Genomic DNA, 117,283 nt, shown 5'->3' with positions numbered 1-117,283 from the left:
TATTTATACATTACACAATTATTCTCCATTATTTAATAATAATAATATCTCATATACATAATTTAATTTATTTTTATTGTCTAATTTAATCACTAATTGAACACATGTGTCAAAACCTACAAATTAAGAACACGTGTATGAATGTGAGATTATATATTAAAAATTTAATTATACGGAGAAACTCTAACATAAATGCAAGTTAATTTCATCGTATGCAAAAAAAAATAAAAATTATGGTGATATTTTTTTAAAAATAAAAATAATAGTTTTATGTAATTAAAAATATATTAATAATATGTGTTAAAGTTGACATGCACAATCGTGTAATCAAACTCACCGCATTACTGAACAATAAAAAAAAGTTAATAAACATATTTCGTAAATAAAAAATTGTTTTATATAATATGTTTCTTTCAAAGTGTTAAGTTTTATAACTTATAATTTATTATATTTTTTGTGAATTTATTCATATACTTTAACAGTACATCTCATGTATTGTTTTTTTAATTAATTATTGAAGGCTAAATTTAAATAATAAATACAAAATTGTAAGCATATTTTTTGGGTCATTATATATGTATGAATTTATTTTATATATATATATATATATATTAATTATGACTTAATACTAACATTTTAACCTTTTAAAACTGAATCCAAATAACTTAAACAATGTTTTAAAACCAAATATAGTAAATAAATAAATATATGACTAGAAAAAATATAATAAAAAGTTTTGCATGGGGTCACACACCTACTCTACATTCACTGGTGTCAAGGCATTCAGGCTCAAGGTGTGAAGGTATTATTGGTGATGAATACGATTTCTAATGATTTTACCAAAAAAAAATATTTTTTTATTATTTACACAATATAAAATAAAACTTTTAAATACAACTTTTACTTTTGGTACAAAATTGATAAAAATACAGATGATTTTCTTAAAATTGATGTTTATCTATTTAAAGTAATGAAATCCCATATAAGATAATATTTTTGCATTCTAAATGTTATTACAATATTGGAAAAATTATTTTCTAGTATTTATGATTTTTTCGTACATATGAATTTATAAATACTAAATTTTCAGAGACCGATCTTGTCTAAGGTTTATTTAACCCTTAATTTAATATCTACAACTTTAATTATTAATTCACACCCCAACACAAATGTGACAACTAAGTATATTTATTTGCAAGGATTCTCAACCAAAACAAACAAAACATTACAAATCTTACATATATTATATATTATAAACGTATACAAGAACATCAAAAAAAAAATGAAGAATACACTTATTTGTTTTTTAATAATTTATTTTGAAAAATTAATATGGTTTATCTTAAGAATTTTGTAAATCCCATTTTAGTGTCTTACAATATTTAATTTTTATTTCAAAATTAAGGTATTGTCTGCTTTGAAAGTCGATGTTTCATTTTATTTTTAAAAAAAACTAATCTCAAACCCTAAATCTTGATATCAAATTTGAGATATTGTCTACATTAGAAGTTGGTGTTCCGTCATTGTTTTATTTTTAAAAGTTAATTTTTCAATTTCAATTTTGAGAGATAGCATCGTTAGGATCAATCATCACATCTAAAGTATTATTCACTAAAAAAAAATAGGTGTTCTGTTCCATTCGAATATGTGAGACTATATTAACGGTAATAAAATATATATATTTTTTTTTAATTAAAATTTTTTCTATCCTGTATATTTCTAGGTTTTACTTTTTATTAAAGAGAAACTTTTGAGATGAAAAAATTTGTAACAGCAAGTAAAATATTGGAGTAAGAACATAAACCCTGGTTCCATTAATGGAGTTTGGAGAGAAAGGAGGTGGTCCCAAAACCTCAAAAACAGAAAAATAAAAAATAAAAATTAATGTCTTCACATATTGCTAGTTGCTCTGCATGCTGACATTTGGCAAGAATGGTTCAGAGATTGACACCTACCTATTCATGTATTAAGTTTTTGCTTGCAATTATAGTTGAGATTGAAGAAGGTTTACCAAAAGAGCTTAAAATTCACATGCACACCACCACCTATTTGACACGTGTACCAAAACACTTCACACTCTGTTCCAACAAAGGGAACCATATAGAGATGAAAAAACAAAAACAAAAACAAAAACAAAAGGTAAACATGTGACACTCTCTTTAGTGTCAGATATTTTAAAGCCCCGTTCTGTGTTCTTTGAAAAAACAAACACTTTTTTTCCTGGTTTGGGAATTGCAATTCATTATAAAAAAGATTGAATTAGCCTGTAATTATAAATTAATGTTCTTAATGTGAGAGTTATATACCTTCATAAAATTACAAAGCAAACACTGAATAAGAAACAAAATAGAAACATAATATCATGTAGTATGCGATTTATTTATTTTTAACCACACTTTTATCTACTAGGTAGAACAAATTTAAATAACTAATCTTATTACAATTTTAAATCCAAATAAAGAAAAAAAATATTACTTTTTTTTTATAGTGCGTGTTTTCAACTGATTAAAAAAAATTATGTATGTTTTTTAATTAAAAGTTTATGACTGTTTTAGGTTGATTAAGGTTGTCAGTTTAATAATAAATGTAACATTTCATTGGACTGAGTCTCAGAGTTGATACACTATATTTATTTATTTATTCTTTTTTAGTAATAAAAAATAACTCTTTAACTAAATTTTAGCAATCACTCAAAAGTGAATTTGATCAAACAAATTGTAATTTGCATCTCTCACTTTCATTAGGAATAATAGTATCAATGTTAATAATAGTTTAATTATATACTAGTTATCTGCATGATTTAATCATTGTATACAGCTGGATTTTAAAAAAAAAAATCTGAAGGTAACTCTTCTTAAATGTTAAGAACAATTAACTTTTAAAATAAAAGAAAAGAAAATGAAGATAATGATTGAACACACTAATTAGCTCCTATAGTTCTTTTAACAAAATTATACATATTTTTTATTGCCGTGTAACAGTAAGAAAAACATTCTTATTAAAAAATTTATTTAAAAAATATATTGTCATGGATCTTATTTTAATAAATAAATTGGAGTATTGTTTACTATTTAAGAGTATTGGATTAAAAATTATTCCACTAAATAAATGTTTGCATCTTTGTCTTTTGCCATTTAAGAGATTATAAATTTTTCAACATTTTGAACCATCACATTCCTTCATCTATCAATTTTCTTAAATGAGTCTCTAATCTAATAACCCTAACCCTAATAATTCATTGCACTCTAATTAAATGTCACATGTTAAAGCTTAGTAATTGTTTTGAATTCTTATATATATAAAGGAATTTAGAACTTCTAAGTAAGTATATTCCCTAAACAAGTATTGCTTTTGTAGCATCATAGGTTTTGTATCACTCAATTACTAATCCTAAGAGCACTTAATTTTTAAACCCATAAAAGATTAAACATTTTAAAGACAAGGGAAACCCTAAGACATCATTGTCTGATGGCAAAAAGTAAATGATGTGTGATTAATAAAAATGAAACCAGTGAATAAAACTTTTTCTGACAAATTTCATTAAACAATTAAGAAAAAACAGAAAAAAAAAAATTTATCTAGAGATGATATATACAATAAAAATTGATACCAAATTATCTAGAGATAAATGTATTTTCTAGATAAATTTATCTAGAGATGATATATACAATAAAAAAAACAATTATAATGAATTTTCTCTATTTTTTAATATTTTTTTTTTCTTCATTTTTTTTCTCACATTATTATTATTATTGCATTGTAGGTATTCATTATAATTATTTCATCATTCATTACGTCCTTCATTGGTTACTTGCGCGTCATCTTCAAAAACTTCATTTTTGATCGTGTCACTATATAACGTGCATGTTGTGTTTTTCTATGTGACTATTATATAATTTGTTCGGTTCATATTTTTATTATTATTTTTCAAATTTAATTTGCATTATAGAAAAATATTGTAATTTGTACAATTTTAAAATGTATTTTTCATTATATTCATTATTTTACTTACATAATTTTTTAATCATAATTGAAACTTTTTTCAATGATATTTTTAATATATTTATTTTATACGAGAATGTTAATTTCTTATACTTAATCATTATATTATATTATTCATAATAATGATGAATCGATTTTATTGAATACAAATAAAAATATTTTATTTGATTTATATAAATTAAACTAAATATAAATTATAAAAACGGTTGCAACAAAATTCTGCTCATATATATCTACACGTTATACACGTGTACACGAATAACCTGAGCTGATGCAGGTTTCGGCGCGTGTTTCGGCGCGTGCAGGTCTTATGTGAGAGTACTTCCTTCCTCGGTTAAACACGGTCCAGTTCCACCCAAATATTTTTATGATAAATATAAATAAAAAAATTTAATATAATTATTATTATAATATAAAATAATGACTAAAGTATGTAAAGTAAAGACAAGTTATTTACTGTGATTTTAATAAAATAAAAAACAAAATCAAATTCATTATAAAAAACAAGTTATAAATATTACAGATGACCAAAAGCACATTCTCCCGTGGCATTTCTATCAGAAAAACTTTGTTATAACATGACACGTGTCAGTGAAAAAAAATTGCACATTATTATTTTTTTTGGCATAAAAATAACTTTTTTATTAATTTAAAAAATAATATAAAAACTATTTTCTTATATTAATTGTAGTTGGCCTTTATCAACAAATACTCTGGAAATATTAGCATAAAAATAAATACATTTATATTAATTTAAAAGTTTATATATTTTTTCCTTATACAAATTGTAATTATACTCTATCAATAAATTATTAGAACTAACAAGTTAATAAAATACTTGTATCAACTTTTATAAAAGTAAAAATTAATATATCACATATTTGATTAAGTATAAAGTATATATTTACATATATTTAACTATCTCATTTTTCATTGGAATAATAAAAACAAAAATTCTATTAATATTTTAAAACTTTTCTAAACCAACACAGTCAACATATAGTGATATTTAAGATGACAAAAGAATAATTATAAAACTATCAGCAACTTAAAATATATGCACTTCCAAATTTTGATTTTATAGAAACATTCATTTAAACATTAGATGTTAGTCAAATTGTGTAAGTGAATTTTTAATAGAATATGTATTTATTAGATTTCTCATTTCTTAATGATTCCTAACTATGAGGTATTGGTCCTATAATCAAATTTCAAATAAATTTCAACATAATTACTTATAAAGTAAATTTAACTTAAATATAACAAAAATATATATAAATACACAAAAAAAGTATAAAATAAATCTCTAATATTTGTTTCTATGCATTTATATTTATATCTCTTCCTTTATAAAATATCACTATAGTAAATTATGACACAAACACATACATATAAATTTCTAATATGAAAACAAATCTATAAGAATAATATATTTTGAATTAGTAATCCACAAACAATTCAATTCCATCAAATACAAATATAAAAAAAATCATATAATAAGACATATAAAGATGTTTAACAAATAAAATATTATCATTAAAGTAAGAGAATGATTGTTATAACACTGTTGTTTTTACTTAATACACAATTCAAACAAGGGTTCATATATCATTCAAAATTAATAACTCCAAATTCATATATTTTTTATTACTTTTTACAATTATTTTCATATAAATTAATATTCTATTTACATGTATACTAAATATTTATATTAAATCCACTAAAAAGACAAAAGAAAAGAAAAATAAGAGCAAAATTTTATTAGTTCAATTTTTTTTAACGAAAATTTATTTGTGTGAGCAAAAATATAGTCAAGAGGAAGGGTTAAGTTTCAACTCTATTACCTTGAGCAAAAACGAAAATAAAGTCGAAAGTTTCAACCCTATTTTTACTTTAGCAAAAAATCTTTCGCTTGAAAGAAAATCAACTTCATGTAACAGAACCAAATCTATTTTCAAATTTGTTACTTAAAAACACTTTAACAAATATAACTATTTGAAACAAATTCATAATTATCAATATATAGTTTGTTCAAATATTATTCTCTACTCATTTCAATTCGACCTTCCTCATTTAAACTCAATATATTTTCATTCACATTAAACTCATAAACTAGTGTATGTAAAATTATAGGAAGTTAACTTTACTCATTTAAATCATAGTCAAAACTCAATTTAAGAAATTTCATACTTTAACATGTATAATCTATGGACCATATCAACATCTCAATAAAAGTATTAGACTGAAAGCATTTTCAAACAATCATCTATTAACAAAAAATTCAAATAACATTCTTAGTGAATTTCAAACATTCAAATTATTTTTAAATATTCAGATTGTTTTTAAACAAAACATAATCCTAACATAGAAATCAAGATACCGAGAGAAAGTCATCTTCACATCTAAATTATCTATCAAAATTTTCTAAAAAAATATAATCAACTTTCATTAGTTGTAATAATTTTTTATATAGTAACTTCTAACTCAAGCAAGATAACTACTATAAATCTAAATACATAGAAAAAAAATTTCAAACATCAATTTTCACTATAGGATTAAAAAAAGTTGAGAGAATCACTTTTTTTCAATCAACCTCACCAAGATCTACATCAAATCTAAAAGGAATAAAAATAGTCCAAACAAATAAGAAATTACTCTAATTAAAGAATTTATTGGTTGAAAATAATCTTAGTTCTCCAACTTTTTACCATGTGTGATCAAATTCGGAAAGATTTAAGATTTGAAAGAAATTAGAGTAGAAAAATAGTATAAAGAAGCTAGAATTTTTTCCAAAAAATGAGAAATGAAAAAAAAAATTGAAGTGAAAAAAAATTGAAATGAAAATAGAGCTTTACACAAATTAACTTAAATATTTTTTTATTTTATGTATATTTTGTTTCATTTAAATAGAAGTGCGGTATTCAATCTTAACTTGTAAATATATGTTGTTTTACATTTTTTTTTCTGCAAGTAGTTTTTATGAGTCAATTTTGTTAGAACAATTTTTTTAATTATTTACTTATTAAAAACTAAAACCAAAACCTACTAACTATTTTGAAATAATTTAATTTTACTTTGTCCCCATGTTAATGATTTTCAATTCGCTCTTTATTCATTTTCATGAAAATATCCAATATATTTTTTTAAGTGTCATTCTTAACAAAAATTGTTCTGCTTATCTATTTTTCTCACCCTAGATAACATTAGGCATTTATTTCCAATAGTGCCTTTACTTTCCTCTTAACTTTTAATTAATTTACATATTTTGATAAAGTAAAAATAAAAATACTTAATATATAGAGGAAGAATAACTTATTTATTTTATTTTCTGTTAATTAATTTAGTTAATCATACCATTTATCTTCTAATTATAAGTTAAATATCAATTTGATTCCTAAGCAGTATTTAGATATTACCAAATTATTCTCTATAATAATAATATATCATGTATTATAATTTAATTTATTTTTATTGACTAATTTAATCACTAATTTTATTAAGAACACGGAGTAGAGGTGAGATTATATATTGAAAAATTGACTGTATAGAGAAACTCTAATATAAATGCATGTTAATTTCATTCTATGCAACAAAAAAACTTCTTATGGTGTTAATTTTTTTAAAATAAAAATAATAGTTTTCTATAAATAAAAAATATTAATAGTATGTGATATGCACATATGTAACCAATCAAACTCACCGCATTACTGAACAATAAAAAAAAAATTACTAAACTTGGTAAATAAAAATTGTGTCATTGGTTCATATAATATTTTTTTCACAAGTACTATTTCAAAATAGTGTTAAGTTTTATAATTTATTATATTTGTTGTGAATTTATTCATATACTTTGACAGTATATCTGTTTTTTCTTTTTAATTATTGGAGGCTAAATTTAAATAATAGATACAAAATTATAAGCATATTTTCACATTATTATATATGTAATCATATATGTATGTAGTACTTTACTATATATATTTTGTTTTTAGTTATGACTTAATACAAAAATTTTAACTTTCTAAAAGTGAATCCAAATAACTTAAAACAATGTTTTTGTTCTTGCCGGTTAACTTGCTCGTCGGTTGACTCTGATGACAAGTTCTAGTTCCGTCGGTCTCTTCATGAATTGTCTTATCTCTTGCTACTCTTGAACGTTGCTCTGTTGAAATAGAGAGTCTTACCTGCTAATTGCACTCTTGACGATCAAGTCAATACATGGCTTATAAGAATCAAGAAGTAACAAATTTCAGTCTTAAAAACAACGTACCCTTACTAGCAAATTGGTGGTTCAAATATCATTTTTCTATCCTTCCGTTAGTAAGGTCACCAATAAGACATAAACCCAACTTTCATGTCAAATTCAACATTGTTAAGAAAAATATATGGGTCAGAGGAAAAATACCGATAACAAAAGTAAGGGTGTTTATCCCTGAACCTCATATTTTTATTCTTACACACACCATTTTTTCTTTCAGCATCCCATCAGAAATGTGAATGGACGAAAATCACCATGGCTAACACCTCTCTCATTTTTATTTTTGTTGTTTACATTTTGTCGAGGAACTTACGATTTTGGTGATTTTGGTGCTCTCATTGTTGTGCATTCTAGTTGCATTACGCCGCTTAGTGGAAGGTTTTGTAGTGGTATTGCGTTGTTCATTGGAGAAGGCCTAGTTAGAGGTTTTGGAGTTGTCTTGCGGTGTTTGTCATTTGACATTCTGGAAGGTATAAATGCTTATGACTTCCCCCTTTATGTCATGTGGTAATTATTCCTATGACGTTACACCTTTATCGGAATTTTCACAGGTATCAATGTAGATCTGCAAAAACTCAGAGTACTGAATAGAACTTGCGGCCACATTTCTCAGTTTTGTCTTCACCTTCTCCATTAGTTTGGCTCTCATAATCTTCTTCATGTACTCAAAGGAGGTTTCGCTGATGATTGGCCCCTTCACATGAACAAAACTGGCGTTGTTGTTGTTGATGTCTTTGGGTGCCTCGGGAAAAGTGGGAAACTCGGGCAGCTTTGCCGGACCAGAATGATATGCAGTTTGTCGGAGGAGGAAAAACCGCCAAAGAACACCTCTGTGATCGAAACTCTCATGCGTCACAACCGGAGACCTTACAGCTTTAGAAACGATGACACGTTTGAACGACACTTTTGTTTTGAAACTATTAAGAAAACGTTTGGAGAATAGCCTCTGAAATGCCATGTATGAGTTTCTTCTTTTTCACACTCTTATCAAATAGATCAAAGTTCAGTTTTTTTAAAACCAATGAGAATGTAGGGTTTCATGGAGATTTATATATATATATATATATATATATATATATATATATATATATATATATATAATCTCAAAGAATCGATCCCGTTTGGTCTGATAGCCCATTACCAATAAAAATATTATTTTGATACTCACTTTTTCATTGTTCCAAATTACACATTTCAAATGATAGAGGTTACGAAGTGTAAAAAAGATATTTTTGTCATTTGAAGAGGTGTAATTTGAAGTGAGAGGTGTCAAATTATCATTGCTAAAAAAGAAAAATATCTCCAAAGTTGAAAGAAGAAAACTTATTTATCTTTTTAATAAATTTAGTTCATATCATTTATCTTTTATTTATAACCTAAATATCAATTTGATTCCTATACAGTATCTAGATATAACCTAAATATATTTTAATTGCCTAATTTAATCACTAATTTACAATATGTACACCTTGTCAAAATTAACAAATTAAGAACAGGTGTTAGAGGTGAGATTATATATTGAAAATTTGATTATATAGAGAAACTCTAATAGAGATTATATAAAGAAACTCTAATAAAAATGCATGTTAATTTCGTTCTATACGTTCTTATGGTGTTAACTTTTTTGTTAAAGAGAAATAATAGTTTTCTATAATTAAAAAATATTAATAGTGTGTGTTAAAGCTGATATGCACACTCATGCCAAACTCACCGCAATATTTTGTAAATAAGAAATTGTGTTATTGTGTCATATAATATTTTTTTTTCAAGTAATATTTCAAAATAGTGTTAAGTTTTATAACTTATAATTTATTATATTAGTTGTGAATTTATTCATATATCAGTAAAAAATTATAGATAGAAAATATAATTGTTGTTATCTAGATCTCTCTTGTGATATTATTACGAGAAAAAACTCTATAAATAGGTGATGACTCAAAAAAACAAAGAGCATATTATTATATGTAATACATACTACACTGATATTTTATGTTTTTATTAACTTAATCGTCGAAGGTCGGATATCGTTGGAGTATTGTCAATAGGTGGAGTTTCCCTCATCTCATTATGATCTCCGAACATTCAAAAGTTGCGCGAGAATATTTGGCGGTCACCATGGGACAGGTAAAACTAATCCTGCTAACCACGAAAACACTCAAAACACAAACTCTAATAGTCAGAGCAACACGAGACAAGGAATACAAGTGCAAGACAGGATGACATGCCACCCTACAACAAATAATGGAAACAATGCAAACTCTTCAGCAGGACAATGAAGAGACGAATAAGCAAGCTGAGAAATTCAACCAAGAGTAGGATCTCTCACATTAGAAAGAAATTATTCTCTCTCTTTCTTAGGAACATAACTTATCCGGTGTACTAGTTCACGATCTACAGTCATGGTTCCTATGAACACCATTATTCATAGTGCATAATTCGATTTTAAATCGAGATACTTATAGCAAAGAATTTGTTATGAACAATTTATTTTATTTTACTACTTTGATGAAAACTTATACGACTATCTTCTTTTCTGAATCTTGGAGGTGGTCTCTAAGATGATCTCTTATTTTCATAAAATATTAGTATAATATGTATTGCATAGAATAATATTGTCTTGTTTTCATGGTCATCCTCTACTTATTGAGTTTTCAAATAAATATGAAATTTTTATTAATGATGGAAAATTTTTATATTTATGCCGGGTATCCGTTAGCATCCAAATCATTCTATCATTGATTGATTATATAGTTCTTCAATAAATAACAATATATAAACTAAAAGATAACCACGCAGCAATATAGAATAATAAGACCTATTCTTAATAAATATAGGTACTCAATCACCCAAGATTCTCACTCTCAGGAAAGGTCTTGCATAACTCCTTATACCTATCTATGTCAAAGTTAGATGTCTTCATCAAACGTTGTTGGTTGACCCTTAATCGGTATAAGTAAAAACTAGTGGGCCTAGAAAAGACAACAAAAAGACATATAATTCCCATCACATCCCACCGAAGTAGCTCCCAAAAATAGAACCCAAAGCCGAAGGTAAGGATGGTCAAAAAGCTCAATCCAAAATAAAGCTCAGTTTGGACCTGGGCCATGGCCTTGTCATTAATCTGCTTCACCATTTGCTTAAACTCCTCCCTTTTAGGGTCATTGTCTGCTAATAATATCTGCTCTAATGATTTTTTCACCTATAAATCAGAATCAAAACAACATTATATTATGCACTAAATCCAACCTATGAAAAAGACTGAGTCAATCAAATCCAAATCCCACACTTTATGTGATGAATTAAATTAATAAAAGTTACACATTTGATATAATTATCATGTTAAAATTTGGAACTTATAATCCCAAAGTTGAAGACAAGAAATAAACACAACATCATGTTGCCATACACAAACATAAAAAGGCCATAAACATGGCAAAACATAAATATTGCTAAAAATGAATTTTTTTTATCGAAAATAAAAAATAAATAAATAAGAATCACTTTAAGGGTGGTTCAACCCTTATATACGGTACCCAACTACCGATTTCTGCCTAAAACTTCTCAAACTAACTACAACTTACCTTGGCCAAGCTAAATCTAACACACTCAAGTAATTAACCTCATGCACAACAAAGGTTCTAGACACCAATCGAAAAAGAACAAACTTAACTGATCTGACATTTAAAGAGATCCAAGACCAAACTTTTACTTGCACCAAAAACAAAACTCTCGTTAGGAAAAATTAAAATTCATGCAAGAAAGTGGTCACTGATCACATCATCACCTCCTTCGATGGTAAACTATTAGACACCTCACATTCCCGCATACATACAATTCAAGGTCAATTTCTTATATGCAAGACTAAGAGTTTTAGAGATTGAATTTATAGTCACACAACTAATGCCAAAAAAAAAAACGAAAACAGTGATAAATAAGATGAAAGATCCTCAATTTTTTAAGGTAGATCAAATTATGTTCATAAACTGAATATCAGTAATGAATGATTACCCGTGCCGGGTTAAGGAAAACAAAGTTTCCCAAAACGACGACATTTCCGGAGTCATCCAATAGTTTTGCAATCTGTGCACCTTGATCGGGATTCTCACACGTCTCAACGCAGATCTGCAAGAACTCAGAGTATTGAATCGTATCTGCGGTGAGATTCTTCAACTTCCTCTTCACCAACTCCATTTTTACGATCCTCGTACTCTTCACGTCCTCAAAGGACATTCCACCTCCCCACACCGCATCGCTGGTGAGTGGCACCGCCGCATCAGCAAAACTGGCGTTGTTGTTAATATTTTTGGGTGCCTCTGGGAGATCCTGTCCGATGGAAAGAGTGGGAAACTCGGGCAGCTTCGCCGGAGAAGAACGATATGGCATTTGCCGGAAGAGGAAAAACGGCCGAAGAAAACCTCTGTGATCGAAACTCTCATGCGGCACAATCGGAGACCTTACAGCTTTAGAAAAGATGGCACGTTCGAACGACATGTTTGTCTTGAAACTATTAAGCAAACGTTTGGAGAATAGCTTCTGAAACGCCATGTATGAGTTTCTTCTTCACAGTGTTCTCCAATAGATCAAAGTTCAGTTTTTTTAAGAGGTTATAGGGTTTCTTGGAGATTTTCTTTTATATATATTAGGTCCATAAATTTATCCACCTATAATCTCTATTTTTATTTTCTTCATCTATTTCTATCTCCACTTTTTCTGGTTTTTTCACCAAAATGGTGTATTTTTGTTTTCATATTTACGTAAATGGACAAAACTAGAAAAAATTACGGGCAATTCTTGGTCAAACATGCCAATGGTGTAGGCAATATCAATTAAATTTGTTAATCTTCCCACTTTTTATTTTTTAATTAAAGTTTCTAACTGGGTTGGCAACTTCAGTGTAAATAAAATTGGATATTGGATTGACAATTTCACTCCATTGAAGTTGTCAATTCGATTGGCAAGTTCAGTTGATTTTTTTTAAATAATTAATTTTTAAAAAAAATTAATTTTTTTATATAATAATAATTTTTAAAATTAAAACTAAAAAATATAGAAAATGAGTGTGGGTGGTTCAGTGTGAATTGGATATGAGATAGGACTCTATTAAATAGAGTTCCTGAAACTTTAAATTCACCCGACCAATGAATATAAGTGTGAATTGCCAAGGGAATCTCGGTGACATTGTACCCAAAAGAATCTCTATGTAGCCATGTGAGTAAAGTGTAGCTTGGCATGTGTTTTGTGGAAGAAAAACATTGCTTGTGAGAAAATCAAGTTGTGATGCATGTCCTTGTAATTAAAGTTGCAATAGTGTGAGTAACTTTTTCGTTTTGTGCCTATGCAAAGTTGTCACTAAGGGAACATGAAAAATCAATAATTAGAGATATCGTGGACGACATAAGTGAAGATGGAGAGAACTATGACTTTGATTTGGATGATGAAGATCAGTTCAACAGATCTTCTTCACAGTATATTCCGTCTGGCCGTGAATCCGAACATAACCAGGGTCTTGTATTTGGTATTTAATTTGGCTTTTGTTTCATTAATTTATGTTGTCTTTTCTGGTTTCAACTTCACAAGTGAGGAGGATCTACCAAAAATTCTCGAAATTAAAATGGTTTTAAAAAAATCACATAAAATGGAAAACATAAAGTAGAATATTAAAATTACGAACACTGCGTAAACTTTCTTTTTCATTGAGAAATTTCTTTGTCACTATTTAACTATTTTAAAAGAAAAAAAAAACACATTTCATTTCTTGAATCTTCTTTTTTAGTATCTATCATGGGAGAAATAAATTTTGAGAGAATACACTATTCTCAGTAAGTGAATATAAATTATTTCCAATTGTTACTTCCATCAAAATAAAGAAGGTCCTTGGTGCTTGTTATTGTGGAAATGGTGGCAGTGCTCCTTCTCGAGGTGCATTGTGATGGTAATGGTGATGGTGGTGCTGACAGTGTTGTTGTGGTGATGTTCTTTGTGGTTTACTCATCATTCTCGGTAAGTCTTCAATCCATTGTCTTAAATACTTTATTTTCGGATTGGTTAATCTGCTGAATTAACGAATCACGCAATTCGTAACAATTAGTGCAAACCAATCATGTTCTGGATTACAAAATACGAAAATCAGTTTTGGGTTCAAAATAACATTATGGATTATTCAATCCATAATTGAACACTATGTTCTGCATTATTGTAATATGGAATGTTTTTCTGGTTCGGGACTAAGTTCCTTATTATATAATCTGGAAGAGAAAGATTATATTAAAGTGCTCCGGATTAGTTAATCCAAACGTATACCGGATCCAAAACGAACCAAACTCACACTTCTAGATTGTGTAATCCTGTATTAAGTGAACTGTGGATTACAAAATCCATAAACCATTTTAGAACTTCAATTATGTTTTACAGAATACATAATTCAAAATTTATTTTGCTATTAAAGTTTGACTCATAGATTACACAATCTAAAAGTTATTTAGAACTTCAAATATACTTTTTAAATTTCATAATCCAAAATTCATTTTAGTGTTAAAATTTGACTTATAAACTATACAATCCGGACCTATTTAAGAATCTAACCAAGGATGTTATAAGAACTAAAGAGAAATATTCATGCTTTAAAATAATTATAATTCAAGAATTCGGAACTAACCTTTTTGAATGTCTATGCTGGATGAAGAAGGTTAATGGTTGAAGAGTGATTCAACGAGAATTTTGGAGTTTGGGCGCTGCTTGTGCTTTGTTAATTTTATTTATTAAAGGGCATAATGGTAAAATCAAGTTTATTAGGGAGGTGGCTAAAGAAGGGATGGAGTGCAGGAAGAAGCAGTAAACTAGTCGAATTTTAAAAGCCCAACATCCAGTCAATTTTAAAAGCCCAACCCATTTGTTCACGCTCGCACTTACTCGCAGGGGGCGTGGAGTCTGTGACTCAAGGCATGGAAGGAGAACACAACTCGCACAAGCTTTCGTCGTTTTACGAATCTGGTGTATACTCCTTCGATGATTCAAACGCCGTTTTCGTGGATTCCGTCCGCGTTCTCAACCGTTTTTACCACCGATTCAGCGTTTCTCCTTCAACATACTATTCTCGCTTCTTCAAAACCCAAACAACTCCCAACTCCGTCAGCTCCACCGTTACTTCCTCTCTCAGGAAACGGAAACGGAGACGCAGAGAATCTCGACCATTGAACGAGAGAGAGCTAATCGCTCTACAGCGTCACCAGGTAATAACGGAGTATATTGTTGTTATTATTATTATTATTATTATTTGTGACTGTAATTAATTATTAATTAATTAATTGTGTTGGCACGTGTGGGTTGTGCAGGAAGCGAGGCCACTGCTGTTGGCGGCGCACGAGTGTTTGCTGAAATCGACTGAAGTGTTGAATGCTTTGAAAGCTCTGAAGAGTGAATCGAGTTGCTCAACGAGGGAGTGTGACGGTGGTCAACGCTCTTTCGTTGACCTGGGACACGTGGCGCCTCAACTTGAGGTAACGCTAAGCTTACGTGTCAGTGACACTGACGCTGACCCTCACCCGCTCCCAAAGGATCTAGATGGTGAGTGTTTTTTGTTCTATCAACATTCCTTGTGGTAATGCCTTGTTTGGGTTACTATTACTAATTACAAGTTAAATATGCAATGAAATAGGAACACCTTGCTATTGTTTTGAAAACTTTTTAATGAAATGGAGGAAAAACTGTTCGGAAAGTGAATGAAATAACGGTGTTGTTAGTTAAATTTTTTCATAAAAACTCACAAGAAAAGAAAATAAGAAAAAGTAAAATGGCATTCTTGAAATGCTACGTTCTTTGTTAGTAGGTTAATATTAGCTTTTAGAGTAACATACTTTATTTTTTTCTTCTCATTTTATTTTCCCATTATGGAAAAATGTATTTGAAGAGATTCATAGGCGAAGAAATTAATTGGGCTTCTCTCGTGTTAAAATCTACTTGCCGTTAAACTTTTGGAGAAGTTAGAGAAGTGCATAAGTTGGTTTTAACTTGTGAGAGTAACTCAATTCATTTTATGTTCTTATTTCTAAGTATTAGTAGAAAAATTTATCTGTGGTGGTTAAGTAGTAGATTGAGTTAGTTCTGTCATCATTGGCATAATGCTTGAGTCTTTGTTAGTTGGATTGTGTGAAGTTTGCTGGTGAACAAAAGCTTATTGCATAATAAATGTAATTCTTTGGTTTCTCAGATTTTCCCAGTGGGCAATGTGTACAGAAGGTACTCCGTGCTTTTAATAATGTGGTTGCTAATGACACCCAAGATGATGCAGTAGCTGAAATTTTGAGCAATCCTTATATAATGCCTCGGGAGAGCTGCTTTTACATGGTATGTTAAAACCTGCATGGTGTTGTAGTTGGGATATGTTCACTTTTCAAAGATTGTATCTATCGTAATCTCTTCTTTGGCTCACTTTATTTGTTGAGGATTCTTAGGATTTTAGTTTATTAAACTTTTAAATCTTGGTCCAATGCTGTGTATCTTACATTCATAATATTTATTTGTTTTCATATGTGGAAGTCTGATCTGGGACAGATTCGCAATCTAATTCCTGGTAATGGTTGCATATAAAACTCAATTTTATTTCTTGTTACATGTCTTGGTACCTCTTAGCTACTGTCTTGTTCATTGATACCAAAATGTATGCGTTTACTGTTATGCCACAATCACTTTCATGAAAAAAAAACAGGAACCTTACTTGTTGATGTTTCTAATTACGTGTCATTGTCATTCTTTTTTATGTCTTTGAATAAATGTTCAAAAGTTCCATGATATGGTAATGGTTACCTTGACTGTAATTGAATTATGTTAGATGGAAGCTAATTCTGGACTGCCTGTATGATCTTATCAGCAAAATCTCTTTTGCGGAAATTCTGTGTCATTTTTTACGGTACCTTTTGTGTTAAAGTGATCAAGTAGTGAGGGTATAATATTTAATTGCTTGATCTTATCAGTCAACCCTGTTGCGAAGATTCTTTGTGGCATTTTTTAGGGTAGCTTTTGTGTTAAGGTGGTTTAGCAATGAGGGTATAATTTTTTATTGCACTTTTGTTTGATTAATTTATGCAGCTCACGCTGATGCTGGTTTCAACCTCATAATGGTGGATCCACCTTGGGAAAATGCAAGTGCCCACCAGAAATCAAGGTATGTTAAAAGTCATGTGTTTTATTGATGTAATGTTTTCAAATTTCATGCATCATATAATGTCTTATTAAAGTGAAGTTTTCCGTGTGAGGTGTAATTCATCCCTGCATTGCCTTAAAGGATATGCATGCTTCACTTTGATCTTTATTGTTCGGATACATTTCTCTCTAATGAATCTATGAAGAGGGTTGAAACTTGTTTTTCATTCTTTCTTGGAATTTGGGGGAGGGGCCTAATTCATTATTGAATGTGATATATATATCTGTAACATATATAATATAAACAGTAATAGCTTTGTGACTCATTGATGAGTTCAATAACTGTTACTCATTTCAAAAATTGGTTCATAAAATGCAGCTTATTTTAAAGAACTTGATTGCAATGTCATCAATGTAGGTACCAAACCTTGCCCAACAGGTATTTTTTATCCCTTCCTATTAAGCAACTCACTCACACTGAAGGAGCACTTGTAGCCTTATGGGTGACCAACAGAGAGAAGCTACGTTCTTTCATTGAGAGTGAGCTTTTTCCTGCCTGGGGAGTCAGCTATGCTGCTACTTTTTATTGGTTAAAGGTGTTTCCTCTACTCAATTACTACCCCTTTCCTTGGCAATTGGCATATAATTTTATGACGTGTTTCCAATCGCTGTTATAATTTGTTGTCAATTGCAGGTGAAAGAAAACGGATCCTTGATTTGTGATTTAGATCTCTTCCATCATAGGCCATATGAATGCCTTATCTTGGGATATAGTCCTGGGAAGGTCAGATTTTGCGATGTTTATTTATTAAGCCTTCTAACTATTAGACATCCTCCTTCTGTTCATAGCACTCAGTTGTGCCCTTTTGTTCCTTTCTAGGTAAATAATACTGATAATCTATCAGAATTTAAACCTGTGAAGAACGATCGGGTGATTATGAGCATTCCCGGGGATTACTCAAGGAAACCCCCAATTGCAGGTACCCTTGTCTGTCTAATGTGGTGTTTTAAATTTATAAACAATCAGTTGCACTAAAAGTTAGACATGATTTGAATGAATATTTTTCTTCCTCTGAATGTTGGTCAGATTTATTAGTGGAGCACGTTCCTGGACTCAAACCTCCTCGATGTATAGAGCTATTTGCTAGAGAAATTTTGGCTGGATGGGTTGCTTGGGGAAATGAACCCCTCTACTTTCAAGATTCTAAATATTTTGTCAAAAAGACGGTTAAGTGATTCCTAAGGAAAAGAGGTTTTTGCACCAAACCGGTGCAATTCTCTAGAATGGGCAAAAAATATTCATTTACGACTATAGAGAAGTGCTGTCTCGTAGTCACAACTTCATTTTAAAGAAATCTTCATGCTTAATTTTGAGTGGTCTGAAATCGTGTTGAGTATTTTGACATGATTTCATAAAATGATTTCTTTGTTATTCTTTTTTTCATTCTAGTAATTTTAAAAGTGAATTGCAACAGTTTGGGTGCAAAAACCGAAAAAAGATTCTGTCCTTGGTTATGATCTATTGTCATTTTTCTTTTCTGTGAATGAGTAACGTGATCCCTTCTGAATGTAACTCTTTTTCACCTTCTTTTCTGTGGGTACGGGAAGAAAGAAAGACGCACTGAAGCTCTGCTTCGACAGTGAGAGTGTGGTCTTTAACATTGGCAGGGAAAAGTTTCTCATTTCTGGGATATGTAATGCTTATTCGATGGGATTTTGTTTAAAGAGTCCTAATGTAAACATTTTTGCGCTATCAGTAAGTTGTAGTTTAATGCAATTTTTTTTTATGTATTTATTTCATAAGCAGCGTTGAGTCTGTTAGAGTAGTTTTATCTATTCACTTGAGTGACAAATTTTGTGAAATTTACACATTATTTTCTTATCATGCAAGGGTTTTCAGTTGTGCCTCTATATCCAAGAGTACACTAATGCTACTTATGTTGTATGGTTTACTTAGATTCATCTAAATTGCTCAAAATGAGTTTCTCAATTTTTTATTTTTTATTTTTTATCAGTAATAAAAAATAAATAAATGTGGACCACTTTAGGGTTGGTCCACTCCTAATACATAAAGAGCAAACACTTTCCCATATTTTTAGCAAGAAACACCTACCAGATTAACTAAGGAACAACTAAACCAAACACAATAAAGTATTAAACAAACAACCTCATACAATCCATAGGATTCAAAATCCAATTAGAGTATGCAAAGGAAGCACAACGAAACTTTGTATAAATTTAAGACCAAACCTTTACCTGTACTAAGACAAATACTTATTTTAATTTCTACCTGCACCTCCATAAATCTTTTAATTTTAAAATTACCCTAATTTTAAAATTACCCTTTAGTGAAAGGTGTTTTTTTTTTCATTTCAAAATTGTATAATTAGTAAATCTTCTGAACCTTAGAATTAGGAATACAATTTTGTATTCAAAATTTTAGAGTACGAAAATACATTTCAAACTCTAGAAATGTACATAATACAATTTTTTATTTCAAATTTTAAAGTTTGAAAGATATTTTTTAGTCTGAAAAATACATTATGAACTTGATCATTTGAAAAATAAAGTTGTATTTTAAATTCTAGAATTTGAAAGGTATTTTTTAATTTAGAAAATATCTGAAATACAAAGTTATATTTGAATTCTATATTTGAAATTTTAGAATCGAGAAGAAGGGGAAAAAAGAATGTTAATGAAGAGAAATGAGGAAAAAACCAAAGTTGTCAATGGAGGTGCAGGAAGAAAGCATGGGGTGGAGGAAGAAATTGTCCATGAGTTTTTGGTAGCTTCATTATGGACCCACATAAGAGAATATGGAAAAAAGAAAAAGTTTCAAAGACTCCAAAAAGAAAGAAGGAAAAAGAAAAGCTTTTCGCCGTTCTTGGTCCAAATCGATGACGACAGTTTCAAGGGTCATCAATTTGACCAAACATAATATCTCTTTTCAATTAAAGAATACCAAATGTAATATTCTTTTCATCTTATTTTTAAGAGTTAAAGCAAAAAACAAAAAATATGATTAATTATAATCAACTAAGATTTGGGATACCATTATATTTAAACAAACAACGAAGTAATTAACAATGTACTTAGTATTAATTAAATGATTTGCTAATTTTAGCAAAAATGAGGTGAAGTAATGGCCACGATGTGAATTATTAAGTACGACCAGGACTAGGTTAAGGTGCTTTTTTAGTTGTAACTATTTAACAGAAAATAATTGGTAATAAATAGTAACCAATTTATTTTTTTACAAAAAAAAAATATTCTTTAGATTTATTATGCCTTTCTCTCTTTATTGAAAAGAAACATCGTATTTCGAATATAATAATTATAGTAATTTATTTTATTAATTTTAAAATGCCTCATTTTTTTTAGATTAAGTCTGCATTTTCTATTCATTTATTCCTTTTCAACCATTGATATTTGAAAACTCTTTTATACATTAATTATATATTATTCTATTAGAATGAAATTTTTCATAAACACTTAAAAATTTAATTTAATTCTTTCATAAAATAAAATTCAATTGTGCATTTTAGTTTCAGAGAAATCATTTTTTTATTAAAAAACAATGTATAAATCAATTTTAATTTACGTGATTTTATTTATTCATTTAAACAAGGCTACTTTACACATCTCTAATTCAAATCATGCTTATTTTATACCTATTTTTTATTAAAAAAATTGCTAGTTTTTTTTACATTTGTTGTTGGAGATCTCACATCGACTAGAAATTAGAATTTTTCAGTGTATATAAGTGGGTGCAATCCTTATCTCATTGAGCCGATTTTTTTTTTATGGGGTTGAGTTAGGCTTAAAGTTTACTTCGTAGAAATATACTGAAAAATGTATTACTTAAATACATAATAAAGAAAAAAAATAAAAAATTATTTTCTCTTTATTTGGAAGGGTGAAAGGAATGAGTAAATCAGATAAATAAATAAAAAAAGATAATTTATTTAATTGTATTTTGCTGAAGTAAGAAGCAAGTAAGGAGTGACTGCAATATGCAGCCTGCATAGTACAGATTTTTCCACTTTATCTGAAAAAAAATCTCAGCAACAGAAGATATATTAACTTTTTTATGGATTTTATTTTCAGAATTTAATATTTCCCACACTCAAAATTATTGACCTCAAAGAAATTTTAAAATATTTTTAATCTGAAATCAATATAATTAATGTTATTAACTAACTTTATTTATACATATGTAAGTTTTAATTATTGATATGCAGTTACAATGCTTTTAATTAATACAAGAATTGTTTTATCAGTTTTTTTAATTAATGTTATACAATAATAGTAGTTGGTGTTAGTAGTAAGTACATGCACTTATCCTTATAAGATAAATTATTAAATTCAATAAAACAAAAAAAAAAAGTAGTTTTGATTTTTTTTTCAAATTAAAAAATAAATAATTGTAATAATAATACATTTCTTATTTTTGTTACAGAGATGAATCATTGTGTTTTGAATCATTGATGATCTTCAGTTGTGGGTCCCACTTCCATTAATAATTAGCTTATCAGAGAAAGCACTCCACATGGAATGCAACGCCTCCACGCGTCACATCTCGCATTCCACTGGGCCCCACTTCACACCCCTTTCGCGTGCCGAACAATCGCAACCGTTCAATCTCTAATCGAAAATTAAATCCAACAGCGTTCACACATTGGCCCCACAATCTGCGGTGAGGCTTTCCGCACCGGAAAATATTCCTGGTCAGAAATTATCTTTATGAGATTCTTCGTTCTTTCACGCATCCAGCGAAGACAATTGGAGAAAAGCGCGATCCTCGTGACTCGTGAACTCGTTCCGTTGCATACTCGGGTATAAATCCCCTGCGACGCGCACACGCTAGTCTCCATCGCCGGAAAATGGCCTCCGACGGAGCTACTTCGGCTGCGGCTGCGGCGGCGGCGGCGAGTCGGAGAAAGCCGTCGTGGAGAGAGAGAGAGAATAACCGAAGGAGAGAACGAAGGCGAAGAGCGATCGCGGCGAAAATATACACTGGACTTCGAGCTCAGGGGAACTATAACTTGCCGAAGCACTGCGACAACAACGAAGTTCTCAAAGCGCTTTGCGCAGAAGCTGGTTGGTGTGTCGAAGAAGATGGAACCACATATCGCAAGGTAATAAAATCAAAATTGAAACGGATCACACTCATTTTAACTGTTACAGCGTTACTGGATCTTACTTTTGCATCTATATCAAACGGTACGTTTAACTTTCCGTTCATACTGCATTGCGAATTTGATGTTCGGAAGTGGAAGCGAGGAAGAAGGTTCAGTTACTCATCGTTCTTGTTAAACGAAGATTTCTAACTTAATTATCGGATTTTCTAATCCTTAACTGCGTATTTAGATGCGGAAAGTATACAAGTAATGATAAATCTCTGTTTGTTGATATACCAAAAACTGAATCGAATCGAACTTTGATGCTCTATAGTTGTGTGTCAATTATTGTTGGATTTACCAGTAAAACAATATTAATTGTTAATGGAAGAAATGAATTGTATATGAATTGTATGATTTTCTCATCTCTTGAGATTACTCGAGTTTTGTTCACTTTAGTTTCTTATTATTATGTCTATTTTATTTTATTTGAATAATTCTTTGCAATCTCTCTATTATGATGTTGGACAAATAGTTGAAATTTGTAAAATGATTTTTTTTCCTGAAAAATAACGTTATTATTTTCAGATAAAAATAATTTTTTTATAAATATTAAAATTTGTAACTTATATTAAAAAAAGCACCTTGATATACACTTTCCTCTCATGTAACAAGGGATAGTTCCTGAGAATTTAATTATCTGTAAGTTGAATCGTTTTTTGGCAATTTAAAAAACAAAACTGACTCTAGATATTATTGAAATAATTTGATTTTTGCTTAAATTTGAAACACACCCTAAATAGTGTCAGTGTGATTGATGATTTTGTCATGAACAGCTTAGACTTGTGGAGTTTCTCTCGTCTAAATTGTTAGTGTTAATGTGATTCATTTGTGACTGAATTATATGAACTTATGATTTTCTCTTCAACTGTAAACTCTCAATTGTTGGTGTTTATGTGATTAATTTGCAAATGGTAACTTAGTTTTGTGTGTTTTGGGTGAATAGGGTTGCAAGCCACCTCTGGCCAATGGTGCAGGGAGCTCGATGAGAAACATCCCCTTTTGTTCTTCACAAAACCAAAGTCCTTTTTCTTCGTCGTATCCCAGTCCAATTCCTTCATACCAAGTGAGTCCTTCTTCATCCTCTTTCCCAAGCCCGTTTCGGTTAGATGTGGATAAGGACAGTGTATCAAACCTCATTCCATACATTCGCAATGCCTCCCTGTCTCTTCCTCCTCTGAGGATATCAAACAGTGCCCCTGTGACGCCGCCTCTGTCATCACCCACGTCAAGAAATCCGAAACCAATTCCTACATGGGAGTCTATTGCAAAAGAATCCATGGCGTCCTTCAATTACCCTCTCTTTGCAGCTTCTGCTCCTGCCAGCCCCACGCACCGTCACCTTTACACCCCGGCAACTATTCCAGAATGTGACGAGTCTGATACTTCCACCTGTGAGTCTAGCCAGTGGATGAAATTCCAAGCATTTGCCCCTTCTGCATCTACGTTGCCAACTTCTCCTACCTTCAATCTTGTTAAACCTTTGGTTCCACATATTGTGCCTGATAACTCAATCCAAGAGATGAGGACGAGTTCAGAAGAGATTGGAGTGCAGGTAATGCCTTGGGTTGGGGAAAAAATTCATGAAGTGGCATTGGATGATTTGGAACTCACACTTGGAAGTGGGAAGGTGCGGAGTTAATCTGCTAGCAGAATTATCCCAAATGAGATCACAGGAGTTTTTTGCTGGTTGGTTGTTGACTCAACCTGGTGTTAGAGCTGGAGAAGTTATGTATGACTACCTCATCCAGTTTCGTTGGTGCAAGCATTTTATCGGGAAAACAAAAGACTAGAGTTATTATTGGGAACTGGAATTATCAGATGTTGTGGGCATTTTATGCAGAAAATAATCTCCTTCCATGGCTTGGGTAAAATGTAGAAATGAGAATTTCACCTCCTCCCTTCATGGCTAAATCAGCTATTATTCAAAAAGGCTCACCAGGCATATGTGCTAAGTGTTAGGTGCTGTGGTGGGTGATTTGAAATTGAAATTGAAATTTCGGGTTTTGTGAAGCTTATTATCTGTCAAAAGCTCACAAAACCTGCTTATTTGTAATGTTACATTTAAATTTTGTTATTCTTCTTTATGTTCTTGTTCATATTATCAGATAGTTTGTCTGTGATTTTATTTTTACCGACAGGTTTTGTAGTTAGTGCAAAGTCAACAGTTGTCTCTGTCGTCCTGCTACCTTATTGACCCCTTTGATAGTTATTGAGCTCAGAGCGGCATGAACTATCGTATTCAATATGGAATCATGTCTCTGGTCTATACTGATGAAGTCATGTGGTAGTTTGGGGTGTTGTTCCCTGGTTAGTGGATTGTATTATATGTGATGAGCTGTGCAGGGGATGTCTTTGGAAAGAAAAACAAAGTTCCATGAAGGTGCCTTGGGGATTGCTGTAATATTGTCCTTCTGATTTTGCAATTCAGAATGTTCTTAATGTAGTCTTGGGTTATTTATTTGTTATTCGGAGAGTTTCAGTAATGTCTTTTTGTCTTTTTAGCTTTGTTTTATTTTCATATAAGTCATGGTTAATTGGGGATGGGTTGCTAGTTTGCATTTTTTTGGTTGGATCTTATCTTTCTTCCTTTGAGGTGGTCTTTATATTTAATATAGCCAAATTGGAAGGGCCATAGTTTCCTGCAACAAAGCACATTTGATGAGGATACACAGGAAAATGTTCAAGGTACATATATGTTGAGATCATTAACTGCTTTCAGTTATATGCACTAAAGATTTTTCTGTATATAAGTTTCTGTGCTACTTGTGTCGTGAGCAGTAACAATATACATAATTTTCTCTCTTTTTCTTCTAACATAGGTTAAAGAAAACTTCTTTACTTAAACTTTTACTAAAGTTGATTTTATTTATCTTTTTTACCATGCATAACTCAGTATTAACTTATGAAAAAGTTTAATATATTTAAATTTTTTGTTTTTTTCCAATAAGTGGGAAATTTAATTTAAATGAGAGCTAAATAATTTATACTTTCAGTTGTACATTATTTTAATGGTTATTTTTCTTCCTATTAATTTGGCCAGATCTACTAAAGGAGCCTGTCCATGTGCGAACATCCCCAATGTATAAAGCTATTTGCTAGAGAAATTGTGGGTGGATGGGTTGCTTCGGGAAATGAGCCACTTAACTTTCCATCAAAGTTTTGGGTTTGTTAGGTGTGACTCAAGAGAAAAGAATTAAAAAAAAATTATAATTTTTTTTTTCAATAGCTAATTTTTATTACTTTTACTTCAAATATAAGCTAATACTAATTAGTAGAAAATTTAATTATTATTTTTTTAATTATGTGTTTAAAAATCTTCAATACATCGTTTTCATCTTCGGGTCTATTAACTTGTGTATATTTTATTAGAATTTAATTTAATATTATAAAATAAAATTTATATTTATTTAAATATTATGAAAAAAAATATTTTTAATTAATTTAAAATTATTTGTTATAAGTAATTTTTATATATTATTTATGCTTCCAATGAGATCTTGTTCAAGAGTTTTAATATAATTTTTTTCTCTATTACCTTAAATATAACTTTTAAATTATATAGAAGGCCATTTCTAGCAATGTACTAAATGATTGTACATCGTACTACCAAACTTCTTAAAATAAATAAAATTCTGTGTAGAATTTAAATTGATATTTATTATTTGATTTTTTTTGCTGATATCTTTTATGTTCCTTCACCTATCTCTCTGTCTTTAGTTGGTTCCAGCTTAACTTAAAAAAAAATTTATTTCCGTATTAATTTAATTTTTTAAGAATGCAAAAAGAAAATCCACCGAAAGCAATTTCCATAATGCATCATCTTTCTGACAAATTCTCATAAAAATAGTTTAGTTCTTAAACTTACCCGATTCGATATATTCATTAACATAATTATAATATTATATAAATTAACTATTACATAGTTAATAATTACTTTAAATAAAACATAATAACTTAATTTTTTTAATTATATAGTTAATATATTCTTTGATTATAACAATTTTATAAAATTTAATATAATCATATTGCTAAGTATCAAAAATAAGGGTAATAAAACATATATAAATATTTTTAATTATATGTTTACACAAAATTTTATTTAAATTGTGGATTTGAATCTAAATGTAATTTGTAAATATATCTTAATTTAATTATATGTTCATTCATTACTTGTATTGAGTTCGCACAACTTAAATACAAAAATTGGCGATTCCATAAATTACTTCAATAATATATGTAATAAAATTACAATTACTAAAAGCTAAGCTATAAAATAAGAATACTAACATGTCTCTAAATTGACCATTAATGTAATAATATCAGTAAAATAGTTTAAGGGTAATAAAATCAGAATTAATAATAATAAAATCTTAATTAATAACCAACACACCTCAGTAATGGTTTGACCAAATACTTTCAATTTTGCAAAATAACAATTAGTACTCATTATGGAACATTACAATACGAGTTAATGATAATAATATAAGGAGGTTTTGCAACTTTTTAGTAGACCATTACATTTTTAAAATAATGAATATCTTAAGAAAATGAAAAAAAAGACAACACCAAACTCTACTATTCTTCTTTCATTATATTATTTAAGTTATATTTAGCTGAAATTTATTTTTTATTGTGATTTTGTGTTTTAATTTGTTTTTTTATTTTTTATTTTTATTTTGTGAAAAAAGATGAATAATTCTCCTTCAAACGAAACTGGATCATTAAGAGGAAGACACAAGAACTTTTATTCAAGTGAATCATCTGTTCACTTAAGTGGGTCATATTCACACAAGAAGTTTGAAGGAATCTCTACGATAGAAGAAGAAAAAAAATGTAATGAAGGAAGAACATAGTGCATGGAAGAGATTGATACAAAATAGAGGTTTATGTTTTTTTTATTTTATTTTAAAACAATATTATTAACAATAAACACATAAGTTAAATCAATAACAAAATAATACAAAAATAGTTAAAAGCAATATTAAAATGTTTTGAATATAAATATTTTATTTTGTTTAATTACCGGTCGGATCCGTACGACCGAGTGAAGACCCAACATCCAGTCAAAATCGACCGATACAATCAAAATCATTACAATCAAACAAATGATTAACGAATCAATGATCAATCACTAGGTAATACATTCTTAATTATGATTCAAATCCCTAATCATGCTCAATAACAAAGAGTCTATGATAATCCTATAAATAAGCACAAATTCTAAGAATCAAATATGTCATCATCCCGTACTTATTACAATGAGTGTCGAACACCAAATTCTTATTCGAGCGTCAGAATACCTTTTGCGGAAGAGCCCGAAAATCACGAAAAAGAGAAGAAAAGAAGTGAGAGATAAAAAAAGAGTTAATTCGAAAGAAAAAAAGAAAAAACAGACCGATTGAAGAAAATGTTCTTTTATTTCTAATTCATTAAAAAATAGTTTACATAAAAAGTTATAGAAAAATTAAATACAGATTCAAATTAAATATAAAGATAAAGATGATAATGGTGATGGAAAAGTAAAACATGTACTTGCACACACTATTGTCATTCTGAAAAGTTACCACCCATAATTTGATACTTTTCAAAATAAGTTGTAATTTTTTAAACGAAACAAGTAGAATATATATATATATATATATATATATATATATATATATATACACACACACAATTTTATCTAATCACTTGAAACACAAATTTTGTTAAAATTAATAAGTGGAAATTGTCTATGCATAATAACCACGAGTATACTAATTATGCACTATGATTTATCTAATTTCCACAACATGAACTTACACATCAAAATAATATATCTTTTTAGCTTCAATCTTTGACCAACCAAAGAGAATATGGAAAAAGAAAAGGTTTCAAACACTCCCAAAAAGAAAGAAGATAAAGGAAAAACTTTTCGCCGTTTCTAGCACAAATCAATGACCACAGTTTGAAGGGTCTTCAAAGTTTCACCACACAATATCTATTTTCAATCAAATTTCACTCTTTTATTTTTTATTTAAATAGAATTGAATAAAATACCAGGTTACAGATTTACAAAAATATTCACTTTTTAACAAAAAACTTAAAATAACTTTACTCATTAATAATGAAGTAATTAATATTAAATAAGATATTAATTAAGGTGTTTATATTTTTCGTTTCTAATAGAGGCAAATATTTGTATAAGGAAATATTATTCACTTTTTATTGATAAAAAAAAAATCAAATATTTAAGAAAAAATAATTGAAATTAGTAATAAATGATTGTTAATTTTTTTTAAAAATTCAATATTATTTTTTAATACGATTCAATATATTTGATTTTTTTTTAAATTAAAAAAATAAATAATTGTAATAATACATAAGGGATTGAAATATAATTTTTTTTTTGTTACAGAGACGAATCATTGTGTTTTGAATCATTGATGATCTTCAGTTGTGGGTCCCACTTCCATTAATAATTAGCTTATCAGAGAAAGCATTCCACATGGAATGCAATGCCTCCACGCGTCACATCTCGCATTCCACTGGGCCCCATTTCACAACCCCCCGCGCCGCTGAACAATCTCAACCGTTCAATCTTCATCCAACCTCAAATCCTGCAACGCGCAGACATCGACTTCACAGTCATAGGTGCGACTCTCACCACTGGAATATTCCTCCCAGCCTCTCTCCAGCAGCATTGGGGAGCCTTGGATACATCTAACGGTTGAAAAATAACGTTTCTCTCTTTGAAACTCATATAAAAGGTAAACCTTATCAACACTATTAAGAATATTTTATAAATAGCATGTAATAATTTTTTTTTTATATGTTAAAAAATGTTTGACATGTAATTTATTGAAATAAATTTTTCTCAAGAATCATACAACGGAAACAAGAAAATTCAGAAAACTAAAAGGATCAATAATAATAAAATAATTAAATTAAAATTTATTTGAATATATTCAAAACTTTAATTGAAATCAATCTCTCAACTCAGACTTAATTTCATTCTTTAAATGTATAATCATAAAAAAACTATAATAATGACTAAAGCAAACATTTTTAATTTGAATAAATAAACAGTACCTAATTAAATATACAAAAATAATTTATTTTCACCCTTTTCAATTATCTAAATAAGATAAGGCAATATATATTGTATTTATAGAATAATAACATATATTGAAAAATATGTCTCAGTCCTTTGAAAGATTAAATATTATTTATTGGAGGGAGGGGTTTGGGTGTATTACAGAAATTAATTTACTAAAAAAACCAAGCAACTTAACTTATAAATTTAGAATATAATTTGGATGATATTAATTTTCAAGTCTTAATTAAAACATTTCAATATGTAAATTTATAAACCAAAGAAACATCCCATTTTTACCAAAAAATACTCCAATTACGAATATATTTCAATAACAATATTTCAATAACAATGTATAATATTGATGGAGATTCCACATCGACTATTAGAGATAAGGACAATTTATTGTATATAAGTGGGTGTAAATCTCAACTTCACGAGCCGGTTTTCCCACATCGACTAGAGATTACTCGAAAATGACTATGATACTATGTTACAAAGTGGACTTTAAGCCTAGCTCAACCCCATAAAATCGGCTATGAGGTTTGCACCCAATTATATACAATGAAAAGCTCTAATCTCCAATCGACGTGGGATCTCCATCAAATATATTAGATAAAAATCTTAAAAAACAGAGATAATAAACGAGAAAATTCAACTAATTTTATTAGGATAAATTTTAAATAATTATCATATCTTATTATATGAAGTTTGTATTTTTTTTATATATAATTATTTATAGTTAAGTTGATGTGAGATATCAGACAGTTTTAAATATAATTATAAATTAATTGTTAATTTTAACATTTTTTAAAAATAAAATAATGAAGTTGACTCTTTATTGAGGGAGTGGATATAATTTTATCCATTTCAGTCGCATTCGATTGAATTAGTTTCAAATTTTGTTCTAAAATTAAAATAAATTTAATTGAATATCTTTTTTGTTTTTCAACTTTTTTTTTTTATTGAATTTGACTAGTTTAGTTTTGAACATTTGTTCTTGGGCACAATTATTATATGCTACATATCTGCAACACAAAAGGTACTCTCCTATCATATCAACTTTATTTATATTTTTTCAATATATGAAAACAATAATTTATTTAATATATTTTGTAGTCATAAAATATAATTAATATTATTGGTATAAATGTATTATTAGTGCTACCTTTTTCAGATTCTTCATTTCTTCCACTCATCCAGCGAAGACAAATGGAGGAAAGCGCGATCCTCGTGACTCGTGAATCCGTTGCGTTGCACTCTCCTCGGGTTTGAATCGCCTGCGACGCTCACACGCTACTCTCCGTCGCCGGAAAATGACCTCCGACGGAGCTACTTCGGCTGCGGCGGCGGCGGCGAGTCGGAGGAAACCGTCGTGGAGAGAGAGAGAGAATAACCGAAGGAGAGAACGGAGGAGAAGAGCGATCGCGGCGAAAATATACTCTGGACTTCGAGCTCAGGGGAGCTATAACTTGCCGAAGCACTGTGACAACAACGAAGTTCTCAAAGCGCTCTGTGCCGAAGCTGGTTGGTGCGTCGAAGACGACGGCACTACCTATCGTAAGGTAATGAGTTAAATCAAATCACACATTCCAACCGTCACAGCGTCACTGGATCTTACTTTTGATTTTGCATTTCAGCCAAACCGTGCGTTTAGCTTTCCGTTTATGCTGCATTGCACTCAGGAATTGGAAGCGAGAGAGTATATATAGCCATTTTTTCGTTATTTCTAACTTAATTTTCGGATTTTTCTGATCCTTTCTACTAATGCTTAATTAGATACGGTAAATATAGGTAGTGATAAGTAGCAATAAATCTCAGCCTGTTTATGTAACAAAAACGGAATTCAACTTTGATATGCGAGGTGTGTGTTAACTTGATTGATTTATCTCGTAGGTAGAGTAAATAATAGCAATTGTAAATGGAAAAACTAGAAATTGTGTATCTACAGATAATGTTAATGGATGATTTTCTTGTCAATTACTGAGATTATTAGAGTTTTGCTTACTTTAGAGCCTAATTGTTAACGTGATTATCTGTGATGTATATAATATGAACTGATGGTTTTCTCATCAACTACTGAGACTATTGTAGTTGCTTACTTTAGACTCGGAATTGTTTGTGTTAATGTGATTAAATTTTTGTCGCACTCGAAATTGTTGGTGTTAATGTGATTCAATTTTGTCGCACTCTAAATTGTCGGTGTTAAGGTGATTAATTTGCCTCGGTAACGTAGTTTTGTGTGTTTTGGGTGAATAGGGTTGCAAGCCACCTCTGGCCAATGGTGCAGGGAGCTCGATGAGAAACATTCCCTTTTGTTCTTCACAAAGCCCAAGTCCTTTTTCTTCGTCGTATCCCAGTCCAATTCCTTCATACCAAGTGAGCCCTTCTTCATCCTCTTTCCCAAGCCCGTTTCGGTTAGATGTGGATAAGGACAGTGTATCAAACCTCATTCCATACATTCGCAATGCCTCCCTGTCTCTTCCTCCTCTGAGGATATCAAACAGTGCCCCTGTCACGCCGCCTCTGTCATCACCCACGTCAAGAAATCCGAAACCAATTCCTACGTGGGAGTCTATTGCCAAAGAATCCATGGCTTCCTTCAATTACCCTCTCTTTGCAGCTTCTGCTCCTGCCAGCCCCACGCACCGTCACCTTTACACCCCAGCCACTATTCCAGAATGTGATGAGTCTGATACTTCCACCTGTGAGTCTAGCCAGTGGATGAAATTCCAAGCATTTGCCCCTTCTGCATCTACGTTGCCAACTTCTCCAACCTTCAATCTTGTTAAACCTTTGGTTCCACATATTGTGCCTGATAACTCAATCCAGGAGATGAGGACGAGTTCAGAAGAGATTGGAGTGCAGGTAATGCCTTGGGTTGGGGAAAAAATTCATGAAGTGGCATTGGATGATTTGGAACTAACGCTTGGAAGCGGGAAGGTGCGGAGTTAGGCTGCTAGCAGAATTGCTTCACCTTTGTGATTTGAAGTTGAAGTTTCAAGTTCTGTCATGTTTCTTGTATGTCAAAAGCTCACAAGACCAGCTTATTTGTCAATGTCGTACATTTAAATTATATTGTTCTTCTTTTTGTTCTTTTTCTTTGTATTAAATAGTTTGTATGTGATTTTGATTTTTACCAACAGGTTTTGTAGTGAGCTTAAAGTGAACTAGTAGTCTCTATTGTCTTTCTACCATATTGACCCCGTTGATAACTTAATGAGCCCAGAGCTGCGTGAACTATAATATGGAATTTTATGTTACTAGTCTCTACTCATGAAGGCATGTGGCACTTTCGGGTGTTGTTCCCTGGTTGGTGCTGTGTATAATATGTGATGAGCTGTGCTGGAGATGGGGATTCTTTGGAAAGAAGTATAAGATTTGCTGTTATAGTGCCCTTCTGGTTTGACAAATTGGTATTTTTTAATGTATTCGTAAGTAATTTACTTGTTTCTAACAGCTTCAGTAATCGCTTGTTTTGAAATTTTATTTTATTTTCGACATAATTCATGGTTGGGTGAGGATGGTTTGGGTCTCATTTTTGTTCCTTTGACGGGGATGGACCAGAAAATGTTCGAGTGATATCTAATGAGATCATTGATCGTGAATTGAAAATTCTTATGAATCCTTTTTGGCTAGTATCATTTGGAGAACAGAGGTCATGGGATGTCTGTAATGAAGAGCAGAAGATCGCAGTACCCACGTAACTAAGGCAACTTGTTAGAATGTCTTTAAATACTCATTGATGATGACAAGCTTGTGCCAGTTCATTGATTGTCTATGGTTAAATCTGGCATGATAATAATTTGGTATGTGTTTACTTTCTGGAGTTTGTTAATGTTGTAGTGTCTTCTTTGGTTCATCTCTTTGGGAGAGGAATTGTTTCTTATGTTTTTAGTTGATTAAACTTTTATTTCTGATTGGAAGGGTAAGACTACAATGACTCTCCTCCGTACATTCATATGGTGAGGAGCTTTTGGCACCATGATGCATTAGTTTAAACTTTGACTTATAATACAACTATGCATCGTACATGTTATGATATTTATTTGTTTCCATGTGGAAGTGTGATCTTGGACAGATAAGCAATCTAACTGCATATGAAAATTTTATTTATTGTTATATGTCTTGATAGACGTTTATTTGTATGTCACACCTTATAATTAGGACTCCTTTTCACTTGAAATTTTTAACCATGTTTCATTCTCCTCCTTTCTCGTTCTTGTAAATAGTTATTATCAAAAATTGAGTCACATTTTAATGAAGTTATCTTCATTTCCATAAAATTGTCCTAGTTAGAAGGTGTATCGGTCCAGTATCGAACAAGCCATGTCACTCGATCTCGATGTTCGACTGATCGCATTAATATATATTAAAGACGCTCAATAAATGACAGCAGTGATAATTGTAGAAATTTCCTACGAATTATGATTATTTCCTACCAAATTCAGGTGACATCAATATACCAATATACCTCTTTATAAATCAGGAATCATGCTATAAAACAGCTGATATTTGATTGATTTGACCCATTCAATAAGGTTCATGACTAAACATTATAAATAAACCTTTTACACAACATACACTCTTTACACATAGTACTTACTTGAGTGTCAAAGTACATTTTTCAGGTCCATCCTGACCGAGCACCGATAACAAAAGGAGAAGACTTGAAGGAAAAAGTAAGGAGGATCTAGGTTCTTTTTTGTCCATACACAAGTGCAATTAACGCCCACCGTGGGGCTCAGATAGAGTAAAAGCAAGCAAAAGGTAACAAGACAAATGGCAAGCGAGAAAATGACAAAAGTTGAGCAAATGGCTATGTTTTATACCTTATAGAGAGATGGCGGAGATGCGCGAGAAGAACGATGAGGAGATACGAATCCTCCGAGAATATAATTATCAAACGAACCAATTGGAACACACTATTACTTTGGAGGAAGAACATGAAGTATAATCTTTACTGATCAAATCAAAAGCCTTTACTCTTGAATGAAGATATCAACACAAAACATTTACACAAACAAGTAATTATCAAAATATATATTATATATATATATATTTTGCAATTTATTCGTAATTGATATTTTTTTATGAAACAAAATTTAAAAAAAATAAAACACTTATAAAGATGAGTAGTAACTCACCTTGATTAAGCTAATTTATACCAAAATATAATGATTTTACGTAATAATGATGATAATAACATTTTTTTTATTCATAATATATTGTAAATTTTTATTATTAATATAAAAATATAAGTAATAACATTATTTAATATATAAATGAAAAAATAAGAAATTACTCACGCCTATGTTTCCCCGTTGTTATAAACGTTAATTCCTTGCCAATCCAAATATACTTTAATTACAATGTTTTCAATCCCTAAAGAATTAGATAATTTTTATAAAATAAGATAATTTTTTCTAAAAAATATATTTTTGTTTTTTTTTGTTCACTCTAACATTACTATTTGTTATTTGTTATGATCACAGCGGAAGTAATTGGAGTTCCACCAGCACCACCGCAACCACCACCACAACCACCACCCATTCCTCCCCAATCGGTGGCAACACCTTCCACCATCCCCAAATCGATAGCTATGGATTCCAATCCCAAACCTTCCTCATCACCAGCGCCAAACCCTAACCCTAGCAAAGCACAATCCTCGAAGGAACAACACCACAGAGACCTATTGAACTGCATCGAAGCCTACCTCGCGAAGCGCGACGGCGTGGACAAGCTCCTCAAGATTTCCCGTTACGCCGCCAAACTCATCCTCGCCTCTTCGCTCCTTCAATCCTCCAACAACCCAACCCTCTCCCACCGCCTCAAATCCTTCGAATCCAGCGTCGGCGTCAGCCGCAAGGCCTTCCGACTCGGCAAATTCGTCCAAGACCTAAACGCTCTCCGAGCCTCGCACCCCCACTCCAACCGCCACCTCCTCTTCACCCTCCTCACCTACGGCGGCGAGGGCTTCTACTACTTCGTCGAGCAGTTCGTGTGGCTCGCGAAATCCGGCCTCATCGATCCCAAGCACGCGCGCGCGTTCCAGAAAGTGAGCGCGTGGGCGGAGCTCGTCGGGTACTTCGGGAGCTTGGCGCTCAAACTCGCCGATTTAAACTCTATTGCTGAGGAGGAGACGTGTTTGGCGTCGAGCGTGGAGATCACGCGCTTGAGAGGGGTTGGGTGCGCGGAAGAAGAATCTAGGTTGCGGAAGTTGAGGGAAAAGAAAACGATGAAGAGGCTTTCGGTTGTTCAGGATTTGGCCGATGCAGCTATGGCTTTGGACGATGTTTTGGATGGGAATGCACCGTTTTCGAAACCGGTTTTCTTGGCTTCCGCGGGGCTTTTGTCTGCGCTTATTGGCACTCACAAGAATTGGGTCTCTTGCTGAATCTCTCACAACTTCTTTTCATGCATAAAAATTCATGTAGGTATGTACACTGTATAGATAGGAAAAAAAAATGGTGATTTGTTCTTTGTTACTTTCTTATGCTTATAGTTTTGGATTTATCAATTAATATCAATCAATGAATTAAAATGGGCATGATTCTATTTGTTTGTTTTTCTTGTTTGATTTTCTGTGGTTGTGGAAATTCTGACTTTGTTTCGTATGGTGTGGTTTTTGGATAGAAGAAAAGAGAATGATATTTGTTCTGTGTTACGTAGAATTGTATGTGTTAGAATCCATGGTTGTACTAGAAGAGAGAAAAATGGAGAAAATGTTATGAACTGGAAAAAGAAATTTGCATTAGAATGAGTATAGTGAGTTTTTAAATAGGATTAGGAGGTTTGTATGAATATGACAACTAATCTCTTAACTAAATTTCTATTTGATTTAACTTATCAACACTGCAAAATTGAATGACTCGTTGTTGTTCATTGAAGTTCATTCATAATTTTCTAGTTTTCAATCAATTTTACTCGACAGGGTACTCTGTATTATTGGTTGGGAAGAGTGTGTTGGAGAGTTTCTTGGTAACACTTTTTTACATGACTAGTGCGGCTTCATAGGAGAAGGAAAAAATAAATGGATTGCAGGTATGTTAGGCTTGATTTGTTTTAGGAATGCATTTTCATGGCCACTTTATCCCTGTCGAGATGCATTCTGATGAAGTCTCAGGTACATGCATCATTGCCACCACTGAATTCACACAAAAAACTAGATGAACTAGCAATATATGTCTCTTGTCACAAATATACTGAAAATGCTTCAGAGTATGGAAGGGTGTTTCTCCTGAAAGTTTTTGCCACAAAATAAGTGATTTTGAAATTTATCAGAGTTTCATTACCCAATGAATGTGTTGCTTGTTCTCTTGTGAAGTTCTCTTGCTTGTTCCTTAAGCAGTTCACTACAAACAAAGTTAAGCCACCGATTATGACAACTTTATTTCATGTGAGGCAACATGAAAATGAGCCACTAAAACACTATATGACCTACTTTTGTAATTTCAATATGCATTCCTCAATTGAATGTGAAGATGTTGTAAAATTTCACACATGCATTCCTTTAACAAATCTCTCATTCATGAAGGTTGAGTCCATGCAAAAGTAAGATACTGGCAGAGCCTCATACCATATTGAAGTTGAAGAGGTGATGCAACAAAAGAAAGTTAAGGAAAAGTGAGTAGTGTCATCTACTGCAAGATACATGACAAGAATTAAAGCCATTCAAGGATGAATTTTAACATGACTAACAAATAGATAGGTCAAATGCTTCCTATTTATCACACCAGGTTGGTTTACGACATCAACATCACCACCATTAAGATCTAAAAAGAAAATCATTATGATCCAAATATGAATTTCAAAAATTATAGCATAATTAATAATATAATAATCACAACATTATTTTGGAAGTGTGAAATGATATATTCATTGTATAATATTTTGTTTTGGAAAGATATGTTTGCTAAGAATTTTCATTATAACTTTTTCCTTTTCTGGTTAAACTTAATAATATAGATGATTAGTTTATTTGTTTTTTTCATTGTTTTAATGATTTTATTCGTGTTTCTTATGAAACAAAATTGTAAAGTATTCAGCTTGCTTGTTTTTTCACTTTTATATTTAAGTAAAAACTGTTGTAATAATAATGATAAGTAAAACACACTAGGGTTTCATTTGCATTTTCTATTGTCAAGAACAAATTTTTGTTATTCTGTTTTTTTCTTTTTGGATTACTGATGTAAAAAAATAATAATGATAAGTAAAAAAATATCTTTAAAACTAAATTAAAATTAGGATACTAACATTTTTTTGATGATACAGTTTTCTCGGTTATAAAAAGTTTTTGAGAAGATAAAATTGAGATAACTTGATATACAACACATTTTAATTTGAGGAAAAAAAACATATTTAATCCTTTTAACTATTAACTTAAGTTATTTTTAAATATAAATATTTCTTTAAAATTATTATTAAATATAATTTTAAATTGATTATATATTTATATTTAGTAATAAAATTATCTATTTAAATCGTAATCACGTATATCATTAAAATAAACGACCAAGTAATTTATTGTAATAAAATTGGATCCAGTTTCAAACAAAATCTCATATTTGAGTTTTGTAAATTAAAAAAATTATATAATTGAAATGAGAGATTATATAAAGGAGATGAAAAAGGAAATTTTTCTATTTCATGAATTTGGATAAGAAAGATATGTTTTCTATATTTGATTTACTTTCTAAAACCTAACGTTATTTTATTAGGAGACAATGTTTTTCAAAAGCCAAGATTTTCTCATAATGACCTTTAACTAACTTTCTGACAAAAAAATAAAATAAAATCTCACGAAATTGGTGAAAAACAAACTTTCCAAAGAAAAATACAAATTTACTAAAAAAGGAAAAAATTAGTTATATTATATATAGTAACAAATTAATTACTTTGATAAAATTTACTTTGATTTTTAAAGAAAATAAAGATTTCGATAAAAAAAAACATATTACTTTTCCATAATTATAAAATTATATAAATATTTTTAAGAATCGTAATTTCTGTGTATGAAAAATACTTCTTACACAAAATGCTGCGGCGATCAAGTTTCTCCGACCAAAATTAATAATTACATGGTTGTAAAAAAAATATTAAAAAACAATATCATAATAATATTTAACAAACAAGTTTATCTATATCTTGAATAAATAAGGATTAAAGGAAAATGCTAATAAACATAATATCTTAAAAATCAACATATTTAAATAACTATCAAGAAATTAATGAATCAATCTTGATTGAAAATTAAGTTGAAATTTCACAATAAAAATCGAATAATTGTACGATTTTCTCATTATTGTCCAATTACATGTTAATCCTTCTAACTACCTACTTTATTAATTTTTAATTACTAAAAAAAATCCATGATTAATTGATAATATACATTATTTTCCAGATTCACAAAATTAAAAAAATCTTAACAAATTGTTTTCCGTTTTTATTCGTATCTATGTTTGATGAAAAGACAAAATAGTAATAATATAAATAGAAGCCGTGGAAAATTCGAGATTCATGAAAATTGTGCCAATTTTCTATATTGTTCTTGTTCTTGTTATCGCAGGTTTTCATCATCTTGCGGCTATTGAAGTTCTTCTTTTCCCAAGTTTCAAATATTACCGAGTGAAACCCTAAGCCTCCCTCGTGACTCGTGCCTAAACTCATTCACAGTTTTTTTCTGGTTACGTTTCAACATTTAAAGGTTAGGGTTTTCTTCCCTCCAATTTTAAATTTCTTCAGTTCGCTCTTTTTTTTTTTCGATTTTTTTGGTTTGAATTACGAGCGTTATTGTTTTCTTGAATGAACGATTTGTTGAGTTTTGAGTTTAATTGTGGAATAATGTAATCCAGGTGTCGGAATTTCGAAGGGATTTGTTTGTGTGCTGCGTTGAACGTGGATTAGGTGTTGTTGTGTTTGGAGCTATGAGTGGTGGTGGTAACCCTCTTGTTTTGTTTGGTGAACCTTAATCATTGCGTTAAAATGCCATCCAATTACTTGTCGAGGCTTGGAGCTTCAATTCAGAGATCAGTTTTGGGGAAAGAAAGGGGAATATTGGACTCCGCTGAAATTTTGATTGGGCAAGGGAAGTTGTGGTTTGGTAGTTCCAAATTTTTTCATTCTGTGCATAGTTCGTATTGTGTGGAACTAAGCCTGCTCGTACGCCCTGGATTTGCCTTAGCTTCTAGCTCTGAATTACCTGGAAAAAGAAGAACATTGTCTGTAGTTGACACACTGTCTCGGACATTTTCGGTTCCGTCTGTGTCGGGGCCGTCATTTCAGGCCTGTGGATACCACATTGGCTCTGCCCTTGCTGGACCTGATCAGTTTTCTAGTGGAGGATCTGGATTTCGGATTAAGGGTATGGCTTCTCACTTGCCCGGAGTAGTGCTTGGTGAATCTTATTTAGACAACCAGAGTTTGAAGGGTGTTCACCGATCAGTGTCAACCAAGAGCTTCGGTAGTATATGTTTAAACACGAGTTTGAGGAGTGGTGGAAAAGTGAGCATGAGTTTGAAAAACCATCAGCAGCCAGATAACAGTGCGATTTATGGATATTTTATTTATAATGCTGCCAAGACCTGGTTTAATTCCCACCCTTACATGCAGTTAGGGTCTGGAGATTTCCATAGCTTGTCTACCTTGTGTTACTCAGTTGGGCCTGCTCATGACGTACCTTTTGACACTTCTGTCCGCGAGGATCAGTCAAGCAGTTCTGCAGATTCATCTGAACGGTATGTTGTTTTCCTTTGGTGTTCACCATTTTAAACGTGGATGTGAAAAGTATATTTTGAATGTGCAATCTTATGGCTTAAATTGCATGATTGGTGATGTTGACTGTAGGAAAACTCCTTCAGGCAAGACCCTTAAGTTAATATCAGGATCATGCTACTTGCCTCATCCTGATAAAGAAGAAACTGGTGGAGAAGATGCTCATTTTATATGTTCTGAGGAACAAGCAATAGGGGTGGCAGATGGTGTTGGTGGGTGGGCAGATCTTGGTGTTAATTCTGGATATTACTCTCGTGAGCTCATGTCCAAATCAGTGGATGCCATTCAAGAGGAGCCCAAAGGTTCAATTGATCCTGCTAGGGTGCTGGAAAAAGCACACTCAAGTACAAAAGCTAAAGGTTCCTCTACGGCATGCATCATTGCACTTACTGATCAGGTTAACTTTTTTTTTCATGGTTTTCTTCATTTTGCTATGTTATTATGTAATCCTGAAAGAGATCTCTGTTTTGTTTCATTCTTTCTGTCAACATATATTCATTCTTGTGTGTTTCTTGCACAGGGCCTTAATGCTATCAATTTAGGAGACAGTGGGTTTATGGTGGTCCGGGATGGGTGCACTGTATTCCGATCCCCAGTGCAGCAACATGATTTCAATTTCACCTATCAACTGGAATGTGGTAGTAATGGTGATTTACCTAGTTCTGGTCAGGTATTTTTCTATTTTTGGACTTTATCCTTGGGAGAATTGGATTAAATTGGTTAATGAAGCATCTTTTATACACACACTCTCAAATGGTAGTGCTTATCTGATTTATGAAAAAATGTTTGCTACTGTATCTGCTACTTATTTATTTTATATGGTTATTGTATATATAATTAATATAATAAATGTATTCAAAAGTTTATGGTAGTTTTTCTTTATATTCAATTTCTAATCTTGTAAAGTCTACCATTTCCTTCTGTATATCTGCTGTAAGATTTAAACCTTGTCTCAGAGGAGGGTTCTTTTATATATACAAATATATATTATTTATTTTAATGAAGTTTTTTAATGTTAGTAGTAATCTAATTTAGGCCAGAGAGAACTTAGATGAAGAAAAGGTATCAGTTAAAAAAGGAATCATACATAGTTGATTAAAGCATTACTCAGGAGTTGTACTGTACAACCAGAAAAAATTAATCAGAATTCAGCTAGATATAATGGTGGTGATAAATAAGCAGGCATGCAAAAAGAAAAAAAAATCCACATTCTAACATTTCCATTTAATTTATTGTTGACAAGTCAAACTTATGATGTTAGCCAATGTTGTTAAATAGCGCCATTATAGGGGTTCTATAAAGACTATAACCCCATTGCATAGTAGATTATTGGATAAACTCATTCAGTTTTATTGGAGGTTTGGTTTTATGCATCTATGTTTTTTCTACTAGTAGGATGCTTAGATGGTTTTCTTTGTTTATGTTAGGTTTTTACCATTCCCGTTGCACCTGGCGATGTTATAGTTGCTGGTACAGATGGACTGTTTGATAACTTGTACAATAATGAGATTACAGCAGTGGTGGTTCACGCCATGAGAGCGGGATTAAGTCCTCAAGTAACAGCCCAGAAGATAGCTGCATTGGCTCGTCAACGGGCACTTGATAAAGACAGGCAAACTCCTTTCTCAACCGCTGCTCAAGATGCTGGTTTCCGTTACTACGGTGGCAAGCTTGATGATACCACAGTTGTAGTTTCATACATTGCCGGCTCAGCAGATGCATAATTCCCTTTTGTTGTGCCTTCTGTATATAATCACTTTTGTCTCTGTTGTTGTGAAGTGTTTTTAAGTTGTAACATTTATAGGTCACATGATAGTACATTTTATTTTAATTTTTCTTCGTCCTTGTTATGCCTTGTTTGTTTGTCCAACTGAGTAGTCACTGCACTGAGAATAGTATGTTCAGTTAGAGTTAAGGGGAAGAAAGATATTTGTTGGAGGTGGAAGACCTAAATGCAGAGTCTATTGACTTTCTGTGGGGGTGGAGGTTAATTCTTGTTGTCAATGTTATGATCATAACAAATAATGGAGTGTTATCTCATTATTCCCTACCACGAATTAGGGTTACATTTTTGTTGATTTTGATGGTGTTGTCACTTGCTATTTGCCATTTTATTTTACACCTGCTTTTTCAAAACGTAATAACAAATGTGAGCTATGATTGGGATAAGTTCTCAATTTAATCGTCAGACTATAGTTTTTACCATGTTAGACGTCTTTAAAATATTAATGCATTAAGGGTAAAAGGTAAAGAAGTTATGAACATATAGCACGAACACTACTAATACAGCATGAATATGGATACAAAAGGATGTTTTTCATAATTGGTTCAAAAGGATTTGTTAACGTTAGAGGAGGGGTTGATCCGTATCGTCTTTGACTTGGTTCTAATTTCTCTATTTTTTAAGAAAATCGAGTCCGATTTTTCTCCTACTCTTATCGAATAGAACATGTTTAATCAAATCTTTTTCATGAAAACCTGTTTTATTTAGATCGGGAAAATCATATAGTTTCCTTACTTTTATAATCATAAAAATTTATATAATAAATTTAAATTTTTAAAAAATTAATATATATTTTTTTTTAAAAATAAAAAAAATTTAATAAATATTTTTGAATTGTACACCTGTTGTGTTGAATTTTATTATGAAACACTTTTATCTTTCTATTTTTTTTGGTAACTTTTACACTCAATGTTAGGGATTACTAAAACCAGCAAATATCCAACAAACTGAACAGAAAATTAATTTTTTATCTGCATAACTTGAACCCATGTTAAAGAGTTTGAATATGGTTGCTAAAAACAAGTGTCACTACATACAAATATTGAGGTGAATGAATTGCATGTGTTTTCCATATAATATAATGAGAGTGTAACGAACATGGATCCAATTACATATTAACAAAAACAGGAACTTGAAAGCGTCGTAAGTCAGAGAAACAAATACTTAACACTTCTTCTCCACTCTCTGCCAGCTGCCACTGCTCCTTCAACCTTGTCACTTCAAATCTTAATACCTTTTCGTTCCGTTTAGGGTTTCGAATTGGATCTGACAGAGAGACGCAGCATGGTGGGTCGTAGAGACGCATTGCTCACCAGAGATAAAGGCCAATCATCAGTCGGATCTCGAATCGTCGCCGCCGTCGTCGTCGGCGTTCTCATCGGCTGCGTCGTCGCTTTCTTGGCTCCCAATGGCCTCCTAACCGCCTCTCCCACTCCTCTCATTCGCCACCCCAAGGTTTTCATCTTCCTCTTTCTCTTTTTATTTATCTCTTCGTATTTTCACGAGTCAATGGCTGTTTTGTTCGCGGAATTTTGCATAGGCTGTTATGTTAGTTTTTTAATGGAAGGAAATTAACTACGATAATCAAATTAGTTCAAAATTCAAAATGATCTAGTATCACTAATTTTATAGTATCAACGTATATTTTGGATTAAAATCACAGTATGTTGTAGACAATTCTAGGAGAAAGAATTACTAATAGAGTCACCATGCAATTTGAACACATTTTCAAGGAAACTTTGGGCTGATTCAGCAGCAGAATAAGGGTGACTTATGGCCATAAAGTGGGTTGACTTGCTCAATCTATCCACTATCACCACATAAATCATATTCTTACCCTGAGAAGAAGGCAATCCTTCTATAAAATTCATTGTGATAGGCTGCCGAATCCTCTCTGGTATTGGTAAAGGTTGCAGAAGCCCTGGAGAAGCAGCTGTATCATATTTACACCTTTGGTAGATTTCACACCTCATATTTGACATCTCTTGTCATTGCTTCCCAATAAACGATAGCTTGCAACCTCTTCAAAGTAGCATCTCTTCCTGAATGACCCACCAGCGGCTGTAGAATGTATCCAGAGAAGATTATCCTTTTGCAGATTATCATTTTTGCCAACCACCAATCGACCCTTTCTTGGCAGAACATCTTGTTGCCAAGTATAATGCCTATGAGAACCTGCATTAGCCTGTAGTTCCTGTATGATTTGCTGTAAGTGAATGTTCTGCTGCCATGACAGCTTAATTCTGTCCATTAAATCACTCTCAGGAGTGATTGTGCTGATAGCATTTCTATCTGCCATATCCTGCCTAGACAAGGCATCAGCAGCCAAATCTGCATTACCTTGTTTGAACTCAATAGAGAAGTCAAACTCCATTAACTTGACCAGCCATTTTTGTTAGAAAGCTGTGGTCAACCTATGATCAGTCTTGATAATAAAGTGTGAATTAAGCAATAATGCCTAAATTTTTGCACAGCAAAGACTACTGCTAATAGCTCTTTTTCATAGGTGGATAGTGACTGCTGTTGTAAGTTTAACACCCTACTAATAAAAGTAATTGGGTGATGTTCTTGCATTAGGACAGCCCCAATACCTGTACTTGAAGCATCCACTTCCACTACAAACTCTTGAAAAAATTGGTAAAGCCAAAACTGGTGCGCTAACCAAGCTGTCCTTCAATTTTTGGAAGGCAGCGTTAGCCTCTAATGACCAGCAGAAACTGTTTTCCTTCAGCTTACTTACTTAAAGGCCTAGCAATACTTCCATAGCCTTTCACAAAACGTCTGTAATATCCAGCTAGCCTAATAATTCCTCTCAATTGTTTATGTGGTAAAGTAATACAGTGACAGTCATTTGAAATCCTGGGACTTATTCTAAATTTTCTAAATACTTGCCACTTTTCAAGGACTAAAAAATGGTATTTTATTGTAATTATTGTAATAGTTAACAAACTTATCATGCATGACGATTTATAATTGGATATCAATGTAAAAAATTCTCTATATGTTAGTACGTACACCACGAGATAATTCATTGAGATTAATAAGTCGTCTCAACTATTAGTAGTATAATTTAATTCTTAACTTTGATAACTGTATCGTTTTGGCTCTTCACTTTGGTGTGCATTAACCAATTTAGTCCCTTTTTTATGCTACATCTACCAATTTGATTCCTAGTACTTGATTTTGTTGTGCTTCAGTTTCAGTGTCCCTAACACCAGGGACCAAATGAACGTGCAATTATCAAATTCAAGAACTAATTGATAGATTTTGTATCGTTGGGGACCAAATTCACTGGTTGTATCAATTTTAGGGACTAGATTGAACAATAGTTTTAAAAGTCTGGTTAAATTTGCTTATTCATAATATCTGGAATTAAATTAACCAGTCCTTGTAATTTTGGTGTATTACTCATTCATTCTCGTAATACAACTAAGTAAAGAAAACATTAATAACAAACTAAATGCAATTAATGTCTTAAAATATATAAAATAGAACGTTTACTATGCAGAAGGATGTATATGAAGAATACAAACGGGTATAGAACTATTAGTTATATTGATTGTTACTGTTGATTTTAGATGGTTTCATCTGCGTGCGAATCACCGGAACAAGTTAATTTGCTTAAAGTTGATATTCTATCAGCAAAAGAGAAAAATTCCGAGCTGAAGAAGCAGGTGAAGGATCTTATGGAGAAGCTGCGTTTGGCTGAGCAAGGAAAGGGCCATGCACAGGAACAGTTTCTTGTTCTTGGTGACAGTCACAAGGCTGGGCCCTTTGGAACTGTCAAGGCTCTCAGAACCAATCCACCTGTCATTCCTGATGAATCTGTGAACCCCAGATTGGCCAAAATCTTGGGGGAAGTTGCTATTTATAAAGAGATAATTGTTGCCCTTGCTAACACTAATGTCAAGGAGATGTTGCAGCTATGGTTCACCAACATCAAGAAGGTTGGCATACCTAATTATTTGGTTGTTGCCTTAGACGATAACATTGAAGAGTTCTGCAAATCCAACGATGTTCCTGTGTATAGAAGAGATCCTGATCAAGGTGTTGATGCAGTTGGTAAGAGTGGTGGTAACCATGCTGTTTCGGGGTTGAAATTTCGTATTTTGAGAGAATTTCTGCAACTGGGCTATAGTGTTCTTCTGTCGGATGTTGACATTGTGTACTTGCAGAACCCGTTTGATTATCTCTATAGGGATTCAGATGTGGAGTCTATGTCCGATGGTCACAATAATATGACAGCTTACGGGTATAATGATGTCTTTGATGAACCCTCAATGGGTTGGGCTCGGTATGCTCATACTATGAGAATATGGGTTTATAACTCTGGTTTCTTTTACATAAGGCCCACAATTCCTTCAATTGAGCTCCTAGATCGTGTTGCAAACCGGCTCTCCAATGACGCAAAAGCTTGGGATCAGGCAGTTTTTAACGAGGAGCTCTTTTTCCCTTCTCATCCTGGTTATGATGGACTTTATGCTGCAAAAAGGACGATGGATATGTACCTTTTTATGAACAGTAAGGTTCTCTTTAAGACTGTCAGAAAAGATGCTAAACTCAAGAAGCTGAAGCCTGTGATTATACATGTTAATTACCATCCTAATAAATTTGAGAGGATGAAGGCAATAGTTGAATTCTATGCCAATGGGAAACAGGATGCGCTGGACCATTTCCCAGATGGTTCTGATTGATAGAAACATTACAATTAACTTGTTTCTAATACAGAGAAGGATTTGTATGTTCCAATTGATGTGATACAGAGGCAACCATTGCAGTTCACCTCCCAGGATCATCTCTATCCCAATGTACTTTCTGTTGAGTTTTACAATTTGTCGCTTTTGAGAATTAAACAGGTTTTCTGTGTACCTTATGCTCTTCATTCTGTATATATTTCTTATCTCTAATGAGTTCAAATTCAACTCGTCTGCTATGAACATGTCCGTTTCGTTCTTGTTCTTGTTTAATGCAAATAAATTAACTGTTTGTATTACAGTGCTGTGGATATAAAATTGCTTGAAATGGTTGTGGGGATCTTTAAACTCTGGTTTAGAATTGACCTGGAAAACACGTGCAACCAGTTGGAAAGGGAAATAAGTTGTTGTATAATATTTAGTGTATTTTGTCGATTCTTGAATTTTGTTAAGATTAAACATAATATTTAGGATTTAGTGTCTATGAGTTTGATGTGTTTTGTTAAGGTTAAATATATTTGTGTGTGTGTGTTTTCTTATTAAACAGACCTTTCATATGATGAAGTTATCAATTCAGTTTTTGTCATCATACAATGGTTAAGTCTTATGTATTTTTAATTTAATTATATATATATATATATATATATATATATATATATACACCACATTCTTAATTTGATTTTTTTATGGATAGCACACGTTTACTATAGTTATTATGTGAATAAAGAATAATTATATGTTTAATATAATTATGAATTGGTCTTTTCCTTTGCCACAGTTTTTGTGTCTCCGAATTTTGTCATTTTCAAAGTATATGTTCCTTCCAGTCAATGTTTTCCTCACTTCACATGGCGGGTTTCTTGTTTTTTTGGTGCCTGACGTTAATGGTGGATCACATGACTGCCCTGCAGAAGAAATGAGCTTTGAGAAAGGCTGAAAATGTGAATGAATGGTTCTTCAAGTTTAGATAAGTCAACTCAGCTAAGGGCACAGATAGTGCCCATCAACTTGTAAGAATAATACAACCTGTCATCTAAGCCCAAGTTTTTGGTTTCTTCTTTGGGTTACTGTCTTCTTTGGGATTGGGATCGTGCGATGACCAATTCCACAACCAATAAACTATTTGAGGGAGAACAGAGAGGATATTTCTTTATATTTCCTTCACTTTTACATTTTAGAAACTTTAGTTGCTTTTACCCCATAAAATTACTTTACAAAATTACTGAGCATTAGTCTTTTTCAAGCTTATATTTATTTACATCATGTTCAATTACTCCACACTATATGTCACGGGCTCAGACACATCCCTTAGAAACATGTACTGGACACTGACACTCATACAACACTTGTAGGATACATATTGATGAAGTATCAAATTTAAAAAATATTTATTAAATTTCTGACTATTCTAACACGGTTGGAACATAATTTTCATAGTTATATAACATGTAGATTTATCACTCCATATTCTATATTATACATATTTATATTCGTGTAGGATAAGTGTTTATGAAATATAACTTCACGCATTACCATACCAACAAGTTTTTCACTTCTCTAATATTAATATATCAACAATTACTAAGATATATTAACAGAATATTTGGGAAAAAATGTGTTAGGAAATCTATATCTAATGTTTCAAATTAAAATAGCTTATGATAAGAAACAGAGACAGTGAAAAAGAAAAAAAAAGTTGAACACGTGAATCCGTAGAGTACGAGTGATCAGTGTCACTTTCCTTCATTTACCTTTTAGAATTTTGCTCTTCTTTTGGCACATTCATTCATATGTTTTTGTTCTCTCATTATTGTCTGTAAAACAAATTCCATTGTCCTTTCCTGTCTATCATATCATTCCTCTGCATCGTCTTTTGGGAGCTGTAAAACTCAAACTTATCAAATATAGGTCTCAGTTAAAATTTAGTTAAATTAAGAATACTAAAATTATAAGGAAAAAACTTATCATAAGACCCAACATTTTTTTAATAATAAAATTTAAATGAACAGAAAATTAAATCTGTAAATAAGAGTTAGATATTAATTTTTATTTTATTTAAAAAAAATAGTTTTAGGAAACTTTTTTTAAACATCTTTTTCTATAATAGAAAAAGGTATTTGATCTAACATTTTTTGTCATGTTGAAGTTTTGGAGAACTAGAAGACTACAGAATCGCTTGAAGCTAGGTTTTGATACTAATACTAACTCCTATTTAGTTTTATAAAAGTTTATATGATATGGTTGATTATTAAAAATGATTATCAAGTGATTGTTGTGTGCTTTTAAGGCAAACTAATTGTGATGTAATAGGTGTTTGGATGCATACATTATGGAATTTTAAAACTAAGTAAATTACATATTGAAATGGCTGGGTTGCAGTGATATAATATGTGAATAAGAATATTAGTTTTGAAGAGATATTTTATTATAGATGTGAGTAAAATTAAATTTGATGAGAGTGAGAGTTCATGTGTGAGATAACATATGATGAGTGATCGATAAAATTAAAAATGACTCTGATACCATATTACAAAGTGAACTTTAAACTTAACTCAATCTTATAAAACCGGTTCATAGAATGAGGTTTGTATCCACTTATATACAATTAATTGTCTTTATCTATGATCGATGTGAGATCTCCAACAAATATTATATATATTAAAAGGAACAAATAAGAGGAAAAAAAAAAATTTATGATTAATACATGTACTTCCACATAAGTTTAGTCTTCCATTCAATAATAATAATAGGTGAATAAAATGTTGAATATTTTTATAAATATATTTATTTGTAAGGACATCATTGATTTGAAAAATATTATTTTTAAAATTTTTGCAAGAACCTATGCAAAAATGTCTTTTCATTGTGACGAGAGACACGTTAGAGTCTGCACCTTGCATTTAATTTGATTGTCATCTAATTCGGTTTTAATGGAGATGTTCAGTTTTTGTCCTTTGACTTTGTTTGAATCACTCATCAAAGAATATGAATATGGTGGCAAACTCTCTTTTGGATAAATGAATGGAATCTTATCTTTGAAATCCAAATAGCAAATTCACTGTGTCAAGTGTCAATCAATAATGGAAACTCATCAATTATTCACAATTTTTCTTCACTCCTTTTTCTATCATTAGCTTCAAATAAAAACCACTTATTCACATGTTATTGGAAGTGTTTTTGCTTTTTCTTAAATATGTAATTTTTTTTCCAATTATTCGAAAATATATACAGAAAAATATTTTTAATCAGTAAATTTTAAGTCAAATTCAGTTATGAGATAAGGTGAAATTGGTATTTACTTTATATATATTATGAATTGTTTTTTTATTTATGTAAAAACAGTTTTGAAAGTGAAGTTCGTGTTTATTTATATTATATATTATAAATTGATTTTATTATTTATTGATGAAAAATCTCTAATACATCACCTTCACAATGTGTAAGACTATATATTTATGAATGATTAAGTAATAAATAATATAATAGATCTAGCAAACTCTTGTTAAGAATAATTATAAGTTCAATGAACTCTAAATTTAATCTAAGAGACTTATATAGTATTTGGAACTGATTGTACAATTGTTAATGTGTTGATTGTCTCCTAACTCATTTTTTTTCTTGTCTCCTTATTATGTTATTAGTGTTCGGTCATAATATATCTGGAACTGAAAAAGGTACTCCGAATCTCAAGTAATCCTAGGATCTTAACAAGTAAAAGTCAAAATATAAATAATTCATGTTCTCGTATGCCAATATAGTCTCACATTGCTAAGGAGTCGAGGTCAATGACAGTTTATATACTCTCTCCTCCTTTCATCCTTCGAGGCGCTTTTTAAGGACAAAACTGTGACGGAGCACCAATCTCCAAAGCAGACAATACCTCTGATGCGGTGATTGATTCTATCAATGTTGTCCAACGACTTGAGGTTAGACAATGGCGCCCACCGTGGGACCGAAGAGGCTCATTCACCCCTCAACTAGGAGGATCCACTGTCCTTAACCTCGATTCCTGAGCAATGTGAAACTATATTGACATATCGGATCAATTCTTATTTTTTTTGGAACATGAAAAAGTCTCTAAATTTGTTTGGAAGTTGAATAAGAAGTATTGGTGTGAGTGAAGAGTGTTTGATGGGTTTGCATGCATGAAGTGAGAGAGTGTGTGTGTTGTGTTGTCGTTGGTTGCAGCAGCAGCTGGTCCTACCACTCTTCATCTTTAGCTTTTACTTCTCACCAATTTTATTTCCCCACATTCTTGTGCCACTCTTTTATCATTTTCTTTCTATTTTTTCTCAACACTCTCCATACATATGGAAACACAAAACACTCATTTCAAAAATAAAACATTTTTTTCCCTCCAATGACTTCTATCACTAACTCAACTCAATCCAAATAAATGGGATCTTTTTAAATATGTTAAAAACACTTTTAGGAGTTTATTTCACTAAAAAAATTGTATTTTTAAATACAACTCCATAAGGTGTTTTTTTTTTTAAAAAAAATATTTGTATTTTCACCAACTTGTGATAAAAGAAAAGAATATAAAGTTCTTTTTGATCGATTATATGCATTGAAAACTTTGTTTCACATTAGTTTTTCTCACTTCCACTTTATAACTCATTCTAATAATAAAATATTATATTTTTTAATAAAAATTAATATAAGTAAAATTTTAAAAAAATAATAATATATTAAATTATTTTTTAATAAAAATTAATATAAACAAAATTTTAAAATAAAATAATATATTTGATTTTCAAGTGAAGGTGAATGTGACCTAAAAGTATTAACCTATCATTATTCTTATATGTAATGAAAAAATGTACTATAATAAAATAATCTTGGAGACATATATTAATTGTTAACGAGAGAATATCGACTAAAGTTAATAATATTTTCGTAATATTTAGATGAATGTAAACTTTTATATTTAAACGAATAATTATTATCTGATTGTACCTTAACTATTGTATTAATAAGCGATTATTGATCTGAATGTAACTGATTGTAATTAAGAAGTATGTATAATTATAAATAATAATATTTTTATAATATATAAATAAATGTAAAGCTTAAGTGAGTTTTGTGGAATTTAATTAAAGAAAGTTTAGTATAATGAAGTAAAGTGGTCCATTTGCATGATGAATAGTATAATGAAGTATGATGAAGTTTTGTTGTTGAATATTTAGTGATATTTTGAGTTGGGTGTGATTAATGCAAGCCACGAAGTGTTGAGGTGTTGGATGCATACACATAAAGCAATATTAATGTTATCAATAATGAAACTTTTAATCACCACCACACTTCCATTCATTGGACCTTTCAATCTCCATTTTTTTCAGCCTTTTCAAACACGAGAATCAAACTCAAATACTCAAAAGAAAACTTCAGAGAAAAAAAAGAAAGAAAACTGTGATGATGCCCGTGGAATACTTATCTAATGTATGCAAAAATTTTATTTATATTAAAAATAGATATTATTTAATTTAATTATTTTATCTTAAAAATAATCATCTTAATTAAAATATCTTAAAACTAATCATCTTAATTAAAACATCTGCTGTTACCTTAATTATATATATAATTAAAAATAAATTTTAAGTGTAATTCAGTTTTATAAAATCAATTTATAAGGTGAGGTTTGTATTAACTTATATTCACATTTTCTCACGAGACTACCAACTTGTGTGTGAGACTATAGATTATGAGTGGTTCAATAACGATCCGATAAGCCTAATAAACACTCATCATAATAGGCTTTAAATAACTCTGATACTATATTAAGAAGTAAACTTTAAACTTAATTTGACCTAATCAAACTGTCTATAAGGTGAGATTTGCATCTATCCTAATAGATGTTCTTATATATATATATATATATATATATATATATATATTATTGTTACCTAGTTATAGTTAAAAATAAAGACTGAGAAAATATCATAAATTTAAAACTAATACAAAAGCCAAAAACAAAAGAAATCATATATTACAGAAATTAAAGACATATTCAGTACTTAAATGTAAAATTACAAATATGTATTAACATAACATCGTGGGTTATAATAGTTTTACTTTGCTCAAGTAAGAGTATATAAATGTATAAAATAAGGTTTATAAAAGATACAGCTATTGTCCAAAAAAAAGGCAATAATTGAAGTTAGACTATTTTTTGGCATTTTTATGCAAAAAAATGAAAACCTAAACAAGAAATTAAAGACGTCAATTAAATATGGACCAACCATTTTATTATGATTACAACTTGGGAATAATTTTTGTAGAAAAAATAATAATACTTGCAAATTTCATTTCTCAAGATTCACATTCTGTGGAAAACATATAACAAATATATAAGAGTATATCAATGTTTAACAACACATGAAATAAAGTAGTGAAGAAAATGGTAAATAGTATCAAATAAAAACACTATTTGTGATATTATTATTGAGTAAATCATCGATTTGTCCACGATATAATGAGTATTTATTTAATCTCGAAATTATAAAACTTGGTATCAAATTGGTCTTTAAATTTTATTTCTTAATAATAAAATAATTTCGAAAAATTTAACGAAAGACATAATTTTTACAGTTTATATATGTGAGAATTAAGTATAATTTCCATTCTTCAAAATTATATTTACACTGGAAATTTACTTTATTTCTTCCTAAAATATTTTTTTTATTTAACTGCTATTTTATACATATATAATAATAATAATAATTATTATTATTAGACACTGATTGGCAAATCCAACGTGGCACTACTGGCATGCGTCAGTACACAGAAGAAGAAAAAAAAACATTTTTATTTTACAATAAAAAAAATGCTGGCGTTTTGCAAAAGTGTTGAACAGAGAAAAGTGATTTATAATTCTTAATGTTATTTATTTTTATTGTTATTCTAAAAGAAATATTTTTTAATTCTTTATAAACTGTTTTCTACTTGAGAAACAAAATTTAAATGAAAGGAGTTAAACGTTACATAAATTAAATAACTTTAATGCAATATTTATTGAAGAAACAGTTACTAAATCAGAAAGATATAATATTGAAAATGCTACAAATATAAATCATATTTAAAAAAATGTGTGTTTCTAATGTTAAAGAATTTAAGATGAGAATATAATTTCTCAACCTAATTCGGGAAAATATTTTCTTAACCAAAAAAACATTTATAAATATATTTATATTGGAGATGAGTGAGCTTGGAAAAATTATTGTTTGTATATTTTTCATTATTTTGGCGTATAATAAACACAAAATATTATTCAAACTTATGTACAAATAAAATTTCTTTAAATAACAAATATTATATGCAATAAAATTATTTATTTGAATAATTAGCATAATTATAACACTACAAGAAAATTATTAATTAAATTTAAAAATAAAAAATAATTAGTCACTATATTAATTAATTGATATAATTTATAGACTAAAAATTATTTAAAATTAAAATAATTTTTATTATTAATAAAAAGTTATAAAATAATTTATAAATTTGTATCTAATTAATTACTTAAATTTTAATTATTAATATTTTAAATTTTAAATTAATTTATAAAAAATTAATAAAAACTAATTTAGAATATATAGTAGTAAACAATCAAAAATCTGATAGTTAATCATTTAGATATTAATTTATAATTTTTTATTAATAATAAAGACTATTTTAACTATTAATATTTTTTTAATTTATAAAATAGTTTCTAATTTAATTAAAAAATAATTAATTATTTTAATTTATATAATTAATATATATTTAATGATTTTATTGTAACGTATACTAAGTGTAATAATTAAATTAAAATAGTTTATTAACGTAAAGAGTGAAATTACCTTAATTTTAACTAATAACAACGACACTTATCTGCTTTAAATTTCTTTTGACAATGATTTGGAGTTGCTAACGTTATAATCATATTTGGTTCAGAACTCACTCACTCTTTTGCAACTTTCAATCTCATTTTCACTTCATCGTTTTCTGAATCTCTCTCTTTCTCTCTCTCTCTAATGGCGGCACTCTTTCAATCAGCGCCTGTAAGTTGTTTTTTTTTTTTTTCATTCTTGCTTTTGAGGCCACTATTCTTGCTTCTGCTGCATTAACAAAATTTGGGATCATTTTTTTTTCCTTTACCTCCCCAACCATAGTTGAAAACCCTTTTCTTGAGGATGCCATTGTTGTACTGTACTATAGCTTGTGCTAGATCTGAAGCTGTGAGGCTCCTTCCTATGCTTAAATTGCAAGTTGGAAATGGTTTGTGCTCTGCTCGATTTGGTTGCTTTCAAGAGTTTTCAGGAATTGAAACACTTGCAAGTTTTTGTTTTTCAGTTTTCAATCTGTATTTGCTGTTGTGATTTGGTACTCATTCTGCTAAGTTCCTCATATCTAATTCTGCATCATATGTTCGTGGCCAAGAGGATATCTGCACTGAAAATTAGGCATGTTTTTGTCTTTTTCCTTCCGGGAAGTGTTTGCAAGATCTTCTAAAACATGGGAGGGGGAAAAGCGATTCGGACTGAAAGTACCCTTGTCTTTTCAAGTTATCATGTCTTAGATAAGTTTGTTTAATTTTTCCTTTTGCTATAATTTGACAACATGGTTTGCATTGTAGTTTGACTTGCAGCCCTTTTCTAGTTTACTAATAAGAGAAAGAGAGAGAGAGTGAGAGGTTGTCTTCATTGACCACTGAGACTGATAGGTGAAGTTAAATTGTATGCTAGATTTAGTTTGATTACCTGCACAATCTTATAAGAAGGAATTTTCTGCTCATTAATTTCCTGTACAATCTTATGCAAGTTGAATTTTCATGTACAGGTAGAAGCTACTAGCTGTAAAACTTTAGCATCTTTTATGTTTTTTATGTTATTTTCTTTCCTTCCTAATGTAATGTATCACCAAACACACTGTAAATGTTTGCTGGATTCAGGTACTATGCTGTTGTTCCCTATAGTGAAAGATGAAACTGAAGTCTAAGAAAGGATGGAAGTCCATTGTGCCTCTTCATTTGAAAGGAAAATCATCAACCCGCTTTTCTTTATTTCGCAAAGTCAATTCAGCTGGCTATGGACCTGGCAGAACACCAGTTTATCTGAATGTGTATGACTTGACACCCATGAATGGTTATGTGTATTGGGCTGGTCTTGGTATCTATCACTCTGGTGTAGAAGGTACAGTTTAAAGCTTTCATGCTGAATTTTGATTCTCTTCTCTTAATCCCAGCACATTATGACTTTAGTAATCTTCTGGCTTTTTTCTCAAATGTATTTTCTAGATCTCGTGCTTGAGGGATATAAGACACCTCCATTTAAGTATGGATTGCAATTCCAGCATAACGAGAGAGTCGGATAAGGGATGAGACCTTAGTTTTAATCCTTGTGTTACGATACACCATTTCAACCATCTCAAGTTTTGCTAGGTCTAAATAACTTAATGACTGGATATTTTTCTGGAGTGTGCGATAATGATGATTTAGTGAGTCTAATGCTTATAATTAGTGATAAATTCTTGGGGAGGAATGTTACCAAAACACTAACACCTTTTACTGAGATGAATTTTATTAAGACTTCGAGAATAACATGGATCTTACTCCCTATTCAATGAACCTTACTCTTAAACTCAGTTGTTAAAGATCTTACATTGACTGCAGATAAGGCCAATTTATAGTATATAAGTAGGTGCAAATCTCTCTTCATAAGTCAGTTTTGTAAGATTTTGTTAGATTTAAAGTTCACTTCTTAAGATAGTATTAAAGCCTATTATAACAATGTTTGATGGACCTATCATGTAATCTGTTATTGGACCATCCATAAATATCTAGTCTCACGAGATGTACATGCCTCGACATGAGAAAAGTGTGTTAGAGATATATAAGAAGGTGCAAACCTCACTTTTTAGGCCAAAATATGCTTACACGTTGTTGTCTCTATTTACCTAAGAACTTATAACTTTTATTCAACAAATAATGTAAAATTAATGTAGAACTTCCTATATATATAAATAACATGTGCATTAGGAAATATATGGTTCTTAATCACCCTTCTCCAATCTAACAGTGTCAGCACTCATATTAACTTATTATTTTGCATCTTGCCTCATTTAAATTCTTTATACTGATAACTTGAGGTGACGAAACTGTGAGTGAGCAAGCTGGAAAATGCTCTGAAAACCCAAAGTTGTAACTTCCATGCAGAATAATATGTTAGGGACTTCCATTTGTATTTAAGGGTGGTTCCCTAATTCTTCAGAAAGTTAAAATTGCTGCTTGGGCACCTCTTGGCTACTCTTTAAACGTAGCTATAAAGACTTATATTATCTGATCAATTTTACCTGCACTTTACAGTTCATGGTGTAGAATATGCATTTGGAGCTCATGACTACCCAACAAGTGGTGTTTTTGAGGTTGAACCTCGACAATGCCCTGGCTTCAATTTCAGGAAGTCAATACTCATAGGAACCACAACTCTGGATTCTACTCAGGTTAGGGAATTCATGGAACGCCAGTCAGCAAGCTACAACGGTGACACGTATCACTTAATTGTTAAGAATTGCAACCACTTCTGCAAAGACATATGTTACAAGTTGACGGGGAAATCCATTCCAACATGGGTAAATCGATTGGCCAGGCTAGGTATTTTCTGATCTACTTATTTTATTCAGATGGTAGTAGACTTTTGCTGTGTCTGGATGGAGGGAATGGAGAAAAGGAGATAGAATATAAGGTTTTCTTGCAGCTTCTGTTTTATATGGGAGTTTTTTTTTTATAAATAAGTAGAAGTGGAGTTTTTATGACCATTCCTACAAAATATGTTGTTTGAGAGATTTTTAAGTTTTTTTTTTTTTAATAAAAGTTTTCATGTTAAGTATTATTATGTAACTTCACATCTTAGTTAGACTGAAATCTTAAAGTAACAATAATCATTTGTCATCACATAAAAAAAAATATGGAAAGAATATACCAAAATCCTTTGATTAACTTTTTATTTCCTTGTGAACTGATGGACAAATGTTATTATCTAGTTAGTGATTGGTTTTGACCCTTATAGTATATAATTAATGGCGTAGTTGTATTGAATAGGAAAAGGTTGTTTCAATGGCATAGTTAAACCTTTTAGAAGTTGATCTTTGGAGTTTATCCTCAAGAGTCTATTTGGATAAATTTATTTCAATTTTTAACGTATTTCAGACTTATTATATTCATTTCTTCTTATTTTCGTTTCTTATAAATGTTTACAAACTCTAGCGTTTATAACCAAGTCCTAAAACAAGTAGTTGAGTGATTGAGAGTTTCCACTGACATTGGTGTCCTTACCCAACCAAAGTGCTATTCTGTGATCCTCTCATATGTGCCAAAGACTTAAAAACATTGGGTTGTTGATTCCTTGCGACAGGTTCAATCTGCAACTGTATTCTTCCTGAAGCACTAAGGATTTCTGGTGTGGGGCATGATCCTAATTATGAGCCTCATCAAGACAGTGAAAAGAGAAGGCTACGAAGTGGTTTCAATAGCTTGTCCTCAATCTCAACGCGTCAAAAGCACCTCTCCACTTCTTCACTGTTTCTACAGTCACCCTTAAGAGGGTGTTTGTCATCGTCATGGCCATCGTGGGAATTGAGAAAATCCATTAACCGATCCTTGAAAGAAAGATAACTCAACTTTGAGAATGTAGGAAATCGATGACTGTACGAATCTTGTTTATTATGCTAGTCTTTTGTAAGTAGTATTTCTGTTTCGTCACTCATAACTTCTGTTTTTTATTAATTGTGGTGCTACCTCTGCCATTCATATCTTCATTCTGTCAATTTGAAACTAAGATTGATCCTTTCCAAGCTGTAGCGGAAACTTATAATTGAGAGCAACGCCACACATGTTCCAATCCAATTCACTGCCCAAGGTCATTTCAAAAACACGTGAAGTATATTTTGGAGTTCAATAGTTTAATGTAATGAACTCAACAAAAAAAACTTCAAAACTCAATAAGAAATTATCGTTATTTTAAAGATAATTACTGTAAATGAACGAATTAACTAATATACAGTGTTTGTGATTGAATTTATAGTAAAAAAATTACATTTTTACACACTAGTTTCTCATGATTTAACAAATTTTAGTATACCCAGTGCGTCAGGCATTTTTTCCAAACGTGATACATGATATATTGATGGAATAAATGGGGAACATTTGAACAAGGAAATTCAACATAAAAGCTAGTTTAAATTCTAAAATTTATAAATGAACACCTTTAAATATTTTACATATCTACGATCTTCCCTGCACCCCTAATTCCTTTACCATAAGCTTTGTTAAGATTGAAATCATTACTAGGTTACAAATTAGTAACCTAAACCTCCCCAACCAAAAATTGAAATAATGAGAATCATCGATGATATGGTAAATCACCTCATATCGGAGAGCAAACTCCCAGAACCTAGGCAAACTGATCGACCATATTCACATATGAATCTAGCCCAGTACCGGATTTTTCCTAAACTATCTTTTTCTTTCTTAACACAATACAACCATACCAGCAAATACACTGACCAAGAAGTCAAGTTAGCATTGGGAAAACAAACCTGCAGGTACATAAAACAAATGATTAAGATCAAAGTAACATGGCCTTTCTAAAACAGTATCGCTCACTTGTTAGAAAATTTAATACAATCTAGTGACTTTTCTCTGTAAGTGAGGAACTTCACAAAATAAATTCACAAGTAGAAGATTTACAGAAGAAGTTATTTTAAGATGCTTTAATCCTTCGTGCCTCAATAAAAGTGATATAACAGGATGATTTTCTCTCAAACAAAAAAAATTTGACTGCCAAATTTTCCTCTTTTGCAATCTGTTCTTCCCTTTATATACCCACTGTATTTCACATGAATAGGAAATTGATTGCCTCACTCACACTAATATGCTCTTTACTCTTTCTGATATCCATTTTGGAATTCATCATTTGTGTTAATTTTCTTAGGAGTTAATGTTTGAAAGAGAGAAGTCATAAAATTATTAAAAACTACAGACTCGTAAAAGTAGTAACATTCTACCCCATTACCAAAGCAAACGCTATTAATCACAATCATAGCTTGAATACATTAAACATTAACTCTTGAATTGGAGCTTCAGCAGCAGTTCACAAGCAATTAATTAAAAATCGTTGCTGACCACTCGTTTATTTACAATCAAGTTACACAAGAACATATCAGCATTGAAAATATAAATACCCCACTTAAACTCATGCAGATACACTATGTTTTTGTTTGAATGAAGAAAGAAAACACGAATAATATTAATTTTCTCTAGTCTAGTTAAAAATTATGAGAAAAAAGCATTAATAGAAACAAAAAATAAAATCCTTTATTTTTTCATAGATTAAATTTTTTTTCCCCTCATTTTTCCCAACTCTAGCAAACATAGGGTAAATGTCAATGAGACTACTGACCTACTGGAACTAAATAACATTTGAGATGCGGCCATGAAATTATCAATTGGTGATGCAAAACACTATGCAGGCTACTATTTACCGTTGAGGGCTGCATGATATATTCGTTTTTCAGCTAGCCCAATATCTGAAAGTATCAAATTTCCCTGCAAACAAAACATAAACACAAAATCAATCTCGTATCCACTACCATCTCCCGATTAAACAGTACGGCATCCATTATACTCGGCCTTCTATCTATAAGTAACCACTGCATAGTGAATGCATAACATGGTGTCAAGTAAATTTGCAGGAAAGGATTTGGAAAAAAACACGTAGAGTGGAGATTTTGATTTTAACCAACTGGTGAAGTAAAAATTAACAGGAACATAAATAGATATTATACCTAACAGCTATAATTTAATCTGTACCAAAAAGTTCATGCCCGTACTCAAGTAACTACTATCATTCAATCTTGTATAAAATTTTCAAAACAAGATGTACCAAAATATTCCTACTTCACAACATTATTCCACTCCAATTATTCAAAATGTCAGTTAATAAAATTGATGAGAACATTCATTCGATGTGTTCCTTTTGGTCTACTACCAACCCAGTTTACACGCACTGCTTTTATTCAGTCATTTTCAATAATTAAATCGCCCCCAACAGTGTATAAAGAGGTCACACACAAACAAATGTCAAACAAAAAAATATGGATCACTCAATCATGTACAAACTATGGTTTTCTAAAAATTGGAACACAAGATCATGATAAAAGCTTAAAATTTTGATGAAGTAACCAACATCATTTTCTAAAGAATTATTGAGCGGCATTAGCATGAAATATTACATTGGTGTCAGTCTAATAATTTAAATATGCACACACTAATAGATTACTCAAGTCCATCTGAAGGGTGGTGATTGAAAGAGTTGTATGAGCCACAGAGGTGAGGTAGAAGGCACTATAATTGGTAGGTTTTGTTTCAATTGCCACTACTCACAAATAGATTACTCACGGCAGCAGGGAAAAGAGGATGAGGAAGCTGTGAATTTTGTTAGAGAAAATGATTACGAGCAGAGAGAGGGCTAGGGGGAATCGAGCAGTCAACAGAAAGGAATTGGGTCCTTTGGGCATGCAGGACATAAGAAGACCCGTCAAAGAGCATGCCGTGTCTACCACATCCATCTTTTCTTTTCATTTATGTTATCATGTTGCTTCTGTTTTGGGGAAGTACAAAAAGGTCTTCCACTGCTGGAAGGAGTTAATCTCAAAGAAATTCAAATTTTTATCTTTCTCAAACACACACGGATTCTCAGTTACATAAACATTGATTCCATCTATAGAATAGAATAAAATCCTGTTAGGATGTAGTTCTTCATATAATATATTTTAATTATTTAAGGGGGAGTTACATACCTCGCTTGCCATCAACCTTCTAACATTATTAGCATATAGTTTTGGATCATCCTGCTCCTGCTGCGAGGGATAGTAAGTAGGTAACTGTGTCACCTCCATATAATTTACAAACTGACAGAGAATTAAAATCACATGACGTACCTGCCAACAACATATGTATTATTAAACTTTTAAGAATGTAGCTTAGGGATAAGGCAATCATTCAAAATTAAATAACCAGCTAGATTCTATGAAAGACATTATTAGCTCAGCATTAGGAAAATGAAGACGACGTTTATTTTAAAACAAAAGTTTATTTTAAAACAAAAATTGATTGCAGGCAAGACCATTTTGTTTCTCGTAGATGGTTAGCACCACTCCTTGAAGTTTAAAGCACAAGTGCTGATCTCTATTGGTTCTGAATGAACTAATTATATTTTACATAAGTAGAAAACAATTTAGTAAAAACAGGAAAGTCTAATACTATTGAAATGCTTACGCCAGATATGGATTCCCAGGCAGGGCTAAGTCTCTGGTAATGATAGCTTAAAATTACAGGAAGTACTGGTGCTTTAGCTAAAAAACCGCCAGTCTTGAACGGAAGGAGAAAGTCCCCATTGGTGGTTGTACCTTCTGCAGAATATCCAATACAATTAATGAAATGATTATAAGTACATGCATAGATATGTATGAAAAATTAAGATTGTCCCTGATCGATTGTGATAGTTATTGATAAATACAAACTTATGATATACAAGGAATTATACAGAGTGAAAACTTTAAATTGACCAGAATATGACATGCGAAACTGACAAAATACTAAAGTTAATAAAAGTATAAAACTAAAGAAATGTAAGGTATAGACTATAAAGAGCTATAGTTTAAGACAAAAAATGAGATATAGTTAAAAAGTATAATTAACAGTTGATCCTTAGGTTCAACAAAGAAAGAGGTTAAACTTCCACCCATGGTAGTAGAATCGAGATACAAGTAGTGTATCGGAGAGCTGATATTATGAATCGTAAATCGTTTCGTATCGTGAATCGTAAGATTCATAAACATTAAAAAATTTAATATATACTTAAATACATAAGATATGTATACATGCAAGATACAATAAATTATATAAATTATATATATGTATATATATATACCACACAATTTCACCAAAACAACCTCTATGGTGCATACATGTTATTAAACAAATTAGGTCTATCTTTTTTTATTTACTCATTTTTTAAAATCCACACTGATTCACACAATATGGAATCGTTTCCTTTCGGGATTCAGCGATTCATTGTGCGAATCGCATGATACAACTAAGATTCAGGGACGAAAAAGATTCTTCACACGATTCGTATCGTGGGAGGATGAAACTGTATCGTTTCGTACGATACGTATCGTGAATCGTAAGATACTAACTACTATGCTTCCACCTACATTTACAGTGTTAGAACATTGATGCCACATTCAATTGATTATATATGTGTGTGACTGAAGAAACTATTGTCAATAAAAAGTAATATATAAGACGCATATTTCACAAGTTCAAGCAAAAGTGACATTTATTACAGTAACAAAATCAACAGAAGATCATTTTTAACCCTCCACCCTCCTGCCCAAAAAAGAAAACATACAACTAAGATGATAACCTGGAAATAACATCATTGTTGGAGCAGATGCATTTTGGTGAGCTTCCCGAATTCTCTCAGTGACAACAGCTACAGCAAGAAAGGTCAAAGTTTAATTTTACCAAACATTTAACAGACATAAATATTTCAAGTTGAAACACTAGAATTTATATTTAAACAAAGCATTAAGAATCTAAGATCCTCGTTTGACTTGCCAATCACACATGCTAAACAGCTAAAGTATATCCAGAAGCCTAGAGAGAAATTCAAAAGCTACAGCAAGCAACCAATTAAAATTAAGTATAAGAAAAAATACTTAATTTTGATATACTGTTAGCATAAAGAAATTATGATGTCAGTAAACCATATATGACGCTACCTAAAAATACTGAAGAAATTTTTCTGTATATATAAATGAAACCTTACACGTTAATATGATTTAGAACTTTATTGTGTATAATCAGCATGAAGTGTTTTACTTGATCCAATCAAGTCATAAATAGTTATATAGCACAAAAGAAACACCTTTACAACATCCGAATTTTTAAATAGCACACACAATAATAATTCTTTCACTTTTCTGAAACACCAAATAGTTAAATAATTTAATTTCAACATTTAAAAAAATAACTATTTGTTTTCACATATTTCAATTTAAAATAATTTAATGAAGACTTGAGACAAACAGGAAAATTAGGTAACAAGCTTCTAGCTTCTCCAGTTTTCTATGGAAGGGATGTTCATACGAATTTTAAATAGTTCCCACTTTTCATCCTCACCAATTTCAATAACTAGCTACTTTCCATATGAATATCAGCTTATCTACCCATACTTTTTCAAAACCAACTGTTAACAGGTTCATCCTATGGGCCTGAGATAGATTTCTAAGACATGATATATTCAAGATAATCCAGTTGGAAGTTCTTTAATCAAAATCCATCAATATCTGACCAGGTATAGACTCAAAAGTACAAAATTCAAGATCAAATGCCTCAGAAAATACGAACGAACCAAAATTGTGGTAAAATTGTTTTCTTCAATAATTTAAAAATTCAAAATCAAATGATCCAAGGCAATTTATGAAGTGAAGAATCAAACAAAAGGGAAAGAGGGAAACGGATAGGGTTTACTTTATTAAAATTGCACACACTTTAATAATTATTACAAAGCACCTGAAACACCCTTAAAGTCTGGTGACTTTGATTCCCGTTGAACCAGGACGCAACCAAGGCACTTACTGTTACAACTCGCAAAACATAACATCATATGTAAGCACAGGATTCTGAAAAGCCTACTTAAAAAAGCGGGATAATAAACATTTAAGCAGATAAAATATAACATTCTTGTTGATCAACTTTAAGTTTATCATAAATGAAATTTCTATGTCACTGAGAAAAAAATAAAGAGGGGAGCACCCCAGGATCTAAAGATGAAGAAATTGATAAATGACACGGACCTGAGGAGACCAATAAGAGGAAGTTTAGCCACTGATCTCTTCATCGATGAGATCCAAGATTGAAATAAAAAAATTTAAAATTTAGAAAAGAAACGTCAGTTGCAAAACTATAGGCCAATAATGAAACATGTGCTTAAGATAACTGGAAGGGAGGAAGGACGTGCCACATCACAAACCTTAGCAACAAAACTCGGGAACGAGGCAGACATGTGATACAAAATATCCAAATATGACACATGATTAGATATTATAACACCGGGTCTTGAGTCTTCAGACTGAGTGTCTTCAGACTGAGCATCGTTCTCCTTCGTACATCGAAAAAGACAGCAAATAAAGTAAGTAGAAAGAATTGACGGAATAAAAGAAATTATATGGTAAGAAACCAAATTATCAATCTAATCACTGCTCAAACACATTCCCTTCCTACACCCTTGAGAAGGACCCAAACGGAGGTACAGTTTCTCGTTAGTTACATTGGAAGCAAAAAGGTAGAGAAAATCAGATAAATCACAACTTTCAATCCAGGCATTTCTGTGTTCGAATGAGCGTTTGCAAAATTACTACTAATTGATTTTGGTTAAAATTGGTTTCGAAGTGAAGAATTTAAATTAGTGTCCTGGATGAAAGAAATTTAACAGTAAATTTCAGTATAAAGTTTTCTATTCAACACCAGAAACTACCGATGTCAACAGTTATCTAAAGTCAAGCGGAAACATGATCGTAGAAAATTAACATGAATCCAACATGCACTTCGTTCCTGTTTGAAACAATTATGAGCATGTGCATTGAAACAAGAAACCACATCAAAATGCATAAAAAAAAACGTGGAAGTTACTCCTTTTCGCTTCAATCTGAACAAAGTTCAAAATAACTGACGTTTCTTTCAACCACACAAAAAATACTTGTTTCTCAGTATTGTGAATTGGAAAATTTATTTCTCCGATTAACAAGTTTCAAACTGCAATCCAAACACACCCTTATACATGCATCATGCGGGATAGATAACCATCCAAACACGCTATTGATAAAGTATATCCACCTTTTTAATCGATAGTAACAGGATATAAGAAAAACGAGTAACATCACAGATGCAGTTATCATCAATCTATATCTGGAAAGAGATTATCAAAAGCAGAATAGTTTTGGCGGGATTAAGTAAGCACCTGCTCGCTGGGGGTGGCAGGGTTTTCAACGTAAGTCTGTGGAATCCGATACGTTTGTGTTATCCAATAAAACCCTAACACGAAGAGCATGAGCCTGGAGAGGGCTCTTCCACACTGCACAATGACGATCCTCCTCCACCCTACAATGTGCGCGTAATCCTCCTGGTGCTCCTCCTCGCGATTCGGGACAGAGCACATCGTGCAAACCCTACAAATCAAGTAATAGAGCAACAGGATGGTGGTTACCGCCACCACCCTGACCGGAACCAGCGTCACAAGCGCCAAGCCGAGTAGCACCTTCTCCCGCGTCGGTAACTCACCGCGTCCCATGGAACCGTACACATCGCTCCGAACGAACGCAGCGTATTTCTTGTCGAGTTCGCCGGAGGAGGCGGCGGCGTCGGGGGGCTTGAGCAGAGGACGCTCGTCCTTGTTCGGGTCGGGTTGTTTGGGCGGTTTGGGATTGAGGCCTTGGAGTTCGGACTCCATTGATGAGAGTTGAAGCGTTAATCATGTGAGCGGTTTTCCATCTGATTTTTGGATGTTTGGGGAGAAAGGAAACGGAAATTGTTTTCTTCTTCTGCAGAAACCGGAGAAGATGAAGAATTCGATTTTCCTCTGAAGAAGAAAATAAATCAGTTTTTCTTTTTCTCTTCAACGTTCGAAAAGGAAAAACAAAAGAGAGAGAATTGTGAGCCGATAATTTAAATAATAATAATATTATTATTAACTAACAGTTTTATAATCACTAAAATAAAAATAACAGTTTTCATATAAAAAAAATATTTTAAAAATAACAATAAAATTGTGAAAAAATTGTAAAACAAAAACATCTATCTCAATATATATTATTATTATTCCACTTTTTATTTCCATTTAAAAATTTAATGTAGATTAATTTTTTCGAAAAATTATTTGTTTCAGAGTAAAATCATGCTGGAGTTCTTTAAATCAAAATGTAGATTTAAGAATTATGTAAAAAACAAAATACATGATCGAAAGAAAAAATATTACTCATATTTACTTGATAAATATTAATTAATTATTTGAAATGACAATAATATTTCGTATCTTGTAAGACCTGGTGAATTGTTTTACTAATAAATTGTTTTATCAAGAAATAAAATTGTAGTTGTATATATATTAAATTAAAATATTTATTATTTTAAATAAATGTCAAATAATTATAAAAAAAAAAGTTACAAATGGGACATGGGGTTGGTGTGGATATTTGTATACGTCCTTCTTCTCATGCACAATTTAAAAATTGAGATTACCTATACCATATTTCTACATTTTTCATCATCCGTATTCGTATATAGCCAATGTAGAAATTACATTTTTCATCAGTTTGGACAATACGGAATAGTTCATTTCTCATCTCTAACTTAAAAGATTAAATGAATTTTTAAACTATTTTTAATTTTCAAATATAAGGTTTAAGGATTAAAATCATATTTTACTAAATTTTGGGAGATTACAATGCATAGTAGTTAGTATCTTACAATTCACGATACGGTTTCACCCTCCCACGATACGAATCGTGTGAAGAATCTTTTTCATCCCTGAATCTTAGCTGTATCGTACGATTCACACAAAGAATCATTGAATCACAAAACGAAACGATTTTGTATTGTGTGAATCAGTGTGGATTTTAAAAAATGAGTAAATAAAAAAATATAGACATAATTTGTTTAATAACATGTATGCACCACATTATTTTTTTAGAGGTTGTTTTGGTGAAATTGTGTGGTATATATTGTATACATATAATTTAATTTATCTTGCATGTATACATATCTTATATATTTAGGTATATATTAAATTTTTTAATGTTTATGAATCTTACGAGTCCCGATAATTTAGGATTCATAATATCAGCTCTCTGATACACTACTTGTATCTCGATTCTACTACCATGTTACAAGGTATATTTAATCCAGGTATCCAAAAAAATTAATCTGAAATTAAGTCTAAACTTATAAGTGTACCCAAATTAGAATTGTAAACTCATAATTAATTCCTCAACATGATACCAGCTATTAAAAACATAATACCATCCATTAAAAGAATGATACCTTAATATGATTAGGAAGAATAAAGCTTGATACTAATTGTGAAATTAACACCTTGAGAAATACATGGTTGGTCATTAACTAACAATAACCATTTTCACAATTTCCTAAAGACAATTTGCATGCCATACTGAGGTGTCATAGTCATCAACAACATTGGGCCATGAGCATATGATGGTGTGTTTTATAAGAATACCTCTGCAAATTTTACCTGTAGTTGCAAGAAGTCTTATTAAACATCCTTTCGAATTCCATCACTCATCTTTAAATTCAACAATGACGGTGCGAGAAATTCTAAGACATATCAGTTGTTACTTTCATACCACTGCTTGAAGTAAACTCAACTTTCAAAGATTATACCAATAATATGTTGAACTGTAACAACTTGGAGATTCTTTGTCTAAAAGCATTTAAGTTTGGAGTAGGTGCTGTACGCCATTTCATAGCAGCAACTCCAGTATCAACACCACCTCAAAATAAAAAATTCTGCACAATTTGTGATAAATGCAACCCAATTCGGGAACACGATGACAAAATACTTCTTGGACTTCTTTAAACTGTGATACCCTGTTTCTTTTCTGAAGATAACATAATGTTAGAGTATAGGCTGTGAAACCTATATTGTCGGAGAAAAGAAAACTAGCTTAAGACACAAGATTATATGAAGTCTTCAAAAGGGATGGCATTTTAAGCCACAAGATCGACTTCATCTCGATCAGGGGAAACTACGTCTAATCTCATCATGCTCCTATATTGATCAGGAACAGGAGCTCCACCATGCACACAGAGTTCCACCACAGCTGGAGCCTTCCCATAATATCTCTTAAGATTGTTATTCAGAGCAGGTTCATTCAGATCCTCCACATGCCAGACATAATTTGGATCTACAAGATCATCTAATGTTGCCTCTTGCCATGCATGTAGACCATTTCGAGACTGATGCTTTGAAGCCTTGCACATTCTCAACTTATGTCCTTTCGGACCAACCTGGATCTCAGGACAGTAGCCACAAGTATTCACAGCATATTTCTCCATGATCTTCTTTGCACCTGATGACATCTCAATCCATGAGTTCAGTGTATGATTACTTAAATCCCTTAACTTCTTTCTTTCTTCATCACTTAACTGATCCAGATGGCTTATATTGTTCTCCAATAAATTCAGGACCTTCTCTGAAGGTTGGGTCAGCGAAGTGGATAAATTCATAGAAGGTTTGTCATTTCCAAAAGAACATTTTCCTTCAGTGTCACCCTCTTTCACAACTGATTCAAAATCTACAATTCTTCCTTCAATACAATATACAGGCTTTGTTCTTCTTTTAGTAGGATATTTTTCAAGGTCTAAACCTGCTTGAATACAGAGTTCAACAATGGCAGGTATACGAGGAATGCTGAACCTTTCATCATGCCCAACTCTTGGCCTACCAACACGATCATAAAGATGAAAACATTTAGGGAAGCAAACCACATCTCGAACACCTCCCCTTGTCCAAACATGTGTCGCATTCCGGGAAAAACTGTCTGGTCCAGTACATGTTCGAATTTCATGACCAACATAACCAATGTGGACCTCATTACAAAGCCTGATAAGATGAAACCGCCATTAAACATGAAGACAGCGTCATTTAAATCGAACCCTGTAATTTGTTCAGTCCCCAAGTCTTAAAACTCTAAACGATTATAGACTAATATGAGTAAGCTAACGAAGAAAAGAAGAACCAAAAGGAGAGCACATATAATCAACAACATCCAATCAATGCTGCTAAGAATACTCATAATTCACACATAACCATACCCTGATATAGATATTTAAAATTTAAAAACCATACCACAGAAGCATAGAATGCAATTCAAACATCAAACTTTCTTGCAACATTTCCCTCTTTCTGTGCAAAATAGAAATGCAGTTGCACAAGACCAGTTAACACTTACAGTGAGTTGATTTACTTATATTCTCACACACATCAATAATCATGAGCATTTTTCTTACAACAATTCACAAACAATCAGCTTCTATTCTTAAAAACATCAATTTGCTAGTTTTCATCTTTTAGTACTCATGTAACTTCTCCAAAGACTTAAGAGAATATGTCAATATTAGTTTACAGTATAACCTCAACTCAATATTTTCTCCTATAGGTACTTACCACACGATTTCTCAGCAGAAGCAAATTCTAGGTCAGAAATGAAGTCCTAGTAGCAATAGACTAAAAACTAAAAGGTCAAACGGCTAAAAATGAAACTAAACCCTAAAGGCTAAACTCACGTACCGGCAGCGCAAAACGGGAATGACTCGAACGAGCTGACTCAGTCCGAAGATGAGCGAGCCGCGAGCTTGATACACGCGATGGGCTACCTCTACCAGTTCTGGCACCAACAACCCGTTCGCCGGTGGTTCCTCCAAAACCCTGCATGGCTGCGCCTTTCGCGCTTCTCTCTCCGCCTTCGCCCTCTCGATCAGAACCTTCATCGGCGTCACGTACGCCTTCCTCTCCGAGTTTCTCCGCCGACGTTTCGGCATGTCGTGGTACGGGAATCCATCGTCGATGAACGCCGTCGCCGCCGGCCAAGTCTCCGACGCGAAGGAGAGGGTTGGATTTAAGCAGTGAGATAGTCGCTTCAGAAGTGAAAACTTCGAGAAACTGACGACGGCACGCATGTCACCGTCGCCGCCGTGCCAGGAAATGGCGTTCTGAACGGAGCGAGAATCGACGTGGCTCAGCCACGGTGTCGTTGCGGGGGAACGCTGAGTTTCGTGAAGCGACCGGTTGCCATAAGGAGGGGTAAACTCGTGAAGCCAACTTTGGGTCCGTGAATGAGTTTTTTGGGTTGGATAAAAATGAATTTGGGCTTAAGTGATCTAGTCTTGGCTCTGGCAGCTTCTTTCTGCACCTCCATGCCTTCTTCAGCCGGTCCCATAAACTTTAAAATTCCTAAATTACCCTTCAGTAAAAAGATAAAAATAATGTTTTATGGTTTGTTGGTGAGTGAAGAAGGTGTGTGGGTTAAAGGTGGTGGTGGTGGTGTTAGTAGCGGTTGATGATCATTGACGGCGATTCGTGGTGGTGTCATTTTCAGGTGAATTTTCGACTTTCTTTTGCATGGATGTCGTTGATTTTTTAAGTTCCAAATAGGGCAATTTGACAAATAAACGGACTAGTTAATCCATAAGTTTCAACATTAAGTAATTATGTTTCAGATTATCTAAGACAAAACTAAATTCGGGATCCAAAATAACGTTCTAGATTATTTATTTTGTAATATGTATTGGTCGGATACCGGACGACCGAAGACATGAATTAATAATATAACTTAATAAATACGTGACAAGAAAGTAGTTACAACTAACGTTGAATGAGTCAAGGACACACTGCAAAAGACACCCCCGTGGTATCAGGAAGCCACTACACACGACCTAGTGACCACTGCGCACGTCTTAGTGAACCAATTACCTGGCCCACGCGGGAAAAGACCCAAGTCAACCTATAAATGAGACTTCTAAAGGGGGAAAATGTACATTTTTTTATATCCTAAGAGAACAGACTAATCACTAGCACTGACTTGAGCGTCGGAGTGCAATTGGCTAGTGAGGATCTTGCATTGCCACGATCCACATAATAAGAAGTAACCTTTTGAATTTTATCAGATGAGTTTCTTGCAAGGATAATATCGTCAACATATACAAGTAAAGTTATGAACGAGAAGACATTACCTTTGATGAAGAAGGAATGATCAACATTGGATTGAACAAATCAATTACTTTGTAATAGCAAACCATTATCTACTAGTTTGTTTCAAGCCAACCTTCCTTTCAGCCCTGACAGTGATGAATAAAAAATTTATTGCCAATCTTGTGGGACAAATCTGGGCCTCAAATCTTAGCAAAAACACAACAGACACAGTGATGAACGTCTGGTAAAAATTTTAGACCAAAATACCCAATGACTAAGCCGCAGTAAGTCCCAGACCTAGAGCCAACAAAACTGGTTTTCTGAAAACAAGACATCATGGCTTTTCTTCCCCGTATCTTCTCTTTGTGATTTGTTTATGGACGTGCCTCCTTACCTGGGTGCAAACAATGTACAAAAGTAATTGTGTGAATTTTTTCAGCGCAGTACGGACCCAGAATAAAATTGCAGAAAGTAGGGCGAAATTTCACAAGTTTTCGTAGAGGATAGCCTTGGTTTGCACAAAATTTCTAAAAAATTCTCCCGAAATAGCATTTTCCTGAAATTCTACGAAAGAATCTCCACTGAATTTGGGACAAAACGCGACAAATTTCAGGTCAAACGGATGAGTATTCACCCACGAAAAAAATCAAACAGTTTCGCACACAAACGAACCTTCCTTTCAGCCCTGGCAGTGATGAATAAAAAATTTATTGTCAATCTTGTGGGACGAATCTGGGGCTCAAATCTTAGCCAAAACACACCAGACACAGTGACGAATGTCCGGTAAAAATTTCAGACCAAAATACCAAAGGAGTAAGGTGTAGTAAGTCCCAGACCAAGAGCGAACAAAACTGGTTTTTCAAAAACAAGACGTCCTGGCTTTTCTTCCCCGTATCTTCTCTTTGTGATTTGTTTATGGGCGTGCCTCCTTACATGGGTGCAAACAACGTACGAAAGTACTTGTGTGAATTTTTTCAACGCAATACGGACCCAGAATAAAATTGCAGAAAGTAGGGCGAAATTTCACAAGTTTTCGTAGAGGATAGCCTTGGTTTGTAAAAAATTTCTGAAAAATTCTCCCGAAATATTTTTTTCGTGAAATTCCACACAAGAATCTCCACTGAATTTGGTACAAAACGCGACAAATTTCAGGTCAAACGGATGAGTATTCACCCACGAAAAAAATCAAAATGTTTCGCACACAAAAGAACACTCCTTTCAGCCCTGGCAGTGATGAATAAAAAATTTATTGCCAATCTTATGGGACGAATCTGGGGCTCAAATCTCAGTCAAAAACACAACAGACACAGTATCGAACGTCTGGTAAAAATTTCAGACCAAAATACCCAAGGAGTAAGGCGTAGTAAGTCCCAGACCGAGAGTGAACAAAACTGGTTTTCCGAAAACAAGACGTCCTGGCTTTTCTTCCCCATATCTTTTCTTCGTGATTTCTTTATGGACGTGCTTCCTTACCTGGGTGCAAACAACATACGAAAGTACTTCTGTGAATTTTTTCAGCGCAATACGAACCCAGAATAAAATTGCAGAAAGTAGGGCGAAATTTCACAAGTTTTCGTAGAGGATAGCCTTGGTTTGCACAAAATTTCTGAAAAATTCTCACGAAATAATTTTTTCTTGAAATTCCATGCATGAATCTCCACTAAATTTGGGACAAAACGCGACAAATTTCAGGTCAAACGGATGAGTATTCAACCATGAAAAAAATCAAACAGTTTCGCACACAAACGAACCTTCCTTTCAGACCTGGCAGTGAAGAATAAAAAATTTATTGCCAATCTTGTGGGACGAATCTGGGGCTCAAGTCTCAGCCAAAACACAACAGACACAGTGAAGAACGTCTGGTAAAAATTTAAGACCAAAATACCCAAGGAGTAAGGCGTAGTAAGTCCCAGACCGAGAGCGAACAAAACTGGTTTTCTAAAAACAAGACGTCATGGCTTTTCTTCCCCGTATCTTCTCTTTGTGATTTGTTTATGGACGTGCCTCCTTACCTGGGTGCAAACAACGTACGAAAGTATTTGTGTGAATTTTTTCACGGCAATACGGACCCAGAATAAAATTGCAGAAAGTAGGGCGAAATTTTACAAGTTTTCGTAGAGGATAGCCTTGGTTTGCACAAAATTTCTAAAAAATTCCCCCGAAATAGTTTTTTCTTGAAATTCCATGCATGAATCTCCACTGAATTTGGGACAAAACGCGACAAATTTCAGGTCAAACGGATGAGTATTCAACCACGAAAAAAATCAAACAGTTTCGCACACAAACGAACCTTCCTTTTAGCCCTGGCAGTGATGAATAAAAATTTTATTGCCAATCTTGTGGGACGAATCTGGGGCTCAAATCTCAGCCAAAACACAACAGACACAGTGACGAACGTCTGGTAAATATTTCAGACCAAAATACCCAAGGAGTAAGGCGTAGTAAGTCCCAGACCGAGAGCGAACAAAACTGGTTTTCCGAAAACAAGACGTCCTGGCTTTTCTTCTTCGTATCTACTTTTTGTGATTTGTTTACGGGCGTGCCTCCTTACCTGGGTGCAAACAATGTACGAAAGTACTTGTGTAAATTTTTTCAGCGCAAAATGGACCCAGAATAAAGTTGCAGAAAGTAGGGCGAAATTTCACAAGTTTTCGTAGCCTTGGTTTGCACAAAATTTCTGAAAAATTCTCCCGAAATAGTTTTTTCCTGAAATTCCACGCAAGAATCTCCACTGAATTTGGGACAAAACGCGACAAATTTCAGGTCAAACGGATGAGTATTCACCCACGATAAAAATCAAACTGTTTCGCACACAAACGAACCTTCCTTTCAGCCCTGGCAGTGATGAATAAAAAATTTATTCTCAATCTTGTGGGACGAATTTGGGCTCAAATCTCAGCCAAAACACAACAGACACAGTGAAGAACGTCTGGTAAAAATTTCAGGCCAAAATACCTAAGGAGTAAGGCGTAGTAAGTCCCAGACCGAGAGCGAACAAAACTGGTTTTCCAAAAACAAGACGTCCTGGCTTTTCTTCCCCGTATCTTCTCTTTGTGATTTTTTTATGGACTTGCCTCCTTACCTGGGTGCTAACAACGTACGAATGTACTTGTGTGAATTTTCTCAGCGCAATACGGACCCAAAATAAAGTTGCAGAAAGTAGGACGAAATTTTAAAAGTTTTCGTAGAGGATAGCCTTGGTTTGCACAAAATTTCTAAAAAATTCCCCCGAAATAGTTTTTTCCTGAAATTCCACGCAAGAATTTCCACTGAATTTGGGGCAAAACGCAACAAATTTCATGTCAAACGGATGAGTATTCAACTATGAAAAAAATCAAACAGTTTCGCACACAAACGAACCTTCCTTTCAGACCTGGCAGTGAAGAATAAAAAATTTATTGCCAATCTTGTGGGACGAATCTGGGGCTCAAGTCTCAGCCAAAACACAACAGACACAGTGAAGAACGTCTGGTAAAAATTTAAGACCAAAATACCCAAGGAGTAAGGTGTAGTAAGTCCCAGACCTAGAGCGAACAAAACTGGTTTTCCAAAAACAAGACGTCCTGGCTTTTCTTCCCCGTATCTTCTCTTTGTGATTTTTTTATGGACTTGCCTCCTTACCTGGGTGCTAACAACGTACGAATGTACTTCTGTGAATTTTTTCAGCGCAATACGAACCCAGAATAAAATTGCAGAAAGTAGGGCGAAATTTCACAAGTTTTCGTAGAGGATAGCCTTGGTTTGCACAAAATTTCTGAAAAATTCTCACGAAATAATTTTTTCTTGAAATTCCATGCATGAATCTCCACTGAATTTGGGACAAAACGCGACAAATTTCAGGTCAAACGGATGAGTATTCAACCATGAAAAAAATCAAACAGTTTCGCACACAAACGAACCTTCCTTTCAGACCTGGCAGTGAAGAATAAAAAATTTATTGCCAATCTTGTGGGACGAATCTGGGGCTCAAGTCTCAGCCAAAACACAACAGACACAGTGAAGAACGTCTGGTAAAAATTTAAGACCAAAATACCCAAGGAGTAAGGCGTAGTAAGTCCCAGACCGAGAGCGAACAAAACTGGTTTTCTAAAAACAAGACGTCATGGCTTTTCTTCCCCGTATCTTCTCTTTGTGATTTGTTTATGGACGTGTGATAGCTGTCGTTTTGCTGTCAAATTAATATGATTCTAGCGTAGACTTGTCTAACACTAGAGAGATGATAGTATAATTGTGGACAAATGTCCCCAAGTCGTCTCCCAACGAATCCAATAGTAAAATCAGTTGATCAGGGTTTAAAATCTATCTGCAGACAATACAAGTTAGCAATAACAATAAAGATAAAAAGGGGGGTTTGAGATAGTTGTGCAGAAAATATAAAAAAAATTAAAATAACAAATAAAAAGCGGTTGATCCCAAGTTCTTCCACCATTGAATTCTTCACAGGTTCTCTAAAGATTAATCTTTTCTCAATCCTCCAACAGAGCTAAACCAGATTGAACATGCACCGATCTGATTCAACTGAAACTCACCAGTAAAGCATGCGTCTACTGGTTTAATCAATACCCACTTTGTTCCATGCGTATACTCCATGGGAATGCTTACCTCCTCTCCCTTGAATCATGCGCCCAAGAAATTAATTAGAACAATGCGAACTAACTAAGAAACCAAAGTTTAAGATAAGGAAGACTCTCAATCATGCGTTCAAGTACAACCTCTCACAAAAACCAGTTTTCCAGGAGACTAGACAATAAAAACAACTGCTATAGAGAATTAAAAATCGAAACTTTTATTGGAACAAAACCTCAGAACTCAATGGGGAATTACAAAAGAATCAACCAAAAAGGTTTAGCCTTCCATGCGGAGGCAAAACAAAAGAATCACTAAGAAGAAAATAAACTAAGAAAACCCTATGAAGCTCTCTCTTTTCTCCTTGATGCTTGTGTCCTTTTATAGGCTTTTCCAAGGATCTTGAGAGAATATTGTAGTTTATATTTTGTTAACCGTTTCCAAGTTTCTATCTTTCTAGAATTCTTGTATTTTGCAGAAGATTTGCTTCCAATTCTGTTTCTGGAATCTTGTAGCTTTTATTTTCTCTTTCTTCTCCTCAGAATATTTTTTCTGTTTTGGTTCAAGAAGCAACTTGGACTTTTGCATATTTGGCCCATTCACAAAGGTAGATGCTTCCTCTGGATAATTTACTCTAAAAAGACAAAATTAACAATAATAATAGTTAAGGCCCAAATAAACCCAATTATAAAAATATTAATTAAAACAATGGATTTATTTATTATTATAGTCCAATAATCTATGAATAAGGCTAGTGAGTGTGAATAAATATATGCTCATCAACGTGCCTCCTTACCTGGGTGCAAACAACGTACGAAAGTATTTGTGTGAATTTTTTCAGCGCAATACGGACCCAGAATAAAATTGCAGAAAGTAGGGCGAAATTTTACAAGTTTTCGTAGAGGATAGCCTTGGTTTGCACAAAATTTCTAAAAAATTACCCCGAAATAGTTTTTTCTTGAAATTCCATGCATGAATCTCCACTGAATTTGGGACAAAACGCGACAAATTTCAGGTCAAACGGATGAGTATTCAACCATGAAAAAAATCAAACAGTTTCGCACACAAACGAACCTTCCTTTCAGACCTGGCAGTGAAGAATAAAAAATTTATTGCCAATCTTGTGGGACGAATCTGGGGCTCAAGTCTCAGCCAAAACACAACAGACACAGTGAAGAACGTCTGGTAAAAATTTAAGACCAAAATACCCAAGGAGTAAGGCGTAGTAAGTCCCAGACCGAGAGCGAACAAAACTGGTTTTCTAAAAACAAGACGTCATGGCTTTTCTTCCCCGTATCTTCTCTTTGTGATTTGTTTATGGACGTGCCTCCTTACCTGGGTGCAAACAACGTACGAAAGTATTTGTGTGAATTTTTTCACGGCAATACGGACCCAGAATAAAATTGCAGAAAGTAGGGCGAAATTTTACAAGTTTTCGTAGAGGATAGCCTTGGTTTGCACAAAATTTCTAAAAAATTCCCCCGAAATAGTTTTTTCTTGAAATTCCATGCATGAATCTCCACTGAATTTGGGACAAAACGCGACAAATTTCAGGTCAAACGGATGAGTATTCAACCACGAAAAAAATCAAACAGTTTCGCACACAAACGAACCTTCCTTTTAGCCCTGGCAGTGATGAATAAAAATTTTATTGCCAATCTTGTGGGACGAATCTGGGGCTCAAATCTCAGCCAAAACACAACAGACACAGTGACGAACGTCTGGTAAATATTCAGACCAAAATACCCAAGGAGTAAGGCGTAGTAAGTCCCAGACCGAGAGCGAACAAAACTGGTTTTCCAAAAACAAGACGTCCTGACTTTTCTTCCCCGTTTCTTCTTTTTGTGATTTTTTTATGGACGTGCCTCCTTACCTGGGTGCAAACAACGTACGAAAGTACTTGAGTGAAATTTTTCAGCGCAAAACGGACCCAGAATAAAATTGCAGAAAGTAGGGTGAAGTTTTAAAAGTTTTCATAGAGGATAACCTTGGTTTGCACAAAATTTCTGAAAAATTCTCCTGAAATAGTTTTTTCCTGAAATTCCACGTAAGAATCTCCACTGAATTTGGGACAAAACGCGACAAATTTCAGGTCAAACGGATGAGTATTCACCCACGAAAAAAATCAAACAGTTTCGCACATAAACGAACCTTCCTTTCAGCCCTGGCAGTGATGAATAAAAAATTTATTGCCAATCTTGTGGGACGAATCTGGTTCTCAAATCTCAGCCAAAACACAACAGACACAGTGACGAACGTCTCGTAAATATTTCAGACCAAAATACCCAAGGACTAAGGCGTAGTAAGTCCCAGACCGAGAGCGAACAAAACTGGTTTTCCGAAAACAAGACGTCCTGGCTTTTCTTCCTGGTATCTTCTCTTTGTGATTTGTTTATGGACGTGTCTCCTTACCTGGGTGCAAACAACGTACGAAAGTACTTGTGTGAATTTTTTCAGCGAAATACGGACCCTAAATAGAATTGTCAAAAGTAGGGCGAAATTTGACAAGTTTTCGTAGAGGATAGCCTTGGTTTGCACAAAATTTCTGAAAACACGTAGAGGATAGCCAATTTCTGATATCCAATGTTTATGCAACTTATCTTAAAGTAGTATTTTCTTGTGCATTTAGTCTATGAGGTTCGGATACGTATCTTAAATGATATATTTGTGTTGGACACACGTATCAAACATCTACACTCGTAAAACACGTATCAGTGAAGTGTCCAATTAAAAAAAATATTTATTGAATTTCTGACAATTCTAAGACAGTTCTAACACAATTTTAAAAATAAGAATTATATTAATTTTCTAAAAACTCAAACTAATTGTATAATTTTTTATTATGATTATAAAAATAAGACACCAATCATTTTGAACCCGCTATGAGAAACATCTTTCTACTTAAAAAAAACAAAAACATATTTATGCACATAAATCTTGATTTTTAATTTATATAATATATAAGTTTGTGTCCCCGTGTCTTATATTTTAAAAATTATACATATCTCCGTATCCGTGTCGTATCAGTGTCCTTATGTATGTGCTACCTAGCATAGCATGTAGTTTTCAAGAAAAGCATAACTCAGAATATGTGGGAGTAAAAAAGACTTGCAAGTTTCTCAATATATAATTTATTTCCCTCTTTTGTGCAACAACTTGAAAGCTAAAAAGGCAGCAAACCAAATAGCAAAGTGATGCTGAAGGATCTGATAAGATTTAAAGCTAAGGAAAGGAAAGTGGAAACTGGTTAGAAAAAAGCTCATGCAATTAACTATGCCACTCAACTGCGATCATTTACAACTTGATTTGCTACAAACATGCCATCTCTTCTCTTGGGAAAACCCGGAGGATCCATGGTGGTGGCCCTATATTTCAGCTCAGAGGCTCCACGAAAATCTGGATCAACTGATGCAGGCCTTGCATTGTGATCTGTGGAAGCACCAAGTCTATAGGAACTTGCAGCAGCTGCACCAGGATACCTTGAAGGAGAGCCATACCGTCTAGGAGGAGCTCTGAGAGCTCCACTTCTAAGAGCCATGACTTCAGTGCTTCTTGAACTGGAGTCTCCAAAAGATCTTTCTGCAGAGGCTGATGCCAAAGGGGCATTGGTGGTAGCTGAAGTGGAAGTGAAAGGATCGTCTGGTCCCCATGATGTAAGTGCTTCCTTCTTCTTGGCAAAAAAGTGCCAAGCCCCAAACAAGAAAAGCACAAAGAACACCACAGGACTAGTCCATAGCATGGTGTTGAATTCCCCTTTGAAGATAGGTAGATTGGAATGGTACATTCCAACATACCCTCCTCCAAGCCCAACAACAACAAGCTTTTCACGGTCAGTGCCTATCAAAGGTATCACTCTTGTTTCGGCATCCAAACCCGGAATTGGATTGTTCAAGAATGATGATCTGAGCTCATCAAGACTTGGGGAGAAAACAAGCCTAGGCACACCCACTCTCACATAATGTGGAGATGAAACATTGTACACAAAAACCTTCTCCGGGTTAACAATCAGCAAATACCCTTTGATTGCCTGCAGAGCAAGAGGTTCATCCATGTCAAACCTTTTCTTGTATCTGACCCTGCATTTGAAGTTCATCACATCTCCAAGCAACAAGACATAGATCATTTCCCCATCTGAGGTAAAGCCATAAGCTTTGGAACGCTCCATGGCATCAAAAACATATGTTCTAGCAACAGAATGGTTCAACCCTTCACACTCAGATTCCCTGATTTTCATACCCCTTAGATCCAATGAACCGGCTCCAGTTTCTGTCAAGAACATAAGCCTTTGCTTTAAGAAAGCCAGTGGCCTGCTAGAAGCCATGACAGAACCATACAAGGAACCGTTTTCCTTGAAAACCTTGATCTTCCCACTTGCATCAGCTGAGATAATGTACTTCATCCTCCCTACATAATGAACTTCCAAAAGGGTGACAGGCCTTCCATTTTCAGGGGTCTCAGGTGACACAAACTTGCCAACATTCTCCATGAAAAGAGAACTATAATCCTCTCCACTAGACCCTCCCTCCCAAACTCTGTGCAGCAAAATTTCCCCATTTTGATGACCAGTAACTACAAAACTCTCATTCTTATAAACCGAAGTATACGAAACCATTGCAGTAATAGAGGACTCAACCAAGGTGTCAAACTCAACCAACACATCTCCATTCCTCATGAACACATACACTCTCCCTTTCTCATCACTAACTGCTACATACTTACTCAGCCCCTCGTGATCCCTAGAAGGCAAAACAATTATACAAGTGACCTCAGAATCCAACTTCACAGCAGATGCAAATTGGAACCTCTCAGACCAAAAAGGTGTGTACTTTGTCACAGACATTCCCTTAGCTCTCTCCCCATCTCGGAATTTTCCCTCAAATTCCTCATCTTCAACTCGTTTACTACTTGATATTGTGCCACCATCACCATCATCACCACCCTTTCTTTGAGTAAACCTGCCCTTTTCTTTAGGAGGGTCGGGTAGCTTTGATTCTAATCTTGCAACCAAATCACTGAGATTTCTCACTAATTCCTCAAGTTTATCCAACAAAACTTGCTGATTCAAATGATTAGCTGTTTGGGGCGGTTCAGGAACAGGTTCCTGACATGAATCGGGGTCCAGCTTCGATTCCACTGAACATGATTTGTGGTCTAAAGGGGTGCTAGAAACATGAAGAGAAGAGAAAAAGCAGAGCAAAAGGAAGATAAAAAACTTGCCTTTTTCCAACGACGCCATTGAATTTGAAGTAGAAAATTGGAGGGTGTGTCGGAAGTTGATGGATCTGGGATTAGGAAATTTAGCAGATATCCATGTAAGATATAGGACACTAAATTGACTCGTGTTGAATTAGGGCTACCATGTGAATTAAGTAACAGAAAAAAAAAAGACACAAAACCAAATTCAGATCAGTTCAACTGTTCTGTAACTGAGGTTACCTTTCTTTGGACTATATCTACATCAGATAATCCTTAGATTTTGACTAATTCAGGTCTTACATTCATGTTCCAACAAAAATTTATAATACCACATTTTTCTTAAGATGAAAAAAAACACAATATTTTAAATTATATAAATATCTTCATGATTTGTACATTTTAAAATAAATATTATAGATATGCCCTATTCCCTCCTACATGATGATCTTACTTTTTAAATTTTTTTAAATCAGATTAATAGATGAATATTTGTTTCGGTATAATAATATAGTCATTTAAAAGTCAAGTAATAACAGTTTAAATATATTTTTCAATCAGTCTAAAAGACTTAAGGATAAAATCGTAACGAAACTATAATTTTTTAAAGTGGACAATATATTAAATGCCTTGATACTAACAAATTATCTCAACGATAATTTTTTATATTGAGAAGTTACGTATAGTAAACTTAATAATTTTTATTAAACTAATTAATAATTATATTTATTATAATATCTTATTGATGGTCGGATTAAAAAATAATTATCTAATAAATAATCATGTTAAGGTCACTTAATTAAAATACTACACTGCACAAAATTATCAAATAAATACTATAGAAATAAATTGTACTTTCTGTGACTTTTTTGTTGGTTTATTTTAGGTGATAGAAGTATTGGTGGATCATTTTATATTGTTACTAGATCTCTAATGACTTATTTTTCAATTATCGATCATGAAGGTAAAAATAAAGCAACAGTTAGAATTTCCAAAAAAAAAGTTCATAAAAATAAAAAGCCATTACAGAAGTGTTATTGTAAAAAGTCATTTTATATGATTTAGGTTCACTTTATCACGTCGTTCAAATATTCATTAAGCTAAATTTCATCCAATTTAGCCAATTAACTTTTAGACATTTATATAATAAAAATATTTAAAATAATAATAACAATAATAATGATAATAAACAATTTTTAATGATATGAGATACAAAACTTATGTTATTGTTTTCATATAAGCATTAATTAAAAGATAAAACCTTACTCGGTCCATAATTTAAAGGAGAAGAAAACAATATCTTGATTGGATTTCTAATAACACAAAAAGTAAAAAAGATGAAAAATATTATTATATTAAAATAGAAAAAAAAAAGTTTATAAACGTATTATTAAAATATATTTCACATGATTTTATATATAAATCTCCCTAGTGTAGTAAAATAATAATAAAATACTACATGCTGTTTATGGATTACATTACTATACATAATTTCTTCAATAAATCAAACAATAGAGGATCATGTAATCTACTCTATAAATGGTAAGATTTGAAGTTATCTTTATAATTCTTCATTTTGATCCAAAATCTAAAAAAGAATATTCACCATCACTATTATTCTTCCTTATCAAATGAAAAAAAAAAATCAAATCTAAATAATGTTTAAACTTAAATATTGATAAAATATAAAAATTTAGTAAACATCTTTAGGATGGAATATCTTCATAATCTTCACCTTTTCATACTGAAGTGCATCTATAGTGACAATGACATTCCAAATTTCTTTTTCAGAAGATAAGTGACTTTGTCTATGGAATTGATTACATAGAAATGAATGATTACAAAAACATATAAGTAGTGAAACATTAAATAATTTTAAAAAATTACATGAATATAAAAATAAATAAAAAATTTGAATCAAACCCTAAACTTCAACTATAAAATATATTATTAGATCCTTCAAAATACAAATTGTCCTTTGTTTTTAGACATTACAACGAAAGTTCACCTGAGACTAGTTCTGTATCAGTGAGTGAAACAAACCCCTCAGCAGTTTGCTGTACACAAACTATAATTCAAATAGCTATTAAATTTATTTATATTGTCCCAAGAAAAGTGTTTTTCAAATGCCGAGATAGTTTAGATGTTTGGATATGCAAAATAAAGTGATCCAAATATGTTGCAAACTTCAAACTTACATTGAAACAATACCAGCTCCAGAAGTCTGTCTTGATAGAACAAGATATCCTTCAAACATGATCAAGCAGAATGGAAAAAGGATAGATCAAACAGAAAAGTTATATAAAATAACTTTAATGAAAATAAAAGTGCCCATATTTTACAGGCAAGCAATTACAGGATGTTGTAATGTGGGGAACATTCTGGAATAGTTTAAAAATCAAAGGAGAAATTGCTGGAGGACAAGTAATGCCAGATTGCTCATAACATGATCAAAATACTTTCAAGTATATAATATGATGTTCAGAGGCAAAATATGCCCAATGGTAACCGAAAAAGCCTTCAAGACTTGACAGTAAACCTATCAAGTAATTGAAACAATATATTGGAATCAAGCTACATCTCAAAATTCCATGTGGTCTCTGCAATAAGTTTGGGAGCTTTCAACTCCTCGGCCAAGTTAACTGATGCAAGAATCTGGAAGGCAAAGCTTAAAGTTAGAAAATATGTGAGAAACAAATAGATGATACCAGGAACTAATTAATTATATTGGGGAGGAAGAATCAATCAACCCATTTGACCAAATTTAATTCAGAAAATAGATTATAGCAGAATCCTAAAAGAGTCAAACCAAAATTGATTAATTTATTAATAGAAAAACACACAAGGCATCTATAAGTCGTCTATGAACGTTCTAACCCAACATTTCCAAGACTAAAATATTTTTTAAAGAAACGGATGAAAGATCACAGCACTGACCGGTATCTTGTTGTATGCATGCCACCACACATGTAAGTAAGTAATTAAGACTAACAAACTTAAGGGAAAAATCAAGACTACAATGAAGCATTGACAACTCTAAAGTATGTATGTGTGTGTTGTGAGCCATAAATAATCCAATACAGCCTTTATACTGATTTTAGCACTCAAGAAAGGTAAAATCATTTCCAGGCAGCAAACTGTGCCTCCTTCTCAAACAACCAACTTCACAATAAGCTACTGGCTTCATCATATTGAAACAGAACTCCATTCCCAAGATGAATTACCACATTCTCACTATAACAGTCTTCATTCATAAGCCTAATCACCAGTCAACAAAGAACCCTTCCCTTCGTAAATGAACCCTTGAGGTTTCTACTATAAAAATCAACCATGGACGAATCCTCTAGCAATATTCAATAGAAAAACATATAACAAGACTCGTTCAACCAATGACCAAAATTTGTAAGCACTTGCAGAAAGAGATTAAACTTACACAACACACTAACACGCGACGATCATCATCGAAAATCAACTCAAGCAAAACACAAACACATGAAAAAAAAAAAACTCAATCTCAAATATGGGATCACCGTTACACTTCCCTCTCGCCGAAGACTAAACATTACAAGCATGCTTAAAAACTAGCTCATACAAAGAGTGAGTCATCTTTCACATATATCCAGTAATTTTAGTCATGTCATTATTCAATCTAAGATCACTAATACCTCATCCCAAAGACTAAATATATCAAACGGGAAATTATCATAACTAACCATCTGCAGACGATTCAAACGGAGCAGCCTCATTGACCGAACAACAAGATTCTAAGACCATATTAGAATTTGGGTTTTACTTTAAACCACACGGGGTGACTAGTTTGAATTTGTTAGAATATCCCTAGTCAAACATGAGACCCACTCCACAAATGTATAAAAATTTTCAAAAAAATAGCAAAAAACAAACCACAACTACCATCCAAATATTGATATTCATTTGCGAATTGCCTCACCTTGAATCCAGCATTGTGTTTGGGATTCCGCGCCCACTCAACTCCCAAAACCTTGCTGGATGTCTGGTATGAAGCCTTCAACGTGTCATCACCGTAAACCCTCCTCGAAACGGCGAAATCCCACGTGTTCTTCGCCACATCATAGGCGGGTTCAATCGTGGTCAACCCCTTGTGAACATAACTGTACTTCAACTTGCAGTTCCCCGAGTCCAGCGCGTAATTCGCCGAAACCTTGTTCGCGGGATCCAACACAAAGCTACCGTCCAGTACGATCCGGTTATCCTGCCTGCTGTGCGCGTAGGTCAAATTCAACGGCCTCTCCCCAACCCTAACCGTGTTCATGAACTGGAACCGAAAGTCCTGCACGAAACGGTGTCAGAAACGGCTATTATTGAAGTAGTATAAGTAGCTAGAATTTGGAATTGAACCTTTTTGGGAACGTTGTAGTCGACGATGAAGACGCCGGGCTTCTCGACGGCGAGAGCCAAGCCGGTGAGGCTGGGGCCGTTGATGAAGGTGGCTTCGGTAACAGAGGCGCGTAACTTGACGTCGGCGGCGTTGACGGCGACGGTTGCGAAAACGGCGCCGTTTTTGTCGACGTCGTACTTGCCTTTGAGCGTGGCCTTCATTGTAAACAACGGAAGGGTTAAGGGACAGTGCGAAGGAAGAGACACGAGAAGAATGGTTGTGCCAAACACCGCCGAATGTCTCCAAACGCGGAATAAATAATCCTTAAATTCCTCACGCTCTTCGACAGCGCCCACTTTCTTTTACTTCCTTCCATCTGGGCCTCGGGCCTCACCAACGTTCGGCCCATTCAAAGTCAAACTGGGTTTTCTACCTTCTCTTTCTTAAATAAACTCTTCACTTCCTAAATATAGATTAAGCTTTTTAATTATATTACATTCTGTTAAGAAATAGATTTTTGACATACTCTCTCTTCACTTCACCTTAATATTATCAACTTGTACGTAAAAATATATGTTATAAATGGTCCAATAGTGCTCTATGTATCACAAATCATAATACGGACACAAAAATACGTATAATTTCTAAAATGTAGGACACGGGAATATGGATCTATATATTATATAATTATAAATTATATAAATTAATAATAAAGATTTATGTACACAAGTATGTTTCATATTATTTTTTTGGAGTAAAAAGATATTTTTCATGACTGGTTCAAAAAAAATTGTTTCTTATTTTTATAATCATAATAAAAATTTATGCAATAAGTTTGAATTTTAAGAAAATTAATGAGTTTTTTTTAAAAAAAATTGTGTTAGAATCATAATAAAATTTCAAAAATCCAACAAATACTTTTTAAATTGAACACTTCACGGATACGTGTCCTACAAGTGTCATACGAGTGTATCTGACACCGACACGTCATTTAAGAGGAGTATCCGAACTTCATAGCTCCTTACCTACCAAGTTATGCGTAGAAGTATAGGTTAATTTATAAAGAATAAAATATAAATATCTTAATTTATAATCCACATGTTATCTTTAACATTTTTCTTAAACTCTTTAATTATTCAAGGTTGAAATATAACTGAAATTGAGTTATTTAGCACGAGAAAAATGGAAGAGCGCGAGGCCAAAAACAGTTAGCAATATCACGCTTCTTTTCTTTCTTCTTCTTCTTCTTCCTCTTATTCTCCTTCTTCTTCATCATCATCAACGTGGTTTGTCATAACAGAGACGTTATCGAATGAGTGCATTGATGAGGAAACTGTGTCCGAATTTCGATAACGTTGATGGGTTGGAGACGGTGCTGGATGTCCCCATTCCGGAGGCGATGTGGACCAACATCGGCAACTCCGGCTCCAACCGTTGGCAAAACCTTCGTTCTCTCATGAGAGCTCAAACGTCGTCACCTTCACCTTCACCTTCTTCATCGTCTTCAAATCCCACGCGTGTCTCTGCTTCTTCCAACCATGAATTCATCGCATTGCTTAAGCTCGTCGGTTCTCCCCTCATCCCTCTTCAGGTTCAATCCGATCGCACCTTAACTCGCCCCCTCAAAGATTCTTCCATTGTAAGTTTCCATTCTCTCACCTCAATGTTATATGCAATTCACTCTCACATTCATCATCTTCATGCACTTTTGCATCTTCTACATTTCAATTTCTATGTCAATTAACTATTCCTGTGTGTTTTTTTCTTCAAAATTAATCTGTTTTTACCTTGCTACTCCAATTAGATTAGTTTTATATAACTAGCAACGTGCAGAGGCTAAATAACTGATTATTTATTGTATAGAACATACATATCCATTTTTATATCTCTAGCAACAATCAAATAAAATGTTAATTTTTATATTTTCAATAAAAAAATAAAATGTCTTTATTGTTTTGGTATATTTTACACAATCCACATTCAGATTCTATCTTGTGTTTGGTGATGTAAATGAGAATGGACCTCTTGATGATAATTTATGTAAATTAAGTTAGCTAAATATTTATAGTTGATTTCATCCTGTAGGGTAAGGTTTTTGTTGTCATTGTTGTGACCTGTTATGATCTATGGTAATTTATACATATATATATATATATATATATATATTAGGGAACACTCTAATTTGATAAAGTTAATCTAAGATTATGTACACTTTATCATGCAAATTATGAAAAAAAGAAGCTTTAATAGAATTTGAAACTTAGCATTGGTGTAGTGCCTATGATAATCTATACAAACTTTATTTTTTCAAACAATTAATCAGTGAAAAACTTTAGTTTTTATGGGAGTGTAATGCCAATGTTATAAGAACTACATGAGTGTAGAATGTTGTAAGATATTTTTCAACAAACAATTACATTACAACTTTTAATGTTGACAGCATACACAATAATAAACATTGCTTTGTTCTTGGATATACAGAAAGCTTCGAGTGCGAAATATATAGTGCAACAGTACATAGCTTCCATTGGAGGAGTGGGTGCAATGGATTCATTGAAGAGCATGTGTGCAGTAGGGCAAGTGAGAATTTCTGGGTCGGAGATGCGACAAAGTGGTGAAAGCATTAAGCAAGTAGGTGGAACAGAGGTAGGAGGTTTTTTGTTGTGGCAAAAGAACCCTGATTTGTGGCACTTTGAATTGGTTGTTTCTGGTCTCAAGGTTAGTTCAGGGAGTGATGGCAAGGTGGCTTGGAACCAATCTTCTTCTCAACCTTCTCGTGCCCACAGAGGCCCTCCCAGACCCCTTCGTCGCTTCTTTCAGGTGAAAACCATGGTTTGACAACTCTAAGAATTGTATACTAACTCTTGATGATGAGTTTTGAAATAAATATATATAATATGAGGTTCGGACACGCCTCTTAAATGTGTTCGTGTCGGATGCATGTATCGAACATCGACGCTCGTAGGACACGTATTAGTGAAGTGTTCAATTTAGACAAAATATTTGTTAGATTTTTAACAATTTTAGAAAGGAGAAATACATTAATTTTTTAAAAACTCAAACTTGTTGTATAAATTTTTATTATGATTATAAAATTAAGGAACAAATCAGTTATGAGAAACATCTTTCAGCTTAAATTCATAATTATATAATATATAAATTTGTGTCCCCGTGTCCTATATTTTAAAGATTATATGTATTTTTGTGTCTCTATCTGTATCGTATAAGTGTCTAATATATATATATATATATATATATATATATATATAGTAAAGAGTAAATTTGTAGTTAAATGATATGAAAAAAATATTAAAACAATAGTATTAGAAGTTGTAATTTGGTTGTATAAAAGTTGTGATTTGTCAATGTATCATCACCCTTTATACTATCATTCACTATAGGATAATGATACATTGACAACCCACATTTTTTATACAACCACGTTACAACTTTCAATACTATTATTTAAATATTTTTTCATATCATTTAATTAAAAATTTACCTTTTATTATATATATATATTTACATCTAAATCCATCACAACAAGAATTGTGTACAATTTTAAGGATTGTCAAAACATCATTTTTCCTTCACGATATTGGTAGCTTAACAAGTTAACAATTTGCTTGACCATATAGATTACATCTCAAATCCACTAATTGTGGTTAAAGGAGTAAAGGGTTTGAAAATTTCTTCTTTACCTAAAATTTCAATTTGTATGAAATGACAAAAATATCTTTTTTTATATCATCAATTAGAGGTTATATAATGGAGCAGGGTGTCAATATATCATTGCTCAAAAGGGTTTTGTTCAATTATTGTGTTTTGACTCTGTTTAGTTGTTCATTTTGTGGTTGTTTGTTATTATCAGGGGCTACATCCAAGGTGTACGGCTAACTTGTTCATAGATGCTGTATGTGTAGGAGAGGAAACCGTTAACAAAGAAGATTGTTTCTTGCTGAAAGTTGAAACAGCACATTACATTCTTCAAGCACAAAACACTTCCAATTCAGAAACTCTAAGACACACAATGTGGGGTTACTTTAGCCAACGAACAGGGCTACTTGTAAAATTTGAGGACACCAAGTTGGTAAGACTGCAACCTTCCAAGGAAAAAGACTCAATTTTCTGGGAAACAACCATGGAGTCTGTGATTGAGGACTATAGGTGTGTAGATGGCATTAAAATAGCTCATTGTGGGAAGACAGTGACAATATTGTATAGGTATGGTATGGCACATAATAAACATTGGAAGACTGAGGAGACATGGAGGATTGAAGAGGTTGATTTCAACATTTGTGGGTTGTCCATGGATTGCTTTTTGCCTCCCTCTGATCAAGTAGTGCACTAGGAATTAGTTAAGGTTTTCCTTTCTCTTTAAACTTGTCATCGGCAAGAAAACTTAGTTGTACATACACCTCAGTGTAAAAAATCTATGTAGCATAGACACTGACATGAATATTGACACGATACGAACATGAAAATACACATGGTATCTAAAATATATGATACGAGGATAAGGATCTATATATTATATAATTATAAAATATAAATTGACAATAAAGATTTATGTGTACAAAAATGTTTCAATATTTTTTTTGTAACGGAAAGATGTTTCTCATTACTGGTTTTAAAAGATTTGTTTTTTATTTTTATAATTATAATAAAAATTTATACAATAATAAGTTTTTAAAAAATTAATGTATTTTTCTTTTTTAAAATTGTGTTAAAATTGTTAGAATGGTCAGAAATCCAACAAATATTTTTTGAATTTGATACTTTACCAATATATATCCTGCAAGTGTCGTATAAATATCGGTGTTCGACACATGTGTTTGTTATATCCGACATGGACACAATATTGTGAAAGGTGTGTCAAATGTTTGATTAGGAAGTTACAAAATATGATAAAAATTCATTTCAAGGATTTCTCCCAAATGTTGAATGGGGATAAAACTTTTAGGATAATATAAATTCTAGCACAAAGGAAGTGTGTATTAAACCCCACATTTCTCATTATAAAGAGAGAATTAAACTCGTATCATGACATTCTATATAAATATTAATCTATCTTTATGTTATACATTTAGTTAATGGAATGAAATAATCTTTATTCAATTTTCTTTACACATATAGGTTCTGTTTGTTTTTGTGACATGTTAAATTATATTACTATCTCTAGTTGCAATTTTTTTAATTTGTACATTATATGATAAATAAATATATATATATATATATATATTTTAAAAGTATAATAAATAAAAATTATATTACAACTAAATTTAATAATAAATAATTTTCTTAACATATAAAATGAAATGTTAGAAAAATTCTTAAAAATGTTACTTGTCAAATAAATCAGAGCGTAGACATCTTCTTGTATAATACATTTTATTTTTGTTTAATTATAAAAAGAATAAGATTGGTTTACATTTTGTTAATTTAAAGAAAATATTCGTGTCAAAAAGAATAAGAATACGACACCGTATAGCTGAATGGCTATAGAAGCGCAAACCCTAATCTTCACACAACCCCTATTTAAAGTCTCTGAGTTCTTCTTCTCTTTGCCGTCTCTCACAGCAACAGCGTTGCATTTCTCTGATTCCGAATTTGTATTCCTTTTCACTCTCTTTTCGATTCCGTTTTCGTAATCTACGTTTATGATTCCACTATGCCATTAGGTTTTGCGTTGAATACCTATTTCGCATTGTTTGATTTTTTGTGGGAATTCAATTGGTTTTGTGTATTATTTTGATTTTGATTTGCTTTCTCCGTGGTCGGTCCACTGCATTTGTTTTACCCTCTCCTTTTTGTGTCCAATTTCAATGGTGTTGGAGATATAACTGATGCACAGATTTCAAAAGTTGGCTTACCAGCCCATTGCACAGATTTTCAAATTGCCATGGGTCAAATGGACCTACTGAAATACCCTAACAGAAAAAATTAATTTTTATGCATTTATTTGTACCTGCAAAGAGAGATTTTGGCAGTGATGATTCAAATTTTTAACCGCTTATTGATATACTGATAAGCTGTGATGACCACTTTGCATTTATCTGAAGCCATTTAACTTGTATTTTGTATTTTTGTTCTGTTTTTGTTTGTTCTCTTTCTCTGGTTTTTCAGTGAATCCAAAATGAAAGGGTTGGCAAGGGATGATGAAATTTCTTATCCTACACACTGATATATCAAGTGAAGATTAAAACTCCGCTTATTATCTGATGCCTTCCCTGTCATAAATTTCTATAGTTTGATGTTAATTTTTATTGTCTCTGTTTTATGGTTTGAAAAACTGAATTTGATTTGTTGAAAGTTTTATTCAAATCATCAATGATGAACAAATGCAGACGGGCGGACTGAACTGATGCCATGTTGATTGTCTGCCACTTCCATATTTGGAATTACTCTGAGATTAAATTGAATCATGTTTCATTCACAATTTGATTATGTGCTTGATTGTTGTATAAGTTTTTTTTTTTTTTCTTGAAAGTGTTTGTTGAGAAGTAATCTTTCTGCTATGATGAGGTTGCACCAATATGTCTGGACATATGAAATTTGTTTGTGATATAACAGTTGCATTTCTTCTGAGCAGAGTTATTAATCCATTGTTTTTGTCTTTTGTTTAGGGTTTTATGTGAAGTATTTGCTTTTAAAACTCATCTATTGATCAGTTCTTTTTTTGTTACAACTGAAGACTATTGATGGATGATTTTTGTTTGCACACATTGTTAAGAAGGAGAAAACCAGGTCATAAGTGGAAATTTTTTACTGATATATTTCATTCTTTATGTTTTAAACAACTATTCCTTGAACCAGTGGCTATATTGCAAGGCAAATGCCATAAGAATGGCTGGTGGTGATGCAATGAGCATGAACAATGTTGAGAATAAGGGGCTGGAAAAAGAATGAATGTGCGAGGAAGAACAAAGAAGAAATAAATAAGAAAATAATGTTTGTACATATTAATAAAACTGTAGAGATTTTTTATTTTTTTCGGCTTTTTCTTTGGATGTAAAACTTCTATCAACTTTTGTTTGTGATATATAATTTCTTTATTTTAATATATAGCGTCAAAACTAAAATATTGTTTTTAAAACAAATTAACATGTACGATTATCATAATCTAATTAACTAATACATGAACATGTGAAAATAAGTTATTTACTAGATAAGATAAAGTTGAATTATGCAGTTCTTAATCCATTCGATTAAATTTCATTAATCAAAATCCTACAACAAAAGTCTTTTAAAGGTATCACTTTGTTTATTTTGACAAATGATCATTTTGGATAAGACATTATTAAAATAAATGATGAAAAGATCAATGGAATGTTAATTAAAGGGTTTGTTTAAATAATTAAAGGGTTTGTTTACATCCTTAAAGATTGTTAAAGAACATTTGAAGTGTTTTATCAAAAAGATTGCAAGATAGAATAAAAAATTGTTTCAAGCGATTTCATTTCAAGATGTCTTTAATCAGTTGTAAACCATTTTTAGGACTTTATAAACTAAATTTTATATAGTTTTATGTTAAGTTTAAGATCGTAGACAACGAATGATTTATTCCAAGTCTTTTTAGAAGGGATTTTCATGTTTAACACACTTTTTAAAAGATATTTGATTTTGATTGTTTCTTACTAATTGATGGATAGACAAAATAACATTGTCTACAAAAACAAAATATAAACATTTCATAAGTTTAGTTAAAAAAATAACTTATTTTATTCAGAATAATGTTAGATTTAATCAAATTTGATCAAACAAAATATAATGCAAGAATTTTGAAATTTAATATATTATAAATTATAAATAAATTGTTTAGTTTATATTTTTACAATAGGTTTTTCTTTTTAAATTTTAACTTATTGAATATGAAAGCGGATTTTTCAATTCGGATTACCATTGACAATTAATCGTTCACTTTCAATTTTAATTTAATGAATATCAAATCCTTTTTAATAAAAAAATAGAGACTTGAATACTAATTTAATTTTCATAAAATGAGCTAATTTTAATTTTCACATTTGTAAAAATAATAATTCTTATTAACTATAAATCTTTATATATAAATGAATAAATGATTTTTTTTAAAAAACTATTTTCTAAATAAATATATATTGTTTCTAATATCCCTAAATCTTTTTAGAAAATCTGGAATTACAAATGTGATTCTAATCTGATAATTATTTATTTCATGTAGTCAAATAATGGAGGTTTGTTAGTTAGTTTTGGAAAACATAAGCACTATAAAATAAGACAATTATTTTATGTATTTGAGGAATAATAATCAAACCAAACTTAATTGGGGTTTGGAAGGATGGAACACGTTATCTTATATGTTAAATCTGTTTAAAGGAGGCTTGTGAAGGAGAGGATGTTATAGTGTTTAAATAGTTTTGGATGTATAAAACGAAATAAGTTATTTACTTGGGTAAACTAGTGAAATTTCGCCATACTTTCTGCAATTTTATTTTGAGTTTGTATTGCGCTGAAAAAATTCACACAAGTACTTTCATAGTTCCAAATTTACACATGTCGCGTTTTGTTCCAAATTCAGTGGAGATTCTTGCATGGAATTTCAGGAAAAAACTATTTTGGGAGAATTTTTCAGAAATTTTGTGCAAACCAAAGCTATCCTCTACCAAAACTTGTGAAATTTTGCCCTACTTTCTGATATTTTATTCTGGGTCCGTATTGCGCTGAAAAAATTCACACAAGTACTTTCATATGTTGTTTGCACCCAGGTAAGTAGGCATGTCCACAAACAAATCACAAAAAGAAGATACGGAGAAGGAAGGTCATGACGTTTTGTTTTCGAAAAACTTCACTCCTGGTCTGGGACTTACCACGCCTTACTCCTTAGGTATTTTGGTATAAAAATTTTACAAGACGTTCGTCACTATGTCTATTGAGTTTTGGATGAGATTTGAGCCCCGGATTCGTCCCAGAGGATTGGCAATAAATTTTTTATTCATCACTGTCAGGGCTGAAAGGAAGGTTCGTTTGTGTGCGAAACTGTTTGTTTTTTTTCGTGGGTGAATACTCGTCCGTTTGACCTGAAATTTGTCGCGTTTTGTCCCAAATTCAGTGGAGATTCTTAGGTGGATTTTCAGGAAAAAACTATTTCGGGAGAATTTTTCAGAAATTTTGTGCAAACCAAGGCTATCCTACCAAAATTTGTGAAATTTCGCCCTACTTTCTGCAATTTTATTCTGGGTCCGTATTGTGCTGAAAAAATTCACACAATTACTTTCATATGTTGTTTGCACCCAAGTAAGGAGGCACGTCCACAAAAAAATCACAAAAAGAAGATACGGGGAAGGAAGGTCATGACGTTTTATTTTCGTAAAACCAGTTTTGTTTACTCCCGGTCTGGGACTTACCACGCCTTACTCCTTGGGTATTTTGGTATGAAATTTTTACCAGATGTTCGTCACTGTGTCTGTTGAGTTTTGGCTAAGATTTGAACCTCAGATTCGTCTCACAGGATTGGCAATAAAGTTTTTATTCATCACTGCCAGAGTTGAAAGGAAGATTTGTTTGTGTGCGAAACTGTTTGATTTTTTTCGTTGGGGAATACTCGTCCGTTTGACCTGAAATTTGTCGTATTTTGTCCCAAATTCAATGGAGATTCTTAGGTGGATTTTGAAAAAAAAAATATTTCGGGAGAATTTTTAAGAAATTTTGTGCAAACCAAGGATATCCTCTACCAAAACTCGTGAAATTTCGCCATACTTTCTGCAATTTTATTCTGGGTCCGTATTGCGCTGAAAAAATTCACACAAGTACTTTTATGTGTTGTTTGCACCCAGTTAAGGAGGCACGTCCACAAACAAATCACAAAAAGAAGATATGGGGAAGGAAAGCCAGGACGTTTTGTTTTTGGAAAATCAGTTTTGTTCACTCCCGGTCTGGGACTTACCACGCCTTACTTGTTGGGTATTTTGGTCTAAAATTTTCACCAGACTTTCGTCACTGTGTTTGTTGAGTTTTGGCTGAGATTTGAGCCCCGGATTCGTCCCACAGGATTGGCAATAAATTTTTTATTCATCACTTCCAGGGCTGAAAGGAAGGTTCGTTTGTGTGCGAAACTGTTTGATTTTTTTCGTGGGCGAATACTCATCCGTTTGACCTGAAATTTGTCGCGTTTTGTCCCAAATTCAGTGGAGATTCTTACGTGGATTTTCAGGAAAAAACTATTTCGGGAGAATTTTTCAGAAATTTTGTGCAAACCAAGGCTATCAGGCTTGTGAAGTAGAGGATTTTATAGTGTTTAAACAGTTTTGGATGTATAAAACGCACGCTACCTTCTGCACTTTGTGCTGAAAAATAAGTTATTCACTTGGGTCAATTTGGAAGGTGAGATTGTGGTCCAAAGTCCTTTGTTTAGTTTTTGCATGATGGAGGAGGAGTTTTGTCGTCATTTGTATGGATTGAAGTGCGGCTCGTGTCCTCACAATGTTCCTTTAGTGATTTTTTTCCTATTCAGACTGAGTAATGCTCTTATTTCTGCAAATGATGTGTGGGAGTGTAGAAGCATAGGAACAATGTAATCTTTATTGGGTTGTGGTCGATGTTTTAGAAGTGTTTGCCGTTTCAATTAAAGACTTGAATGGTGTTTCGACCCTCTAGTTTGTATGAGGATGATTTATTAACCTATTTTTTCAGGTGTTTGTTTTTAGTGGGTTCTCTAAATCTAACCATGTAGATTGTTTAAGTGGTCTAGTTTGTTGAGACTAAAGTAGAATCACAAATGAGTAATTCATATTTATTTATTTTTTATTATCAATTAAAAAATATTTCCACATTAAATTTATGGATAATTGATTTTGTTCCACTGCGAAATTCTTGTGTTTAATCAAATTAACGATAGATAATAATTACTGTATTTATAATAATCATAAAAATTTATTAATAATTTCAAATTAGCGGATGACACGAAAATATCTATACAGTTAATGTATATAAATTCTTATCATTTAACTGTTATTTTAAATTAAAATAATTACTTATATAAAAAATCAATTAGGATAAAATTATAAAAAATATTTATATTCATTTATAATTTAATAATATTTTTTATTTTAATAATCATATACTATTATATAAAAAAATATACATTATTTAATGTCATCTATTAATTGGACAGTTTACCTCCTAATAAATAAAAAACAATTCCTTTATTTATTTAATAAAATAAATAATTAAATTTTCTAATGAAAAATAACAATTACGTAAACTTTTTAATACTATTTTTATAAAATTGTATATGTATATATTTAAAAAAAATATGTAACTGACAATTTATGAAAAAATAATTAAATTCACATTTAAGAATTATTCAGTAGTTTAAATTGAAACAGTTTTAAATAGTGCTATGGTTTGCATAAAAAAATCAAAATTTTAGAATTCATTAGTAACTTATTTTAAAATAAAAACATTTAGACACCATCTATATTTGATTTAACTTCATGGGAAGACAAATAAAAACATGCAATTAATTGAACCAATGATAACATGTAAAGTATAATTATTTTGTAATGCAAAATTAAATAAATAAAGATGTACTTAAAAAGTTATTATAGCATTTAACGTGAATACAAACTCATGTGAGTCATATCAGACACATCCCAATTCAAGATATTTAGAACTGCAGGAGAATTAACCAAAGATAACTTGGCGAATGTATAATTAAATTAGACTGTATCTTGGTTGTGTCACATCATCAACTATAATATTTTGAAACTGGACGATGATTTCAACCCAAATAAAAAGATACATATTTACGGATTGAAGTCAAATGAAATTCCATCTGCTAAGACTTAAGAGTTGAAAGCATTGGGAAAAGTGATTAAATGAAGAAATGGATTTGAAAAAGGGTAATATTAAGATAAAATGAATGTCACCGAGAAGTGTCAAAACAACTCCTAACATTAGATAACAAAATTGGTTAAGCAGATCCAATAAATGCTGCTACTGTTGTGTATAAAAAAGAACATAAAACACCTAAAACGGGAAAAAGCATTTACAAAGTACGACCAAAATGTATTTACATCTACGGTCAGAACCTCTTCAATTAATCTTCTAGAGTCTGGATCTCACCCATCATGATCCGGTTGCTCACAACGTTAAATCCCAAAACTGAAGGGCTGACCTTTTTCCCCTTCTTACCTTTCTTCTTTCCACCACCTTTAGAGGATCCTTCACTGTACTCCACATCCTGTATATCTGCATTAGCTGATGCTGTCCGAGCCACACCAGGTCGAGCAACTTTCTTGTCATTCCTATTCTGAAAAGCTATGTCTAAAACATCGGATGGTAACAACTCCTTGTAATTCAGGAATTTATCAATGAATTCATGGTCAGGATCATATGATCCAAGGTTTTCTGTAAGGAGCAGCTCAGCTTCTGATCTGGATTGCTTCAAGCAAAATTCAAGGAAGCTTGTATCTGCAATAAGCCATGTACCCCCCACCCCAACCAAAAATAATTAAGGGTTATAAAAAAACAATCTATGGTATTTAAAGAATAAAATACTTTCGAAGTGGTTACAATAAGTACAGCCTAATCTATAGTGCCATTTAAAATGTTGAATTCAAAACCGATAACCCTTCAAACTAAACAACTACGACCTAAGTCTTAACGATGGACATACCTTTTGAGCCAATAAGCCTAACACACTCACTCTCACACCAATCTCTGAAGTCCGTGGCCTCTGAAAATTTAACATAATTTCAACATTTAGAAGATTGTCAAAAGACCCAGACAGTATATTAGGCAATCGGCATGTACAATAAACAAATAATAAAGCATCCTTGTTTTACCAGAATGCTTTGTCATGGCATCTTTTTTCAATTTCTGCATTGATTGAGAAGAGGCGGGTGATGATGCTAGAGACCGTTCAGTTGGTTTGCCACTCACTGATTTCTGTCTTGTCAATAGTCCCGGAGAATTACCTCTCAAGGGTATGTTTTTTGAACCCGTCCCTTGGCTCGCAAGCTGAGGGAAATCAGACCTGCTCGAAGGGAAAACAAATAAATCAGCTATCGCTCATCAACTGTGCCACCAAAACTGGATGTTTCAATACACAAACATACTCAACTACTATTACTTCAGAGTACTCAAGTTTTAAATCAAACACCAAACTTTTTTAGGGGCAATAATCGAAGTAGTCCAAGAAGGGGGAAGGGGGGGCAACACACCATTCTCCAATCCCATAGTGAAAGAAGGAATGGGAACAGATTCACTACAGCTTAGAAGTTAAAGATAAGTAAATAATTTCTACGAATTTTACCAACAGGCAAGAAATTTATGTTTAGTAGCAGATGCCTTCAAAACCAAAAATTTCATGACCAATGCTACTACAAAAACACACTTTTCAATTTTCAACACCATCAATAATATAGAGACTCAATTTCCAGATCATCTAACAATAGAAACAAAAGTGGACATTTATCACATTCTTCCTTGTGTAATATTTAAGATGTGTTAATTGGTTGCAATGCTACTGCAAACATTTCTAAACAAAGATGTGTTAAAACAAGCTTAGTTTGCTTTCAAAGAAAGCCTATAAATAAAAATAATGAAAGTTTTAGATGAGAAGTTTGAGGGTAAAATTTTCAAACGCAAACACAAAAGGAGATAAGAGATCATACTGCTTAGAATCTTGCTTAGATTGCTCCATTGGACCCCAGAACAAGTCATCATCCCCCTTGTACTTTGATTGAGAAGCTTGGGTATTTAGCTGAATTGGAGAAGCAGCTTTAGAAGGAGAGGATGCTGAAACTGACCATGAAGATGCACTATTACGTGTAGACTGGGTAGGCTGAGATTTCTGAGGGGGAGGAACTGGGCTCACAGGAATTGCAGAAGAGGCCTTTTTCTCCTGCTCCTTTAGAATGTCCCTCAATGAAGTTGGTTTTGGAACCTTACCAGAATCAGTAGACCAAGCTGGAGAAGGAGACGAGCTTGGTGGTTCTCGCTCTCCTTTCCAAAGAACAAAATCACCCAAAGAGGGTCCTGCAGGGATGACAGGCAACTCTTCCTTCTCCTGCTGAGCCCAACGGGAGCTTTTTCCCTTTTCATTGGGGCTTGAAGCTATAGGTACATCAGATGATGCAATGGGCAATGAAGCTTTAGATCCTGAACCCTTAGATTTTGTTGACTTTTTTCGGCTTCTTTTAGTATCCTTCGCCTCAATAAAATGGCCGTCATCCAATGATTCTGATTGTACAACTATATTATGTGAGGGAAATATACTATCTGGAACCTCAGCATATATTTCATTAGATTTCTTTAGAACTTCTTCTGCTAATAGATCATGCAGAGGACTTTTCTTGCTCTTGACATTTTCAGAAGTTTCAGATTTAACAGAATTCTCAGTGTTGCCTCCTCCATTGGCACTTTCACTAGATACCTTCACAGAGTCTGGATTGGACACAACCCCAGCCCAGGGACTTGCCAGGCTCATTGAATTTACAGAAACAGCAACATCCGATACAAGTATTTCTGTTTCAGCCTTCCTCTGTTCTTCCTGTTGAATTTCTAAGAAAGATTTTGGTTTGAAACCAGGAGCAGGTTTCCAAGCTCGTCCAGCAGATACCTCAGTTTTCTGTGTCAAAAAAGAACTAGCTGCGTTGGCCTCACCCGCATCAACTGTTTCAGTTATCTTTCCAGTAATAATATCAGGCCAGCCACCAGCCTCTGGGACAGCACTTCCAGTTCGAGTTCCTTTAACTCTTGTTTGTTGCATATCATTTAATGATTCGTCCATCTTAGCTTCCCCAAAATCACTTAATTTTGGCATTTCAGCTTCTGTCTGCTTTGATGGCTGCAAAGTCACATTTTTTACCACTCCTTTTGTTTGATCAAAAGACTGGGATTTGGTTGATTTTTGCTTCTTAGATTTCTTCTCACTAGCCTTTTTAGGTTCTTGACCTTCAACCTTTCTCATGTCTCCCAGAGATGGCTCAGATAAAGTGCTGTCCCTCCCAGCATGTTGCTCTTGATACACAATATCCAATTTAGCCTTCACCTCCATACCAGGACCACTCACTGGTGGTGACACATTAGATCCAACTGTAGATAAGGCAATGTTGGATGCAAAAGACTCCAGATGCCCAGATTTTTCACCAGATTTAGAAGTTGAAGCCAGGACCCCAGCATCAGGCCTAAAATTGCTGGGCAGCAGCTGTTCCACTGACTTAGCAGTGTAATCAGAAGAAGAAAGAGGCACAACAAGTGGTTCCTCTTTTGATTTGTTCTGATCAAGCAATGGAGAACCGTCAACATGAGTTGATGATACTGGGAAAGATTCCTTCTGATACTGATCATTAATTTGTTCAGTAAGATTAGGGACCCAATTTTCTGGATGATGAGTATCCCCAAAAAATTGGTGTGGAAGACGAATAGAAGCTTCACTGCTTACATTAAAACTTGTATCTTGACTAACTTTAGGTGGTAGATTCAAAGAATTAGAATTATGCTCATTATGCGCATTGGGGATTGGTGCCTGAGAGCTCATGGGAAAGATCTCTTGTGGTTGAACTTGAGAAGGATCCACACGCAAATTCCCTATCGGTAATACACCTTGCAACTGTCCATAAGATAAATTGCTGAAAAGCTGGCTAGACTGTTGGTCATGCAACACTTGAGAAAGCAGTTGTTGCTGTTGTCGTAGTAGCTGCTGCTGCTCCTCCTGCTTCTGTTGCTGCTTCAGCAATAGCAGTTTATCAATCAAAGGGATCTGCGGTGCTTGAGAAGCCGCTTGAGAATGCAGTTGCAACAAGTATTGCTGTTGCAACATATTTAATATCTGCGGATCTTGTGATAAACCCGAAGAAAGTAGCTTCTCCGCTGCCAAAGCATTATTTGGGGTATCTGCAGCAGCTTGAGACAATAAATTGCTTAAAGACAACTGGTTTTGTGCCGGCAGCCTTTGCTGCTGAATTCCAAATGGCATTTGAGGAAAATTTGGATCATGAAGCAAGTCAATTTTATTCTGTAGGGGATCCAATGCACCTTGTAAGGGATAATTAGGCCAGCCAGCAGCACCATTATTTTGGCCTGCAGATGTCCTATCAGATAAACCTTGGATGATTGACATTAACTCAGAATTTTGGGATGGAGGTTGACGAGAGTTATCACTCCCTGAAGACAATAGTTTAGAATGCAAGGAGGCATCTGGGACAACATCCGCTTTTGGAGCAAATGAAGCTGCATCACGCCCTGGCCAATATGGGTAGGGAGTAGGCAAGGACCGTTGTCGTTCAAGTGCCATCCTCTTAGCAAGCAAGTAAAGATTATTTCCATTGTCAACTCCTGATGGACCCATATTACCAGGATTATTTCCCATAAACCCTTGTAAACCTGAATTGAAAGCATCAAGATCAATGTCAAGCTTAAATATCTCAAAACATGCTAGTGTACAAAAATGGAGAAGATTAAAAAAAATCATCAATGCAGAAAATTATAATATAACTTAATTATCCAAAAACGAAGACCAAAATAACCAAGTATAACAAGTAAGAACCTTCTGACAATGCCAGGCCATCAAGGGGAGGACTGTTCTTGCTACCAGACATAAGTGACTCCAGAAACCTATTTTCAGCTTCGGTATCAGGATTCGGACGATGCCTAGAATCACTTCGCAAAATGTCAACCTCATTCAAACCAGTAAGAGTATTCCCAAATGTGCCAGAAATTTGTCGGCCAGGAATATCTGTGAAGTCATTTGGCTTTGGTGTAGAAAACCCAGGAGGAGGACGGGCTTTAGCTCTTAAATGGGGCATGGCATCACCAAGAGACAACCATGGTGAGTCAGCTGCTGAATTTTCCAGACGAACAGGTAAATCAATACCAAAATATCCAGCCTCAAACCATCCAATAATATCAATTCCTTTAAATGGACCTTGGATTAGACCCTTAGGATCTTTATACAAGAGGGATAACTCCTCTGGAACAGTCTGTTGAACTCTTCTGGTTTCAAGTTCACTGTCCAATATGCCAGACAACTGCCTCTTGATAACAGGATCTTCACTAGCTTGCCACTTACCTACTTCTTTGGAGTCAGGTAAATAACCCAAATTATTTTCCCACTGATTATGAGGATCTTTTGGCTGGTGTGAGTTAATATCCGTTTTTCTCAATCTAAGATCATTAGTTATATCTCTGCTATCGTGAAACTGGGTAGCATGATCAACAACTGGCATAGTTCGCCATGGAGCACCAGGATGAACAGCAGAAGTATTTCCTTCAAAGGACGAGTCTTTATTAGTGGAAACCTCTTCAGGCACTTTGTAAGAACCTCCATCTTCACCTCTATCTGTTCATTAAATATATTATGACAAAATAGTGGTAAGTAGAGAAAGAAAAGTATACTCCTGAAAAGCCAGAGACTATAGGGCAGCAGATATAGGTACGAAGAACCCCATTTATGTTGAAAGAGGAATCCTTAAAATGTGATATTTAACATTGTTCAAGCAGTAGAAATTGAATACATAAATGGGAGGGGGGGATCAGTAGTTAAGTTTGTTTAAGGCCATGCAAACCCACTAATTAGACCACTGAATTATTTAGAACTGAGGGTTTATAAACAAGTTACGTCATGAAAATATGGGTCAAAGGGTCAAAACCTTACTCTGTTTAAGGGTCAAAATCCTCACTCTATAACTACCTCTACAAGGATAAAAAAAACAATCTAGTTCCAAAAGTTACCCTGCACCCAAACCTATCTAGAAGTATATAAATGTATATCCAGAATTTACCCTGGAAAGGTGCACTTCCTGGCTTCATTCTTCTTGTATGAGTAAAATCAGATGAACTCCTTCCATCTTTTGGCACCTGAGGTGCACTGCTGCTAATTATCTCCCCTTTGTCAATTCCATTTAAGACAGACTGTTCAAACAGAAAAAAGCACACACTAAACCACTAGAAAAGGCAATTGCATTCAGTAATTAAAAAAGAAACCAAAGAAACCAATTACCAGTTCCTCAGGATTTGGTGCCAGTATAGCTAGAGGCTCCAACGGTTCATCCTGAGTAAGATTAGGTACATGCACAAAATCCTCAACTAGTTTTCTATTTGTACCCATACCAGTCACTCTGTACACATCAAGCAATTTTGTCCTGTTATATTTAAGGGGGCTAAGTTCTTCATGCCCACTATGAACCTTTTCCAATGCAGTTCCAAGGTATGTGCTACTCAAAGGGCTACCGAGAGAACCAACCCGGCCATGTCCAATACTAGAGACTGGGGGTGTATTCTCCCCACGACCACGCCCATAGGAAAATGTAGATACTGGTTTGTTTGGGGTTGTATGGGAAGGATCAACCCTTCCACGGCTTTGTGAGTAGTTAGATCTCCACGGCCGGTAGTGATCTCCCTCCTTCTCATCCTTTCCCTGACTGGAAATGTTAGACAGACCTTTTTCCAGATGTATATCACCATCTTTCCCAGAGTCGCTCCATTTTTCACGAATGCCCTCCGGTTCCTTGTCATCAGGACCCCAGCGGGTGTTCCACTTACTTTCACGCCGCTGATCAAAGTTAGTTTCTCTGTTTCCTGAATCATTCCATCTATGATTATCAGATGCACCGCGTCGTGCTTCTGCAAAGTTTCTTGCAGTCATATTATCTGTCCATCGATCCACTCTGCGAGAATCACCTACTTCTTTGTCTCCATCTCTCCAACGATCCTTCCTAATGGAGGACTTGGTGTCCCTCTCCTCATCGCGCCAACGGTCACGACGTCCACTTTCTGAGTCAAACATGGATGGCCTAAAGACATCCTTTTTCTTATGGACATCATGCACATCCTCTCCATTTCCAGATGTCTTAACAGTATCTGATTGATGGCCAAAAGGTGGGTTTAAGACCATGTGGCTCTCCTGAGTGGTTAGAAAAGGAAAAGGAAAAGGCAAAAGTACATTAGCAATTGAAAATTATTTCTGGAAAACTAAGGCGGCACCTATGTCTGATTTAGAGACAATATCAACAAAACTATCCGCAGACAACAATAGATGAATATGCAAAACTAGTTAAGCACACACCACAGATCCTGTTCCGAGTTTATTCTCCCCAGGCTTTGGCAGAAGCCACTGTGGTGAGAGCGGAATGGGATTGTCAGACCCTTGCACATCTGCACAAAATGGATAGAAATTTCAGTTATCGAAAAGAAAAAAGGAGATTTTAACTACTAAGTTCAAAAAGTAGAAAGCATGTAGCACAAAAGAAAAATTAAAAATATACAAGAAACATGTATGCGGACTTCAACCAAATATGAAGTTTAAAATAATATATAAAATCGCGATCAAAGGGCTAAAATATGCGCAAAAGGATCAGTCAGTATATTAAGCAACAAAAAATAGAATCTCATGGCAGCAACCTAAATCTGAAACCATGTTTCATTACTTATTTATCTAAAAATAATTGAGAGCAGGAAGTGGAATTAACCAATGAAAACAAATCCTGTTTCAACCGTAATGAAGCTAATATCCCTCCGTGTAAACCCCAATAGCCAATTCCAGCATTGACAACGACAAACTCGGACTTCAAAAACCGGCTTCCTTCACTGCAGTGTAAAACTCCAACCTTCTAAACCACAGTTCACACGAAAAAAGGCGCAAACAAAACAATATTGAAAAAAAAAAATCAAAAACAAAAAAAAAATCAAAATGTAGTTCAAAAAATAACAAAAAAAAACTCAGTTGCAAAAAAATATTCGTGAATGTCATTTCCGTATCGGAACCGTGGAAGCCGTTCCGTCACCGTTCCAAAAGCAAAAATAAAAACCCTAAACTCTCACCCGTAAACGAAGTGCATTTCGGTTGTTCACAAAACTGAAAGGAAGAAAAAAAGAGAGAAATGAAGGTTTGGGGAAACTAGGGTTTAGAGAAGCAAGTGATAAACCACAACTGAATGAAATAGAAGAAGAAGAGAACGCAAGCGACGAAGGAGGAGAGACGAAACAATGGAAGCTAAGACACACAAATCGTTGGATTCCAATCCAAAGCAAAAAAAAAAAAATTAGAAATGGAAGGAAGAGAGAGCGAGAGAAATGAAACCTTTGGAGATCTGCAATGGCGGTGCGACGGCGAGGTGGTGGCGAGTATCGGAGGTGGCGCGTTGTTCAGCCATGGATGATCAACGAGAGTTGGAAGGAACGAATGAAACGAGCAAGTGAGCACTGTGCGAACGAAAACCCTTCTTTGCGAGGAAAACCAAACTGGGAGGCCAAGGGGAAGAATATAGGTTAACCCTTTCAACACACTTCATAATGTGTGTTAGGGTGCACGTTAAGACCCTGCGACCCGCGCGCACGTTAGTGCCAACCCCTGTGATTCTCGGAACAAATGGCCACGCGCCTTGGACCTGTCCGTGTCCGACCCGCCGCGGGTTTTAGAGTGACGTGTATCTCACGCGCCTCTTTAATTATGGAAGATTTTTGCTACGTTGAAAATGAAATTTTTCCCTCGTATTTTTTCCATTCCCATCATTGGTGCGCATTTCACCCATGACCCGATTTATACGAAACGACTTTCGTTTCATGTGGTTATATCTGATTTATTAAAATTATTAAAAAAATAAAAAATAATAAACTTCTTAGGCTTTTTATAATCTTAATTAATAAAAAATTGTCTGGAAAATAGTTTGTATTTTTATTTTATTTTCAGTAATATTTTTAGTTTTTACATATCTATTCAGTTTAGTCAAAATATTTATAATGTTTTACTCTATAATATTTAATAATTAAATTAAATTATGTAACTGTTTTTTCTACAGTTTACTTTTTTTTTTACTTTTTTATATATTTATATTTATTTACAAACTGTTTAGTTTCCATCATCTATAAAACTTATTCATAAAAAATTTAAAGTGTTTTTATTATGTAATTATAATCATAATTTTAAAAAATATAACTATTTTGTCATATTTTATTATAACTTTGACATTAAAGTATTAGTAAGAAGTGTATTTTACGTATTTTTTATAATTTTAAGATAATTTTTGTAATATTTTTTGAAAAACAAAGTATTTTTATAATGATAATAAACTCAGTTGTTAAACTACTTGAAATATATGTTAGTTTTGTTTTTATTTTATTTTTCATTGTTAATTAAGTTTTAATTAATATAAATCAATTATTTTAATGAATATAATAACTTAATCATGTTTGACTAAAAATATAGGAACTGAAAAGGACTTTTTTGTTTTTCTAAAATTTTAATTTATTTTTTGGGATTATTTATGATTATAGATATTTTTTTGCAAAGAGGGATCTACCAGAGACGGAGCATGGCACATGGTGTGTGTAGGGTAAAATCTCAAGAATTTTTTATTTTTTTTTTCAAATTTTTGTGTTGCTCCTTCACACAAACTTCACGATATTATTATGATTTTTTTTTTTGTACTTTATTGCTTTATGTTGAATTTTGAATTTTACTAATATCTCTAACTATTATTTTAGCTTCATCATTTTGTTAATGTAAAATTTACAATTACAATTATTATATTAATTAATAATAGTTTCAATTGTGTTTAAAATTCCTAAAACTGAAGGGGCGTTAATTTTTAAACATTAATATGAATAATTAATGTCATTGATATTGTATTACTTTTATTACATATTAGTATAATTTTATTATTTTCATTCTATTTTTTAAATTTTATACAAACATTTATTAGTAAATATGTATGTATATAACCTTTAATGTTTTTAAAAATTCAAATAACTTTATATTCCGCATATTCTCCTCTTTTGATTTATAAAAATGGTTTGAACATGTAAGTTTAATAGAGACTTGTTTTTATAAATAATTATTATATTTTTTAGTTCAAATCTTAATTAAAATATTTTGTACGAAATTAAATTTTTTTAAGTCAAAAAATATTCTGTACCAAGTTAGTAAATAGTTTAATCACTATATACTAAAAAATAATTGTTATTTGTGCAATAAAATAGTAAAATATAATATATAACAACAACGAAACTGTGCCAATTATCATAAGAATAAACAAAGGCTAGAAATTAAAATAAAACTCAAAAATGCTAAAACATTCAGCTTAAAATGGACATTAACAAGTTAAAACACATATAATATTAAATTAATTATCTGCAAGTTTTTATTATAAAAAATAAATCAGTCACGGGTTCGGTCCAGCCCATTTAGAGTCCAGAAAAATAAGCCCAAATGGCTAATTCATATTCCATAGTCAGACAACTTCTTCCTACACCTCTATACTTTCCTTTGCACCTCCATGAAGTAGTAAAGTACTATTTGACCCTTAATAAAAAAATCCTATAACACCAAACACTTTATCCATAAACCAAAAATCCCACAATCCAAAACTCACCCGTAGAGAAGTAAACAGGGGTTAATATTTTTTTTCCAACGGTGGCAATAAGAAAGATTTGCAAAAAAACATGAGAAAAAATGGTGATATTGTAGTAGACGTTGGTGATAAAGTCACTAAAAATTAGATTCTCAAATTTTAAATACATCATTAATTTTAGAATTTGAAATACACTATATATTCTAAATTTTAAAACTTAAAATACAAAATATATTATGATTTTAAAGTTTAAAATATATTGTTTAAAGTTTTTTAATATTTCAAATACCATTTAACACCTTGCATAAAGTAGAAGTGGCATGTTTAAGCATGTAATTTATGTTAGTTATAAATATTGTAACTCTTTTGCTAGTCACAACGTTTTCAACACAAATACAAATAACAGTGCAAGTGACTCCAATATGACATTATAGTAGGACGTTCGTAATGACTATGGTTTTAATAAATTGTAAGATATTATACATTAATTGCAACTATCGTAATTCGAAAATTAAATATTATAATTTTTAATATTTAATTGATCAGGTTTTCATAATATAACTGAGTGCATCTAATAAGATAGGTGTGTCAAAAGTTAATGACAAATATGAAAAAATGAAATGACTACATGTATATTGGAAATTTTGTAACTTGATAGTCTCATATCTTTCAACTCAATACATAGAAAGCTAATGAATTTTATAACTACTAGATTAATATGCCTTTGATAGGCAATAAATGTGTCTAATTGACTTATCAATTTTGTGTATTTTTATTATAATTTCAAAGTTACGTGATATATTTATTTTGTTACTTTACCCTCTTTAGTGTGTTTGCTTTGAAATGTGATGATTATATTTTAACATATGAATAAAGGGAAAATGTCAACATACACATGAAATTGACTAAGAATGTGTTTCTTTTGATAATTTGTAAGATATATTCGTAACTTGTTATTATTTATTAACAAAATGTATGGTTAATTCTATTTGATTTAGTTTGTAACCTTTGAGTATGAGCATATTATATATATATATATATATATATATATAAAAGATTAAATATTTTGATATTTTATCTTCTTACAATTGTGTTCATTAATGTTCTTAATGATCACAACCAAAAACTATACTAAATGTCATGTTAACTACTAGGTTGAATATTAAGAGCAAAGTCTTGCTAATTTTTTTAATCATACATCATAGTTGAGCGATTCAATTAAAAAAACAAAAAATTAAGATTGTATTTACTCCGATCGAGGACATCTAAAGTTGAACATATAATTTTCTCAAAATCATAAACTATACTATTCTTATTATACTTTTGATGCATATGTTGCCTTTCTTGGTGCAAATTTGGCATGAGTATCCACTATAGTTAATACTTTAGGTACCGACATGCCACCAGATATAACAATTTCTGCATCACAAAAAAAATGTTTGTTAAAATCTATAAAAGTTAGATATGTTTCTCATTTCTCTACACTATAATACGTGAAATCAGTTTTTGTCCTTAGTCCAAACTTTAGACCTCATGGATACTTGTACCAAGGAAACTATTGAAGTGAGTCGTTACCATTGTTTTTTTTGTATGTAATAAACAAATTTTCAGTGTGTATAGGGTATCATAATATCATAACACACGTCAGCAATGAGTCAACATAAAATATTTTAACATCCTAATCCACACTGAAAATTTGTTTTCATATAAAAAAACTGACAATGACATGTTCTATTAGTTTCTTTACTATAAATACACAGGATGTCAAAAGTTTGAAATAAGAATAAAAACTAATTTTACACGAAAACACAGGACAAAAACATATTCAATCCAATATAGAATAACATGTAAAGATAATAAGTAGTGAAAGAAAAATAAATACCATATATGATTTGGTTAAGAACATTCATACCTATCCCTTCTCGAACCGACAAATTAGGCCTTAGAATATCATTTGGGCTAATGAGATAAATATCTCCAAGGTACAAGTGATTGGTGGGAACATAAACACAAAACAGTTCTTCATCATCTCTATTCCTCAGGATTATTGAAGAAGTGATGAATCCAAGTGCATATTCACCATGACGAGGATGTCTTATGATAGCAACTTCTTTGAAAGCATTTGAGCTTTGATCTGTAAATTAAGTGAAAAGCTTCAAGTTTACTTAAAAACACAAAAATAATAACATAGAGTTAAGTAAATGTGCTGAAGAAAAATATACCAGGTGATATTGCTGTACTTATTTGTTTTGAGGCAACATATATGTAGCTTACTAAAGGCATTTTCTTAATGAACCATTCACCAAGGGTGAGAAGTGAAACTCCTAACCACGATGACATGAAAATACCAACCAAAAATATAAAAGTGATGGAAGTAATAAATCCAAGACCTATCAATTAAAAAAATTAATTTGTTAAAATTCATGATAACACAAATCATAGAAATATAATACAAGAATCAAAATGTAAAGAATTGAACTTGCAACTAAAGTGGATAAACTTATACACCAAATTCATGTGTATCAATTATATCTTAAACTTATTATCAAACTCAAAAAGTAATAACTTGTAATTAGTGATGATAATAAGGTGAGAGATTCCAAAATCTTACCAAAAATATTGATTCCTAGATGATTATATATTGGGGAGAAGAAACCATCAACAAATCGGATAAATCCCCAAGTAACATAAAATGTTATTGCAATGGGAAGAAGGATGACACTGCAAATGATATCACAATCTCCTTCAGAAAGCTTAACAAATATTAATTCATGTAAAGAATAAGAAAAACCACAACTTTATAATGTTATTTAGAGAAACTCCCTTAACCTTTTGCACCCTTTTAAAGACATTCCCACAAACCTTTTAATTTGTGAAAAGTTCATTTCTCATAAAATAATACCCCTTTAAAAATTTAGTATTATTTTCCATGCATAAGCTAAATAAATGTCTAAGAAATAACAAAAAAAAAGTGTGTAGTGAAAAGATAAGCTAGAAAGAATGGAGATAGAACAATGGGTATCTAAAAAATATGAGTATTTGATTAAAACCTAAAGGAGTATTTGATTAAGGTTCTAGTGAGTATTTCTCCCTGTTATATATATATATCTTCTCTTTGTAAAATACACTCTTTTAATAATCATCTCTTTCTTTTCTTTTCTCTGAATATTTTCACTCAACCTCACATCTTACAGAGAGATTGAATGTTATTGAAGAAACTAGAGAAAAACTAATGTTAATATTTTTTAAAAAAATGTGAAAATTGATTCTTGAGATTCTGTTCAATGCATAAAATTATCAAATTCATAAGATCGACCAAAATGATTCATGTGATGAACACCAGAATGAACAAAACATGCATATATACCATCCTGACATGAACTTCTTTGAGGCCCAGCTACGAATCACTTTTGAAAATGCCTACAAAAGATTATCACTTCATGAAATGAAGAAAAAAGGGGAAAAAAGGGTGATAAAGATTGAATGATTTGAAGATTTTTGTTGAGAAAAGATTGAAGAAAATGACAGATAAATATGAAGGACCTCTTGCCCAGTGTGATTCTGGGTGGAACTAACGTTTGGAGAAGAGGTTGATGATTTTGATGCATTTTCTGATAAGCTGGACACAGGAATCAAGAGCTCTAGATCTCTTGATGCCATCTTTCTCTTTTCCCTGTTACTCTTTCTTTTCCTTTTTCTCTCTCAGGGATCACTCATAACAGAATGCTAAACTTTCATATACTCCTTGCGTTGAAATCGTCATATAAACAACTTTGCTGCCTTGTGTGTTTCAGATTTTATTTCTTAATCATCTCACATAACAACACACTTATAAAATTAAAACTTTGGTCACGTTTATTATATCAAATTTCCAAGCTTCTATAACATTTATTGTTTTGTTATGATCTATATTTCTTTTATTTATTGGATTTTGTTCTAACCCAACTTAATAGATTACATAATAAATTTGTATTATTTCAATTTTGTCCATACTTTAATTGAGTTACATGGAATCAATGAATAAATCAACAGATTTTTTTTATGCTCGCGGGAATTATTGGATGCCCATGATTTTTTATTTTATTTTCTTAATTTTAAAATAATTCTTAAAATATAAACTCGCATAAAAATTTAATATTAGAGTGAATTTTCAATAAATTTGAATAATAAAATATTAGTACAAGTAACTATACCAAATAAACATAAAAAAAAAGTGAAGAAAACAAACATATATTATTTAATGAGTATATACACATGACTTTAATCAGTATATCAAATGATGACTCAACACACATTAACAAAGCATCACTTTGCTTCTGACAGTGACATTAAAAAAATGTGACACTAGAAACAGAGAGGATCCTCCTCATACATCCACACTCACCTATTACTACTACAGAACACTCGAAGAACCAGGGGAATTCTTGGCAATTAAGAGACAATAATTTAAACAACAAAAAGTGACATCCTTTTATCTACTTTCTTGTTTTTTAGGTTAGGCATTTCCACCAGCATAAAGACAACTCTTGTAACCTACAAAATAAACAAAGAGCAGAGATTGTGTAAACTGGGCATGCCTAATACAAAATAAACAAAGCAGATTTTTATCCAGCTACACTATAATACAGAGAATTAAAAAGCTATGAACATAGAAATAGACTATGAGGCAAGAACACATGAATCGAATACTTACTTGGATTATTCGTTGATAACATGGCTGTTTGAGAGAAATCACAAGTCAATGGATTCCGTCCAGCAGTTTGATACAGTAGATTCATGGCATATGCAGCATGGTTTAGTAGAGTGTTAGGTTCAAAACAAGCCCCTCCTTGTTGAATTGCGACACAATCAATCCCCTGCCCACAAGCATAGTCCAAATTTGCTTGTAACTCTGCATCTGAGACTCCTGCTTTCGGCACACACCATGTTCCACTACTATTTGTTTTGGTTGGCTTTGGAGTCACGGGAGATTTTGACAGATCCGGAGTGGTCTTCAATGAAATTAAGAAACATATCATGTTAAATACTACTAGCTAGAACAACATTAAGATGAGAACTGTGAACATTATTAAAGACTGCAAAATGGTGGCTTCATGTCCACTCAAGCATTCTGCTTTATTTGGTGTTGGACCCGGGCCTTTTGGCGCTGGAATCACTGGAGATTTTTGTGTTTGACCCGGGTCTGTTGGCGCTGGTATCACTGGAGATTTTGACACATCCGGAGTCTTCAATCAAATTAAGAAATCACATAGTTAAATACTGCTATAGACTGTAAGTCTAGAACAGCTTCAATATAACTCCACACTATGATCATGGTCTCAGTCAAACATACAGACACTAAAATGATATGAGATGGTATAATAATTCACAGTTTTGTTCATAACATAATGGAATTCTTTCATACCGGTGCAGATACTGGCACGGGGCTGTTAGTTTGCTGCTGTTTGGTGAGGCCAGCATCATAGATCATAGATTGATCAGGGTTGAAAAGCCCAAAGGCTCTCTCAGAAGCATCTCCGGGCTTCAAGTCCTCATCATAGAGAGCAAAAAGGTATGTGTCCACTGATTTTCCAGGCATCAATGGGGTTCCAACCATAGATCGAAGGTGTGCAATGAGATTACCGTTATAAGCCTTGGCATTCTCAAGACTTGGACCAGCTTCACTGGTGTCTCCCTTGTATGGCCACCCTGTCTCCGCCACCACAATCTCAACATTCTTGAACCCCAGAGAATCCAACGCTGAACGAACCGCATCCACCTACACACACGAAAACATCCGCATCAACATAAGCATTATCTAGTGAACTTTAAACCTAACTCAACAATTTCATAAAATCGACTTATAAGAAGAGAAATGCACTCAAATGAAATATGTTAATCTCTAGTTATTTAGTAAACTTTAAACCTTATTCATAAATTCCATAAAACCGACTTATAAAAGTTTAGGTTTGCAAACAAATGAAATATCCAAATCTCTAATCTCTAATAGTCTCGACTAACAACTCTTAGCATGTAAATATATGATAAAGACTTGATGTTTAACTCAACATAAAACCTAAGGTAAGTTTTAGGAGTACTTCTCTAACATTTATCCTTCATTTTGAAGTTACTTTTATTGGATAGAAAGTGATAGATTAAGGAGACACTGAACACTATATCAAACACCATACAAACAGCAAGTATAATTGTGGATACCTGAGCATCGAACATGTTCATGTACTTCAAGTTGGTGTTTGGGTCAACTCGGCCGGCGTTAGGCTGAAAGAGGCAGAAAGCAAGGTTATCGGCTCTGCCAGGGTCGCTTCTGTAGGCAAAGTAGGGATAAGGGTTGATGGTGAAGGGCGAGCCCGTGGCATTGTTAAACGACAACAGCCCCTGCAAAACGGTGTTGTACTCAGGGTGGAACCTTCCGGCGGAGGGAGGCTCCGAGTCCCTCAGAACCGCCATCGAGTGCACCGTCGACACCTTGACCTTGCCGCCGAGAGAGGCCGCCTCCAGCGCGCCCTGCACGTTCTGGATCGCCGGCAGCATCTGGTTCACGAGGCCCGTGTCGTTCGAGGTTATCACTTCGTTGCCAACAGTCACGAGGATGATGTTGCTCGCTGGGTAGTACGGCACCACGTTGGTGTTCACCCACGTTTTCGCGAAGTTCGGGTCCGACGCCAGCCCCGGAATATCGCCGTTCGCCGCGCCGATCACAATTCCAATTCCCGTGTTCGCCAGCGCTTGTATTATCGCCGGATCAGTTCCGTACAGCCGGACTTTTCCTATTGCCGTCGACTGGAGCAGCTTCGCCGTCGCCGCAGGCGGCGGCAGGTTGTCGGCGACTTGTCCATAGTTGACGCCGATGAACGATTCAGAACCTGCACAGAGTACCTTCTTTGTTCATCTCTCAACCCAGTTACATAACATTACTACCAAAATAACAAAACTAAACAACAAAATAAAAAGTAAAATACATAAAAAGTTATTGTTCCCACAAATAAAAAAAAAAGACAATATTATTCAAATATGTCTAGATAATGTGAGATTTTTAATAATTCTGCTCGCCTAAAACTACCAATTCGTGCGTGAAAATATATGTTATGGTAGGTCTGATGTAACAAAACTACCAACTCCTGTATGAAGGTATATGTTATGGTAGGGCTGATATAACAGTGAATGTCAGATAGGTTCAACAAACTCTCACAATAATAGATTTAAATGATTTTATTAAGAGTTGATTGGAATCTACAATAGACTAACTCCAATTTCGATGAATTATATTATATGGTTAATTTTTATTTTTATTTTTCAAGTTCATTGAAATTAAATATGAAAAGAGTGACTACAATAATCTTACTTTAAAAGAAGAAAACTCACTTGCAAGGTTAAATATGAGAAAGAAAGGAAGAAACTGAAGAAGAAATGCGAGAGAGGTTGCCATTGGAGAACTGTGTGTTTCTTTTGTGAACTTTGCTTTGTGTGAATGGAGTTGAGGTGTGAAGGGAAGTATATAAAGGGAGGGAAAGGGAATGGGCAATTATTAGTTAAGGGTAAAACGGTCAAATTGTCTTTCTTAATGTATTCAAAAGTAACGGTAACATAGTGTGTCTGTCTGAGTTCTTCTTCTTCTAACCCTTTTTGAATATTTGAAGAGAATGAGCTGAAGAAGTTGAAATTACAAAACGGCTCTTTCTTACGTGCTAATCAAAGAACATTCTCTAAGTGGACGAAGCAGAAAGTAAAGGATTTTACTTCGTCCTCAAAAGCAGCACGTTGAATCTGTTGGGTCCTCGTGGGAACTCGAATGTTGTTTTGCTTCCATGAACAACTAAAGACCAAGGAAACTCATAGAAGGTTAGCATAATCGAATCCAGAACAATTTTAAAGATTTGAAAAATTATATAAATACTAAAAATATCAGTTAAGCTTAAGTCATCGTTTTATAATTTGTAGTCCATTATGATCTCTAATATGATGTTGAAATTATCAACTAGTATGTGAGATTATACATCTATAAACAGTCATGAAATCATTAATTTTATGTGAAACTCATGTGAAACTAGTTATGATGATACGATAATTGATAAAAATATATACTAAATGAATTTGATATTATTTTAAGTAGATTTCAAGTTTAAATTAACCTTACAAAATCAATAAGTTAAAATTTGTATATTGTCCGTTTTGGAGGTTCATGTTTTGTTATGTTTTGATTCTTAAAAAACGTTTCGATAGATTGATAAAGAGTTTAAGGTTTAGGATTTTAGTCTTTTAGACTATATTGATCGTACATGAAGAATACCCATTTATAAACTATGTATTACACTCATTTATATATTATAAATTCTTTTCATCTCTAATATATTAAATAATAAATTTTTTTTCTTTCTTTCATGAAATTTAATTTAATTGGTTAAAAAGAACACCTCTTCCTTTTGAGAGGAGCCAACTTTGCAATGGCATCCAGAGAGATTTCCAATTCAAACCAATGTGCTACAATCAAAATTTTCAGCACTTTTTGGGCCAAACTCGCTACTACCAAATTATATTTATATATCACTGTAATTCTTTCTCAATCATCAAATTAATGCTCTCAAGTGTCATATTATACCAAACAAATCAAGAGCAACATTTAGGTCAAAATAGTGGTAACATTCAAAAGAAAAGAAGAAAAAAAAAAGCTAATAGAGACGTGTTGTTAGTGTTTGTTTCCTCTTTAGGTTTGGCTCCACATTAAAGTTAGCCACAAAATCAAATTAAAGGGCATTGGAGTTTCTTCCAATGTGTTCATGGACTAAGGGATGGACCACCACCTCCACTTCCTCTTAATAATTCCCACTTTTCTACTACACTAACAACTCTCATTTCTTAATTCATAAGTTACCATTCAAACATAAACAAATCATTTTTATATATGTTCCTCATTCTTTTCTCTACATCTTTTTACTTTTCTATTTTACACCTATTATAGTTAAATACTTTAAGTTATTTCATTGTGAAATTTGTTAGGTTTTCATGCTTTAATATACACAAAAATATATGTTAATTCTTATATATTTTTTAATTAAAAAAAATCATTAAATAGAAAAGAATTTTAGAGACCAAAATAATTAGTTACTATTTAACTAAAATAAAG

The 117,283-nt window shown here is 32.6% G+C and overlaps 16 protein-coding genes and 1 non-coding gene across 28 annotated transcripts; 9 read left to right on the top strand and 8 right to left on the bottom strand.

Moving 5' to 3' along the window:
• Nucleotides 1-11,049: 11,049 nt before the first annotated feature.
• On the bottom strand, nucleotides 11,050-12,863 carry LOC137815403 (calcium uniporter protein 5, mitochondrial). Its single transcript, XM_068618544.2, has 2 exons — nucleotides 12,269-12,863; nucleotides 11,050-11,459 (listed from the first exon to the last, which is right to left on the bottom strand). The coding sequence occupies exons 1-2, from the start codon at nucleotides 12,803-12,805 to the stop codon at nucleotides 11,103-11,105; spliced, it is 894 nt and encodes a 297-aa protein (XP_068474645.1). The 5' UTR covers nucleotides 12,806-12,863; the 3' UTR covers nucleotides 11,050-11,102.
• A 2,174-nt stretch (nucleotides 12,864-15,037) lies between these two features.
• Nucleotides 15,038-19,185, top strand: LOC137816434 (Methyltransferase MT-A70 family protein). 2 transcript variants are annotated; one of them, XM_068619569.2, is made up of 9 exons: nucleotides 15,038-15,489; nucleotides 15,592-15,823; nucleotides 16,467-16,603; nucleotides 16,796-16,829; nucleotides 17,345-17,420; nucleotides 17,817-17,994; nucleotides 18,093-18,182; nucleotides 18,279-18,378; nucleotides 18,486-19,185. In XM_068619569.2, exons 1-9 carry the CDS (start codon nucleotides 15,202-15,204, stop codon nucleotides 18,632-18,634), a joined length of 1,284 nt encoding a protein of 427 aa, XP_068475670.1. In that variant the 5' UTR covers nucleotides 15,038-15,201; the 3' UTR covers nucleotides 18,635-19,185. The 2 variants fall into 2 exon arrangements, 1 of the variants encoding a protein (XP_068475670.1); XR_016517356.1 differs by lacking the exon at nucleotides 16,796-16,829.
• Nucleotides 19,186-22,159: 2,974 nt separating this feature from the next.
• On the top strand, nucleotides 22,160-25,046 carry LOC137816433 (protein BRASSINAZOLE-RESISTANT 1). Its single transcript, XM_068619568.2, has 2 exons — nucleotides 22,160-22,536; nucleotides 23,525-25,046. The coding sequence occupies exons 1-2, from the start codon at nucleotides 22,282-22,284 to the stop codon at nucleotides 24,218-24,220; spliced, it is 951 nt and encodes a 316-aa protein (XP_068475669.1). The 5' UTR covers nucleotides 22,160-22,281; the 3' UTR covers nucleotides 24,221-25,046.
• Nucleotides 25,047-30,739: 5,693 nt separating this feature from the next.
• On the top strand, nucleotides 30,740-32,823 carry LOC137816432 (protein BRASSINAZOLE-RESISTANT 1). Its single transcript, XM_068619567.2, has 2 exons — nucleotides 30,740-31,218; nucleotides 31,913-32,823. Exons 1-2 carry the CDS (start codon nucleotides 30,970-30,972, stop codon nucleotides 32,606-32,608), a joined length of 945 nt encoding a protein of 314 aa, XP_068475668.1. The 5' UTR covers nucleotides 30,740-30,969; the 3' UTR covers nucleotides 32,609-32,823.
• Nucleotides 32,824-35,011: 2,188 nt separating this feature from the next.
• On the top strand, nucleotides 35,012-37,633 carry PEX11A (peroxin 11A). 4 transcript variants are annotated; one of them, XR_011081802.2, is made up of 3 exons: nucleotides 35,012-36,090; nucleotides 36,588-36,697; nucleotides 37,191-37,633. XR_011081802.2 is itself a non-coding variant. In XM_068619564.2 (2 exons), the coding sequence occupies exon 1, from the start codon at nucleotides 35,139-35,141 to the stop codon at nucleotides 36,048-36,050; it is 912 nt and encodes a 303-aa protein (XP_068475665.1). In that variant the 5' UTR covers nucleotides 35,012-35,138; the 3' UTR covers nucleotides 36,051-36,090; nucleotides 37,191-37,633. The 4 variants fall into 4 exon arrangements, 2 of the variants coding, with proteins under 2 accessions (XP_068475665.1, XP_068475666.1); XR_011081803.2 differs by having other exon boundaries at nucleotides 35,038-36,086; XM_068619564.2 differs by lacking the exon at nucleotides 36,588-36,697.
• Nucleotides 37,634-39,110: 1,477 nt separating this feature from the next.
• Nucleotides 39,111-42,504, top strand: LOC137816426 (putative protein phosphatase 2C 55). Its single transcript, XM_068619559.1, has 5 exons — nucleotides 39,111-39,359; nucleotides 39,508-40,389; nucleotides 40,499-40,823; nucleotides 40,947-41,096; nucleotides 41,854-42,504. Exons 2-5 carry the CDS (start codon nucleotides 39,638-39,640, stop codon nucleotides 42,148-42,150), a joined length of 1,524 nt encoding a protein of 507 aa, XP_068475660.1. The 5' UTR covers nucleotides 39,111-39,359; nucleotides 39,508-39,637; the 3' UTR covers nucleotides 42,151-42,504.
• Nucleotides 42,505-43,215: 711 nt separating this feature from the next.
• On the top strand, nucleotides 43,216-47,131 carry LOC137816425 (arabinosyltransferase RRA3). Its single transcript, XM_068619558.2, has 2 exons — nucleotides 43,216-43,664; nucleotides 45,788-47,131. Exons 1-2 carry the CDS (start codon nucleotides 43,494-43,496, stop codon nucleotides 46,901-46,903), a joined length of 1,287 nt encoding a protein of 428 aa, XP_068475659.1. The 5' UTR covers nucleotides 43,216-43,493; the 3' UTR covers nucleotides 46,904-47,131.
• Nucleotides 47,132-54,785: 7,654 nt separating this feature from the next.
• LOC137816424 (PPPDE putative thiol peptidase family protein) lies at nucleotides 54,786-58,735 on the top strand. 2 transcript variants are annotated; one of them, XM_068619556.1, is made up of 4 exons: nucleotides 54,786-54,945; nucleotides 55,836-56,076; nucleotides 57,249-57,536; nucleotides 58,297-58,735. In XM_068619556.1, the coding sequence occupies exons 2-4, from the start codon at nucleotides 55,866-55,868 to the stop codon at nucleotides 58,554-58,556; spliced, it is 759 nt and encodes a 252-aa protein (XP_068475657.1). In that variant the 5' UTR covers nucleotides 54,786-54,945; nucleotides 55,836-55,865; the 3' UTR covers nucleotides 58,557-58,735. The 2 variants fall into 2 exon arrangements, with proteins under 2 accessions (XP_068475657.1, XP_068475658.1); XM_068619557.1 differs by lacking the exon at nucleotides 54,786-54,945 and adding an exon at nucleotides 54,957-55,607.
• A 365-nt stretch (nucleotides 58,736-59,100) lies between these two features.
• On the bottom strand, nucleotides 59,101-66,683 carry LOC137816423 (lysophospholipid acyltransferase LPEAT1). 6 transcript variants are annotated; one of them, XR_011081800.2, is made up of 9 exons: nucleotides 65,971-66,683; nucleotides 64,984-65,112; nucleotides 64,808-64,845; nucleotides 64,524-64,588; nucleotides 63,373-63,441; nucleotides 62,220-62,353; nucleotides 61,742-61,882; nucleotides 60,343-60,488; nucleotides 59,101-59,479 (listed from the first exon to the last, which is right to left on the bottom strand). XR_011081800.2 is itself a non-coding variant. In XM_068619555.2 (9 exons), exons 1-9 carry the CDS (start codon nucleotides 66,457-66,459, stop codon nucleotides 59,460-59,462), a joined length of 1,149 nt encoding a protein of 382 aa, XP_068475656.1. In that variant the 5' UTR covers nucleotides 66,460-66,683; the 3' UTR covers nucleotides 59,101-59,459. The 6 variants fall into 6 exon arrangements, 2 of the variants coding, with proteins under 2 accessions (XP_068475656.1, XP_090153100.1); XR_016517146.1 differs by having other exon boundaries at nucleotides 64,808-64,838; XR_016517136.1 differs by having other exon boundaries at nucleotides 60,425-60,488; nucleotides 64,808-64,838.
• A 1,329-nt stretch (nucleotides 66,684-68,012) lies between these two features.
• LOC137816422 (APO protein 3, mitochondrial) lies at nucleotides 68,013-70,847 on the bottom strand. The gene is made up of 2 exons (XM_068619554.2): nucleotides 70,315-70,847; nucleotides 68,013-69,627 (listed from the first exon to the last, which is right to left on the bottom strand). The coding sequence occupies exons 1-2, from the start codon at nucleotides 70,701-70,703 to the stop codon at nucleotides 68,733-68,735; spliced, it is 1,284 nt and encodes a 427-aa protein (XP_068475655.1). The 5' UTR covers nucleotides 70,704-70,847; the 3' UTR covers nucleotides 68,013-68,732.
• An 8,549-nt stretch (nucleotides 70,848-79,396) lies between these two features.
• LOC137816427 (putative membrane protein At1g75140) lies at nucleotides 79,397-81,786 on the bottom strand. Its single transcript, XM_068619560.2, has one exon. It carries the CDS (start codon nucleotides 81,515-81,517, stop codon nucleotides 79,562-79,564), a length of 1,956 nt encoding a protein of 651 aa, XP_068475661.2. The 5' UTR covers nucleotides 81,518-81,786; the 3' UTR covers nucleotides 79,397-79,561.
• Nucleotides 81,787-83,771: 1,985 nt separating this feature from the next.
• On the bottom strand, nucleotides 83,772-86,167 carry LOC137816428 (outer envelope pore protein 24, chloroplastic). Its single transcript, XM_068619561.1, has 3 exons — nucleotides 85,852-86,167; nucleotides 85,424-85,783; nucleotides 83,772-84,129 (listed from the first exon to the last, which is right to left on the bottom strand). Exons 1-3 carry the CDS (start codon nucleotides 86,050-86,052, stop codon nucleotides 84,049-84,051), a joined length of 642 nt encoding a protein of 213 aa, XP_068475662.1. The 5' UTR covers nucleotides 86,053-86,167; the 3' UTR covers nucleotides 83,772-84,048.
• Nucleotides 86,168-87,114: 947 nt separating this feature from the next.
• Nucleotides 87,115-90,319, top strand: LOC137816429 (uncharacterized). The gene is made up of 3 exons (XM_068619562.2): nucleotides 87,115-87,470; nucleotides 88,313-88,651; nucleotides 89,703-90,319. The coding sequence occupies exons 1-3, from the start codon at nucleotides 87,144-87,146 to the stop codon at nucleotides 90,180-90,182; spliced, it is 1,146 nt and encodes a 381-aa protein (XP_068475663.1). The 5' UTR covers nucleotides 87,115-87,143; the 3' UTR covers nucleotides 90,183-90,319.
• A 1,656-nt stretch (nucleotides 90,320-91,975) lies between these two features.
• LOC137816746 (small nucleolar RNA R16) lies at nucleotides 91,976-92,060 on the top strand. Its single transcript, XR_011081861.1, has one exon. It is a non-coding gene; the product is annotated as a small nucleolar RNA R16 (small nucleolar RNA).
• A 5,684-nt stretch (nucleotides 92,061-97,744) lies between these two features.
• Nucleotides 97,745-106,139, bottom strand: LOC137816419 (GYF domain-containing protein). Its single transcript, XM_068619550.2, has 9 exons — nucleotides 105,894-106,139; nucleotides 104,880-104,968; nucleotides 103,815-104,717; nucleotides 103,597-103,726; nucleotides 102,363-103,154; nucleotides 99,487-102,199; nucleotides 98,656-98,846; nucleotides 98,487-98,546; nucleotides 97,745-98,281 (listed from the first exon to the last, which is right to left on the bottom strand). The coding sequence occupies exons 1-9, from the start codon at nucleotides 105,964-105,966 to the stop codon at nucleotides 97,908-97,910; spliced, it is 5,325 nt and encodes a 1,774-aa protein (XP_068475651.1). The 5' UTR covers nucleotides 105,967-106,139; the 3' UTR covers nucleotides 97,745-97,907.
• A 3,223-nt stretch (nucleotides 106,140-109,362) lies between these two features.
• LOC137816421 (protein LIKE COV 3) lies at nucleotides 109,363-111,952 on the bottom strand. Its single transcript, XM_068619553.2, has 6 exons — nucleotides 111,706-111,952; nucleotides 111,530-111,582; nucleotides 110,774-110,883; nucleotides 110,385-110,552; nucleotides 110,075-110,296; nucleotides 109,363-109,581 (listed from the first exon to the last, which is right to left on the bottom strand). Exons 1-6 carry the CDS (start codon nucleotides 111,820-111,822, stop codon nucleotides 109,478-109,480), a joined length of 774 nt encoding a protein of 257 aa, XP_068475654.1. The 5' UTR covers nucleotides 111,823-111,952; the 3' UTR covers nucleotides 109,363-109,477.
• Nucleotides 111,953-112,376: 424 nt separating this feature from the next.
• Nucleotides 112,377-116,003, bottom strand: LOC137816420 (glucan endo-1,3-beta-glucosidase 7). 2 transcript variants are annotated; one of them, XR_011081799.1, is made up of 5 exons: nucleotides 115,525-115,928; nucleotides 114,358-115,025; nucleotides 113,567-113,920; nucleotides 112,856-113,387; nucleotides 112,377-112,695 (listed from the first exon to the last, which is right to left on the bottom strand). XR_011081799.1 is itself a non-coding variant. In XM_068619551.1 (5 exons), exons 1-5 carry the CDS (start codon nucleotides 115,586-115,588, stop codon nucleotides 112,658-112,660), a joined length of 1,422 nt encoding a protein of 473 aa, XP_068475652.1. In that variant the 5' UTR covers nucleotides 115,589-116,003; the 3' UTR covers nucleotides 112,377-112,657. The 2 variants fall into 2 exon arrangements, 1 of the variants encoding a protein (XP_068475652.1); XM_068619551.1 differs by having other exon boundaries at nucleotides 112,856-113,153; nucleotides 115,525-116,003.
• Nucleotides 116,004-117,283: the final 1,280 nt, after the last annotated feature.

This window comes from Phaseolus vulgaris, chromosome 1 (genome assembly GCF_051622355.1).
Source record: "Phaseolus vulgaris cultivar YP4 chromosome 1, ASM5162235v1, whole genome shotgun sequence".
NCBI classification, from domain to species: Eukaryota; Viridiplantae; Streptophyta; class Magnoliopsida; order Fabales; family Fabaceae; genus Phaseolus; species Phaseolus vulgaris.
The sequence above is the reverse complement of the archived record's forward strand: the minus strand, read 5'-3'. Positions and strand labels throughout refer to the sequence as shown.

Excerpts from the sequence above, each read along its gene's own strand:
- LOC137815403 (XM_068618544.2), bottom strand. The coding sequence starts at position 12,805 with ATGGCGTTTCAGAAGCTATTCTCCAAACGTTTGCTTAATAGTTTCAAG. Across the intron at positions 11,460-12,268 it reads TTTTCCTTAACCCGGCACGG|GTGAAAAAATCATTAGAGCA; the intron begins GTAATCATTCAT and ends TCTGATTTATAG.
- LOC137816434 (XM_068619569.2), top strand. The coding sequence starts at position 15,202 with ATGGAAGGAGAACACAACTCGCACAAGCTTTCGTCGTTTTACGAATCT. Across the intron at positions 15,824-16,466 it reads GCTCCCAAAGGATCTAGATG|ATTTTCCCAGTGGGCAATGT; the intron begins GTGAGTGTTTTT and ends TTGGTTTCTCAG. Across the intron at positions 17,421-17,816 it reads AGTGCCCACCAGAAATCAAG|GTACCAAACCTTGCCCAACA; the intron begins GTATGTTAAAAG and ends TCATCAATGTAG.
- LOC137816433 (XM_068619568.2), top strand. The coding sequence starts at position 22,282 with ATGGCCTCCGACGGAGCTACTTCGGCTGCGGCTGCGGCGGCGGCGGCG. Across the intron at positions 22,537-23,524 it reads ATGGAACCACATATCGCAAG|GGTTGCAAGCCACCTCTGGC; the intron begins GTAATAAAATCA and ends TTGGGTGAATAG.
- LOC137816432 (XM_068619567.2), top strand. The coding sequence starts at position 30,970 with ATGACCTCCGACGGAGCTACTTCGGCTGCGGCGGCGGCGGCGAGTCGG. Across the intron at positions 31,219-31,912 it reads ACGGCACTACCTATCGTAAG|GGTTGCAAGCCACCTCTGGC; the intron begins GTAATGAGTTAA and ends TTGGGTGAATAG.
- PEX11A (XM_068619564.2), top strand. The coding sequence starts at position 35,139 with ATGATCACAGCGGAAGTAATTGGAGTTCCACCAGCACCACCGCAACCA.
- LOC137816426 (XM_068619559.1), top strand. The coding sequence starts at position 39,638 with ATGCCATCCAATTACTTGTCGAGGCTTGGAGCTTCAATTCAGAGATCA. Across the intron at positions 40,824-40,946 it reads TCATTGCACTTACTGATCAG|GGCCTTAATGCTATCAATTT; the intron begins GTTAACTTTTTT and ends TTTCTTGCACAG. Across the intron at positions 41,097-41,853 it reads ATTTACCTAGTTCTGGTCAG|GTTTTTACCATTCCCGTTGC; the intron begins GTATTTTTCTAT and ends TGTTTATGTTAG.
- LOC137816425 (XM_068619558.2), top strand. The coding sequence starts at position 43,494 with ATGGTGGGTCGTAGAGACGCATTGCTCACCAGAGATAAAGGCCAATCA. Across the intron at positions 43,665-45,787 it reads CTCTCATTCGCCACCCCAAG|ATGGTTTCATCTGCGTGCGA; the intron begins GTTTTCATCTTC and ends TGTTGATTTTAG.
- LOC137816424 (XM_068619556.1), top strand. The coding sequence starts at position 55,866 with ATGAAACTGAAGTCTAAGAAAGGATGGAAGTCCATTGTGCCTCTTCAT. Across the intron at positions 56,077-57,248 it reads CTATCACTCTGGTGTAGAAG|TTCATGGTGTAGAATATGCA; the intron begins GTACAGTTTAAA and ends TGCACTTTACAG. Across the intron at positions 57,537-58,296 it reads AAATCGATTGGCCAGGCTAG|GTTCAATCTGCAACTGTATT; the intron begins GTATTTTCTGAT and ends TCCTTGCGACAG.
- LOC137816423 (XM_068619555.2), bottom strand. The coding sequence starts at position 66,459 with ATGGAGTCCGAACTCCAAGGCCTCAATCCCAAACCGCCCAAACAACCC. Across the intron at positions 61,883-62,219 it reads CCTGGGAATCCATATCTGGC|GTACGTCATGTGATTTTAAT; the intron begins GTAAGCATTTCA and ends TGTTGTTGGCAG. Across the intron at positions 59,480-60,424 it reads ATATCATGCAGCCCTCAACG|GTTTGTTTTCCCAATGCTAA; the intron begins GTAAATAGTAGC and ends ATGTACCTGCAG.
- LOC137816422 (XM_068619554.2), bottom strand. The coding sequence starts at position 70,703 with ATGCGTGCCGTCGTCAGTTTCTCGAAGTTTTCACTTCTGAAGCGACTA. Across the intron at positions 69,628-70,314 it reads ATTCCCGTTTTGCGCTGCCG|GCTTTGTAATGAGGTCCACA; the intron begins GTACGTGAGTTT and ends TCATCTTATCAG.
- LOC137816427 (XM_068619560.2), bottom strand. The coding sequence starts at position 81,517 with ATGGCGTCGTTGGAAAAAGGCAAGTTTTTTATCTTCCTTTTGCTCTGC.
- LOC137816428 (XM_068619561.1), bottom strand. The coding sequence starts at position 86,052 with ATGAAGGCCACGCTCAAAGGCAAGTACGACGTCGACAAAAACGGCGCC. Across the intron at positions 85,784-85,851 it reads ACTACAACGTTCCCAAAAAG|GACTTTCGGTTCCAGTTCAT; the intron begins GTTCAATTCCAA and ends CGTTTCGTGCAG. Across the intron at positions 84,130-85,423 it reads AACACAATGCTGGATTCAAG|ATTCTTGCATCAGTTAACTT; the intron begins GTGAGGCAATTC and ends TTTGCCTTCCAG.
- LOC137816429 (XM_068619562.2), top strand. The coding sequence starts at position 87,144 with ATGAGTGCATTGATGAGGAAACTGTGTCCGAATTTCGATAACGTTGAT. Across the intron at positions 87,471-88,312 it reads CCCTCAAAGATTCTTCCATT|AAAGCTTCGAGTGCGAAATA; the intron begins GTAAGTTTCCAT and ends TTGGATATACAG. Across the intron at positions 88,652-89,702 it reads CCCTTCGTCGCTTCTTTCAG|GGGCTACATCCAAGGTGTAC; the intron begins GTGAAAACCATG and ends TGTTATTATCAG.
- LOC137816419 (XM_068619550.2), bottom strand. The coding sequence starts at position 105,966 with ATGGCTGAACAACGCGCCACCTCCGATACTCGCCACCACCTCGCCGTC. Across the intron at positions 104,969-105,893 it reads GCCATTGCAGATCTCCAAAG|ATGTGCAAGGGTCTGACAAT; the intron begins GTTTCATTTCTC and ends CATTTTGTGCAG. Across the intron at positions 104,718-104,879 it reads AACTCGGAACAGGATCTGTG|GAGAGCCACATGGTCTTAAA; the intron begins GTGTGTGCTTAA and ends CTAACCACTCAG.
- LOC137816421 (XM_068619553.2), bottom strand. The coding sequence starts at position 111,822 with ATGGCATCAAGAGATCTAGAGCTCTTGATTCCTGTGTCCAGCTTATCA. Across the intron at positions 111,583-111,705 it reads AGAATCACACTGGGCAAGAG|GCATTTTCAAAAGTGATTCG; the intron begins GTCCTTCATATT and ends AATCTTTTGTAG. Across the intron at positions 110,884-111,529 it reads AAGAAGTTCATGTCAGGATG|TGTCATCCTTCTTCCCATTG; the intron begins GTATATATGCAT and ends TATCATTTGCAG.
- LOC137816420 (XM_068619551.1), bottom strand. The coding sequence starts at position 115,588 with ATGGCAACCTCTCTCGCATTTCTTCTTCAGTTTCTTCCTTTCTTTCTC. Across the intron at positions 113,921-114,357 it reads TGAACATGTTCGATGCTCAG|GTGGATGCGGTTCGTTCAGC; the intron begins GTATCCACAATT and ends TCGTGTGTGTAG. Across the intron at positions 113,154-113,566 it reads CCGTGCCAGTATCTGCACCG|ACCACTCCGGATCTGTCAAA; the intron begins GTATGAAAGAAT and ends ATTTCATTGAAG.